General features: G+C 47.8%; 4 protein-coding genes across 4 annotated transcripts; all 4 read left to right on the forward strand.

Annotated features, from left to right (window-relative positions):
• The first annotated feature begins 19,165 nt into the window (after positions 1-19,165).
• LOC119450712 (gamma-interferon-inducible lysosomal thiol reductase-like) lies at positions 19,166-85,146 on the forward strand. Its single transcript, XM_037714234.2, has 2 exons — positions 19,166-20,038; positions 85,109-85,146. The coding sequence occupies exon 1, from the start codon at positions 19,283-19,285 to the stop codon at positions 19,949-19,951; it is 669 nt and encodes a 222-aa protein (XP_037570162.1). The 5' UTR covers positions 19,166-19,282; the 3' UTR covers positions 19,952-20,038; positions 85,109-85,146.
• Positions 84,237-85,146, forward strand: LOC119450713 (gamma-interferon-inducible lysosomal thiol reductase). Its single transcript, XM_037714235.2, has one exon. It carries the CDS (start codon positions 84,353-84,355, stop codon positions 85,019-85,021), a length of 669 nt encoding a protein of 222 aa, XP_037570163.1. The 5' UTR covers positions 84,237-84,352; the 3' UTR covers positions 85,022-85,146.
• Positions 85,147-98,190: 13,044 nt separating this feature from the next.
• On the forward strand, positions 98,191-99,206 carry LOC119450714 (gamma-interferon-inducible lysosomal thiol reductase). Its single transcript, XM_037714236.2, has one exon. It carries the CDS (start codon positions 98,287-98,289, stop codon positions 98,986-98,988), a length of 702 nt encoding a protein of 233 aa, XP_037570164.1. The 5' UTR covers positions 98,191-98,286; the 3' UTR covers positions 98,989-99,206.
• Positions 99,207-125,844: 26,638 nt separating this feature from the next.
• On the forward strand, positions 125,845-126,740 carry LOC119448965 (gamma-interferon-inducible lysosomal thiol reductase-like). Its single transcript, XM_037712168.2, has one exon. It carries the CDS (start codon positions 125,883-125,885, stop codon positions 126,648-126,650), a length of 768 nt encoding a protein of 255 aa, XP_037568096.2. The 5' UTR covers positions 125,845-125,882; the 3' UTR covers positions 126,651-126,740.
• Positions 126,741-144,179: the final 17,439 nt, after the last annotated feature.

Consider the following 144,179-nt stretch of genomic DNA (forward strand, 5'->3'; position numbering starts at 1 on the left):
AGCGAGAAAATAGCGAAAAACTGAATGATAGGTGCTGACGCCCCTTCGAATTTCCCGCACTACACGTTCATGACGTCGGAGATTACAAACGCAGGCCGATCGCGATTGGTCGAGAGCAATTTATCGCTGTTAATAAAACGCAAAATGAAATACACCCCAAACGTACATAAACAGCATTTGCCAACTTTTTAAACCATTTCAAGCGAGGAAGTACAAGTTTAGCGCAAAATTAATTAAGAAAAAATGGCATGGCGATACATCCGGTCGTGATAGTTTCGTAGTTTCGTTTTTCTCAGTGCATCATCGAGAGGGCCTGTTTCGCTCTACAGTGTTTGGTTGCGTGTTGCGTGGCTCGAAAAAACGTTGACTTCGCGGGAAACAGCCAGAAAATACCTCGTGTGTGTGAGGGCTGTATAAATGGCCCAAGGCGCTTGCTTAGGGGCAGCGGCAGTGTTGATTCGTTTGTGTCCTTTCATGTGGTGCCACGCGGTGAGCCCCGGCTCCCCGGCGTTCGCAACGGCTCAGTGCTCTGCTGATGATAAAACGGCAAAAGAGCCAGAGAAACCGATGGTGTTCTCTCTGCATTTCTCGCCCTGGCATTATGTGTATAATCCTGCCCTCGGAAAATATCTTCGCGTGCCCCAGAGGCCAGTCCTTTCTGGAGCAGCTGTTCCCTCAATGCGGCCTTCATTAAACCCCCTACCGGTGCCCCTGCAGCAGCGAACTGGCGGCTCGGTGAGTGCTGAATGTCATTAAATAAAGCCACGAAATAACCATACCGAATACGTGCGCAACTTTCTACGCTTGTTCAGTCGGGAACATTGTCGCCTGGTGGACCGGACGCCTCGCGTTCCGTGGACGAAAACGAAGCTTTGCTTTCCGCCGGCGCGGCAGGCGGCTTACCGCCATCGCACGCGGAAACACCTACCGCTAGACCACGCAGAATCATTTCGCGCTCCGTTTCACTTAATATCGCTGAAATGCAGTCCTGCTTCCCTGGCGAGGTTCGCAAGGTTCAGCGGCAGCAACGGTATCCATCGCGGCGAACGCAAACGCAACGGCCATGCAGCAATGATGCAGCGAGCGCCTCGGCCGTTTACGCAAGCGGTGGCGTATCATGGCGCATTCTGATTCACTGAGAGCAATGAAATCTGTGACGACACTGCATCAGCGCCAAATCTAGGGTGAGAGAAATTGAGGAAGAGATATTTGGTCTTTGTTTACAAATTTCTCCGCTAATTACTCATATTTTTGCACCCAACAAAAACTGCATGTATTCCTGAAGGTCCGTCTTTTATCCCAGCTCAACTTCCTGTTTCTCTTTAGTGTCCCTTTAGGTTTGACGCGCGCGAGCTCACTCGCCTACCCTTTTTTTCCCGGTATTCGTTCCATCTAAGGAGCACCTCTTCTTCGTGTAATCCCAACTGTTTAGCTTCTCGATGATGCCTAAACGCCTGCTTACGCTCTTCCATAGCTGGCTTTATTTCTTTGTTCCACCACTTACGTGGTTTCCTCGTTCAAACCCACAATTTTTTGTCGTGTGTGTCTTTTGTACTGCTGCATAACGTCTACCAGTTCCTAAATTTATATTCTAAGATTGTTGTAGAACACGCCTATGTTTTTTGGCTATCTCTGTTATTTGCTTTTCATTCCCTTTTAGAAATTCTGATGCTATTGGTTCGTGTTTTGCGTTAGTATCTCTCCCAAATACAAAGGTTAGACGTTTATGATCGGTACTGACGTTATCTTTTCAGTGTTCACCTAGTCATCATTCGTCTAGTCGTTCGCAGACCGTTTCTGAGACTAAGGCGTAATCGATAGATAACCACCTCTTTCCGCATTGCCACCTTACCTGTCCATGACACTTATTCCTCCTGTTAATTGCTATAATGTTCTGTTCATCGCACAGATCCAGCACAACAGAGCCGTTGTAGTCACTATATCCGTCTAAATCTTTCAAGTGCGCATTCATACATCACGCTAATATCACCTGGCCGGATTTCTCGAACTCAATAATATTGCTTCGGAATGCAATCAACCAATTCTTTATTTTTATCTCTGCTGTCACTACCTGTCCATGGTGAGCTACTCCAAGCCACAGATTTTGCCTTCCCATGAGCCGCTATTCCATAAATGCGCCTTACATGTCTCTTACTTTTTGCCCAGTCATACCTCGCTGAATTAGCATGCCTATGCCTCCGCCTTTCCTTGACCCAGTCATCCTGTTGCACCCCTCTCATACAATATTGTCACTAATAGGTTGCTGCACCAAATCTTGTCGATGCGTTTCGGTCAACGCGTACACGCAAATAGCTTCATCACTCAGCTCCATTTGAATTTCCAGCCACTTTTCCTGCTTGTGGCCCCCCTGCATTTTATGTAACAAATTTTACTGTCTCAATTCTTATTCATTGTGCGTCTTTTCTTTAATTCCTTGCATTCTAACTCGCCCATTTGCTGGTGTGTCGCTACATTCAATACTTAATCTTCCTTCCTGATTGTCTGAGGCCAGCTTAAATAAGCTACTGCGCGTGCCGCGAATCGACCTCCAACAGATGTTGCTACAGTTTCGCTAAAATGCGCCCCGTCACGCACAAAAGCAGTCTTCGCGGCCTGCTTGGTACACTTCTTCGTTGACGTAAGTGATCGTAAAATTCATTACCTGAGCTAGCGTCCAAACTTCCCTGTGTACTGCAAGCACTGCCCTTTCAATTGCACGCCCCTGCCATTCATCCTCTGGCACCGTGCACACTGTGATTTGCACTTCTTTTGAATTATTCTGCAGGTTGGCAACCGCTTTGGCTATTTGTTTCGCGATCAATGCCCCCCCCCCCCCCTCCCCCCAGCCTCGCAGTACGTCAACCACTCCGCCCATTATCACCACTAGGGGCCTCTACTCCACTGTGTCCCACATGTGTTGCTTCGCTTGCGTTATCGCCTCCTTAATCGGTTTCCCCGGAAGTTCGCTAATCTGGACTCGCTCGCTGCACCTCCCTTCTCTATTATCTCCGGTTCTACTTTTCCCATGTTTGAATCCCCAACAGGGACAATTGGACGCTTTTCCTCCTCCTCGTCGCCGAAAGCTGCTCCTCGGTCCGCGACTCCCTCACGCTCTCAAGTTCCAGCGATTGCTACAGAGGGCGAAAAATCAACTGCGGCGTGATCCAGCAAGACGCGAGCTACTGTAAATTGGTCGCGTACTTCAATTCGTATTTTATTGCGATAGCAATTATATGGAGACTTCAACCGGATTTCTGCCGTCGTCGTCGTCGTCGTCGTCGCCGTCGCCGTTGCCGTCGTCGTCGTCGTCGCCGTCGCCGTCGCCGTGAGGTTCCGTATAGATTCCAAGGGCGATAAAATCGTCGCCGCGCGCCGTATGCGCGAGCGAAAGCGCGCGGGTGACGCGCGCTATCACGGAGGGCGAACGGACGGCGGAAAGCAAACGCGACCGTCCCGCGAAAGGCATGTTGGGGTATGGGAGGGAGGGAGGCGGTGCGGCGCTGTGCTCCGGCGCCAAAGGCGTATCTTGCCACTCAATCTCCCACGCGAAAGCAAGAAACGGGAAGAGGGGGGAAGGGGGGGGGGGCAGCTTCTCCTCTGCCAACAACTCTGCCCGGCGGTCGCCCGCACCGTCTCTTATCTCCACACGGTTCTGACCTTTGTATGGGCTGTGCATTTGCCGCTCAGTTTCCGTTGAAGCGAGAGACCACGCGAACTTGCGCTTGCTGCCGGCGTTTTGACAGTCGTTGGCTGCGGTCATTCAGTGTGATCTATTCATTTTTGCTTGTTCGCGCTGACACCACGATTGTTAATTCAGTTAGCAAGCCAATGTGTCCAAGTTTATGCAGCCGATAAAACTACTATCCCTACTCCGAATAGCGCTCTACTAATTTGCTATCGCAATCGATGCTTCGCCGTTCGGGCGAAACTGCGACATTTTTTCTGCTAGGGGCGCTCAACGCAGCTAAATATTTGGTCTATAAATGTACATATAATAACCGACAAATGCAGTTAACATGCCGTTTTTTTTTCAAAATAATCAGACCATTGTTTTTAGTGAACTTCTGTTATTAAAGTATGTGCTTGGGTTTGATAAGGCGTTGTTATCTGTCTTTGCATATTGGGTCAAGCTCCCCATCTGTACTTCAATAAAGGTTTTGAGAGCTCATTGACGTGTAATAAGCAGCAGCCCACTGGTATCGATTGCAGTCCGTGTCGTTTATGGGTTCAAATTATACGGCGGTAATATTGGCAAACGGGGTGGTCGGTTCCTTTCAGCAGCATCACACAGGTTCGTTTTAATTAGATGTCAATAATGTCTCAGCCAGTATTTGCATCCAACATTTGATAGCCGCCACCCAGCGAACGTGTCTAAAGATGGTAAATTTTATCAGCTGCGGCGTTTCACTGGCATAATGGTAGTACGGCTTTCGTCGTTAGTGATCTGCCGCGTCTAGCCGCGTAATGACATGTTGCTTGAACAGTAAAACGGGCTAGCTAGCGCGAAAATTCATCGCTGGAACCAAGAACAGTCTGCTTGGAGACTACCACGAAAGCGGATTAACCTTGCAGGCTCTGGGCGTGTGCACCGGTGAGTAAAAAAGCAGTGCTTCGCATTTGCAACTTTGAATTTCTTTGCGTGCGAGGCGGATAAAACAGATTTGTATAGTCATTTCTTATAAGTTGAAAATAATAATATTGTAAAGTTATTGCTCTTCTAAGCGATTCAAACGAGGCTCTTGTTATTTTGCCACGTTACTAAAATTCCTAACATGGCGTACAGCATAAATAATAAACAGCTTTGGCTGTTTCTGCATAAATGATACACCGCGATGACTTCACTGCAAATTCGTGGCAAATGTACTTCCGGTGATACGGCTAGATTAATTGCATTTTTAGACATAATAAAATGACTATGTTTATTACTAGTATCTGGCACAAACAACTTTCATCTAATCGAGGCTCGACTAATCACAGCCCACACAATGACAATTGTGAAAGAAATGCACACTCAGAACAGTGATGTGTGTGTGTGCTTTTCTGTCATGGAGCGTTATGTGCTGTGGGGATGCGCGACTCTCACGCGTCCCCTCATGTTTTCTTCAATCATGAACGTTCGTTGATGATTGGTAGACACCTACTGGCACATTCACATTGACCCAAGCTGGCATCAAAGAAGTTCATTGAAGACCGGGCCGGAACGATTGGTACATGCCCAGCGCTCCAAGACGGCGTCAGAGGGTTTCACTGAATAGCGGTACATACCCAGTCCCGCATCTAAAGTGACCCATGTCGGTGGGTAAGAGGTTCGCTGAAGAGCGGCACATATATACACAGGTTCACATGCTCAGTGACTCAAGTGACTGCGATCAGACGAAGTCCGGAGCAGACGAACCGTCCGTGTCAGCCGTAGCCGTAGTGTTGCGACCGGTTGCGGCGCAAGAACGATGGAGTCGCCAGCTAAAGAATACGCTAGTGTTACACGTTTCTAAAACGTGAAGACGAAAGCCTACCAGCTGTGGCAGAAGACGACGACGAACGCACGAGCAGTGGCTCGAGCACGAGGGGCAGTATGAAAACGCTGGCATGATCGGCGGCATCGGAGCCAGCTGTGAAAAAAGACGACGAAGATAACGCGAACACTGGCATGAGCGTATCTGTGACTACGTGACGTGTGCAGTCACGCACGCACTAGGCACACATTTAGTAAGCCAGAACCGTTGAGCAGCCGTAGCTTCAGGTCGGCTCCGTTAGCCAGTGAGCGTTGGATGTGGTCTGGGAGGTAGCCGTCGTAGAAAGCGTCAGTTTTAGATGCGAAGCAGCTTATGGTCGGGGCTCTGTCACTGCCTCCCTCCATCCATCCGCCGTGCTTCCACACCCGCACTGCGCATGCGCATCCTCTTCCCCCTCCTCTCTTTGTCTCATCTCCTCTGCGCATTCCTCCTCTCTACTCCAACGCTCCTCTCCTCTCCGGATTGCGCAACGAATGGCAACACCTGCGGCTCCGCACGCGATAATGCGAAGCAGCTTAGGTTAGAGGCGCGACGGCAGGCGCTGCATACTCCGCTGGGGGGCTAGAGAACATCAAGCAGCGCTATGTTGTGGATACAACGGACGTCAACTGCACTTTGGCATACAAGGGTGAAGCAAATCCCGTTCTAGATGAACCCATTACCACAGAAGAAGTCAGACACGCTGTGATGTCTGCCACAAAGAACACCACGCCAGGAAAGGATGGCATCACCAACGCCATGATAAGGAACCTAGACGAAAACTCGATCAAACGATTTACAGAATTCGTCAATAAACACTGGGAACGGGGGACCATCCCGGACGACTGGAGACATGCGGAAATAGTAATGATTCCGAAGTCCGGAAAGACTCCCTGCCTGGAAAATATGCGACCCATTTCACTAACGTCCTGCTTGGGAAAAGTATACGAGAGAATTGTGTTTCAGAGGTTGGAGACCTACCTGGAGGATAACGAGCTCATGGCGCACACTATGTTTGGATTCAGAAAATGCCTCTCAACACAAGACATCCTCCTGCAGATTGAGGAGGAGGTGCTTGCTAACATCCCGAAATACGGAGAACATATCTTGCTTGCGCTCGATCTTAAAGCGGCCTTCGACAACGTAAGTCATAGAGCTGTGCTGGAGGGGCTCAGCAACATTGGTTGCGGGCAGAGAATACACAACTACGTCAAAGCTTTCCTCAGTAACAGAACCGCCACCATTGGTATTGGAGGCATCAGGACTGACACCTTCAACGCGCCCCCAAAGGGAACACCGCAAGGTTCTGTGATATCCCCTATGCTTTTTAACATTGTTATGATCGGCTTAGCACGGAACCTCGAAAAAATTGAAGGACTCAGGCATGCCATTTACGCAGACGACGTCACAATCTGGGTGACCAGGGGATCCTTAGGAGAAAAACAAGACCTTCTGCAGAGTGCAGCAGATACAGTCCACGCATACACCGCACACTGCGGACTTGCATGCTCCCCGGAGAAATCCGAAGTGCTCAGAGTCTACAGAAGAGGATACAATCTGCAAAACTCCATAGACATCTACATAGGGGGGAAGAAGATTCCGGAGGTATCCCAAGTTAAGATCCTTGGCATGTGGATACAAAGCAACTGTCGTTTAGATCACACAATCAGACAGCTCGCAAACACCACAGCGCAGATTACGAGGATGATCGCACGAATTTCAAACAGACGACGAGGTATGAAGGAAGAGGACACATGTAGGCTAGTACAGGCCCTCGTGGTCAGTAGGATTGTATACAGTGTCCCCTATCAAACCCCACTCGAGCAGGAAAAGGAACAATTGGAGGCAATCCTTAGGAAAGCTTATAAATGCGCTCTCGGACTGCCGGTCAACACCTCGACGGAGAAATTCTTTAAATTGGGCACAAACAACACAGTGCAAGAACACATCGAAGCTCACCTTCTCGCGCAGAAAATGAGACTCATGCAGACCCCCACGGGCAGGAACACGCTGCAGATACTGGGCATGAGGGATGCTTGCAGAGAAATTAGCAGCACGGAAAGCATACCTAAAGATATTCGAGAGATCATTGAGATCAGCCCGATACCGAGAAACATGCATCCTAAAATACACAAGGCCAGAAGAAAGGCAAGATCGGAAGCACACGAAAGATATTTCGTGGGGAGAAAAGACGTGTTATACGTCGACGCGACCACATACAAGGAACACTCCGGGGCGGTAGTCAGCGTTGTTGATCACCAGCTTAGGGAAATCAATTGCGCTTCGATCAAAGGCAACAACATCCTCGAGGCTGAGGAAGCAGCAATCGCACTCGCCATCACCCACCAGGGCGAAGAGGCCACTACAGAAATACTTACGGACTCGCAAGAAGCGTGCAGAAGGTACAGCAGTGGACGCATATCCACTGTGGCCATCCGCATACTCAAGAGGAGAAAAATCACCTTCTCGAGATGCTTCATTGCGTGGACACCAGGCCATGAGACTGTGACAGGGAACCAGCGTGCCGACGCCAACGCCCGAGCATACGCCAACCGGGGGGCGCACCACGACGGGGAACTGGACACAGTCACCAGACGCTATGGAGCAACTTTAGAAAATCAAAGAGCCCTGAGGAGGATCTACCCCCCTCCCCACAAAGACCTTAGTAGAGAGCAGTCGGTCGCCTGGAGACAACTGCAGACTAATACATACCCCAATCTGAGTTTACTCAGCAAAATCTATCCGGCAACATATGACAATAAATGCCCGCTATGCGGGGAACGCGCGACGCTTTACCACGTTACATAGGCTTGCCAAAAACCAAATGTAGCGCCAGTACACAAAACACCAACACCGGAGCAGTGGGAGGCTGCGCTATCCTGCTCGAAGCCTGAAGAATAGCTCAAGCTGATCGACAGAGCTCGCAAGATGGCAAAGGCCACAGGGGCCCTGGACTGAGGGCTCCACCTACGCCGGGAAACCTCCTTTGTAAAAATTAAGTTTTTCATTCATTCATTCCACTGGGGGGCGCACAGCGCGCAGAACTGTTGTCAATGCCGTCGGCGTTTTATACGCGTTCGCACCGAACGCGCGTGGCGTTGTTGACTGCTGCCGGTGCCTCTGGGGGCGGCTCGGAGCTTTTCGACGAGATCAGCCATTACTCGTCGAGCAGCATCGGAAATATTACCTACGCAACGCCGCGATGAGTGCCACGGACAGCGCCAGCGTCAACGCCAGTGTCAGCGCCGTGGTCGACCCCATGGCTGCTTCGCTACTACTCAGGGTTGCCCTACGGGAAGATGGTGTAACTTTTTTTTCACTGTATAAATCTTCAGCACGCATCAAGCAGCCGTAATTTCAGGGAAGCGTGGTCGTCTCGCACCGCGAAGGCCCGGGTTTGATACCCACCCAGACCGAAAAGTACGAAATTTTATTTTAAAAGCCGCTTATTTACTTTGTTTATGGGAACCTCCCTGAGAAGCGTGACCCGAATCCGAGCATTTTTAGACGTGTTCTTACTCTTTGCGGCGTCGGCCATTTTTCGTCACGGCGCAGTTTCGCCAAGGACACTTCCAACATATACGTCTAAGGCTTTCGCCTTAAAACTGTGCACAGCGAAGCAATTTTGCTGCGTTTCGCAATGTTCGTTAGCCAGGTAGAAAGACACGTCTGTTTCGTTTCAAAAATTCCCCCCTGCAACAAAAGATCGGCTCCGCAGAGCTCGGCAGAGCTTCGTTGACTGCGAATCTCCAAATCGGCAAACCTGTGACGACGAGAATCCTTGTGTTCCCCGCATTTCACTCGAGACAGCTTCTTTTTTCCAGGTGAGAATCGGTTTGTTCTTCAAGTGAGACGAGAAGGCCAACCAGATGTTTGCACATTATATCACGTAATGCGTCGCGGCACACTTCGAGAAGTTTGAGTTTACGTTGTCGACCACGTGCGCCTGCCTCACAGAGCGTAGAGCGTGCGCGTGTTGCAACGCGTAGTTTGAAGTGCTAGCCAGCATGGTAATATAGTTTGGGACGCAAATTTCGCAACGGCACTGAGTCCGTGTTGAACGGAGCTTTTATATCGGATACTTGCGGTACACCGCGCCACCGCCTATGGTACGTCAGGGAAGATCAAGGTTGCCGCTGCTCCCAAGCAAAATTACTAAGAATCCTACCTAAATACACGGAAAAGGAGGTATCTCCTTTCTCGGCAACCACGGCACCACATTCGATGAGGTTTGTTGCACTTGTTGCAAGAAAAAAAGGTTAAAATCTTGTGGCTGTTCATAGCGACATTTTTATTTAGGCTGTATTATTGTTCGATAAAAATTGTTGAATATCGCCAATAATAGGACAACGAAACTATCAAGTTTACAACTTTGCAACTCAGTAATGAAAAATTATATCAGAATTCTGTAAATTATATTATAGTACATCGAAAGCGCACAAAACTAGTTAACTTTACGAGGCTCTCAAGTCGACTACAAAAATGTGAACAGGACGTTTGCAAAACCCTTCTAAAGAATGTACCAAATTCACATAAGATATAAATTGATATATCAAATTCGTCCGCTTGAGGTGCTCTAACGGATGCAGTTTACAGCACTGAGATATCTGTTCTTGATGCAGAGCTACGACTTGTAAACATCGTGCTTCTACTTTGTTCAAAATAGTCACTATAATTTAAGTTTTTCTATTAAATATAACAAATTTGATTAAATTGCTACAGTGGTTATCTCAGAAAAGCGTTTCTGCATTTTACACGTTTTTGAATAGGCGGCATCGGAGTTGGGCATGAGCTGAAGCTTCCTCTTATGCACGACACGTAGGCGCCTGCAATAAATAAAACTCTTGGGTATCTTAGCAGTATGCCTTCTTTGCGACCTGGACACGGTGTATGTCCGATTAATTAGCCTAAATTAGTATGCACTCACTGACAATTCTTTTCTCGTATGGACAGTGAGTGCATTCATTTTTTTCTTGGTGTTCTTCCTACCGCAAGACATCCCCGCGAAAAAAAATCCTGTGGGATATTTAAAGGGGTCCTGCAGTACCTGCGCTGTCGTTATGTGCCACTCTCGCATGCGAATTTCAGTTGCATGGACAACCTTCGAGTAAATTTAGTAGTGGCTACTGCAGTCCTTGATATTTAAAACTTAATGTTGCTCCACCGCTACCACCAATGCTGCCACCAATGCTGCCACCGCTACCCAAAGAAGATTATAAAGTGATTGTCAGACCACACAAAGGACTCGCCATAAGGGATTTCACAAGCTCCCAACTAGCCGAAGCCGTTACCGATGCGAGCGGAGGCCAGGTCCGTGGTGAAAAATTTAGCTTACGCCGAAAGCCAGGATCTTCTATCTTTATAGTATCGACACCGGAACAAGAAATGGCGGAAAAGGTCAGAAAGCTAACTTCGATCAGCCTCAACGGCAAGGTGCACGATATAAACGCTTACGTAGCAACCGGAGAAGGAACGCTCAAAGGTGTTATACAAGGACAGCAACCAAATACAGACCCCGTGGAGCTGAAAAACAACTTACGAATAAGAACTCAAGGAGTATAAATAATCTACGCAAGAATGCTCGGGGAATCAAAGACAGCCGTTATAACATTTTATGGCAAATTAAGATTCTTCCCAGGCAAGTGTATTATAAGGGGGGGGGGGTGAGTTGACCTGCTTCCCGTACAAAAATACAATCCAAACATGTAAAATATGTTGTCAAATAGGGCATACGACCGACGTCTGCCCGAACCCCAGCCTTCCTTTATGCCACGGATGCGGGATACAAGAGCCCGACCTGTGACTGTGCCCATGACTGTGCCCACATGACTGTGCCCCAAAATGCGCATCATGTGGAGGAGACCGTCTAACAGGAGCAAAAGATTGCGCTAAACGACTAAAACCAACGAAACCAATCGCAAACAAACAAAAAACAAGGGCACTCAAAAACCTCGTTGACCAAAATGGCGCGAAAACATAGATGGTTCGTGACAGACGACACCGAATCGGACGAGGACGACATGTGGTCAAGGCTACCAGGCAGAACATCACGAACAAGATCTCCATCGCCGGAGGGACACCAATCCAGATCATGTTCCAGATCGAGATCAAGACAAAGACCTGACATAGACTACAAGAACCAACCCAAATCAAGATCCAACTCCAAGTCAAGACCAAGCATCAGTGCATCCGAACAAACTCTTTTCCCTTACCCAAACCACGTTCCCAGAATCCAGAAGGCCGGTGCCGCAGGAAGACACACGCCCGGGCAGGGAGAGGAGGACAAGGGTACCAGGGTGAGTTGGGCGGAGGTGGCAAAACCGCAGGTTCCCATAACATCCAAAATAGCATACCAAAGAGTGATAGCGGAAAACCGCGCATTCAATAAGAGCTTGTCTGAGCTTAAAAAGGAGATCGCGTCTCTTAAACAACTATTAGGCAAAACAGCAATCACGAACTCTTCCACAACGGGCGGCGCGGAGAGTAACACTGCAGAGCCTAAAACTAGTTCAACAGAGCAAATGTTGCAACAATTAGTTCAACAGCTGCAGGGAGTACAAAACTTCCAACAACAGATGTTTAATGAATTTCAAAATCTTAAAACTTACGTGAACGAATCCATCCACAATCTACGTCAAATGAAAAGGAAAAGAGCCGGGGATAACCCCGGGACTCCACAGCCGCGAAAAGCGAAAAGTGTAGCAGTCTCCAACTCCTCCGATAATGGATTATCGACCCCACATGGCCAATAGACCATGGGTTTTGGAGGAAAACATCGACATTTGTCAGTGGAACTGCCGCACCTACCAAAAGAGGGCAGCAGTCCTACAACAATTCATTAATAATATCGTTAACCCGGACAGATATAATCTGCCTCCAAGAGGTAGGAAATAAGCCGGTAAATCTACGGGATTACTATACATATCAGGACCCCAAGCATTCGAAAGTAGCGATGTTGGTGAGAAAGAACATCGCAACTAGTATACATGAGCCCCTTGAAGGCTCAACTCATCACCAAATTATTGAAATTCACATGAAAGAGAGGGGAAACCTAAATTTTTCATTGTTAATATTGCTACACGCGTGTGGTATTTGGCTGTTTGAACGAGGCGCGCGGGCGCCATCACTCGAGAAAAGAAGAGGAAGAAGGAGCTGGGCTCGCGCTGTGAATTCTAACCGGTCAGCGCTGCAACCACTGTTGCAAATACAACCTGTAAATAGTTGGTAGTCTTACTGACTCGTCCTTCTCGTAACATTCTGGTGGAGGTGCGGGTACCTTCAACCAATTGACATTCCCGCGGAACCATTCTTTCGGGTTGGTTTAGATTTACTTGGTCCTTTTCCTCTTTCTACCTCTGGGAACAGGTGGATCGCTGTGGCCACAGATTACGCCACGCGCTACGCCATCACCCGAGCGCTCCCTACAAGCTGCACCACAGATGTTGCCAATTTTCTTCTACGCGACGTGATTTTATTACATGGAGCTCCGCGACAACTTCTCACAGACCGTGACCGGACATTCCTGTCAAAAGTTATCGCGGACATCCTGCAGTCCTGTGCCACGAGGCACAAGCTATCCACGTCATACCATCCGCAAACAAATGGCCTCACGGAGCGTCTTAATCGCACTCTCGCAGACATGCTCGCGAAGTATGTGCCTTCCGACCACACTGACTGGGACCTCGCTCTACCGTTTGTCACCTTTGCGTATAATTCCTCGCGCCACGACACAGCCGCTTATTCGCCATTTTCCCTTCTGTTCGGCCGAGAACCAGCACTGCCCCTCGACACAACCCTCCCTGTTCACGCAGCACCCACCAGTGAATATGCACTTGATGCCGTCGCCCGCGCTGCCCACCCAAGGGAAATTGCCCGTGACCGCCTTCTGAACTCCCAAGAGAGTCAAAGGCGTTTGTACGACCAGCGACACCGCGACGTGCACTTCCCGCCTGGTTCTTTGGTGATTCTATGGTCTCCGTCGCGTCAGGTCGGCCTGTCCGAAAAACTGCTGTCTTGTTACACAGGCCCCTACCGAGTGCTTCGTGCCGTGACTCCCGTCACCGACGAGATCGCCCCTGATGTCCCCATCTGCTTCCCAGTCAAGTGATATCGTGCACGTTACACGACTGAAGCAGTATCACCCTCCCAGTGATGACATTTAGACGCTCTGGGACGTCGCTTCTGCCGCCGGCGGATTATGCTACACGCGTGTGGTATTTGGTTGTTTGAACGAGGCGCGCGGGCGCCATCACTCGAGAAAAGAAGAGGAAGGAGGAGCTGGGCTCGCGCTGTGAAGTTTTGAGGCAACAACAACAACAACAATCTAACCGGTCAGCGCTGCAACCACTGTTGTAAATACAACCTGTAAATAGTTGGTAGTCTTACTGACTTGTCCTTCGCGTAACATGTACAGCCTCCCCCCCCCCCCCCCTAATGAAAAAGGCACAGATTTTGAGAACATCGTTGAATTAACAATTGGCAAAATGAATCACAAAGAGAAATTAATTGTTACCGGTGACTTGAATGCACCCCATTCGCACTGGGTCTACGTAAGGGATTCTGCAAAGGGCACCAGGCTGGTGGTGGTCGCGGACAACTTCGACCTAAAACTAGAAACCCTATCGCTAGCGCCTACCAGACTGGGGAACAGTGTGAGTTTGGACACTTACCCCGATCTGACGTTTACTAAAAACGTAGAGGCAGCGTCTTGAAAGAACCTAAATGAAACACTAGGCAGTGACCATTATATTGTCAGTCTATCAACCTCGTCACCAAAAATCCGTAGACAGCTTGGAACAGCCAACATATTCGATTGGGAAAAATTTAGAAAGTATCTCTTTGCAGAAGGGCAATTAGAAGATATCAACCAGTGGTCGGAAGACGTGCGAACAGCACACTCGACTAACTCCAAGAGCATCACTCTGACGGTGGAATAACCCGCTGTAGTCCCCCATTAATTACACTTATGGGACTGCCGAAGAGGCCTCACAAAACGCTGCAAGCGTCAAAGACTTAACAGAAAACTCAAAGCAGAAATAGAGGTAATTGCACAACAAGGAAATGATTACGCGCGGAAACTAGAAACAGAAAATTGGCTGCAGCTCAGTGATTCCCTAAGGGGAAATCTCGCCACAAAGAAAACCTGGAACATACTTAGAAGTACGCTAGACCCAGCAGCAACAAAATCAGAATCGTCAAGCGCCATTGAAACCACAGTGTTATAATAGTTATAATTATTCCAGGGCACAGAAGGCGAACTCATAGCAAAACTCAAAGAAAGATACATAGGGGAACCAATTATTCAGTCATACTCGAAAGCATACGATGGGCCCCACAACGATATTTTGGACGCCCCCATAACGGAAGCACAGCTTTTCGCAGCAACCCGGGCAGCTAAGAAAAATACAGCGCCTGGGAAGGATCGCTTAACTAATGCAATGCTACGGAACATAGATCATGAACAAATTAAGAAACTAACTGAATACTTCAACAGAGAGGTATGGCCAACCGATAAAATTCCAGAACAGTGGTAAGAGGCAAAAATCATTTTGATACCTAAACCCGGCAAGGCTCGTAACGTACAAAACCTCAGGCCGATCTCACTCACGTCTTGCCTGGGAAAACTTTTTGAGTGAGTCATCCACACAAGACTTAGAAACTATATAGAAGACAATAACGCGCACACAAGCAAACAGGAACACATCTCGCTTGATGACCGTGGAAACTTGCTGTCATATTGCTGGAGTCAGGAGAGAGAGAGAGAGAGAGAATAAACATCTTTATTATGTAAATGCAGCTTTGGAGAGGCGCTGGAGTGAGGAAGCGTGGCCCAGCAGCGAGCGAATTGACCGTCGTGCTACCTGTCGCTTCACCGCGAACTACCTGTATATGACGAAAACAGCACACGGCGGACTCTGTCCCCGTCGCAGATCGCTTTCAAGATAGGTCACGGGCGGCCACGCCACACGCAGCAGCCGGCGGAGTATAACGCCCTCCCCCCTCCCTACCCTGCCCCCGGTGCCTTGCGCGCGACGGGAGACGACGGGCATTCCTCCCCGCATTCCTCCCTCGAGCGCGCGAGATTGAGCCGCCATCGTCAGCTCACCCTCGCACGCTTTCGCTCGCACATACAGCATACGGAGCGCGATGACGGTGTTATCACCCATGAACTTCACACGGAACATCACGGAGACGCCGACGGTGACGGCAGAAATGTGCCTGGAGTGTCCATTTAATTGATAACGCAATTAAGAGTATAACTTTTGCAGGGCCGCTTTATGCAGCACAAAATGTGGCTGAGAAATCCCTCGGTCAATGGGCACGTGTAAATAACTATCTGTGTTTCTACACGCGCAGTGCGCAGCAACGGACGTGCCACTGGTGGTGGCCTTCCGTCATATGTGTGCGGTAGCCAAAGCTTCAAGGCGTGTCGAAGAACAATTGTTGCGCGGTGGGGTGCTCAAATACCTGCCGAAACGTGACGGCGACATAGTTATAATTATTCCCCTCCAGGCCTCGTGAGCGGGAGCAACGGCAGCATTGGTTCGCCACCGTGTGGCGGGCAATTTCTTGTTACCACGCTTTGTTCTGTCAACTCGGGGCTTTTTGCACTCGATCATGTTTACACTGGCAAGCGACGAAGTTGATCACCGCTTACTCATCGTTTGGTTCAGTTCTGAATGCATCTTGCCACCACTACCGTTTGCCACTTCTTCACCGTGTTACTCTTGCTAGGGTGCATGACTGTGCGAGTGTATCGTTTTGTGTGTTTAAGCTGCTGAGAATTGCAAGTATTGATTTTGTTAGCTTTATGCGGCCCATTTAAATTGTTGCACCAGCTGTCACACAGTTCACGCTTTCTGGATCTATTTTAAGCGTGGCTTCGCTCATGTTAAGCCATTGCTAGTTGCTTGATGCAGAACAGCTGCATATTTCTGTAAGTACGCAGTTTTCCCCTCAGATATTTTGTAAGAGGCTTAAATAACGCGGTGTTTTATCGGAATGATTACAGCAGTCCTTTTTACCAACGGATCTCTTTAAGCTCTTGGTTAGGCCTTGTGGTGCGAACAAAAAACTGCGCCTGGAGATGACGTCACCGCGCGTTGCCTAGCAACGCCTCACAAAGCTAGTGCGAGGTGTTGCTAGGTGACACATGTGACGTCATTGCTCGGCGAGGTTACCACCCTCTACCAGGTGACCCTCGCCACAGCGCGAGGCGCGGCCAACGTATCCGGCGTTCGTCGGCGCGTCCCGGCTGCGGCCGGCGTCGAGATGCGACATGCGGCATTTCAAGCCGGCCTCGTCACCCAGAATAAACCGCATCTGCGTCTCGTCAAGCAAGATGGGCTGGTGGATAGCCGTGCTTATGGAAGGCGTGAGAAGCGACCCCTCTGAAGTCCAATGTGTGCGCCGCGCCACGCCGCGCCGCGTAGTAGTATAGTAAGTGACTTTTGTATGTGAAGAATAAGATATAAGTGCAGTACTCTAACTGTCTCTCGCTTGGAGGTCAGGTCAACAGTACTGCACGGGGAAGGGGTGATGGGAATGAAAGAGTGGGCAGAGAAAGGGAGGAGAAAAGCAGTCGAGCGGTAAGGCCATAAGAAGCAGATGAAGCAGAAGCAGGACGGGGCTTATAGCCACGTGTAAAGGTTAGTACTTTCAAAAAATTCGAGCAGTGCTGTGAAGGCTCGCTTGACTACAGATGAATATCCACAAGGGAACAGGAAGGCTTCAGCACTGTCCTTGGGAAGTCCGAGGTGGCGGTAAGCGGCTGTTAGTGAATTGCGGCCTGAAATGTAGTCGGCACAGTCAAGAAGAATGTGGTTCAGCGTTCACTCTGAGCCTTCGGTGTAGTTGAGGCAGACAGAGCTGCCGGTGCGGATAGGCAGTGACTCGTTGTGCCGTTTTGCCACAGGCAACGCGAAGTCGGAGGAGAAAGGCGCGGTCGGCTCGGGAGAGCACCAAATTCGGAAGCGGACGTGGCGGGGAGCCAGAGGCGACTCGCGCTTCGGTGTGCTTAACTCTGATGGCGTCGGAGATCACGTGCCGTGCAGCGTCGAAGAGACACACAAAGTTAGTGTAGGGCACGTTAGAGGCGTGCGCCCCTTTGGCGAGGTCATCTGCCAGCTCGTTTCGGCGAGTACCGACGTGGGAGGGAACCCACTGGAGAACAAGGTCGCATCCCATTTGTTGTGCGTCTGAAAACTTCACGGAGAGTCGTTGCGCTATGAAAGGACCTCGTTCTCCTTTCATGAGTGTTTGTAAGGCCGCACGGGAGTCGGTAAGTATGGCAACATCTGGAGGGAGGTGTTCAAGTAGAAAGTCGGCAGCCAGGTCGAGTGCGGCAAATTCGGCCAGAGTTGAAAAACAACTGCAACGGAGGCGGTAGAGTTTTCGAATGGACAGCTCTAGGATAGTGCAGGCTACTGCTGCTGCGGAACCGTCCTTGCGAACCGTGCCGAACGTAAAGATTTGAACGCGGCCGGAAATCTTTAGGTAACGGAGACCAAAATAGACACCAGCGCATTCGTTGCGTGCACTGCTGACGTAAAAATAACGTGGAGCTGATGCCAGGCGGAACAGAAACATAAAACCAACATTGAGCTAAACGCTGTAGCTTCGAATTAACTCATGCCACCTCTTGACGGGGGGGTAATAACAGCAAAAGTGTTCATGTTTCTAAATGAACAAACATTTTTCTTACAAATATGAAGAGCAGTTCTGTCACAAAAATGTCAAAATTACACAATTTCCAGTTACACGATAAAAAGTAATAATTTATTAACCATTAAGAGTACCATTAACAGTAATAGTAACAGTAATAATAGTAACATATTCGCGCACATTTATAGTCTGCACTATCTCCGGGATCGGCCCATGATAGAGGTGCTAGAAACATACTCGAAACGAAAAAGGAGTGGTAACACCCTAAGAAATACTTTGTATTAAAAAAAAGAAAAAAGAAAAATCTTTACTGGTTAACATAATCTGGTTTGCGTGCTTTATCTCCGTCTTGGCTCTAGTTTTTGAGAGTAGGAATGTTATCTCTGTAGTAATAGGAGACCGTTAGACCTTCCTTCTTGATGGCATTCTACTAAAATGCAGCCCTTTATTTGGGTGGCTGCGATTTTTTTGGTCCAGTCACATTCTTCTAGGCAAATCGAGCAAATGTGGCAGGGCATGGTGTGCTGCGTATGCAGCTATACTTCAGAGCAATTATACTGAGTCAGCTGAGTAATAGAAACTGTTTGGTTTAGAATGATTCATAGATTGTCACTGCTGCGTGCGCAATATTTATAAGCACCCGTCGGTTTATGCTGAGGCATTCTAGCAATAAGATTTTTCCAGCCCTGTTTTTTTAATAAGTAATTCACGTCACAAACAAAAGTTGAGACAATGACGCGTTGCGCCATCGCTGTGTATACAATGTGAAAGCCGCAGGCCATTGAACGTTATATTTTGTCGTAGGCGCACAGGAAACGCCTGTAAAATTGTCCACAAGGTGAACGAAAAGACGGCTGTTTACGCGAGCGCAGATAACATGAATTACCTATTCGCGATGACGTTTCTTCTCAAGTGTCGAGCACAAAGGAGTGAATACGGTGACGGACAAAATGTATGGTTATCGCTCCACTCGATACGAGCCATGGCGCGATATTCTCGGTGAGAGGCGTCTGTTCCCAAGCAGATACTCGTTCGCCGGCTTTGGTGCGACGCTCAACTATACCCCGCTGCCGGCCTAGAGAAAATCGCCCGCACGGTATCAGCTAGAAGGCAAGTTCTTGCTCAAAATGCCGTCCTCCCGTTTACAACCAAAGGGTCTTCTGGTGGTAGCGTTTGCTGTCACATCTCTGCTGTGCTCCGCGTCTTCCCAGAACGTCGTGAATATCACGCTCTTCTACGAGGGACTTTGTCCTGGCTGCCACTCTTTCATCCTGGACCAACTACACCCCACGTACGGCAAGCTCCAAGACTACCTCAATGTCGATATCTTGCCTTTCGGCAACGCCCACATAGACGTCGTCAACGGTACCGTCAAATTTCACTGCCAGCATGGCCCTGATGAGTGCTACATCAACGAAGTACATACGTGCGCTGTCAAGTATGTCCACCCGACCCGAAAGCTTCTAGACTTCGTTGCATGCATGCTTAGCCAGAACGTTCCCACGAAAGCGGGCAAGCCGTGCGCCCAGAAGGTGGGTACCGACTGGGGTGTCTTGGACAGATGCAGCAGTGGACCAGAAGGTACGCAGCTTCTGTTAGACATGGGAAAGAGGACGCGGAACCACAAACCACCAATCCAGTACGTGCCGTGGATAGAAGTCAACGGAGCGCACAACGCCACCATTCAAGAGAAGGCGCAGGTAGAACTGTTTGGTTTCGCCTGCGAGCTTCTCGAGCCAGATGCCCCTAGGATCTGCAAGAAGCCGAGCTCCTATTATTGCGCCGCACGGCAGTGACTGATATACACCCAGCAACCCAAAATTTGTGCATCTTGTACCATGTTGCTCTGAAGACACATCACTGCAATAATTGCGTTACTTAACCTGCTGCTGGAATAAATCGGAAACGGGTATACAGTAAGACGCCACGCCCTCTTTTTAAGCGCTCTGTGATACCTCACCAAGGAAGCTAGGTCACCAAGAAATATATGTAATGGTTTCACTGGTATAATGTAGCCACGTACTTGCAAGAATCACCGTAACATTTGTAATGAAGTTGCTTGAACCAAGTATGAGTTCCTTATTTACGTTAAATTGAGTCGTCGAGAATGTGCGAGTTGATCAGGCAATCATTCTAAGCATAGTCATTGAAGCGATGTTGTAAATCATTGCGTGCTGCAAACGGCGAATCTTCCTTCCGGCCTTTTGTGATTGCTAGACGATTTTGATTCGAAATACGCCGCCAAAAGCACCATCATTGTACTGTTTGTGCTGAACAACTGTACTGCGGTGTCCTTATTAAGCAATTTTGTGTTTCTACAAATGTTCCTTGGTTTCGCCCATTGATCAAGCGCGACGTACCCTCTAAGAAATTCACTGTAGTTTTTACAGTGAAAGCACCGGCAGCTGATGCTGCCAAACTTTTACAGTAAAAAAATAATTGTGACCCGTATTTCAAGTATACGGCATGCATGCCGTCGGTATGATGATATCGCGTAGAAAAAATCTAGCCACAGTTTTTTCACTACACAGTCTTTTTTAGTAAAAATAAACCACAGCCTGTAAAACCTGCGCTGCACCAATTTTGTGTTTTCTAGTCTTTAAGCCGTTAAATATACAGTGACGTGTAAAGCTTCGGCTGCAACGTTTTCTCGTTTTGCAGCCTACTGTAAAATATGGAGTGCGCTGTGAAACATGCATACCAACATTTTCTGGCTTTCTAACTTTTAGGCCGTAATATATTACGCGGCCTGTGAAATGAGCACGCCCACATTTTCTGGTTTTCTAACCTTTGCAGAGCGAAATGAAGGCTATAAGATCTTCTTTCACTTAGGCATAGCTGGTCTACCCATACTACTGGAAGGTAAGCCATGCAGATTTGTCAACTGAGCTAGTTTGTAATGTATAGAAACGATATTCTCGATCTTCAATGCCCACGCTATTTCAGGTGCAGAATTCATTCAAACTGGTTTACACAGTAGCAACGCTGCTGCCTTTCTGCTATGCAGGTACCATGGCATTCAGACAAAGCATAAAAACTGCATGCATGGATTAGGCCACCACCGTAAAATGAGAAGTGTAAATATGCTATACACGAATACAACGGAGTAGAAATGGCCAATAGTGCTAACTATTTATTAAAGTTGTCCACACATCTGGATTCTGAATTTGGCATATGTTTATTCCAAACAAAAGAAATAACTCTCATAATCACTTTATAATATTTTCATGTGTCTTCTAAAATCTGCAACAAAGAAACAAAAAAGCGTAAGACAATACAAAAATTGCGTGCTTCATGTTAAGACTTAATAACCATACCTACGAAGCGATTTTCAGGTTATAGAGGCTTAAATGACAGTACTGAAGCCGTTAGCATATAATGAGCGGCCACAGCACAATACAGCATTGAGAGAGCAGAGTGATTTCAGACATTGATCTTATCTCACGGCAACTTTATGTAGATTATATAGAAGAAGGAATTGGTTATAAAGAGACAGTTGGTCAGAGTACCGCAGTCTGGGCTTTGCCCCTATCATCAGCCTAAATATGTCCACTCTGAAAAAAGGCATCTCCCATTTTCATTTCCACCATTACCTACCCGCGGCATCGACCTCAACCCCCTAAATTTAGTCATTTCAACTACCCATGTCCTTTTCGTTGCAACTACAACGTTTGCTCTTGCTTCGAATCCACAATTTTGCCCTAAGGGGTAATCTGTTTCTGTTTTTTTACACTTAACGCACTGCCCATGCATATATTTTTCTTTGTTTCAGCAATTAAGTCATTACTAGCATTTATTTCATAGTTAATTCAGTTCTCTTCCTGCCCCTTCATGTTAATCTTTAATTTAACTTAACCCCATTCATTATCCTCTGACTTCTGCCCTATAGGTGAGTAGTGGCAAGATATAGCTTTTGCAAGCTTTCGTGCTGACATACTGGTAAGCTACTACTCTGAGTACCGGCGAAATCTATTCCACCCAATTCTTAGTTTCTTAATTATTTCACTCTTACGGGCTGGGTTAATGGTTTTTGCATCGCCAAAGTAAATGTATTTATTCACCAGCTCTATTGTTTCACGTCCTATGGTTAACTGATGTTCTGTTCTCTACAAGCTGAACATAGGCATTCTTCCGACCAACTGTTAGGCCCACCCTACTGTTTCACTTTTTTTGTTTCTCTATCATCCCCTGGACTTGTCTCGTGATTCAATTAATAAGACGGTGTTATCACGAAATTGGAAATCACTAAAGTATACACAATTAACTTTTATTTCAAAACCTATGCAATTCCAATTCTCTGATGCCTCCTGTAAGCATACAATGAATAGCATTGCAGAGGTAGTGTCTCTATGCTTGACACCTTTGCAAATTGCGATTTTACCACTTTTTGGTACGGGGGACAAAGCTTGGGCCACAGTCAGAATAGATATTCGACATAAGCCTCATGTGCAGTCTAGTTGCAAAACGATGGTCCCGTATTTACTTTGCATGGAATCGACAAAACATTTTGCCTCCTAAACAAGTAACGCAGCTGTTCTCAGGTCACTGTAACATCAACTGATGCGTGGAATGAAAAAGAAGGAGGTGGACTGAAGCTAACAAGATCGTGTGAAATAAAATTTAACAATAAGAGACAAAAAATAATGACGGGAGGAGAGCTATCCAGATGACAAAGTAATCAATCAGCTGAGAGCAGCTGGTGAATCGCGCGGCAATTTTGAGTGTTTTCGCTGGCTTCTTTCACACTCGGAAAAACACTTATATGTAGCACGTATTGAGCAACAGAAAGCTGTATCGGAGTTTTTCGTGTTGCTCTACAATTTTCTCATTGACACTTTGATAATTAGGGCAGTACATCTCGAGCTAGAGAATTCATTAAAATTACCTAATTAAATGACAGTAACGAGAAAATTACTGGTGGCTACTCCACTGCACTGGAAACAATATGCACTAGGTTTGCTTCACGTAACGCCGTTCCTCGTTTTTTAAATCGTGCTGCGTGATAGCTGGGACACCCTGAATATATAAAACATACATAAAAGACGTTCGTCTGCTAACAGCCATGAGATCGAATCGACAGCGGCAACAGCAATTTGATATCATGCCCGTACACCAGTTATGGTGGCTAGATGGGTAGGTGTGCCGACTGGCGCGTCTGTAGCGTAGTTCACCGCTTCTCCGCGTCATGACACAAAATGAGCGCTGCGTTCAGTAGAACGGTTCCGCAGCGCGCGTCGTCTGCTACAGGGGGCTGGCGGCGATACGGTAGCCACCGTAGCGGCGAGCACAAAAAATAAATAAAGCCCGTATTGGAATAGTTGTATGTCCTCTGTTCGTGTCATGCAGTTTCAAAGGCGTAGAGCTCCGCGTCTCTCGTACTGTTTGCAAGTTCCTAAGCGATGTGGAATGTTCCAGGTCAGAAAAATTACCGGCGAAATTAGCGGTGGCACTGCTCCACCAAAGAAGGCCACCAAGGAGACTTACTGCTTCGCTCCGAACTGCAAGTCGGGCTCTAAATTTGTGAGAAAGACAGCGGAAATGTTCGCCCCGGGCTGCTCAGTAGCTTGCTCAGTATCGGCGACGTTAATGAGCAAGCGGTACACCGAAAAGCGTACGTCAATGAGCTCCTCGACATTGGAAATTTGTAAGCCGCACATGAGGTGCTCAGCGCCTGCGACATTGAAAACCGCTGCGCTGCTACAGGGAAAAGGAAAGTGACTCTAGGCTTATATTGTATATAGCAGGCTATGTAGCAAGGAAGTTCTTACAAAGAACCAAGTGCTCCGATTGCTCAGGGACATTACTGAATTCAATAGAATGAGTAGGTCAGGGCTGTTGCTCCCTTCTGAAGCACTAAAAAACGGGTAGCATCGCTCGAAGACGCCTTAAAGCTGTGCTTCAGTTTAAATGAGTTACGATGGAACAGTATCGCCAACTTTGCATCCTTTCTGCAGTTGAATCCTTCGAATTTGATCGGCTGTGAGTGGCACAAGAAAGAACTCACAAAAGATGTTGTGAAGTTCTATTCAATTACACTCCTTTACTTTCTTGTCAAGGGCAAGAACATGGCTTACGAAAGCAACAAGGAGAAGAGGAATCACCTGAAGCGGAGGATTGTGCTGTGAATAATGTAATGATGTGGTGGACCAACGTTGCGATCTTGGTGGCGCTAGGCTATTTATGTTGGTGCGTCTGTTGACTCAAGTTATGAGAGCGTTTTTTAAAATTTTAATTATATTCATGAATCTAGCCCAAGACGTATTGCGTTATTTTATTGCAACCAAACAGTGAACCATATGCACTTACCAACGCAATTCATCTCGTAACAATTTAAATACCGTAACTGAGGCAGCAATAAACGCAATAGCTGGATTGCTAAATTTAAACATTACAACTTACTAAATATCAAGTAAACACGTTTCCATATACCGTATAAAACCACTGCAGTATTGTTTTATCCATAGAAAAAAATGCATGTACGTATTTATTGCAATGTGCTGGAGCGCCGCGTTTGTACCAATAAATGTGACCAATTGCCAAGTTAGAAAATAGACTTCACCATATCGTGTCTTCTGAGTAGACGATAGTAACAAATTCCCCATTCTGGCTTTGCTACACTGCTCACAACGGCATTGTATAACGCGTACTTCAAAGCTAGAGCAGAGGCAGCGATACTGTCAAACACGCTGCTCGTCTACACAGCGCAGCCGACGTTGCGCGCAGCGCCACTTCTGCGTCGTGATTACTTACTTAATTACTTTAAGTTATTAATTTCACCTTCTCAATAAGCTGATAAGCTATCGCTCACGCCTACATGACACGGCGTGCGGCCACAATGTTATCGCACTTGGACTTTATATACCGAACATCAGAACATCATTGTTCTTTATATACAGAACAATTCGCCTGGAGTGTCCACACAATTGCTATCGCAAGAGAAAGCGAATGTGCAGGAACGTATGGGGAAAACGAACAATCGATAGGAGTAATTCCATATAGGAACATTCTGGCAAGTAAAGCAAAAGTTAATATTTTGCCCTGAAAGTGCAGCTCTTGTTGCACGACGTAAGTCGCATCACGGCATGCGATACAATGATGAGTTTGTCAAACGTATGATGATGAAGATGCGAAGCACATATACGAGCGTCATCGAAGAGAAGTCATATATAGGGTGTTTTTTTTAGACAATCCACATTTTTTGTAAAGAGGCTATATAAGAGCAGCGAACATGGCGTTGCCTTGCAGATAAGTTGATTCCGAGGCGAGGCGGAAATACATTGCCGCTAATAATGTGAGGTTCAGAAGAGGAATTAACAAAAAATTATTAATTACCCTTTTTATACAGTTGCAATTGAACTGGCGAACATGAAGGCACTCACATTTTAAGCCACCTTCATTTTTTTACCTTGAAAGTCACATTTAATGCGAGATATTCATCATCGAATTTCAACGGTAAGTTCAGGCAATCCGCTGGAGCGCAGAAAAGGCGACCGCGCGCTGTCATATCAGACCGGAACGCCGTGACGACAAGCGCGAGAAAGTAGCAAACCGAACGTCTCGGCTGTAGTCGCGGCAGCTACTGATGCGTCACATATACGCTTTGCCTGGCATGCGCAAGCATGTGCGGCAGTGTGTCGGGTTAGGATTGGCCGCGGTATGCTATCATTAGAACTTCGTCGCACACTTCTTGAAGATCTCGAATTGGGTGCGATTCTCCAGGTATTTAGGAGATGGGTGTGGATGAAAATGTCACTGCCTCCTAATTTGCCATTTAGACAACGGTCCCCAAAGCACGAATGAAAAAATGTAATCAATATATTTTTGTTTATTAGTCTTCTGAAGCTCATATTGTTAGTGGCAATGGCCGCCTCGCCTATGAACTCGTCTGCGAAAACACAACGTTCGCTTCGTTCATTACTTCTAAAAAATAAAAATCTGTATTGTCTAGACAGATAGACAAAGAACTTTATTAACTAGGTCCTGAGAAGCCCTGCCCTAGGGCAGAGCTGTGGGCCGCTCCCACGTGGGGATGGGTAGGCCGAGCCTAACCGCCGCATCGTGGGCTCTCTGGACAGCCCAAATTTGTCGTGAAAGTTCTGAGATCTGGATGGCAGAGTTCCATTCTTCTTCCGTGATGCGATCGGGTCCCTGTAACGAGGGGCATCACCAGAGCATGTGTTCTAGATTGATGACAACCGCACAGTCGGGGCAAGTAGAGCTATAAGCCGAGTGATCGAATGAAAAAGGGTATTGTCTAAAAACACGAAAAAACATCCCATATATAGTCAGTTTCACAGGTCCATATCAATTAGGCATTCTTATTCTCTATTAGTAAAAATTCGCTGAATAAGTATAGTTTAAAAATCCTACGTTGCAATCAGCTGGACTATCTTAGAAAATGAATGTAGTGCTTACTTTTCCTGAATTGCACCACCGGAGGTTCGACACTCGAAACAGAGCTAGCTGGTACGTAAGCTTAAACTCAGGCAGCAAGCACTAAATAAGCCTTCTTATAGTCAAAAGAAACCCTAAATTATAAATCACCTTCCTACATGCGAAATGTACTGATCCTACGGCTTTAGAAATACAAAAAGCGCAGCAGCCCCTATGTGAAAACACGGCGGTCTATGAAGAGCGGAGGCGCCGCGGCACGTGATGATGATGATGATGATGATGATGATGATGATGATTTATTGGCTTCCCCTTTGAAACGGGGCGGCGACAAATAGTCACCTAGCCTGCTTGATTTAATCAGGTATACTATACATGTTCTTTATCTAGCATTTTTGTATACCTCTCATTATTATTTTTCTTTTTAAAAAATTTACCTTGTGCCGCTGCCTATCATTTTAAGAGATCAGGTCGTATCCATCTTTTCCCTGCTTTTTTTCCAACATTACTCCAATCGTCTCTTGCTGATCTCTACGGCTGATCTGTTTATGTTTCCTTCCACTTTGAAACCAAGCGCTTCTGGGAGTTGCACGTTACCTACGGTTCTCGCTGGGTGGATCTCATCGCATTCCATCAGGATGTGCTGAGTGGTTTCTGGATCTTTACTGCAGCATGCACATGTCTCATCTAGTTCCGAATATTTGTTCCGATATGTTTTCGTCCTTAGGCAACCGGGTCGAGCCTCAAATAGGAAGGCACTGCCCTTTGTGTTATCGTACAGATTTTCCCTTCTAATTTCTTTTTTCTCATTCTTGTAAATCTCCATTGTCCTTTTTGTTTCCATTCTTTGCATCCAATTCACGGTCTCTATTTCTCTCACTTTCTTTCTGATGACTCCTGGTTGTCTATTTGCAGTTTCGATTATCCTGTACTTGGTTGCCAACATCCTTGACCTCTTCCTCTATATTGTGTGTACGCTTTTCATGTAGAGATACTTGTGCACTTTAGCCGCCAATTTATTCTCATCCATGTTCCTGAGCCTTTCTTCAAAACTAATTTTGCTCTGTGCTTCTCTGACTTCAAAAGAGGCCCAACCCATGTCACCCTGCACTGCCTCATTTGTGGTATTACCGTGGGCTCCCAAAGCCAACCGGCCTACTGATCTTTGGTTAACTTCCAAACCCGCCAATATATCCGATTTTAAGCATATAATGGCATTTGCGAATGTTAGCGCTGGCACCATTCCTCCTTTCCAGATTCCACGCACCACCTCATACTTATTGTGGCCACAGTGCTCTGTGTTTCATTATTGCTGCATTCAGCTTCCCCTTTATTTTCAGATTATCTTGGTGGTTGTTTGAGTAATTCTTTCCTTCGTTTATGTGTACGCCGAGGTACTTATATTGCTTCACTATGGGTATTACTTGCTGTTGAATTGACACCACGAAGTTACTCGTGTGTTCATTAAAGATCATAATTCCTCATTTCTCTGTGCTAAACTTAAGGCCTAGATTTGTCGCTGCATTCCCACAGATATTCGGAAGTATCTGTAAATCTTTTTTATTGTCTGCTAGTAGCACAATGTCGTCTGCGTGTATCAGTCCGGGGACCTTCTGTTGCACCACTTGTCCACTACGCATGTAGGATAAATCAAAACCTAATTCGCTGTTTTCCAGTCGTCTTTCTATACCCTTGACGTAAAGCGTGAACAAGAATGGTGACAGAGGGCATCTTTGCTTCAATCCTTGGTGAGTTCCCACCATTTCATTTACTTTTCTACCTTCCCATACCACTTGTACTTAGTTGTCTCTATATATCGCCCTCAGCTGCTCCACGAAATCGTGGAGCAGCTCCAGAGCACCCACTCGCACCGCAGCGCTCCTAGCGGCAGCCACCGACATTCATTGCACACGGTGCCACGCCGGAGGCCACGGTCGGCACACTAGCCATTATATGCTAGGCACTATAGCGCCTAGCCAATGCCTCCTTGCATTGGCCTAGCATTCGTCACACCGTCCAGACACGCTCAGCGGCTGCAAACGAGAGGCGCGCGCAGGTGCAGTAGGTGAGTGACGATGTGGCTCTCGCTCGAAAGGAGATGCCGCGCTGGCATGGTATACGGTGACAATAGTGTTAGTTTACGTTTACGAAGGTGACATCGGATTTGTTTACGCATTGGGCGTAAAAATAACAGTTTTTACAGCGAAGCTGTTAAGGGCTCACCTTTTCATCATCGCGTCCAGCAATAGAAAAAAATGTCGCAGTTTCACCCGAAAGGCGAAGCATCAATTGCGATAGCAACTTAGCCGAGAGCTATACGGAGTAAAGATAGCAGTTTTATCAGCTGTATAAACTTGGACATTTAGCAGCCCCAGCAACGCGCAGAACTGTTGTCGATGACGCCGCCGTTTTGCCCGCGTTCGCAACGAACGCGCGCGGCGTTGGTGACGTGTTTATGAAGAACGTGCCAACGTTTGCCGTACACCCTATGGCGGTGTACCGTAGCGACCATAAGGCCATGGTCCCTGTGGCCACTAAATAAATGAAAACCACCGGATCATATGTATTTCTCATTCTTTAATAGTTCAAATAACCAACTTCACCATCAAATCCTCACTCATAACTAGAAATACATAATTCCCACCATAGTACAGCTTCGCTGATCTTTCATCTCCACCCCAGTGGAAAGGCTGAGTTTTTTACCGTGTATGCGGCACCGCATGCTCTATTATTGTGTGTTTGTGCGTTTTTCGTGTGTGTCTATGTTCTGTTGAGCTTGCCACGGCCGCTGACCTTTTTCTTTTTATCCAGCTGCCGTGAGCTAGCAATTAGTCACTTCCATGCAGGAAGGTGTATGCTCACGGGGAGGAGCGTCACTTAAAGAACTCCCACATAAATTGGACGGGGACGCTTTAGAGGTTTCGTAAGACTGTCTTGATCTTGACTTGTGTAGCTTGCTTCCACGACTAGACCCAGGAGCGTAATCTACGGAATGTCTGCTGCACCCACGAGCACTCATCGCAGGCGTGGTCTAAGACGCTATGTTTTGGGGGCGGCTTGGTGCACATCTATATAAAGTCCCTAAAAAAATACTTTACATCTATAGGTGCGCTAACTGTGCACGATGATGACAGTTAAGATAGGAGCCAGAGCACCGCTGTCATCTGTATCTTATTGAATGGAAGCGGAACTATGCCGGGTTTTTCTACGAAGACATTAACTAATATTTAAAAACAGCCGTTTTCAAATATATGGATAGTTCCTTCGGATGGCGGCCGTTGGTGGTGGTGACTGACCGAAGAATAATAATAAATGCTACATATTCAAATAAAAGGTATTCCGTATTTTCTTCCATGGCAGAAGCTCTACTATAAAGATATACCTTTTAATACCCAAGTGTCGTGCTTTCTTTGTCAGATAATCCCGATGTCTTATGTATACGTCTGGCCACATTACCTGCGAATGAAAATGATCCGTCCATACTACCGAGAAGCACACTACAGCATTACGGCAATCACCAGACATACATGTCACAAGAAATCAAAAGCTATGTGTACATCATTGGCCATTCGGAGAAATATGTCACAACGGTTTAGTCAATACTTGTACTCACGGCACCAGGATATCGTTTTTTTATTGCGATAGCAATTATATGGACACTACAAAGCAGATTTCTGCCGTCGGCGTCGCCGTCGCCGTTGCCGTCGCCGTCGCCGTCGCCGTGAGGTTCCGTATGACGTCAATGGAGATGAAATCGTCGCCGCGCGCCGCCGAACGCTGTATGTGCGAGTGAAAGGGCGCGAGGGACGCGCGCTTTCACGGGGAGTGAACGCACGGCGGAGAACAAACGCGCGTTCTGTGCCGTGCTACCAAAAGGCTGCAGAAGTAGGCGTCTCGTTCCTCCTTTACCATCACCATATATGTAGAGCAAACGCGCCTTCTGACGCACGAAAGGCCGTGGGGGGGAGGGAAGGGAGGCGACGTTTAGCTGCGGCACCAAGTGCCTATTTATATCAGAGGCTCCGGCAACAGTCACCAACGCCGCACGCATTTTGTGCGAACGCGGGCAAAACGCCGACGGCGTCGACAACAGTTCTGCGTGTTGCCGGTGCTGCTGCATGTCCAAGTTTATACAGCTGATAAAGCTAAAGCTACTATCATTACTCCGTATAGCTCTCTACAAATTTGCTATCGCAATTGATGCTTCGCCTTTCAGGTGAAACTGCGACAACTTTTTAATGGGGAAACGCTGTCCTGACGTCCCTATCCTGCATTCGCATCTCTATCTTCGAATACGCGGCGTCAGAGATCACGACTGGGAGGGCATTCGTCCTCTTGTGCAAGCAGATACCGAGGGGCTTGTTTACGTTTTGCATTCCTTGGCGTCGTTGAAATGTGCCAGGGATTTGCAAAGCCCCTTCTTAGTTGATTAGTTCCAGTTTCACTGGCGGCTCGGAGCGTCTTGCGCAATCTCTGTGCAGCATGTTGAGCTTCTACTTTGCCGGCCTGCTGCCACTGCCATAACGTCTTTCTCCGTCCCAGTCTGCGCCGGTGAAGCAGACGTTAACGAAAATGACTGCCAAGAGCATGATGACCAAAGCTCGCTTCAGAGAAGCGACCTAAGTCAACAAGAGGTGGTATTTCTTCGTTGCCTCCCGCCCATGCAGAGATGGGGGAAAGCTGTGGGGCATGCTCCTCAACCCATCTCGCTCCCCCGCCCCTCAGGCACCGTTACCTCAGGCTCCGTCTGTATGCAGGGAGAAGGGAGGATGTTGGCCCAGGCTGCTTTAATAACTGGCACGGCAGTCTGCAGCTTTGCACGGACAAGACAGATTATATTCCACAGACGCGATAAGTTACACACAGGACAAATAATTGAACAATCATAACAGTAATAGTCTCGAACTTCTGAAATTCCCCCCTAATGCTCCTAATCGCATCTCTACTGCCCTACGCGCCACTATCTCGCTGTGGTTGCCGTGGTGGTTGCCGTGGTGGTTGTCGTCATGGGCGCACTGCTAGGCAGTCGGAAGTCCAGCACCTCTCGAGGTGTTTGTACATGAGCGTCCGCTTCCTCTGGCGTCCGCAGGGCCCACCATCGGACCGTCATGCATCCGCAGTAGAGGCGCACAGCCGGCCTACAGAACACCTGACCACTGCAGCTACAGGCCAGTGACTAGCCAGCCATTGTTGCCGCCAGCTACGGGCACATCGGGCCATCTGGTCCGCAAGCGGGAGTCTCCTAGGTCCCAGGCTACGAACACCGCTCAAGCAAGAAATGGCACCGTACCGCCATGACAGCAGGCCGCCGGTCGCCGGGTGAGCAGCAGGCGCTGAGCAGGATATCGGCCTTACCAGGTCCGCAAGGTATCGGGATACCCAGTCGTAGATGGCCGCGACTCAAACCATCGATCAGCGAGCTGCTATTCGAGCCTCGAGTCTCTTGGCCAGCGTTTCTTCTTTGTTGCGTCATGGCCACACAATCCACATCGTCAGAACTGCCGTTTCTTCTTCGCCTCGTCGCGGCCACACAATCCGCATCATCAGAACTGTCCCCCGCGTAAGAAAGGTGGCCACATCTATTCTAATCTGGGACAGCAGTATAGGCAGGAGTACAGGCGCGTTTGGATTGTCCAAAGAAAGTTCACATTGGTCCAAGTGTTTATATTTCCACACAGCATGAAATGCACGATTAGCACCACACGTTTAGTACGTGGGTAAATGGGAACAGTTCCTATCTTTCAAAACAAAAAGAAACAAAGATTCTTTCTAGGATATCAGAAGTGATTTTCTAGAGGGCAACGCAGTTCCTAGGCGGATTAAATAGTTTGTTCCTACATTGTCCAACCCTTTTATATATTCGAAGTTAAAACAATACTCTTGCATCAACAAGCTGCATCGTAAAACCCGGTTGTTTACGTGTTTGGTTGACCGCAAGTACTGGAGTGGCAGGTGGTCGCACTGAATAATGAAGCGTCTGCCGCACAGGTAAATGTGAAACTTTTGGACAGACCACACAAGCGCTTAACATTCACGCTCTATTGTAGAATAGCATGTTTCCCTAGCCAGCACGTAGCAAGTAGCATAAGCAACGGGTTGCAAATCATGGTCAGTGTCGGTCTGTGGGAGTACAGCACCTAGACTTATCTTTGAGGCATCCGTAAGGAGCACGAAAGGCTTTTCGACGTCAGGTGCTTGAAGAATAGGACTAGCGGAGAGGTTGTCCTTGAGGACACTCCTTGAGGTTGTCCTTGAGGCCTGCGTCAGTTGCGTGTATTGAAAATGTAGCCGTCACACCACCTTAGCTATACATATCGTTGTAAGTGGCACTTGAACATGTGCCGCGTACCGATAGTGATTATCGTCGAGTGGCCTACCACTCGGAGGCATGCTCTAGAGAGATGAGTAAATGGCTGTGCGTCCCCCGATGTGCAAGCTCGCAGAGGTGCGTATCGTGTTTTCGGATATCGCTTGTTAACCACATACATCCTGGGCATGAATGTGGCCTCATAGCATGATGCTGAGAACTCATCCTGCTCCACAGGCTCGCAGGTTGCTTTCGCGCTCTTGTATTACCTCACTCATTTGTAGCGCTGAAGTTTCACTTTCTTGACCCATTCATTTTGAGCTTTAGTATACCCACTAGTTTACTTGACGTTTTCTGAAGCTGAAGGCATACTTCAAATGTGATTAAAATCATGACGTGCGTATTACGTCTCAATTCCATTACCTACTTGTACTCATAAAAAAAGGGTTAAGTAACTGTAGCTAATTATCATACAAAAGCATAAAATTGCTCCGTGTAAAGGTATCTAATGTGCCGGCTGCGAACACGCTAAACAAACAAAAACAAAACTTGCTTATCTCAGCAAGTGCATGAGCGCGCCTTCGTAATGCTGAATACCGTAGTCTTGAGAATCATACGCAATTTAATAACCTTACATGGGAGAGGCGTAATGTAGACCTCACATGAGAGGTTGAAAATGTGGATGTACAACCGCTATTTGCTCTCTCTGCAATGATGCCTGAAGACAGCATGGAGCAATCCGTAAAAGCCATCTGCGATTATAAAGAGGCCGAATGTCTTTGATCCACGTATATTTTTCCCTAATGTATAGTTACTTCTCGATAGTGATTGGTTTCACCGAATGTACGTCCTCATCATACTACATCTCTTGCGCAGCCCGAGGTTGCTTTACACAAGAAAATTATGAACGTTATCGCTACGCTGGCAGCCAGATCAGCGCAGCATTACCAGACTGCACGCACGTCACGAACACTGTGATACATTTTTTGAGAGAAGAACCACCGACTTATGTGGAATGTACGATTACAGATAGGGAGAGAGAGATATAGCAAGAAGAGGAAAGGCAGGGACGTCAACCAGACGACCATCCGGTTTGCTACGATACACTAGGGGTAAGAGAAAGGGGGAATAGAAAGAGGAAAAGAAGGAGAGTGAGTACTGAGTACATGATTACAGGTACACAAAAATTCAAGTAGTGTAATTTAATTTGATACTTGCTCGCTGCCACTGCGCATCATATTTGCAACAGATGCGAGCTCCACTACATGCTGAATTGGGTCACGGGAGGTATATAAATACTGACCAAATACGGAACTCTGTGATTCGATTGGACGATTGTCGACAGGGCTTTTGGTAACCTGTTTCTTAGCTTCTTGGGAGCGATTTCGCCAAGAGACATGTTTTTCTCATTAGCATCCAATGATAGTGCTTCAGTGTTGTGTGTTATTCCTCTGTTGCAATATTCAAATAGCGAGAGAGAGAGAGAGCAAGCGAGAGAGGAAAGGCAGGGAGGTTAACCAGAAGTCAGTTTCCGGTTTGCTACCCTGCACTGGGGTGGCGGATAAAGGGGTTGGAGAGAGTGCAAAGAGAGAGAGAGAGAGCGAAAAAAAGACAAACAAAAAAAAAACGAAAAAAATAAACACAGGAGGCGTTCAAGGAGGCGTTCCGATCACAGACGTTCACACAGGCCAGTGGACTTCAGGAACCGCAGGAGCGCTTGCACGGCCTTCTGATGCGATGTTGAGTCGCGTCGATGTTGCAGAATTCTTTCTTCCGATAGTGGCTGGTCGTCCAACTGGTTCAGCACGACGAAAATAAAGAGCACTATTCACTGAGAATTAGCAAAAATTATGTGTTTCTCAGTCACATACTTTAGAAACGACTATGCTTCGGTAAATTTTTCTTTCGTACTATAGGTGCTCTGCAAACTGAATCGATATGGCATTGAAATGTTTCAGAAAACAACGGGAAAATGGCATTCAAAATAGAACGTCCACGAACTTTCCTCTTGCATATTTTGGGGACCTTGGTTTCCAGAAGTCCCCAGAGAAAGCGAAACAGATCTGCTTTGCATCAGGCTTTGCATTATTTCAGTGTGGAAGCCGTACATCTCTATATTAGGCACATAGGCGCCAGTGTTCTCACACCCATCTTCTGATAAAGCTGCTTGCCTTCTGAACCACGACGGCATCTGTCGTGAACAGACCAGTCTATACCGGTTTTCTGCGCACATGGCTCACCAGCTGTCGTGGGGTCGTCCTTAAGGAGACATGCAAAAGCCAGGAGCTTGCTTGTCGGAAAAACATACTTCACGGCGTAAGTTTGGAGGAGGCTAACGTTGCATTCCTCGGGGCAATGCTGGCAGCAAAATTTTATGGTGCCGTTGGATACTTTCATGTCAGCGTTGCCGAATGGTACAAGGTACAGTAGAAGGCGCTCTTCCAGCTTCACGTACGTTGCCCACAAGTGGTCGAGAATAAACTTGTGGCAATAAAGACGCAGCGCTTCATAGTAGAAGGTTAATTTGTATGGATCCCCTTGGGGCCGATGTCCATAGAAGGGTCGGAAAAAAATACAAATACAAGCGAGATGGCTTCGGTAAAGACGGTAAATGTCTATCACGATGGATGCCCTTCCAATGCTAAGTTTTCAATTGAGATGTATCAGAAAGGGACAATTGTTGCAATTGGTGGTGTGGTGGTTATTGCTGTGCGGTGCGCTGAGCCAGTACGTCTAATTGGTTGCGTGTTCCTTGTCTTGAAAACGCCAGCATCAATTACCGTGTTACAATAAGTGGTGTAGATAAGACAGCCATCATGCGGGGACACATACTGATTAAGCGCATCATAAAATAAATTGTCGCACTATGCCTGAAAGCTAAGCCGCCACGGACTCATGTGCAAATTTCAGATAAGAGATTCGGAGTATCTTTAGATCATTTGAAAGAGCTTTTTCCAGAGCAGACTTGTGACTATGCGCTTTATTGAGTGAACTGGCTGACTGAGAAAGGCAAGGACGTACACCCAGAGTCTAGAAATGGTCGCGGAAAGCACGAATTACCCTTATTGCACCCAGGCTATACAACAATTGCTTATTACTTTTCATTTTTTCCTAGAACGATAAGAGACTGGAACAGACTTCCAAAAGAGATAACGAACAAACACTCTGTTGACTTTTCCCTATCTGCTCTTTTTCATTTGTGAGCGAAGCATGTGAGTCCTTTTGTACCGATATTTTGATTCAACTCGCGTCCTTAGTCATCCGAGCTATACTGTTCCGCGCAGTAGCGTACAAGTATGTTGTGTGTTCGACTGTCTATGATCTTGCTTTGTTGAAATATTTTATTGACATCATCTTTGCTTCTAAAGTGTTCCGTTTTTTTACCAACCCTGCTTTGGGTGCCAAAAAGCAGCTGGCAGTATTGTCAAATAAATAAATAATGAAATAAAATAATGCTGGAATTAAAAGTATGTATAGCGTACCTGAATAAACCAAGCAGGTTAGGTGGCTATTTGTAACCCCTCCCCCCCTTTTCGAAGGGGATGCTAATAAATCATCACCGTCATCATAACAATAATAATCATCAGCACCATCTGTCGTTCACGCCTTCGGTACCCGGGTAAGAAATTTGCGGACAAACTAACACTTTCTAATGTCTATAACGCGAAGACCACCATTTTAAAAACAGCTTTTACATAAAATTAAACTGCCCTATCTTTCGCAACTCTATTATTTTCTAGGAAAAGAGAGAGGGACAATAAGCTCTGCGGAGGGTGGACCACTCAGTCTAGGAGTCCACCAGCCTTAGCAGCCCTTATCGGTCAGTCGACAAGTGCGAGCTGGCCCATCGAGTCGGAGCGGGACAGCGCTACCTCCCATTGCAGCTTGGTGGAATGTGTTATGGGGGTGAGCTCTGGTGGGCTTGCGCATGCGCATGCTATGTGTTAGAGCACCCTTTTGTGTGCGAGAAGAATGCGGTAAAGTCTCCAAGACTTCGAAAATATGTGTGAGCAGTCCGTAATTAAAGGAAGAAAAGTAGGCATTGCACCGACAACAAACTGCAGTACTGAGCGTAGCGAAAAGTCCACTTCGATTATTTTACTATAGTCTCATAGTAGTGCCTATAAACAGGCCAGGTAGGATCGTTCAAGCTAGGTGGAAAGACGTTGAGCACAAGTACGAGGAGGACACCGGACGAACCTGTATCCTGTGTCCTCCTTCTACTTGGATTTGCGTTTTTTTTTTCACCTTGCTGGAACCGTCATACCTTCACTACAGGCACAATTTCGCCACCAAACCACCCTACCTAATGCAGACGTGCAATATATATTATAATATATAAACAGGTGTGCAATAATCTCACATGTGAGAGAGTAGTTTCGCTCACGTGATCAAAGAAAATACTGCCGACTACCATTCAGAAATGGCACGAAAGCTCGCTGGAGCATTGTGGTGTTGGCTCTCCGGCTAGCGATGCAAGCCATATTTGTACTTGGTATTCGACGTGGCTAAGTTGATTTCGCTTAAGCGTTGCTGCAGCGAAAGTTAGAGGCGTTCATAAATCACTCTAGAAATCACTTCTGATATCCTAGAAAGAATCTTTGTTTCTTTTTGTTTTGAAAGATAGGAACTGTTCCCATTTACCCACGTACTAAACGTGTGGTGCTAATCGTGCATTTCATGCTGTGTGGAAATATAAACATTTCGACCAATGTGAACTTTCTTTGGACAATCCAAACGCGCCTGTACTCCTGCCTATACTGCTGTCCCAGATTAGAATAGATGTGGCCACCTTTCTTACGCGGGGGACAGTTCTGATGATGCGGATTGTGTGGCCGCGACGAGGCGAAGAAGAAACGGCAGTTCTGACGATGTGGATTGTGTGGCCATGACGCAACGAAGAAGAAACGCTGGCCAAGAGACTCGAGACTCGAATAGCAGCTCGCTGATCGATGGTTTGAGACGCGGCCTTCTACGACTGGGTATCCTGATACCTTGCGGACCTGGTAAGGCCGATATCCTGCTCAGCGCCTGCTGCTCACCCGGCGACCGGCGGCCTGCTGTCATGGCGGTACGGTGCCATTTCTTGCTTGAGGGCCTGTTAGACAGCGGTGTTCGTAGCCTGGGACCTAGGAGACTCCCGCTTGCGGACCAGATGGCCCGATGTGCCCGTAGCTGGCGGCAACAATGGCTGGCTAGTCACTGGCCTGTAGCTGCAGTGGTCAGGTGTTCTGTAGGCCGGCTGTGCGCCTCTACTGCGGATGCATGACGGTCCGATGGTGGGCGCTGCGGACGCCAGAGGAAGCGGACGCTCATGTACAAACACCTCGAGAGGTGCTGGACTTCCGACTGCCTAGCAGTGCGCCCATGACGACAACCACCACGGCAACCACCACGGCAACCACAGCGAGATAGTGGCGCGTAGGGCAGTAGAGATGCGATTAGGAGCATTAGGGGGGAATTTCAGAAGTTCGAGACTATTACTGTTATGATTGTTCAATTATTTGTCCTGTGTGTAACTTATCGCGTCTGTGGAATATAATCTGTCTTGTCCGTGCAAAGCTGCAGACTGCCGTGCCAGTTATTAAAGCAGCCTGGGCCAACATCCTCCCTTCTCCCTGCATTCAGACGGAGCCTGAGGTAACGGTGCCTGAGGGGCGGGGGAGGGAGATGGGTTGAGGAGCATGCCCCACAGCCTTCCCCCATCTCTGCATGGGCGGGAGGCAACGAAGAAATACCACCTCTTGTTGACTTAGGTCGCTTCTCTGAAGCGAGCTTTGGTCATCAAGCTCTTGGCAGTCATTTTCGTTAACGTCTGCTTCACCGGCGCAGACTGGGACGGAGAAAGACGTTATGGCAGTGGCAGCAGGCCGGCAAAGTAGAAGCTCAACATGCTGCACAGAGATTGCGCAAGACGCTCCGAGCCGCCAGTGAAACTGGAACTAATCAACTAAGAAGGGGCTTTGCAAATCCCTGGCACATTTCAACGACGTCAAGGAATGCAAAACGTAAACAAGCCCCTCGGTATCTGCTTGCACAAGAGGACGAATGCCCTCCCAATCGTGATCTGTGACGCCGCGTATTCGAAGATAGAGATGCGAATGCAGGATAGGGACGTCAGGACAGCGTTTCCCCATTAAAAAGTTGTCGCAGTTTCACCTGAAAGGCGAAGCATCAATTGCGATAGCAAATTTGTAGAGAGCTATACGGAGTAATGATAGTAGCTTTAGCTTTATCAGCTGTATAAACTTGGACATGCAGCAGCACCGGCAACACGCAGAACTGTTGTCGACGCCGTCGGCGTTTTGCCCGCGTTCGCACAAAATGCGTGCGGCGTTGGTGACTGTTGCCGGAGCCTCTGATATAAATAGGCACTTGGTGCCGCAGCTAAACGTCGCCTCCCTTCCCTCCCCCCCACGGCCTTTCGTGCGTCAGAAGGCGCGTTTGCTCTACATATATGGTGATGGTAAAGGAGGAACGAGACGCCTACTTCTGCAGCCTTTTGGTAGCACGGCACAGAACGCGCGTTTGTTCTCCGCCGTGCGTTCACTCCCCGTGAAAGCGCGCGTCCCTCGCGCCCTTTCACTCGCACATACAGCGTTCGGCGGCGCGCGGCGACGATTTCATCTCCATTGACGTCATACGGAACCTCACGGCGACGGCGACGGCGACGGCGACGGCAACGGCGACGGCGACGCCGACGGCAGAAATTTGCTTTGTACTGTCCATATAATTGCTATCGCAATAAAAAAACGATATCCTGGTGCCGTGAGTACAAGTATTGACTAAACCGTTGTGACATATTTCTCCGAATGACGAATGATGTACACATAGCTTTTGATTTCTTGTGACATGTATGTCTGGTGATTGCCGTAATGCTGTAGTGTGCTTCTCGGTAGTATGGACGGATCATTTTCATTCGCAGGTAATGTGGCCAGACGTATACATAAGACATCGGGATTATCTCACAAAGAAAGCACGACACTTGGGTATTAAAATGTATATCTTTATAGTAGAGCTTCTGCCATGGAAGAAAATACGGAATACCTTTTATTTGAATATGTAGCATTTATTATTATTCTTCGGTCAGTCACCACCACCAACGGCCGGCATCCGAAGGAACTATCCTTTTATTTGAAAACGGCTGTTTTTAAATATTAGTTAATGTCTTCGTAGAAAAACCCGGCATAGTTCCGCTTCCATTCAATAAGATACAGATGACAGCGGTGCTCTAGCTCCTATCTTAACTGTCATCATCGTGCACAGTTAGCGCACCTATAGATGTGCACCAAGCCGCCCCCAAAACATAGCGTCTTAGACCACGCCTGCGATGAGTGCTCGTGCGTGCAGCAGACATTCCGTAGATTGCGCTCCTGGGTCTAGTCGTGGAAGCAAGCTACACAAGTCAAGATCAACACAGTCTTACGAAACCTCTAAAGCGTCCCCGTCCAATTTATGTGGGAGTTCTTTAAGTGACGCTCCTCCCCGTGAGCATACACCTTCCTGCATGGAAGTGACTAATTGCTAGCTCACGGCAGCTGGATAAAAAGAAAAAGGTCAGCGGCCGTGGCAAGCTCAACAGAACATAGACACACACGAAAAACGCACAAACACACAATAATAGAGCATGCGGTGCCGCATACACGGTAAAAATGTGGTTGATCCCTCTTATATAGGAATCGGTATAGAACACGAAAGTGAAACGTGTCTTCACAGAAGTAGTGTAATGTTTATTGCACATTGATATATAATGTCTATTGGTGTTTTGTGGCTAAAGCGCCCTTAGGCGTTGATGCACCCACGCTGACGCCTGGTGGCACGTCTCCTCCATCACGACTACCAACGTCGATGACCATGAGCAACCGTCGTGCATATGGAAGCTGCACTACGCTGCACACGCTAGCACAACGCGAAAGACGAAGCACGTAACTGACACACTAATACAACGCGCAAGACAAAGCACGTAACTGAATCGTCACCGAGTCAAATCAGCGCGTACAGCGCGTCGTAATTGCAGCCTCCGCGATCAACTTCAGAAACATTTTCAGAGCTAATTGCGGAGGCCACGCTCCGCTGTGCTGAGTACGGTGAACGCCACCTAGGTGGCGTTGGTAGTGCTTCTTGATGCCAGCGTCCCTTCGAATGCTGGCATCGAGGCGTCGTAGTACTGAGACCACCGAAGCGTTCACTGTCGGTGCGCGTTAAGGCCGGAATACATGGAGCGAATAACCGGCGTCCGAGCGAAGAACTTCGTCGGGCGGCGAACGTCCGACGGCCGGCGTCAAGAAATTTGCCGTCCGCAGCCGATCTGCCTGTCCAAACATTTTCGTCGGGCGAACGCCGCCGCCGGAAGCGTCTAGCGCGCAGCGGTGGACGACAGCCAATCAGGAGGCACTAGTTCCGGTCGCAATGCATGCTGGTGTTTCGCGCGCGCGCGCCTTTTCGCGTCGTCTGCAATCGCGTTGGTGTTGCCGTGTCTGCATGTCTCTGCACCGATTGAGTAGTTCCTAGTATGATCTCTCAGGAATCGCGTTGTATTTGTACATCCCATATCCGCTGATCTGCGAGGAAACAGACAAGCAGTGCAAGCTCTCTACAACAACCTTCAACAGAAATCTTCTGATCTCAGAGGCCACATGCTGTCGTCATGCCTATCTCCCGACTTCCCCGATAGATGGCGTTGGCATCGGATATTTCTTTCGCTAGGCTTAGACGCGTTCGAAACGAGAAGCGATCTCGAAAACTACTCAAGGTTATCCATAATACTCTGTCGTCGAAGCGGCCTGAGACTAAGCGAAAGCCGTTTACGCAGTCATTTGCTTCCAACTAAGTGAATTCTACAAGGACAACGCCAAATTCAGTTCGAAGCGGGCGGCCGGGACCGCCGCCAACACGGCGGCCAACGCGCGGCGGCGTTCGCCGCATGTATTGCAACACAGCAAACATCCTGCGTCGTGTCGCCGCGTCGTTACTTGACGCGTGAAGTTCGTCGAGAAAGTTCGCTCCATGTATCCCGGGCTTTAGTGTCATAATGCAGTACTTCTCTTTTCTGCTCATAGGCGGCGGCACCGCCCCGAGCAAGAGCGCGGGTACACGGAGGAGTGTTAGATATATAAGGCGCGTCTGTGTAGCTCTCTGCGAATGCGTTTGTGGCGCAATGGGTTAAACGCTCGGCGATCTATCGTCGCGGACCGAGAGGTCGTGGGTTCGATTCCCAAATTTTGCATGTTTGTGGAACTTTTTCTTCTGGTTTCTTTCTTTGTATTATGTTCTATGACGTATTTCCGTGACGGAAATACGTCAGTGAAGTCTTGGTGGACCCCGGAATAAAACACTTTCGTGTTAAAAACTCAGCCTTTCCACTGGGGTGGAGATGAAAGATCAGCGAAGCTGTACTATGGTGGGAATTATGTATTTCTAGTTATGAGTGAGGATTTGATGGTGAAGTTGGTTATTTGAACTATTAAAGAATGAGAAATACATATGATCCGGTGGTTTTCATTTATTTAGTGGCCACAGGGACCATGGCCTTATGGTCGCTACGGTACACCGCTATAGGGTGTACGGCAAACGTTGGCACGTTCTTCATAAACACGTCACCAACGCCGCGCGCGTTCGTTGCGAACGCGGGCAAAACGGCGGCGTCATCGACAACAGTTCTGCGCGTTGCTGGGGCTGCTAAATGTCCAAGTTTATACAGCTGATAAAACTGCTATCTTTACTCCGTATAGCTCTCGGCTAAGTTGCTATCGCAATTGATGCTTCGCCTTTCGGGTGAAACTGCGACATTTTTTACATAGTATTGCAACAGCGCACTTTCTGCTGGCAAATTCCTAATTAAAAGCCTGCGCTATGATGGAAGCGCAAAACTCCTACATCGAGACATCAAATATACTTATCTTCTTAAAATGTAATTATTCTTTACCTCTCAGTCTTTCCTTCATTTCTGTGATTTATGAACGCCTCTAACTTTCGCTGCAGCAACGCTTAAGCGAAATCAACTTAGCCACGTCGAATACCAAGTACAAATATGGCTTGCATCTCTAGCCGGAGAGCCAACACCACAATGCTCCAGCGAGCTTTCGTGCCATTTCTGAATAGTAGTCGGCAGTATTTTCTTTGATCACGTGAGCGAAACTACTCTCTCACATGTGAGATTATTGCACACCTGTTTATATATTATAATATATATTGCACGTCTGCATTAGGTAGGGTGGTTTGGTGGCGAAATTGTGCCTGTAGTGAAGGTATGACGGTTCCAGCAAGGTGAAAAAAAAAACGCAAATCCAAGTAGAAGGAGGACACAGGATACAGGTTCGTCCGGTGTCCTCCTCGTACTTGTGCTCAACGTCTTTCCACCTAGCTTGAACGATCCTACCTGGCCTGTTTATAGGCACTACTATGAGACTATAGTAAAATAATCGACGTGGACTTTTCGCTACGCTCAGTACTGCAGTTTGTTGTCGGTGCAATGCCTACTTTTCGTCCTTTAATTACGGACTGCTCACACATATTTTCGAAGTCTTGGAGACTTTACCGCATTCTTCTCGCCCACAAAAGGGTGCTCTAACACATAGCATGCGCATGCGCAAGCCCACCAGAGCTCACCCCCATAACACATTCCACCAAGCTGCAATGGGAGGTAGCGCTGTCCCGCTCCGACTCGATGGGCCAGCTCGCACTTGTCGACTGACCGATAAGGGCTGCTAAGGCTGGTGGACTCCTAGACTGAGTGGTCCACCCTCCGCAGAGCTTATTGTCCCTCTCTCTTTTCCTAGCAAATAATAGAGTTGCGAAAGATAGGGCAGTTTAATTTTATGTAAAAGCTGTTTTTAAAATGGTGGTCTTCGCGTTATAGACATTAGAAAGTGTTAGTTTGTCCGCAAATTTCTTACCCGGGTACCGAAGGCGTGAACGACAGATGGTGCTGATGATTATTATTGTTATGATGACGGTGATGATTTATTAGCATCCCCTTCGAAAAGGGGGGGAGGGGTTACAAATAGCCACCTAACCTGCTTGGTTTATTCAGGTACGCTATACATACTTTTAATTCCAGCATTATTTTATTTCATTATTTATTTATTTGACAATACTGCCAGCTGCTTTTTGGCACCCAAAGCAGGGTTGGTAAAAAAACGGAACACTTTAGAAGCAAAGATGATGTCAATAAAATATTTCAACAAAGCAAGATCATAGACAGTCGAACACACAACATACTTGTACGCTACTGCGCGGAACAGTATAGCTCGGATGACTAAGGACGCGAGTTGAATCAAAATATCGGTACAAAAGGACTCACATGCTTCGCTCACAAATGAAAAAGAGCAGATAGGGAAAAGTCAACAGAGTGTTTGTTCGTTATCTCTTTTGGAAGTCTGTTCCAGTCTCTTATCGTTCTAGGAAAAAATGAAAAGTAATAAGCAATTGTTGTATAGCCTGGGGTGCAATAAGGGTAATTCGTGCTTTCCGCGACCATTTCTAGACTCTGGGTCAGGCGCGGATCCAGGGGGGATGTCCGGATGTCCTGACCCCCCCCTCAGATTTCTGCATCGCCCCCCCCCCCCCCCCCCCGCTGACACGGGGACGGCCCTGTCGCAAAAAAATATGGCCACCAGCATTTTTCAAAAGTATTTTTCGCGAATACCAGTGGTAGCAGCCATGTAGAAGTAAAGCTAGCTCGCTCACAAGCTTAGTTATATTCCGTAGGGGTGTGGTGTCGCGAAGTTGCCCTAGTTATTTTTTCTCATGAACAACTTGGACCTCCTGGCGCCGGCGGTGCCTTAGTCGTCCCGTCGGTGGCGTCGAATGAACGAGGGGACGTCCCTTTTGCCAAGCACGCCGATGTCCGCGCGAGCGCCTTCGCGCCTGATCAACTTAGTTCCCCATTGGGGTGTCATCGGTTGCCTCATTTGCTGTCATCGGTTCCGCGACCAACCTGCTTAATGAAAGAGATCTCTCGCTGAAGTGTTCATATATATATATATAACAACTAACAGCCTAACTAAGAACTACGCATAGACAACTTTTTTTTTTAACTGTAGCACTCATTGTGATCACAGTTACACGTTGACAATATCCAGTACGAGCACAGTACCGTTCGTACGCTACAAGTTTTTCATTGTAACTTCGCAGTTTTATTGTCGTACATTAAGCATAGGAGGCTCAAGCCCACCGGATCCGTTTATCTGAGTGGGCGTTCTCGCGGAGCGGGGCGAAGCCTCGAGCATGGGCTGTGAAATGGGGGAGCGTGACGTCAGCGGCCAACGCCAGCGCGCGGGCCTAGGATGGCGTCGCGTGGTTAGAGAAATGGGAGCAGATGCGCGCCTTGTGTAAAAGGATGACGTCGCGTGGGAAACAAAACATGAAGACGCTGGCTCGCGCTCACGGCTACTACGCTACATCGTTCTTCTTGTAGGTGGCGTCGTGAGTCTTCACACGCGGTGATTCGCATATCGTAAACAACTAGCGTAGTGGTTGCCGCGTTGAAACGAAGGTGTCTCAGCCGAACACAAAGAATCTTCTTAAGGAAATCAAGGTGTCCCAACAGAACTCCAAAGCCGGACCCGTGCTTACGCATTTATAACGAACCTGCGACAGACCATCCCAAATTTTATTTTAAGAAACAATACAGGCTGATATACCGGGTGTTCAAAATTAAGCTTTATGGTTTTCTTAAAATTAGGCACTGGGAGGCACGTGAAGACCACCTGCGCAAATAAGTTGTGTGGCCAGGGGGACACAAAGTGAGATAATTATCGCTGTCAGCAACCGAATTAACTAAAATTGAATAATTAACTTTTTATTGACTGCAGTAAGTGTGTATGTTTGTATTCAAAAGTTAGAGGCAGTCGTGTTTCTGCACAGTTTCACTTGGAAGAATTCGTCTAGCATGTCTATGCTCCGATATATCCAACTCCAAATTTTAATTGTCGTTCGCATGATTACGCATGCAAGAGAGTGAGGATCAGCGCAAAGCTCCTCCCTGATGTGACGCGGCTGTTGGGTGCAGCGTTTAGTCTGACAACGCGGCGGAGGCATTGGCAAAGATAATAACTGCCCCCCTTCCCCTCACGGCTGGCGAAAAAAAAAATCGAAGAACCCGTAACCGCTGTCGTAACACGCGACCGCGCAGCCTGTAAAGATGGCGGCAGCTGCCATGCCGAGATAATGGCGCGAGCGGAGAAGCCGGAGGCCAGTGCGCGTGCGTAATGGTGACTAGACGACCGGGCATGGTCCTTGTTTGGGCTACGCAAATAAAGTGACTGCTAATTTACAAGTATTGTAAGCTTTATTGAAATCAAAAGCAACAACTGCACCATCAACAGCAGAAACCTTTTTAGCTATGCTAACGAATATTTCATACTGCCGCTTTAACTTTGGTGTTGTCATGCACAAATCTCATGACAACACTTCACCCATCAAGATGTCAATGCCCTAAAAATGTCCAAAATGCCTCCCTTCCACAGCAACGCAAAGCATAAACCGCTCTCGCGTCGAGTCGATAACTCTGCGCAGTGCAATTGAAATTTGGAGTCGGATATCTCGGAGCACGAACACGCTAGAATAATTCTTCCGACTGATACTGTGTAGAAACACGACAGCCTCTAGGTTTTCAATACTGTGAGCGCATTTTGCGCATATCGTCGTCGTCATCTGTACAAACGACTCATCATCTTGTGTGAGCGCTATTTGTGCATATCGTCGTCGTCATCTGTACATACGACACATCATCATCTTTTGTCTCGTGCGGTGCTTCGTCTCTGACTCGGGCGACTGCTCAGAAATAAAGGCATCGCATCGGTCAACGTCTCACAAGTGGTGGAGGTGCTGGGTAGGTGAAGGAGAGCGACCAGAGGAGGTTGTGTACGGTCCGGGAACGGAGGAATCTGGTCCAGGTGTCCTGTCTCGCTCAAAGTTGGCGTAGCCGCGCCTGTCACCTGGGTGACGCCCGGGAACGTAGTAAACCAACCTAGGTGCGCTGTCTCGCTCAAAGGTAGCATAGCCCCGTCGTTCATCCTGCTGACGCCGACGGCAGTAGCGAGAAATGTGGCCGCGAATACCGCAGTAGAAACAAACCGGGCGCGACGACCGCCACGGAGAGTAGTACGGCTGCGCCGGTATGTGTCGTCAGTGTTTCGCCTGCCACATCTTCCGCGTATTGTACGCCCGCAGAAGGCCACACTGGTGCTATTAAGGCCACCTTGAGTGCAGATCTCAATCCGGCCCAGACCAATGCACTCCTCACCATTTTAATGAAGCATGAAGCTTGTTTTGACGTTTTTTCGCGAGGCCTGGGTCAGACCACTGTAACTACTCATCGAATTGAAACAGACGGCTCTCGCATCATTCGCCGTCGCCCGTACCGTGTGTCACCTTCGGAGCGAAAAGTTATAGAAGAACAAGTGAACGACATGCTGACACGCAACATTATAAGGCCTTCAGCAAGCCCTTGGTCTTCTCCTGTTGTGCTTGTTAAAAAAAAAAAGGATGGTTCTGTGCGCTTTTGCATCGATTATAGGGCGCTCAACAAAATTACCCGTAAGGATGTTTATCCAATGCCTCGTATTGACGATGCTTTGGATACCTTACAAGGTGCCGAGTATTTCTCGAGTCTCGACTTGCGCTCCGGATATTGGCAGATTCCCATGCATGAGCCAGATAAAGAAAAGACTGCGTTTGCTACACCTGATGGCCTTTTTGAATTTAACGTGATGCCTTTTGGATTGTGCAATGCACCAGCTACGTTTGAACGTATGATAGATACAGTACTCCGTGGCTTAAAATGGAAGACCTGCCTTTGTTACTTGGACGACATTGTCATCTTTTCGTCGAGTTTCTCCCAGCACCTACAACGTCTAGACCAAGTTCTCGCGTGTCTAGCAAAAGCTGGTCTCCAACTCAATACTAAAAAGTGTCGCTTTGCAAGCCGAAGCATTAAAGTATTGGGCCACGTCGTCAGTAAGCATGGCATCCAGCCTGATCCCGATAAAATCGCTGCAGTACTGCAATTTCCGCCACCAACCGTTCTTAAAGAACTCCGCAGCTTTCTAGGACTGGCGTCCTACTTCCGCCGCTTTGTCCGTGACTTCGCCACCATCGCCGCTCCTCTACACAAACTTCTGACTTCGAGCGCCTCCTTTGTGTGGTCGAACGACTGTGAAGCCGCCTTCCAGACCCTCAAACGAGTTCTCACGTCAGGGCCCGTGCTCCGTCATTTCGATGCAACGGCCCCGACTATTCTACACACTGATGCCAGTGGGCATGGAATTGGCGCTGTCCTGCTGCAGCGGAATCAGAAGTCCGAAGAGCAAGTCGTGGCTTATGCAAGTCGTGCTCTTTCTCCTGCTGAGCGCAACTACACGATTACAGAACAGGAATGCCTCGCCATCGTGTGGTCAATACAAAAATTTCGTCCCTATCTCTACGGCCGCCATTTCACAGTTGTGACCGACCATCATGCTCTCTGTTGGTTGTCGTCCCTGAAAAACTTGTCTGGACGCCTCGGCCGTTGGGTACTGCGCTTACAGGAATATGACTTCACTGTCACGTATAAGTCCGGCAAACAACATCAAGATGCCGACGCTTTGTCGCGCTGCCCGCTGTCCCCAAACGCCCATGCTTCACCTTCGGTATGCACGTCACCATCTAGCCACATGTCTCAGCGCACGCCCAGTAGCCCGGGACAGTCAGTTGCCTCAGTTGACTTTCTCCCGTCTACTGACCTCGTCTCACTCCAACGTACTGACCCATACTGCCGTACGCTGATCGACCGACTTACTGGCTTGGCACGACCCCCCAACAGTCGCTTAAGACGACAACTTTCGCGTTTTAAGCTTCAAGGTGGAGCGTTATTTCGATCAATCTACCATCCTTCCGGTAACCGGTGGGTGCCAGTAATACCTCGCTCACTTCGACTCCAAGTATTGGAAGCATTTCGCGACGACGCGACGGCTGGCCACTTGGGCTTTCATAAGACCTACGACCGCATCAAAACGCGTTGTTTCTGGCCGGGCCTTTCCACCTCAGTCGACAAATACGTTGGCTCCTGCGCATCATGCCAACACAGAAAACGCTCGACATCCCTTCCAGCCGGTCCTCTGCAGCCTCTACCATGCCCGTACACCCCCTTCGAAATTGTGGGCATAGACTTGTTTAGACCCCTCCCACTCACGCCCGCTGGTCACCGCTGGATCGTTACCGCAGTGGATCATCTAACGCGCTACGCTGAGACAGCGGCTCTTCGCTCTGGTACTGCCTCCGAAGTCGCCGAGTTTTTCGTGCACGGAATCGTTTTGCGCCACGGCGCACCTCGTGTCCTCCTGAGTGACCGTGGCAAGACGTTCCTATCGCATGTCCTCCGTGAAGTCCTTCAGGCCTCGGACACCATCCATAAGACCACATCATCGTACCATCCGCAAACAAATGGTCTTACGGAGCGTTTTCATCGAACTTTGTCTGACATGATGTCAATGTATGTTCGACCCGATCACACCAACTGGAACACCATCCTACCTTTTGTGACGTTTGCGTATAATACTGCCGTCCAACGTACAACCAATTACAGTCCCTTCTTCCTGGTGTACGGTCGTGCGCCGTCTTTCGTCTTGGACACTACACTCCTTTCAGCACCTGCTGCTCCATCCGCGTCTCTTCCTGAGGAATTTGCCGCTCGCCTCTCCCGGTGCCGTGAACTTGCCCGCGCCAACACCGCTATACCATTCAGGACAAAAGGAAAATTCGCTATGATGCGACGCGTCGCGTTGCTTCGTTCCGCCCAGGCGACGAAGTTCTTTTGTGGAGACCTGTTCGCGCACCGGGGCTCTGTGAAAAATTTCTCCAGATATCTCGGCCCCTACACCGTTTTGCAACGAACTTCGGCCGTTAACTACAGCGTCACTCCTGTCAGCTCAGCTACTGACCGCCGCCGCCGCACTACGGAAATCGTTCACGTATCTCGCCTGAAACCCTACATTCGCCGTACCTACCCTTTCTAGTTTGCGGTCTTGCTGACCGCTTTCCTGAAGGGGGGAAGTTAGTGTGAGCGCATTTTGCGCATATCGTCGTCGTCATCTCCACAAACGACTCATCATCTTGTGTGAGCGCTATTTGTGCAAATCGTCGTCGTCATCTGTACATACGACTCATCATCATCTTTTGTCTCGTGCGGTGCTTCGTCTCTGACTCGGGCGACTGCTCGGAAATAAAGGCATCGCATTGGTCAACGTCTCACAATACAAACATACCCACTTACTGCAGTCGACAAAAATAATTGTTCAATTTTAGTTAATTGGGCTGCTCACAGCGATAATTATCATCTCACTTTGTGCCCCCCTGGCCACATAACTTATTTGCACAGGTGATCTTCGCGTGCCTCCCAGTGCCTAATTTTAAGAAAACCATAAAGCTTAGTTTTGAACAACCTGCATGATCAGGCACAGCCGCCAAGCACATGGCTGTATTGGGTAACGTCCTTTTCCTATAAGCACGGAGAAACCGTACCTGGCTTCGCTACAGGTCTTCTTCCTCTTTCTGGGGTTTTACGTGCCAAAACCAGTTCTGATTATGAGACACGCCGTAGTGGAGGGCCCCGGATTAATTTTGACCACCTGGGGTTCTTTAACGCGCACTACAACGCAAGCACACGGGCGTTTTTGCATTTCGCCTACATAGAAATGCGGCCGCCGCGGCCAGGATGCGATCGCGCGATCTCGTGCTCAGCAGCGCAATGCCTGAACTGACTGAGCCACCACGGCGGGCTAGATGGCGCGAGGTAACACTCGTTTTCATGATGACAGTGGCGGCCGGGGAATAAAAACAGCGCGAACTTCTTGGCAATAAATACAAAAAAAGAAGAAAAAAAAAGTGATTTGCCCTCTCAAGCCTTGTAGGCTACAGGTGCTGCTCTAGCCGTATAAAACGCGGGTTTATCGTGAGCAGAAACGGTGAATTTCGGTAAATGATAAAGGCTACTATCATCATCATCATCATCATCATCATCATCATCATCATCATCATCGACAGAAGCTGACCCCCCCCTCAGAAAAAACCTGGATCCGCCCCTGCTCTGGGTGTACGTCCTTGCCTTTCTCAGTCAGCCAGTTCACTCAATAAAGCGCATAGTCACAAGTCTGCTCTGGAAAAAGCTCTTTCAAATGATCTAAAGATACTCCGAATCTCTTATCTGAAATTTGCACATGAGTCCGTGGCGGCTTAGCTTTCAGGCATAGTGCGACAATTTATTTTATGATGCGCTTAATCAGTATGTGTCCCCGCATGATGGCTGTCTTATCTACACCACTTATTGTAACACGGTAATTGATGCTGGCGTTTTCAAGACAAGGAACACGCAACCAATTAGACGTACTGGCTCAGCGCACCGCACAGCAATAACCACCACACCACCAATTGCAACAATTGTCCCTTTCTGATACATCTCAATTGAAAACTTAGCATTGGAAGGGCATCCATCGTGATAGACATTTACCGTCTTTACCGAAGCCATCTCGCTTGTATTTGTATTTTTTTCCGACCCTTCTATGGACATCGGCCCCAAGGGGATCCATACAAATTAACCTTCTACTATGAAGCGCTGCGTCTTTATTGCCACAAGTTTATTCTCGACCACTTGTGGGCAACGTACGTGAAGCTGGAAGAGCGCCTTCTACTGTACCTTGTACCATTCGGCAACGCTGACATGAAAGTATCCAACGGCACCATAAAATTTTGCTGCCAGCATTGCCCCGAGGAATGCAACGTTAGCCTCCTCCAAACTTACGCCGTGAAGTATGTTTTTCCGACAAGCAAGCTCCTGGCTTTTGCATGTCTCCTTAAGGACGACCCCACGACAGCTGGTGAGTCATGTGCGCAGAAAACCGGTATAGACTGGTCTGTTCACGACAGATGCCGTCGTGGTTCAGAAGGCAAGCAGCTTTATCAGAAGATGGGTGTGAGAACACTGGCGCTTCAACCACCTATGTGCCTAATATAGAGATGTACGGCTTCCACACTGAAATAATGCAAAGCCTGATGCAAAGCAGATCTGTTTCGCTTTCTCTGGGGACTTCTGGAAACCAAGGTCCCCAAAATATGCAAGAGGAAAGTTCGTGGACGTTCTATTTTGAATGCCATTTTCCCGTTGTTTTCTGAAACATTTCAATGCCATATCGATTCAGTTTGCAGAGCACCTATAGTACGAAAGAAAAATTTACCGAAGCATAGTCGTTTCTAAAGTATGTGACTGAGAAACACATAATTTTTGCTAATTCTCAGTGAATAGTGCTCTTTATTTTCGTCGTGCTGAACCAGTTGGACGACCAGCCACTATCGGAAGAAAGAATTCTGCAACATCGACGCGACTCAACATCGCATCAGAAGGCCGTGCAAGCGCTCCTGCGGTTCCTGAAGTCCACTGGCCTGTGTGAACGTCTGTGATCGGAACGCCTCCTTGAACGCCTCCTGTGTTTATTTTTTTAGTTTTTTTTGTTTGTCTTTTTTTCGCTCTCTCTCTCTCTCTCTTTGCACTCTCTCCAACCCCTTTATCCGCCACCCCAGTGCAGGGTAGCAAACCGGAAACTGACTTCTGGTTAACCTCCCTGCCTTTCCTCTCTCGCTTGCTCTCTCTCTCTCTCGCTATTTGAATATTGCAACAGAGGAATAACACACAACACTGAAGCACTATCATTGGATGCTAATGAGAAAAACATGTCTCTTGGCGAAATCGCTCCCAAGAAGCTAAGAAACAGGTTACCAAAAGCCCTGTCGACAATCGTCCAATCGAATCACAGAGTTCCGTATTTGGTCAGTATTTATATACCTCCAGTGACCCAATTCAGCATGTAGTGGAGCTCGCATCTGTTGCAAATATGATGCGCAGTGGCAGCGAGCAAGTATCAAATTAAATTACACTACTTGAATTTTTGTGTACCTGTAATCATGTACTCAGTACTCACTCTCCTTCTTTTCCTCTTTCTATTCCCCCTTTCTCTTACCCCTAGTGTATCGTAGCAAACCGGATGGTCGTCTGGTTGACGTCCATGCCTTTCCTCTTCTTGCTATATCTCTCTCTCCTTATCTGTAATCGTACATTCCACATAAGTCGGTGGTTCTTCTCTCAAAAAATGTATCACAGTGTTCGTGACGTGCGTGCAGTCTGGTAATGCTGCGCTGATCTGGCTGCCAGCGTAGCGATAACGTTCATAATTTTCTTGTGTAAAGCAACCTCGGGCTGCGCAAGAGATGTAGTATGATGAGGACGTACATTCGGTGAAACCAATCACTATCGAGAAGTAACTATACATTAGGGAAAAATATACGTGGATCAAAGACATTCGGCCTTTTTATAATCGCAGATGGCTTTTACGGATTGCTCCATGCTGTCTTCAGGCATCATTGCAGAGAGAGCAAATAGCGGTTGTACATCCACATTTTCAACCTCTCATGTGAGGTCTACATTACGCCTCTCCCATGTAAGGTTATTAAATTGCGTATGATTCTCAAGACTACGGTATTCAGCATTACGAAGGCGCGCTCATGCACTTGCTGAGATAAGCAAGTTTTGTTTTTGTTTGTTTAGCGTGTTCGCAGCCGGCACATTAGATACCTTTACACGGAGCAATTTTATGCTTTTGTATGATAATTAGGTACAGTTACTTAACCCTTTTTTATGAGTACAAGTAGGTAATGGAATTGAGACGTAATACGCACGTCATGATTTTAATCACATTTGAAGTATGCCTTCAGCTTCAGAAAACGTCAAGTAAACTAGTGGGTATACTAAAGCTCAAAATGAATGGGTCAAGAAAGTGAAACTTCAGCGCTACAAATGAGTGAGGTAATACAAGAGCGCGAAAGCAACCTGCGAGCCTGTGGAGCAGGATGAGTTCTCAGCATCATGCTATGAGGCCACATTCATGCCCAGGATGTATGTGGTTAACAAGCGATATCCGAAAACACGATACGCACCTCTGCGAGCTTGCACATCGGGGGACGCACAGCCATTTACTCATCTCTCTAGAGCATGCCTCCGAGTGGTAGGCCACTCGACGATAATCACTATCGGTACGCGGCACATGTTCAAGTGCCACTTACAACGATATGTATAGCTAAGGTGGTGTGACGGCTACATTTTCAATACACGCAACTGACGCAGGCCTCAAGGACAATCTCAAGGAGTGTCCTCAAGGACAACCTCTCCGCTAGTCCTATTCTTCAAGCACCTGACGTCGAAAAGCCTTTCGTGCTCCTTACGGATGCCTCAAAGATAAGTCTAGGTGCTGTACTCCCACAGACCAACACTGACCATGATTTGCAACCCGTTGCTTATGCTACTTGCTACGTGCTGGCTAGGGAAACATGCTATTCTACAATAGAGCGTGAATGTTAAGCGCTTGTGTGGTCTGTCCAAAAGTTTCACATTTACCTGTGCGGCAGACGCTTCATTATTCAGTGCGACCACCTGCCACTCCAGTACTTGCGGTCAACCAAACACGTAAACAACCGGGTTTTACGATGCAGCTTGTTGATGCAAGAGTATTGTTTTAACTTCGAATATATAAAAGGGTTGGACAATGTAGGAACAAACTATTTAATCCGCCTAGGAACTGCGTTGCCCTCTAGAAAATCACTTCTGATATCCTAGAAAGAATCTTTGTTTCTTTTTGTTTTGAAAGATAGGAACTGTTCCCATTTACCCACGTACTAAACGTGTGGTGCTAATCGTGCATTTCATGCTGTGTGGAAATATAAACATTTGGACCAATGTGAACTTTCTTTGGACAATCCAAACGCGCCTGTACTCCTGCCTATACTGCTGTCCCAGATTAGAATAGATGTGGCCACCTTTCTTACGCGGGGGACAGTTCTGATGATGCGGATTGTGTGGCCGCGACGAGGCGAAGAAGAAACGGCAGTTCTGACGATGTGGATTGTGTGGCCATGACGCAACGAAGAAGAAACGCTGGCCAAGAAACTCGAGACTCGAATAGCAGCTCGCTGATCGATGGTTTGAGTCGCGGCCTTCTACGACTGGGTATCCTGATACCTTGCGGACCTGGTAAGACCGATATCCTGCTCAGCGCCTGCTGCTCACCCGGCGACCGGCGGCCTGCTGTCATGGCGGTACAGCGAGATAGTGGCGCGTAGGGCAGTAGAGATGCGATTAGGAGCATTAGGGGGGAATTTCAGAAGTTCGAGACTATTACTGTTATGATTGTTCAATTATTTGTCCTGTGTGTAACTTATCGCGTCTGTGGAATATAATCTGTCTTGTCCGTGTAAAGCTGCAGACTGCCGTGCCAGTTATTAAAGCAGCCTGGGCCAACATCCTCCCTTCTCCCTGCATACAGACGGAGCCTGAGGTAACGGTGCCTGAGGGGCGGGGGAGGGAGATGGGTTGAGGAGCATGCCCCACAGCCTTCCCCCATCTCTGCATGGGCGGGAGGCAACGAAGAAATACCACCTCTTGTTGACTTAGGTCGCTTCTCTGAAGCGAGCTTTGGTCATCAAGCTCTTGGCAGTCATTTTCGTTAACGTCTGCTTCACCGGCGCAGACTGGGACGGAGAAAGACGTTATGGCAGTGGCAGCAGGCCGGCAAAGTAGAAGCTCAACATGCTGCACAGAGATTGCGCAAGACGCTCCGAGCCGCCAGTGAAACTGGAACTAATCAACTAAGAAGGGGCTTTGCAAATCCCTGGCACATTTCAACGACGCCAAGGAATGCAAAACGTAAACAAGCCCCTCGGTATCTGCTTGCACACGAGGACGAATGCCCTCCCAATCGTGATCTGTGACGCCGCGTATTCGAAGATAGAAATGCGAATGCAGGATAGGGACGTCAGGACAGCGTTTCCCCATTAAAAAGTTGTCGCAGTTTCACCTGAAAGGCGAAGCATCAATTGCGATAGCAAATTTGTAGAGAGCTATACGGAGTAATGATAGTAGCTTTAGCTTTATCAGCTGTATAAACTTGGACATGCAGCAGCACCGGCAACACGCAGAACTGTTGTCGACGCCGTCGGCGTTTTGCCCGCGTTCGCACAAAATGCGTGCGGCGTTGGTGACTGTTGCCGGAGCCTCTGATATAAATAGGCACTTGGTGCCGCAGCTAAACGTCGCCTCCCTTCCCTCCCCCCCACGGCCTTTCGTTCGTCAGAAGGCGCGTTTGCTCTACATATATGGTGATGGTAAAGGAGGAACGAGACGCCTACTTCTGCAGCCTTTTGGGAGCACGGGATCCCGGGCAACGAGGCAGCCGACACCCTGGCGAAGGACGCCCACCACACCACTGTGCCCCTCAGTCGGGCCGTGACGGAGGGCGACTTCACAGGACTGAGGCTGCGGCGACACCTGGCGACCCACCACCCAGACAAACGGGTGGCACTGGGATGCCCCCCACGACCACTCCCCCAGCGAGGCCTGGCTCGCAGGGAGACCTCGCTCCTTCTCCGGCTCCGCATCGGCTGCAGCTGGACGGCAGCACGCAGCTACCGACTGGGACGAGCGACGTCCCCGGCCTGCAGCTCCTGCGGGGAGCCGGAGACGATCGAACATCTCCTGCTGGCCTGCCCGGCGTACCTACAGCAGCGGGGCCCACTCCTGCAGGAGTTCCGCCGCCTGGGCCTCCCCTCTGGCAAGGAGGAAGATCTCCTCTTCCCCGGCCGACACCACCTGTCTGCACTTCGAGGCGTCGTGGAGTTCCTTGACTCGTCAGGGCTCTCCGCACGCCTCTAAGGACATTTCTACAAGCGGGAAGGCCTCACGGCCTCCCACCCCACCCCGGGCCTGACCGGCCTGGTACAACACCCCTGCAGACTCTGCAGCACACCAAGGCCTTCCATCTCGGCCTGATACGTGCCGCCTATGCCTGCCGGTTTTGCTTCGCCCAGCCATGGCGACTCCACTCTATCCCTTCTTTCGCTCCCACTCACCCCTCCCCGTTGGCGCTGAGCCGTGCTCCCTGAAGGGCTGCAGAAGATAGCGCCAACCTTTCCCTTTCCCTCAAGAACCACTTATCATCATCACGGCACAGAACGCGCGTTTGTTCTCCGCCGTGCGTTCACTCCCCGTGAAAGCGCGCGTCCCTCGCGCCCTTTCACTCGCACATACAGCGTTCGGCGGCGCGCGGCGACGATTTCATCTCCATTGACGTCATACGGAACCTCACGGCGACGGCGACGGCGACGCCGACGGCAGAAATCTGCTTTGTAGTGTCCATATAATTGCTATCGCAATAATAAAATCCTCATGGTTTAGCACTCTATTTTAGATTGTTGGCTGAAAATAGCTTATCAAGTTATCTTTGACTGGCCGCTTTTTCTATGAAAGGCGAATATTCTAAGCAGTGCTACGGGCCAAGGTTCAGGGGTACCTTCAACAGCGTATGCTTGGAGCTCGAACAAGGTTGACCATCGGAGAGGGTCCTACAAGGAAGACGAGGCGACGTAAAAACAAGTAACAGAGTTTAATACATGGTTACGGGTGAGCGATGTCCTCCAAGGAAAGCATACAAGAAAAGTTAGAAAAGTTCAGCGTGCCTGCACCTGCACGCTAGGCAAAGCAAAAGTGTTCTCCACGTGGTTGCTGGCTGGCCTTCTTATACCCTCCACCATCCGGGCACTTTCTCCCTCTCTTCTCCCCTACTGCAGACTAGGGCAATCCAAAGGTTAGCGGAAATGGTAGGCGACCGGAGCCGGGTGAACGTCCTCAGCGGGGGAGCAAGGTTGAAGGCTGGACGACAGGTTTTATCTCTGATACTCGCGACTGACACGTCTATTCATGTTGACGAGCAAGATCGTTAGGCACGCCGATCACCATGCGCTTGTACGTGGTCCGAGCATGGTCGCTCAACGTGAATCGGAATTCACTATACACGTGGTCCGGGCGTCGCAGCTCTAAGGGAATCATAAAAGCAGCGAAACTAATATGACACATATTTCTTCCTGAGTTAAATAATTTATTCAAAATACGAATTCCCAGAAAATAGGATACAGTGAAACATTGATGTTTAAAACAAATTACAGAGTTATAACATCTTCATATCACTGAGAAAGCCCAAGTCTCTATATGAGCTCGATTTAAATGCGCAACGCAGTGAACTATTTCTTCAATTTTTTCTGTGTCCATGGTATTTCGTTGTTTGTCCCTGACTTTAGAATTGATAGCACAAGAAATTGGCCATATGCTTCCGAATATATTATATATTTCATATAATAAAGGCACAGTCACATCGAAAGTGCCTTTTCTAGGGACACGTCATTGCTGACCTCAATGCGTTCCTGCTCACAGTCGCAGATGAGAAGCCTTGTTCTCCCAAGACAATGCAAGGTCCTATAAGTCCACTTAACGGTATCTAAAAAATGTCTTAATCACCAGAGTATGATGCTTTAGAGGTGGAAACATGCTTGTTTTAAACTAAAAGCGGTAACTAATGACCGCTTGCTTTTTCACTGCTTTAACATTCATTGCATTTCTTCTGTCATTTTTGCTATGTTCGCTTAAAATGCTGCAGTTTGGAACTCTTTAGACGTAGGCGATTTGGGAAACAGGTTCAATTCACCGCTATAATCAGAGCATCGTTTGCAAGCCGGGGTCGCAAGCACGCTTCTATGGAGACGTATGGCGGCTCAGAAGATTTCAGTATTTTTGGCGCAATCAGAAGGAACTTTTTCAATTCTTGTTCATTTTCATCAATCCTACTTCCAAACCTTAGTTCGCTTTCAAGTGTGACCTGAAAAACAAAGGAACGTTGTGCGAAGCGCAATTAGGTTAGACGCATAGCTGCAAGTGATGTTAGTCGATCATGCTTTACATAAAACTAAAGTTTGAAAATTTGAACACATCTGGCAACGCATTCGAAGAAAGAAGCCTTTTAATAACTAAGCAAAAATGAGCGAGAAAAACGTAGGTAAACTTAATTTCCAACACAATTAAGATAGAAAATTTTGACAGGAATGACATTCTACGTGAACATGTCAGACGTGTACTCTCATTGCGGGCATAGATGAGTTTGCAGCTGGAAATAAAGAGATGCATAAGTGCATTTGCAACAGGCAGAATATATTCGTGTTCATTAATCACAGTCACGCTTCCTCTCTTTAGCCCTAAAATGCCCCAAAAGTACAAAATGTAAAATAAGCAGAGCTATATATAGATATCGTAATTCAAGAGTTCAATTCATGTTGCAAGTAGCACGTGTGCTTGCAAACTCGCATGCATTGCTTCTGATATGCAGGGAACTGTGAGTCGACAAATAGTTAACAAAATTATGAATTTTATATTTATCGGCAGTGGCATAGTATGAGCAACATACGCGACAACTAGACCAATCAGAAGACTCGCTAGCTGCGGAGAAACGTCAGCGACGGTCAGCGGAGAGCCACCTCACTTGTGCAAATGACAGAAAATCCACCGCCAGCCGGTGTGCGGCTCGCCGCCAAGCTTGCGATGTGCTCGTAGTTTAATTTCTGTTAACGCCTAATAATGCAACCATCGATGCAGTCATCGATAAGCTTCTGAAAATTACGCTCAAATATTTATGGTCAATCTTGTAAAGTTTATTAACGGCTATTTTATTACCTGTTGACCGTTCGTGGTGAACAACACATGAGATCAGTTGTATCACACCAGCTCTGGGTGGTCCGGCAAGCCGAGGATGGCGCCCGAGTCCAAGGACTTCGAGCCGACACCAGAGGCCACTAAAAGTAAAATGCCGGCTCTTTCGATAAAGTTTATTTGTTCTTCAGATATCGCTTCTCGTAGCATCCTTGCCCGAAGCCCACGTTCACCAGAGAAAATACCAGACAGGATAGGCTGGTAGTATGAGATTATTTACTTGAATAAATAACTTTTCTAACCAGGAATATGTCTACCGAGCACATATGTACACAATACGGAGCAGAACATCTACATTAATTAGGCGGTAAGTACTACCGTTATCCCAGTGGTACAATGTACAAGTGTCCGCGATACAATCGAACACAGCAAAACCTTTCACAGAAGACCGCTTGCTTGACGCACCTGCACAACAGCGCCGATCATCATGCTCAAGTTTGCGATTAATACGCCATAACCACATTGAGGTGCCATTAACAGTGTTCTAAATCATGAGAAAAAACACAGTGTCAAATACATAGTGGCAACTTCCAGCTCGCCATACCCTTGCCCGAGGCGAAGTGGCAGCGGGTACAGAAAGAACGGTGAGCTCTCGAAAAAGACACGTTATATTCGCGTTATGAACCGGAATAAAACGCGAGGCGCGTTCCGACTTCAAAAATTGCTAAAATGACATCGCCTAATAACTGTGTGAAGGGCACATCAAACAGAACAATTACGAAGAATTCGATAATCTGGCGTTAAAACTTGTTAAAAAGGCATGAGGCTGATTATACTATTTCGATCAAAGCTACTGCTCGCGCAGAATATGTCCTCGCTTTCCGCTAAATTGCACCATTCAGACAATTTATCATCAAACATGGCACAAGCAGACACCGGAAATCATGAAAAATAACCAGTTAGCCGCCTTTTAATATGAGCGAACCATGACTAATGTTCTTACCTATATATTCCAGTGGTCCATAAATGGCTGATTAGGGGCCGCAATATATGCACCACCCATATGGGAACGCTGTTCCCTTAGGGGTCACAACTCTGTAGATTTTCTCTCGTAAACTCGGCACAGTCGCACTCTGCATGTGTGCAACACCAACGTTGCACGCCAAGAATATCTGTAGAAGTAAACATGGCGATGCACGCTAACTCTGACAACTGGACAGAAAGCTAAAAAAAAATTATGGGGTTTTACGTGCCAAAACCACGATCTGATTATGAGGCACGCCGTAGTGGGGGACTCCGGAAATTTGGACCACCTGGGGTTCTTTAACGTGCACCTAAATCTAAGTACACGGGTGTTTTCGCATTTCGCCCCCACCGAAATGCGGCCGCCGTGGCCGGGATTCGATCCCGCGACCTCGTGCTCAGCAGCCCAACACCATAAACACTGAGCAACCACGGCGGGTGGACAGAAAGCTCTGTGCTGCAATGAACGCACGTCGTGACAGTCCGCCGGAGAATCCACACCAAAAATGGCCGACAGCAGTCTTCAAAACACCACCGTCTTCATCAGCCTCCCCAAGAAAAGTTTTGTATTTTCCGCAGCGCGGTGAGAATGCGCAGAACGTTGTACTCCCTCGCCCACGCTTCGTGCAGATCACGTGATATATCACGATTGTATCACGGTTATATGCGTAATGGAAAGTTCGCACGCGAGCGCTCCGCGGGATGTTAAGCGCGTGATTTGCGTTTCTCATGCGTATACGTGGTGCTGCTGGTGCGCCGACCCGAGCCCTAGACAAAGCACTCCATATTTTCTATTCTATTGCCCGCGCTGTCCCTTCTTCTTCCTTCTCATCTCCTCCCCCTTGCCGCCTCTGATGATCCATGATCTTCATGGATCATGATCCATGATCTTCAACACGTGGCTCGCTCACGCTCGCACAACACCGAACCCTGACACGCAGTCTTGCCCTGACGTTTATATCAAGGAATCTCACGCTTATTTTCGGTCACGTGGTGCTTGAAACGTCATCGATGCCTCATTTACATGCGCGTCACACTTGAACTTGCTGTTTAGCGTGCGGTTAAGCCTGGAATTTTTTAGAGTGGAGAGTCGAATGTCGAAGGTAAATGACGCCGATGGAAAACCGCGACGGCATCACAACAGCGGTATGACAACAAAAACATGACGATGCCTGTACGACGACGACGCAATGAACACGATGACACGGCAATGGTACGAGGACAATGGAATGACGCCGAGTGTACGACAACAATGACGTGAAGACGACTGTAATGAGAAACCTGCGTGACGATCATGGCATGACGAGGGCTGGATAACGCAGCTGTAGTGACGACGATTGTGCGATTACGACGTCATCGCAACGGTATGACAACGAATACACAAGAGCCACTGTGCGACAACCACACAATGATGTAAAAGGGCGTGCCTACGACATGGCAATCGCGGTATAATCACGATTGAATGACGAAAGCATAAAACCTTGGAGTACGCTTAAGCTTCGCCTTTAAGAATGGAACGCGATATCGTTACTAAACGCCGTTGACGCCAACACCGACATTCTATTTTATTGCGATAGCAATTATATGGACACTCAAAAGCAGATTTCTGCCGTCGGCGTCGCCGTCGCCGTCGCCGTCGCCATGAGGTTCCGTATGACGTCAATGGAGATGAAATCGCCGCCGCGCGCCGAACGCTGTATGTGCGAGTGAAATGGCGCGAGGGGCGCGCGCTTGACGGGGAGTGAACGTACGGCGGAGAACAAACGCGCGTTCTGCGCCGTGCTCCCTTAAGGGCTGCAGAAGTTGGCGTCTCTTTCCTCCTTTACGATCACCATATATGTAGAGCAAACGCGCCTTCTTCCGACGCGCAAAAAGCCGTGGAGGAGGGGGGGGGAGGGGGAGGGAAGGGAGGCGACGTTTAGCTGCGGCACCAACTGCCTATTTATATCAGAGGCTCCGGCAACAGTTACCAACGCCGCACGCATTTTGAGCGAACGCGGGCAAAACGCCGACGGCGTCGACAACAGTTCTGCGTGTTGCCGGTGCTGCGGCATGTCCAAGTTTATACAGCTGATAAAGCTAATATCATTACTCCATATAGCTCTCTACAAATTGGCTATCGCAATTGATGCTTCGCCTTTCAGGTGAAACTGCGACAACTTTTTTTCTGCTACATGGGGCCCGATCAAAATTTAGAAAGGCTCGGTTTTCAACATTCCCCTCAATGTTGCCTAGTACCAAACTACAGCGAAGAACCATCAGAATTGGAGGACGCTTAAGCTTCGCATTTAAGAGTGGAACGCGATAGCATTCAAAGGTCTCTGGCTGCTTATCAGGATTTCTTCTCGTATATTCAAATTATAATTCGACGCCATCACGTCTCTAGGTTGGGGTTAAGTCGTACTTTACGATTTTTCTGACGGATTTTAGTTTGAGAAATTGAATTTTTGTTCATTCACACCTTGCGCTTTGCGAAGGGCCCGCCCGATCGGGGTGGTTCGGGACGATGTGGTTCGGCATGATTATTTCCGCCAGATGCCGATGCTTACGCCGACACCGATGCCGGATTTTCTGCAACACGGGGCCCTTAACGCTGTCGCGTTAATACAATATAATGGTGAAGAAGAATAGACGTCGAGGGGTTGACAATGACGTTGTGATAACTACGGCATGACCACAATGGGATGATATTACTGAAATGATGGTAGTAAAATAACAATGCGGCCATAACAGCATAACAGCAATGATATGACGACGACGGCGGCACGATAATGGCATGACGAGAACTGAAAGACGAAAGTGTAAAGATCAAATGGAACGACCGCGACGCTGTCACCACGACGGTGTGGCAACGAATGCGTGACGACTGCATGAGGACGACACAATCAAGACGGTTGCATGACAACGGTATGAGGACAATGGGATGGCGACGAGTACCAGATGACAATGGCGTGACAATGACTGTATCACGAAGCCTGTAAGACGACAATGACAGGACGAGCGTGAAAGAATTAAGCCCGGGAATACACGCAAAACTGCCGCGCGACGGGCCGCTGGAGGCACTTTGCATGTATTCGTGGGCATCGTTCATGTCTGAAAAATCACCAACCCTTTGCCTTTCGAGAAAATGGGGCTAAGCGAAGCTTGTCGTGTTTGTATCTAACCTTCGTCAGGTTGACGTTCGGAAGCCGTCACCTCGGGCCAGCATAGCGGGAGAGGAGTTTTTCACATAGGCCAACGCGACGTGACGGGAACCACAGCAAGACGAGCGATCCTGGAGAGAAGTTCACCTCCCGGAGTCGGAGGTCATAGAGACATTTTTGATTGATCTGTGAAGCCGACAAGTGATCGCGGGCAACCTGACGGGCGATGTCAGCACGGGCAAAAGCATCACGAGCATAGGCAGAGGATGTGTCTGCGTTAGGATGAAGTATGGTGTCCATAGGCAATGGTGGGTCGTAGCCAAACAGTAGATGATGATGATGATGATAAAAATGTATTTATTGTAGGATGGCTCGAAGGCCTATTATGTGGAATAGGAAGGGGAGAGGGAAGGAGAAATTAGAGCCGTCCTAGAAGCTGCGTGTCCTTGGCGAAACCCAAGAGCGAGTCCAGAATGGCCCTGTCGGAATCCGCCAAACCAGTTGCCGGCCTAATCCACTCCTCGTAGGACGTAGGGAGCCTACATGCAAGCGCCGTTTTAACGGCGCTTGCATGTAGGCTCCCTAGTAGGACGACACTTGCACCGCCCTCAGGTGGTGGTCCCGTTGCTTAGCGTAGCGCTGGCACTCCCAAAACAGATAGGCTGCGGATGGTCGCGTGGCCACGCCGCAGTCAGGACACCTGTGCGGCTCCTGGGGTGCTTCTTCGTCCTCAGAGGCTGTCGAGGGGCCAGGTTCCTGCGACGGAAGGGAGTCAGGAGAAGGGAAAGGAGGGCGTCTCTCCCTGCGTGGCCGGTACTGCCGCCACCGCTCCAGCACGTCCGGTGTGAGGGCGAAGCCGGAGCGGAGTATATGCAGCAGCACCTGCCCCGACCTGGGAAGACCCGCGGGAAGTGGGTTTGGGTCTGGTGGGACACTCGCACGGAGTTCCCTCTTGCGTCGGTTGGCTGCTACTCTCAGAGCTCTGTCTGGGTCATACGGTGGTCCTTTTGTCGTGCTAGTTGTGCTGGTGCTGAGGGTCTCTGAAGGAACCCGGGAGATGACGCGGTTGGAAAGAAGGGCACGCGCCGCCTCATGAGCTCTCTCATTTCCCTCGATGCCCTGGTGACCAGGGATCCAATGAAGTGTTGCAGTGACCCTGCGGATGTCTGCACGCCTGAAGGCCTGCTCGACCAGAAGAACTTCTGATGAGGCTCTGTGGCGAGACTTGCAAGCATGCAGCGCATATTAGGAGTCTGTGTATATATTGATGTGTTTTGCATGCGTGTTGCTTGAGACCTGGTCTACTGCCCAGCCTATCGCCCGGAGTTCAAGTTCCGTTGGGTCGTCGGCATCAGCAGTTATGAACGTAGAATGAGTCGCACAAGAACCGACTACGTGATAGGCGACTGCTCCCTCACTGGTGCGTGGGTCGAAAGCTGCATCAGTGTACACTTGTTCTTGGCTTGGTGGAGCGTCTGCCAGACTCTGCGCAATACGCACAGCAAATGCTGCCCGACGGTGCGCATGTTGTGCGCCCATATTTCGAGGCGTTGGTGTAGTGTCGACGACCGCAATGTCATCCCAAGGTGGAATTTCCGATGGCAGTTTGGGTAAAGTGGATATGTCGTTTCCCATGTAGGCTTTCCCGATGTCTCCGTCTACCCGTTCGGAAAAAGTGCGATCTTGAAGGAAAGAGCGCACAAAGTTGAGTGGGCGGCCTGTGATTCCGCGCCTCTCTGCTGCTTCGATGATGGCCTCATGCGTAACAGTGTCAAAAGCTTTTCGGAGGTCCACCGCCACGAGGATGCTCGGATGACGGTTTCCTCGACCGACCGTCTTTCGACGCAGTACACCTTCCCTCACAAGCAGGAGCCTGTCATGGGTTCCAAGGTTTGGTCGAAACCCTGTCTGTGCTGGATGGAAGCAACCCTCTGTTTCTAGAAAGTGAGATATGCGCGTCAGGGCCATTCGCTCAGCCAGCTTACACGTAGTAAATGTGAGCGATACTGGGCGCATGTTCGACAGTACATCTGGCTGTTTGTTTGGTTTCGGTATGGGTGTGACGATTGAATGCTTCCATCCTGCTGGGATTTCACCGTTGACCCACACTGCATTAATCTCACCGAGAAGTTGCTTCTTTGCGTATTCTTCAAGATTCCACAGAGCCGCCCACGTCACGCCGTCATGGCCTGGTGCACTGCGCGCGTTTATAGAAGAAAGTGCCTGTTCGAGCTCGAAGAGCGAGAATGGGGCCTGGAGGCCTTCGTCGGTCACTGGCTGCGTTTTCCGTTAAATGTCGGCGTTCGGGGACCTCGACGGTTGGGGAAAGAACGTCTTCGCGGCATCATCTTGGAGCTGGGTGACTGACTGGCCAGTTTTGAGCAAGACGTTTGAAATAGCACTGCGTGTTTTACGCTGACCTGTCATAGCCTTGAACGTGTACCACACCTTGTGGAGGCCAGTTCTTTCATTGAATGATGAGCAGTGCTGGCTCCAACGTTCCCGATACAGGCGCTTGGCGTATCTTCTTGCGACGGCAGTGTGACGTCGAAGTCGCATACGGTCGCGATGTCGTCGGCCATTCTCTACGTACATCAACTGTGCTCGCTTGCGCGCATCCCAAAGGTTTAGCATGTGTATGTCCGGCGCCGGTGCATCAGCTCTTACCTCCACCTTAGTGGTGGCCATTCGCAGGGCGTGTGACGCCCGCTCTCGCACGGATGCAGTCTTGGGCTGCTCCGCAAATGCTCTTCTGTAGGCATCCCTCCTGATCGTACGCACAGTGCGGCCGGCCGCACATTTTCGTCCCATGTTCAAAGTAATCCACAGTGGATAGTGGTCGCTGCCCCAAGCGTCTGGATTACATCGCCAGTCTTTCACGTAGTCTGGTGTGGACAACGTGAGGTCCGGGGTCGTGTTACGCTGTCCACTATGCAGCGCGGCTCGGGTGGGGTAGTCGGTGTCATTTGCGAGCACTAAGTCAGTTGTCTCCGTGGCATCTACGAGTGCCGTTCCACGGGGCGTGTGATAATCATAGCCCCACTGCGGATGCTTGGCGTTGAAATCGCCACCTATCAGGAAGTCGTCGTTTGGGTAACATCTGCGCAAAGCGCGAATCCATGTGAATGAACCGCGTGTGCGGGAGCTAACTTCCGGGCGCATGTATACCGATACCAGTACTACATTGCACTTTGCGATCTTGCAACGGACAGCTACCACTTCCTGCACGGCAGTCGAATGCTTAGATGTGTCAATCTGTGTTTGCGGAATGTCTGTGCGCACAAATACCGCCGCTTGTCCCCGTATCACAATTTCGTCGGTTGCACTGGCGATACCATTGGGCTGCGGGGTCCGGTGCCGTTTCCTGTTTCGATGCTCTATTGACGGTTGGTAATAACCATTGAACTTTCGTAGTGTCTGATCTGTACCATTGGTCTCTTGCAGTAGAAGCGCAAGAGGGCGTCCGACACAGTCAAACAAGAGGTTCAGTTCCACCGCACAGGTTCCCAGACCCCGACAATTCCACTGTAGCACGTGCGGAGTAGGACCGTCGAGAGCTGTACGCGAAGCTGGGTGGCTACTGACGCGAGGCGAAGAGCTGCTGGAGCAAGCCATATTGTCGCTGGAAGTGCTGCTCCTGCGATTGGAGGAGAGGATGCAAAATTTGTTGTACCAGCAGAGCCAGGTACGTCTGCTGTGTTATGGTAGTAGAGGCTGGTTTTTGCGTTTTAGTGGGTTTCTGCGGATTACATGGCTGCTACCGCCGCTTGGAGCGAAGCCGTTCGAGTAGAGATGCATGCCTTTTTTCATTCTCTTCTAACTTCCGCCGCAGTTCGGCGTTCTGTCGTACGAGTTCTGCGACCTCAGCTTCGACACTATCTTTCGATAGGTCGACCAGCTGCGATGGTGAAGGTGGCATCGGGGTGGTACAATGCGAAACGTTCGCCGGCTTAGAAGCACTTGGTCGAGTTTGCTTGAGTGCTCCTGCGTAGCTGAGGTTTTGAGCCGCTTCCTCTCGCAGTCGTTTGTGCGCAGTTCTTTGAAACAATCTCGTTCACTGCTTCCTTCAAGGTACGTGGCTGCGTTGAGACGTTCTCGTCCTCAAGTCGGTGCTGCGTCGATTTAACGTCATGGGGCTGGACATTTGTGCGGAGGCTTCTCGATCGGTGCACGTCATGTCCTTTTACGACGAGAGCGGGGCCGTGAGCGGATTTTCTTAGCGAGGTTTGCGTCTGACTTCAGTTTCGCTGGACACTTCGGGTCAGTAGCCGTGTGACCTTCTTCTTCACAGTTTCGGCACTTGGGCGTTGTCTGTTTGCATTCATCTCCAGCACTGCTTCCTTTGTGTGTCTTGCCGCATGTAGGGCATACCGCTTCGTTCGGACAGATATCCTTTTTATGTCCAAAGCGATGACATCGTTTACACACAATGCTTTTAGGTTCGTAAATTGAAACCCGGGTGATGCGGCCGTAGTAAACAACAGTGTTAGGGGGGTGGCGTCCTTCAAATGTCAGCGAACATGTCCCACGCTTTCCCATTGGGCGCGCGTCAAGGATACGTCGGTGCTCACAGGTCAGGGCTGCGCGGAGTTCAGCCTTCGTTTCATTGCGGTCGACGTTGTATATTACGCCTCGGCACATGTCTCGGCCGGGTGCCTGATAGACTTGCACTGGTATCTGCCCGCGGTTCACTTCAAGTTGCGAAAGCTTGAGAAGCCCGTCAGCTTGCCTCTTGTCGTAAACGAGCAATCTTATGGTGTTAGGTGCTGGTTGTAATGCGTACGTCAAAGGTCTGGTGTTGACGGCAGCGGATGTGGCCGTCACGAAGTTTCGGTGGAGGTCCTTGCTTGATACAGTCGTGAGCGCCACATTTACCCCTGGTTTCACGACCAGCACGAAAGCTTCTGGTAGTGTTTCCTTCTCGGGCCGTGTTTGGTTGTGCTTACGCTGTTGCACTTTCCACGCTCCTCCGTCGCCGTAATCGTCGAACACGTCCTGGAAGAAGCCTCCGGCGTCTCGACTGGCCTCTAGCTTTTCAGCTAAGGATGCGTAAGAAAACAGTTCTTGAGACGCGGGCGGTACAGTCTCTTTTTGTCGTGGCGTTGTCACATCAGATTGTTGGCTTGAAGACATCGGTACTGCTTGCGTTTGCATGTTGTCTTCGTCGCTGGAAAGGGCGGACGCATCTTCGTAGACCGATGACGTGAAAGAGTCGCGCCGCGTTCGTTTTGATACCGTGCTGGCCGTCATTGAAAGGCTTGCAGAGCGGTCTCTTTCACGACGGTGGTGGCTGCGGCTGCGTTCGTTGAGTTCCCGATTCTTCTTTCGTCTCTGGCGTTCGCGTCTATGTTGTTGGTCAGCGGTAGCATGCTCACATCGTTCTTCATGGGCCTCAGCAGAGCATCCGAGGTTAACGTTCGGAAGCCGTCACCTCGGGCCAGCATAACGGGAGAGGAGTTGTTCACATAGGCCAACGCGACGTGACGGGAACCACAGCAAGACGAGCGATCCTGGAGAGAAGTTCACCTCCCGGAGTCGGAGGTCATAGAGACATTTTTGATTGATCTGTGAAGCCGACAAGTGATCGCGGGCAACCTGATGGGCGATGTCAGCACGGGTAAAAGCATCACGAGCATAGGCAGAGGATGTGTCTGCGTTAGCATGAAGTATGGTGTCCATAGGCAATGGTGGGTCGTAGCCAAACAGTAGATAAAAAGGTGAGTAGCCAGCTGTGTCGTGACGAGAAGAGTTGTAGGCGAAGGTCACAAAAGGCAAGTTAATGTCCCAGTCTCGGTGGTCCTGAGACACGTACATAGCAAGCATATCTGTGAGAGTACGTATGAGGTGTTAAGTAAGGCCGTTTGGCTGTGGATGGTACGCAGTGGTGAACTTGTGATTGGTCGAGGAAGAACGAAGAATGTCGTCGACTACGTTCGAAAGGAAGCAGCGGCCGCGGTCCGTGATTAACTGACGAGGAGCACAGTGGCGCAGGATGACGTCGTGAAGAATGAAATCGACTACATCAGTAGCACAGCTGGCGGGAAGTTCTCATGTAACAGCGTACCGCGTTGCGTAGTCAGTAGCGACTGCAACCCATCTATTGCCAGTGGTTGACATGGGGAAACGCCCTAGAAGATCGAGTCCCACCCGGAAAAATGGTTCATCAGGGATATCGAGGGGCTGAAGGCTGCCAGCAGGCAGTAGGGCAAGAGTCTTGCGTCTCTGGCAGAGGTCACAAGCCGCAACGTACTGTCGCACAGAACGGTAGAGACCAGGCCACAAGAAGCGCCTACGAATGCGATCATACGTGCGTGACACGCCTAGGTGTCCGGTCGTCGGTGCATCGTGAAGGTGGCGCAAAACAGTAGAGCGAAGATGCGCGGGAACAGCAAGCAAGAGCTCAGCGCCGTCAGGCCGGGCGCTGTAGCGGTGTAAGGTGTCGTTGTGGAGCACAAACATCCGTAGGGAAGGGTCAGGGTGTGGTGAGTTGAGACCGTCTATAAAAAGGCGCACAGATAAGTCGCGGCGCTGTTCGTCAGCTATGTGGACGAAGTCTGTAATGGCCAGAACGAAGGTGTCAGGTTCATCTTCCAGTGTATCAGGGGGATCAACCGGGTATCGCGACAAGCAGTCGGCGTCTTGGTGAAGCCGCCCTGATTTGTAGAACACAGAAAATGAGTACTCTTGCAAGCGATTGGTAGCAGCATTACCGTTATCAAAGGCGGGTAAAATGCCAATATTCACGACCTCTTGGCGAACCACGGCCTGAATTAGCAAAATTGTAGCCAGGTTGTTGGTTTGCATACCGTCATGAAGGGTAACGGGTGCCATGGCCTCGAGTTCGCGACGGACGATCCTGGTGACGTTTTCTGGAGCTTGCGCTTGCCGAAGCGTGGCTAAACATTCGCATGATGACGTGACAGCCGTATTGGGAATTTGGTCGAAGCGGTGAGTGATACGTTGACTTTTGGCCTGCTCAAAACGACGACATTCAGCGATGACCGACTCCACTGTAGAGCAGTTTTTACACAGTAGCAGACTGAATGCGTCATCGGCTATGCCTTTCAGTATGTGTCCCACTTTGTCCGCTTCAGGCATGTCCTTGTCGAATTTGTGGCACAGAGACAACTCGTCCTGAATATACAAGATATACGGTTCTGTGCACGTCTGAGCACGAATTGCGAGTTCCTGCTTGGCCGCTAGTTGTCGTCCGATAGGTCTGCCAAATAGATCGCGTAATTTCTGCTTACAGGCCTCCTAACTTGTCAGATCTGCCTCATGCGTCTCGAACCAGAGTCGCGCAGTGCCCCGCAAATAGAAGATGACTTTCGCAAGCTTTATCGTCGGGTCCCACTTGTTAGTGTGGCGGACGCGCTCATACATTGCCAGCCATTCATAGACGTCCACGGCGCTTGTGCCGTTGAATGTCCCGGGATCACGAGGGTGCAAGAGAATGACCGGTGACGGGTCTTACTCACACTAGGGTCGCTTGGTCGGTCATTGTGGTGGCAGCAACGCGCCGTCCGCTGCGAAGATCCAGTTCCTGGTGTTGTAGCGAGCTTACCCCGCACCTCCATCAAAGATGTTGCGGGGAGTTATATAAACAATGGATATATTTACAAGGTAAGGCGCACAACGCTACAGCAATGATTCAGGAGAGCGCGTGCACCAGAAAGCCATGCCGTCGTCGTCGTCATCGTCCAAGCACTGACCACAGGATCGCCGCTCGTGACAATATTATGTATTATTGCAATTTATGCATAATTTTCAATAAATCCCGCAGCCATCCGCTCCCTTGGCCGTGGTTTCACAGGTGGTAGACTCCGCCCCCCCCCTTTTTTTTTACAACACACAAAATTATTTGACTACCGTCCTTTTTATTTTTCCAATTTGGCACCCTGCAATACTTAGGTGCAGCAGGCAGGGCTTAATTTATTGTTTTAAATATTTTTATTTTTGTTTACTTTTTATTGTCGAACACAATCTTTATATGTCTCTTCGAGGAGACCAGCTCATGTACTAAAATTGTGCTATCTGCCACAGGCAACCCAGGTGCCACGTTTGTGCACCTGGGTTCAATTCAATCGCATAATGCCTAGTTCCTAGCTCTCACAGAAATTTGAAAGCGTTCGCTGAAAAACCCTGTGTATTTCATTTTTATTTTCATTTATTCATTTTTGTACAATACAAGGCATTGCCCATGGTTCAGGACAAAAGGAGGAGGTTAACCTCCTGACCCTGCTCGGGCTGGGTGAATCCACCCTGCTCGTGCTGGGTGGATTGGGAACAGTGTTCACGTTAGTAAATGAACAACAAAATGTTTTACAAATATGAAGAGCAGTTCCGTTAAATAAAAATGTCCACATTGTACAATCTTGATTTGTACAAAAACAAAGTACTAATTAATTAAGTATTAATAGTAACACTAACAGTAATAGTAACAGTAAGAAGAGTATCATGCCATGAAACATACTCAATACGGAAAAGTGGTTACTTGCTACGACAAACTTCGTCTTAAAGAAAAAAAAATATTCTTCCGCATATTCTGGCTTGCCTGATGTGTCTCCGTCTTGGCTCTGGTTTTTGATATTACCAATGTTACTTGTGCTGTAATAGGAGACCGTTAGACCTTCCTTTTTTATGGTATTAGCACTTTATTGGGGTGGCTGCGACTGTTTTGGTCGAGTCACATTCTTCTAGGTGAAGCAAGGAAATGTGGCGCAGCATAGTGTCCTGTCCATGCAGTTATCACTTCCGAACAAGTACTGAGTCAGCTGAGTGATAGAAACCGTTTACTATAGAATAACTCATAGGTAGTCGCTACTGCGTGCGCGATATTTATAATCGCACGTTAGTTTATGCTGAGGCCATCCTAGTAATGAGATCTCCCTCCAGCCTTTTTTTTCTAAATGAAATGAAGAAATCAGATAAAACAAAATGTGTGGAGCTTGCACTCATTTAGCCTGGCGCCACTAGTGTGGCGCAAGGCTAAAGAAACAGTGGAGCTTATCGGCACCTAGCTGGCCCTAGCCTTATGGGTTATGCTGTCCTGAAATTTATTGTTTATTGATCGATTATCGATTAGCTATTGATTGGATATCGCAAGGTATTGGCCATGTATTTGGGCTAAGCTAAGCACTACCAATTCTTCCCCATAATTTTCCAGAATTTATTGATTATTGATCAATTATTTATTAGCGATTGATTAGCTCTCCATTGACTATCACAAGGTATTGGCCACGTAATTGGGCTAGGCTAAGTACGAACAAGTAATCCCCAGCATTTACCAGAATTCATTGAGTACTGATCGATTATCAATTTGCTATTGATTGGCTATCGATTGGCTATCGCAAGGTGAAGCGAGGCGCAGCTGTGTGCAGTGACGCCATCGTTAGACAAGTATTTACGAACGCTACGCGGGGAAACCAAAAGCTTAAGCAGCTCCGCTGTAAAAAAATTTGGCCGCCATCCCTAGAGCACTGCACGGGCCGATTTTTGCGGACCGGGCCCGGGCCCGGCCCGGGCCCGTTTTCACATTGAGCGGCCCGCCCGAGCCCGATCAAAACTTTTATGGCGAGACCCGGGCCCGGCCCGGGCCTGGAAATAATCTACGTTACCCGCCCGGCCCGGCCCGCCGCCCCTTTACCCTAAGCCCGAGACCGGCCCGAGCCCGACTCGAAACCGGCCCGAACCCGGCCCGAGACCGAAAAATACATGTTTTTCAGAGTTGAGAATCCCGAGAATAACTTGCAGAAAGCCCGAGCCCGGCCCGGGCCCGCGTCAAAAAACCCGAGCCCGGCCCGGGCCCGGGTCAAAAAGCACACGCCGTGCCCGAGCCCGGCCCGGCCCGGCCCACGGGCCGGGCCGGGCCCGGGCTTTCGGGTAAGCCCGGGCCCGTGCAGTGCTCTAGCCATCCCGCCCTGCGAACGTGAATGTTCAGCGAGGCTGTATCAAACACCACACATGTTCAAGCATTGTATTAACGCTGTACTTCTTGCGTCTTTAATTTCCGTGGTCTACCCATGGCAGTCTTAGACTGAACTCAATGAGTTGCTCGTCCGGTCTGCGTTTTTTATACCTAAAGCGTGGAGACGTCACTATATATATATATATATATATATATATATATATATATATATATATATATTGTAATGGCGAATGCAAGGAAGAAGGGGACACTAACTAGAGGAAGACGAAGACTCCTGGCCGTTGCCTGAGCGCCATATACATCGCTTGTAAATATACATTTTTTTACACTCGTGGGGCTGCTTTCTTATTGCAACATTTTGGTGAAAGGTGCGGGATACAATCACGGAACTTCGCAGCGAACGTCATCTACCTGCCGCCACATTGGCAGATCGGCCGATACAACCGACAACGCCTCAGCAGTCCATGTCAACGGTCATCCCCACTCACCTGCGGCACCCGGGGACATTTTGAGGCACGGACAACGCCGACGTCGAGGATTGGTTTGCGATGTGTGAGCGAGTGTGCGACAACAACAGGTGGGATCCAACAATGATGCTAGCAAACTTCATGTTTTATCCGAAAGGAACTGCGAAGCAATGGTAAGATACGCATGAAGCTGACCTAACAAGCTGGAATGTCTGCAAAAAAAATACGAGACCTGTGTGGCAGACCTGCCGGTCGTCAGTTGGCAGCAACAAAATAACTTGCGTGCCGCGCTCAGACGTCCACAGAATCCTCTGTCGTGTACATACAGGATGTGCTGGCTCTCTGTCGCAAGACTGATAACAACATGACCGAAGCAGACAAGATTGGTCACATACTAAAAGGTATTGCAGATGATGCCTTCAGTCTCCTGATGTGTAAGGATTGTGCCACTGTGTACGCAATTATAAAGGAGTGCCGGCGCTGCGAACAAGCGAAGGGCCGGCGCGTCCCTCAAAATTTCGACAGATTGCCCAATACCGCCGCGACATCTTCGTGCGAAGACCCACCACGGTTCGTTCAGCCGACAGAACCGGAAGATATAACGCGCATCGTTCGCCGTGAGCTTGAGGCCATGGCTCCGGCTCCAGTTCGTTCCGACTGTCGGGAAAGCGTGCCCGCTATCTCGCTTATACAAGCGGTCGTTCGGGAGGAAATAGCGAGTTTGGGCATTCCATCACTCTGCTCGGTCCTCCATATGAACACCTACCAGATTTCTCCGCCCGCTCGTTCCCAGACGCAAAGCTTTCCGCCACTCCGTCGCAACCCAGCTGACTGGCGCACAGCGGATGATAGACCCATCTGTTTTGATTGTTCCGGTGTTGCACACATCGCCCGTCATTGCCGTAACCGCTGCTCGTCGCTTCCTCGGTGGCCGTCTCCTAGTCGCTACCACCAAGTACCAGACAATCGCACTTTCTCGCCCTACACGCCGCCAAGGAACATCAACGCCGACAGTGATCCACCAAGATCCAGCCACTCCCTGTCTCCGCAAGGCCGTCGGTCCCGTTCGCCTCTCGTCCAACGCTCTTCGTCCTCGTCTGCAACCGGTCGCTTCCCTTCGGGAAACTAGGCGGTGCAGCTCCCGGAGGTGAAGCTGCAACTCCGACCCCGCCCCCAAATCCTCTGTTGACCCTGCCTACACGCGGAAACCTACTGGACATTGAAATTGATGGTGTTCCTGTTACATCTCTCGTTGACACAGGAGCGCAGCTCTCCGCCGAAGGCTCAAAAAGGTTCTGACGCCCGCCGTACCGCGCAAAGTGCAAGTCGCCGGTACGGCCTCTTTTGAAGTCAGAGAAGCACAGAGCAAAATTAGGTTTGAAGAAAGGCTCAGGAACATCGATGAAAATGAATGGGCGGCTAAAGTGCGCAAGTATCTCTACATGAAAAGCGTGGACACAGAATGGAGGAAGAGGTCAAGGAAGTTGGCAACCAAGTACAGGATAATCGAAACTGTAAATAGACAACCAGGAGTCATCAGAAAGATAGTGAGAGAAATAGAGACCGGGAATTGGATGCAAAGAATGGAAACAAAAAGGAAAATGGAGATTTACAAGAATGACGAGAAAGAAATTAGAAAGGAAAATCTGTACGATAACACACAGGACAGTGCCTTGCTATTTGAGGCTCGAGCTGGTTGTCTAAGGACCAAAACATACCGGAGCAAATATTCGGAACTAGATGAGGCATATGTATGCTGCAGCAAAGATCCAGAGACCACTCAACGCATCCTAATGGAATGCGAGAACCGTAGGTAAGTGCAACTCACAGAAGCGCTTGGGTTTAAAGTGGAGGGAAACATCAACCGATAAGCCGTAGAGATAAGCAAGAGACGATTAGAGTACTGGTGGAAAAAAAGCAGGCAAAAGATGGATACGACCTGATCTCTTAAAATCATAGGTAGTGTTACAAGGTAAATTTTTGAAAAAGAATAATGAGAGGTATACAAAAATGCTAGATAAAGAACATGTCTAGTATACCTGATGAAATCAAGCAGGCTAGGTGACTATTTGTCGCCACCCCGTTTCAAAGGGGATGCCAATAAATCATCATCAGCATCAGCATCATGGGAGTACTTCACCTGTTCTTGAAATGTGCACAGCACGTGTGACCATTGAGAGTCATTATAGCGTTGTTTTATTTATCGTGCTTGAGCACTGTCAGCACGACTTAATTCTCAGCCTCGACTTTGTTTCGAAACGCTCTGCCCAAATTGACTGTTCCACAGGTGTTGTACAGTTGGATCTGCCGCTTACTGCCGATGCAACAACGTGTGCTTCACCCTGCTTATCTTTTGCTGAGTTTGCAAGGCTGTCTCCACAGGCGGCTACAAGTATCCTCCTGACGCCCTGTCCTCCCGTACCTGATGGCGAGTAGGTCATGTCGCCGCTTACTGACGTGTTTTTGTCACGCAATATTGCCAGTACCGAGCACCTTAATCCGGATTCTCGAAAACTGCGCTCGCGTGCCCATTCTCAAATTTTGATTTTCGACGCATGTGCTGCCACACAGTATCGCCATAGCACTTATCACTCATTTGGAAGAATTTGAGATTTCTTCTTTGGCCTCTGAATCCTTCCTCAGTACCAACGGACCTTTGTCACCCACTCCTTCCTGCTCGACGCCTGCGGACGATGTTTGTAAGATGATTGCCCCTGACCTTCCTTCCGAGCAAACAACAGCTCTTCGTCACCCCTTGTCATCTTATCGGGATATCTTTGATTTGGACGACCGTACACTTGGTCAGACATCTGTTGTCACGCATCGCATCAACACCGGTGATGCCAGTCCCATTCATAGGCGGCCATATCGTGTCTCCCCAACAGATAGGGCCATCATAAAGAAAGAGGTCGACAAGATGATGAACAAGGACATCATTGAACCTTCCAGTAGCCCGTGGGCATCACCGGTTGTCTTAGTAAAGAAAAAAGACAACTCGTGGTCCTTCTGCGTTGACTACCGTCACCTCAACAGGATAACAAAGAAAGATGTTTATCCCCTGCCTCGCATTGACGACGCTCTTGACTGCCTTCACGGATCACAATATTTTTCATCAATTGACCTCCCCTCCGGCTATTGGCAGATTAGCGTCGATGAGATGGACCACAAGAAAACCGCTTCGTCACACCGGACGGTCTGTAGCAATTTAAAGTCATTCCCTTTGGGTTATGGAATGCGCCAGCTACATTCGAACGCATGATGGACTCTCTCCTGCGCGGCTTGAAGTGGCCCACATGCCTCTGTTACCTCGACGTTGTGATTGTGTTTTCGTAGAATTTTGAGAGCCACCTGAAGCGCCTCACGACCATACTTTCCGTGTTTCGCAGGGCTGGCCTTCAGATAAACTCCTCCAAGTGCCATTTCGGTCGCCGTGAAATTACCATGCTCGGCCATCTCGTAAACGCCGCCAGAATCCAACCTGATCCGCATAAGGTTCACAACGCCGTGCGAAATTTTCCTCTACCTTGTTCAACAAACGATGTCCGTAGTTTTCTAGGCTTATGCTCTTATTTCCGGTGATTTGTGAAAAAATTTGCCGACATCGCTCGCCCTCTCACTGACCTTCTTAAGAAAGATCTCTCTTTCTATTGTGGACCACTGCAGGCGAAAGCCTTCTCTACCCCGATCGAGCGGCTTACAGCTTCCCCGATTCTGTCACACTTTCACACTTCTGCGCCCACTGATGTGCGAACTGACGCGAGTGGTCATGGCATAGGCGCTGTCCTCGCTCAACGTCAACAGGGCCAAGACCGTGTCATTGCTTACGCCAGCCGCCTGCTTTCCACGCTCGAGCGAAATTACTCCATTACTGAGAGGGAATGTCTCGCGCTCGTATGGGCGGTCGCGAAGTTTCGGCCTTACCTTTTCGGTCGGAGCTTCTACGTCGTAACCGATCATTACGCCCTTTGCTGGCTCTCGTCTTTGAAGGACCCAACTGGACGACTTGCACGTTGGGCATTGCGTCTACAAGATATAGATTTTCTATTATGTATAAATCAGGGCGCCTGCATAAAGCCGCTGACTGCCTGGCCCGCAATCCCGTGCATCAACCGGACGATACCGATACAGACTCGGACTATTCTGTCCCTCTCCGGCTTTCTCCATACTGGCGACGAGCAAAGCCAAGATCCTTTTCTTCGAATACTTATGGAACGCCTAAGCTCCTCGCCTAATGACCCGTTCCTCCGGATGTTCACCTTGCGCGATGGAACTTTATACCATCGTAGTGTTCGTCCTGATTGCCCGGAGCTCCACCTATCGTTCCAACGCACCTTCGACTGGCCGTGCTCCAGCGACTTGAGGGCGCTCCTACTGCTGGAGATTTGGGCATAACTCGTACTTACGACCGCCTGCGGTGCCGCTTCTTCTGGCCCGACATTTATCGCTCTGTGAGCCGCTATGTCGCTTCTTGCGACCTGTGTCAGCGCCGGAAGACGCCTGCTATGCCTCCTGCTGGTTTGCTTCAACCAATTGATATTCCTACAGAGCCCTTCTTGCGTATGGGCCTCGACCTCCTTGGCCCCTTTCCAATTTCTATTAACACACAAACACATTTCTATTAACAACCAATTTCTATTAACACAAACAAATGGATTGCTGTAGCAACAGATTATGCCACGACATATGCCATCGCACGAGTGATGCCAAGAAACGGCGCTACAGATGTAGCCGACTTCTTACTATACGACGTCATCCTGCATAACGGCGCCCCTCGCCAGTTACTCACGGATCGCGGCCGCTACTTTCTTTCGTAGGTCGTCGATGATCTGCTCTGCTCCTGTTCTACAGAACACCAACTTGCTACCGCATACCACCCTCAAACGAACGGCCTCACCGAACGACTCAACCGCACCCTAACTGAAACGCTGGTCATGTACGTTTCCGACGTTCACCGCGACTGGGACGTCGCTTGACCATGCATCACTTTCGCATACAACTCGTCCCGTCACGACACTGCCGGATTCTCACCATTTTACCTTTTGTATGGCCGCAGTACAATCACCCAGCACTGGTTACGCTCGAGATGCTATTGCTTTAGCCGTCAAGGCCCGAGAGGCCTCACAGTCTCGCAAGCTTCTCAAAAGCGACGCTACGACCTTCGGCACCTAGACCACCATTTTTCACCTGGTTCCCTTGTCCTTTTCTGGACGCCGTCACCTCGTGTCGGCTTGTCGGAAAAACTACTTTCCCGTTATTCTGGTCTGTACAAGATCGTACGTCAACTGTCCGACGTGACATACGAGATCGCCCCAGTCGGTCAGCCTTCAGTGCCTCCCAACGTCATCAGCGATGTTGTTCACGGTGCCAGGCTAACCCCACTGGGAGGGTGATGTTACGGTGAAGGGAAACAAGAAGGGGACACTAACTAGAAGAAGACCCTGGCCGTTGCCTGAACGCCATATACATTCAAACGCGATATACATACGGCAAACTTCGAGGCCAAGCGCATGCACACTGAGTGAAAGGTATGCACAGTGTACGGGCGGCGCGCAGCAAACGACACGCCGGGATGTCGTCACGGCGCATGCGCTGTAGCGTGCAGCTGGCGGGAGCTGAGCCTTGTCTGTATCGGGCTAGGGTGCCTCGATGCCAGCGCCGCCGTCGGCGCTGGCATCGAGGCACCCTATATCGGGCGAAGCCAGCGCGCACCTACGCCGGCGGTTACTAGGCAACGCGAGGTGACGTCATCGCTACTGCTTCGACGCATGTGCATCTAGGCGAGGTTGGGCCAGGTGGTGCGCAGCTGTGGCTGGGTTGTTGCTAGGCGACGGCGTGGAGTTTTCTGCGTACTTCGGACATTTCCCCTGCAGCTTTAACAGCTTCGCTACAGAAAAGAAAATTGGAACGTGACGCTTTTGTGTAGATAATCGCCACCTGAACAAAATCATAAAAATGGACGTTTACCCTTTGCCACGTGTTGATGACGCTTTAGAGTGTCTGTATGGTGCCACCTATATTTCTTCTATCGACCTGCTGTCCGGATTTTGGCAGATTACCGTCGACGACATGGACCGAGAGATGACTGCATTTGTTAACCTTGACGGCCTTTATCACTTCAAGGTGATGTCTTTCGGCCTCTGTAACGCGCCGGCCACCTTCCAAGGAATGATGGACTCTTTGCTTCAGGGGTTCAAGTGGCGCACCTGTTTGTGCTATCTGCACGACGTCATCGTTTTATCGCCCGCACTTTCAGCCACATAATACGCCCGCGACGCGATCGCATGCGCCGACCACGTGCGGCAGCTCGCCCGCACCCGTCTCCAGGCTTCCCAGGAGTATTAGCGACGCCTCTACGATTGCCACTATCGCGACTTCCACTTTTCTCCGGGTTCTCTGGTGCTTCTCGGGTCGCCCATCCGCCGTGTAGGCCTACTGAAAAGCTGCTGTAGCGTTACACCGGTCCATACCGTGTCGTGCGACAAGTGACTGATGTCACATATGAAATCATTCCCGCCGACCTCTCAGCGTCGTTGTTAGCTGCAAGTGACATCGTTCACGTAGCGAGACTCAAGCCATATCACACACCTTTCATCGCGGATGTGTAGCTTAAGCACCGGGACGGTGCTTTTACCGCAGTGGGTGATTACAAGGTCGATCCACATAGGTCGCGAAGCTTCGGGCGAAAAGCGGTTCAGAACCAATTGTCACCGACATCAGCAAGGGTGGTTATGGGAGCAGCGATTGAAGCGCGGCTATGTTTGGAGGTAATAAACACTGGGAAAGAAAAAAAGCGTTTTTTAATTAAAGCGAGACGCAGTTGGATTCATTCAACGAAAATAAAATTCCTAATCCATTTTATATACGCGAGGCAAGAAAAGAAGATACAACTCTATTTTACTTGATCATTATCAATAAATACCTTTCTTTTCAGCGCCCAACGTGAGAGCGCCCATCGGTAGCGGCGGGCGTTGACGCCGCTATCACTTGCATTGCAATGCAGCTCTTGGAGTGCGTGGAAAAGCGCGCTTGTAAAGTTCACCTATTACAATACGCCCTCCTCACATGTTGTTTTGTTTTGCATGTCGACGTTTGTCTGAATTAGGTGACGCGGGTCGCTTTATTGTTTCTTAACCTGTGCAGTCAAAAGTAGTGAGTTGAGACCGTCAGATACTTGTTTACTTTAGTTGTTTTCGCGCGACAGCGCTTGCCGATGGGCTTGGCATCCCACGAAAGAACGAGCACTCGTCATAATCTACGCCCAAAGCGTTCGTCGGCCTCCAAAGAAAGTATGTTCGGTGCAGCGATGCGATTTCGGCACCCGTACGGCTGACCTTTTCCTGCAACGCTTTCCGCGCTGAAAGCTCGGAACGCCCATCAAGTGGAATGGCGGGGCATTTGAATATACAGCTCTAATGGCAGGCCTCTGAAAACAAATTTCGCGCCTGTGGGAACAAAATGACGTCACTTCTGTTTTTAACGTATATGACGTCAGAATATTATTTATTCCACCGGAATTGTTTCCTCCTCACACAGATGGCTCTAAGCCCCATGAACCGCCGATAGGCCGCCATGTTTTGAACGTATGGGCTTCTATGGAAGCTTGGCTACCAGGTGTATTTACCTTGGTGATGATACGGAACAGCCGCCACAGTGTGGTTGCCCTGGAGTATAGGGTTGCCATCTTGGCCACTGTTAGCCTACGTATAAATATAGTGTAAATGGGCTTCGGGATCAGCTTACACGTAACAATATAATGAGGCTAGCACCTAGCGACAATATGTTTCTCAAAGAGCACACCGGAAGTCGGCCTCAGGCAACTGGAAGTGGAGGTGTCTCCGAAACCATAAGAATAATAAAAATAATGGGCGCCTAATGTACTCTAATTCTGCTCAAAGTCAGCGCTTAATGTAGCTATAATGTTGTTCTAATCCAGCGCTTGTGTAGTTTAAATTCTGCCCTTAATGTAGTTCCAATAAAACTGAAAACTTGCGCTGAATGTAGCTCAAGTGCATTTCCAATCCAGCTCAAATCCTGCTCAAATGCAGCGCTTAATGTAGATCCAATATGTGCTCAAACCCCCGCTTGTGTACTTCAAATCCAGCGCTAATGCTGCTCCACTAACGTGAAACCTGGAGAAGTGCGAAGCTGTGATTCGCCGGTGCTGAAGTAGCGCTGGAGGGAGAAGCAATTGAGCGCTTGTGGGGTGGTGGCGCCCTCTCTTGCGCTGTGCTGGAACCAGTCTGGCGTTTCGGAAGCGTTTTGGATGAGTTTCTGCTAATTATAGGGCTTAATATCTTATTATTCCTGTATTCAAAATAAGTTATTAAATAAACCCAAGACTCATGCACGCCATGTATCCAGACATGTACACTAGAAACAGATGCACATCCTGTGGTGAGGTTGCCACACTTAATCACATGTTATGGGAATGTCAGGACATAAAACAATTCGGGCAGTGCCGACACCTCCATCTCTTCCACCGCCAGCCTCCGCTCGCGTTGGAAGACCGCACTGCTCAGCTCGAACCTGACAGTACAGCTCTGGGCCGTCCAGCGAGCCGAGGAAGCCGCTTCGAGACAGGGTCTCGGAACCGCGTCCGCGGCGGGTGCCCAGACCCACTAAAAATACGACGGAATCAAATCTTATCGATTTGACAATAAAGTTTACGTTCTTCTTCTTCTTCTGTATTCAAAATTATTCTGAATCATGTTAGTTTAATTTGAACCGGTTTTGATCAATTCTGCAACTGTGTTGACCCCGTTTCGAGCGTGATCACGACCGGTCACGCGCGACGGTCGCCGAAGCCGACAGCCGGGGCCCTTTAAGTGTTTCGCACTTAAGTCCCATCGAAAACAGGTAATAGTTCAAGTTAAGAGTTATATAGGATAGATATAATATAGGAGCGTACGTTTAGTTAAGGAAAGGGTCAATTACCCGTCAGGTCTTTCTCATCATTATGATGGTTAACTGTCACCATTAGCAATGGCTCGAGCGTTGCTTTCCTGGCGGCCCTCGTGCCACAACTCACGCGTTCCTCGTCTTCTTCCACAGCTGGCTCCATTGCCGCTCATTATTCCAGCGTATAATTTCACTTGTCTTCTATCGGCGTAATGGGGAAGCCGTGTTTACGGGGGTGTGAGCCTTTGCTTGAGTGGGTTTGTGCCATTCATTGTGCGTGTCCTAACACGTGCTCCACCGGCGCATTTGGAACACGTAGTCAGTTGCTTCTGTGGGTGTGATAGGAGAATGACGTGCGTTAACCTAAGGTCTAGCAGCTAGCGCAATTAAAGACACTTAAGGGGAACATTAGGGCAGCCTAAACTTTTTACAGCGTATGCTGTTACGGGCTCATTCCAATAGCAGTTTCTGGTCGCGATGATGCCGCCGCCGCCCCGTAGCCGCTATCGCCGGAATTGCGAAAAAAGTACCCGCTCTCCGCCGGGATCGAACCCAGGCCCGCTGCGTGGGAATCGGATACTTTGCCGCTGAGCCACGCAAGCGCTTGCTATCACGCCGTAGAAAAATTCCCTTTATACGCGCCCTACGCCTCGGCGCCTGTGCGCATAGGCAGGCGCGCAGGCGCAGACGCCCCGAGCCTCCGCCAGTATGGTGGCGCCATCTAGTTAACGTGCCTGCAACCGCGGCGTGCGAAGAGATGCGATTCAGACGCGATGCGATTCCGACGAGGCGCGCAATCAAGGCTATCCCGATGTTAGATGTGCGCCACGTATTCTGGGTACCTCTTCGGTACACGTTATGGCGTCTCCTCGCAAGGTACGAACCGCTGCTCTAGAAGCGAATCGTAGAGCTACGTGCGCTGCTACAACCTTGCATCATCGGGCTCAGCAGACTGCTGTGCAGAGAAACTTAGAAGCCACAGCTCGCCGTCGACGCCGACGCCGGGAGGACAGTTCAGACCGTTATCGTCAAAATCGAGGCGAAGAAACTACTCTTGCTACTCTTGCGAGAGATAAACTACGAGAGGTACTCTTGCGCCGCCCAACCAGCTTACGCTGTGACTGTGCTGCGTGTGCCGCGCAGGCCTGTGACTTTTTTTTTCCTAGGCGCACAGGAAACCCCTGTAAAATTGTCCGCAAGGTGAAGGAAAAGAAAGCTGTTTACGCGAGCACATATCGCAAGATTTTTCTATTCGCAAGGACGTTTCTTCTCAAGTGTCGAGCACAAAGGAGTGAATACGGTGACGGACAAAATGTATGGTTATCGCTCCACTCGATACGAGCCATGGCGCGATATTCTCGGTGAGAGGCGTCTGTTCCCAAGCAGATACTCGTTCGCCGGCTTTGGTGCGACGCTCAACTATACCCCGCTGCCGGCCTAGAGAAAATCGCCCGCACGGTATCAGCTAGAAGGCAAGTTCTTGCTCAAAATGCCGTCCTCCCGTTTACAACCAAAGGGTCTTCTGGTGGTAGCGTTTGCTGTCACATCTCTGCTGTGCTCCGCGTCTTCCCAGAACGTCGTGAATATCACGCTCTTCTACGAGGGACTTTGTCCTGGCTGCCACTCTTTCATCCTGGACCAACTACACCCCACGTACGGCAAGCTCCAAGACTACCTCAATGTCGATATCTTGCCTTTCGGCAACGCCCACATAGACGTCGTCAACGGTACCGTCAAATTTCACTGCCAGCATGGCCCTGATGAGTGCTACATCAACGAAGTACATACGTGCGCTGTCAAGTATGTCCACCCGACCCGAAAGCTTCTAGACTTCGTTGCATGCATGCTTAGCCAGAACGTTCCCACGAAAGCGGGCAAGCCGTGCGCCCAGAAGGTGGGTACCGACTGGGGTGTCTTGGACAGATGCAGCAGTGGACCAGAAGGTACGCAGCTTCTGTTAGACATGGGAAAGAGGACGCGGAACCACAAACCACCAATCCAGTACGTGCCGTGGATAGAAGTCAACGGAGCGCACAACGCCACCATTCAAGAGAAGGCGCAGGTAGAACTGTTTGGTTTCGCCTGCGAGCTTCTCGAGCCAGATGCCCCTAGGATCTGCAAGAAGCCGAGCTCCTATTATTGCGCCGCACGACAGTGACTGATATACACCCAGCAACCCAAAATTTGGACAACTTGTACGATGTTGCTCTGAAGACACATCACTGCAATAATTGTGTTACTTAACCTGCTGCTGGAATAAATCGGAAACGTTATACAGTAAAACGTCATGCTCGGAAGAATCCCCGTAAAACTTGTACTACAGTTGCAAGAACCAGGTATGGGTTCCTAATCAACTGTAGAATGACTCATCGAGAATGTGCGAGTTAATCAGGCAACCATTTTAAGCATAGGCTTTGAAGCGATGTTGTAAATAATTGCGTGCTGCAAACGACAAATTTTCCTCCCGGCCTTTTGTGATTGCTAGACGATTTTGATTCGAACTATATCGCCAAAAGCATCATCGTTGTACAGTTTATAGTGAACAACTGCACTGCAGTGTCCTTAACAGGCAGTTTTGTGTTTCTACAAATGTTGCTATAGTTTCGTCCATTGATTAAGCGCGACGTACGCGACACCGGGTGTTCCCTTTCTTGTGTGTTTTTTTGTGCGTGTGTCTGTGTTCTGTCGAGCTAGCAGTTAGTCACTTCCAGGCAGGCGTGAGCTCGCGTTGATGAGCGTCACTTAACACACTCCCACGTAATTTTAACTCCGACCTTCCAAATAGGTTGACGGGGACGCTTTCGAGGTCCTGTAAGACTGGTTTGATCAGTTCAATTGTGAAGCTTGCTTCCACGACTAGACCCATGAGTGCAGTCTACGGAATGTCTTCTGCACCCACGAGCACTCGTCGCAGGTGCGGTGTGAGACGGTATTTTGTTGCGCTGCTTGGTGCACATCCATAGGTGCGCCAAATTTGCACGAGGCTGACCGTAAAGAAAAGAACTAGAACAACGCTATCATCTGAATCATGTTGAATTGAAGCGGAGCTATGCCGGGTGTTTCTATGAAGACCTTAAGTAATATTTAGAAATAGCCGTTTTGAAATAAAAGGCCAGTTCCTTCGGATAGATGCCGGCAGTGGTGGTGACTGACGGAGTAAAAATAATAAATGCTACATATTCAAATGAAAGTTATTCCGTATATTTCTTGATGGCAGATGCTCTGCGTTTTGTGCGGTGTACTATCGACCAAAAAAGTTTACGGACCACGGGATCTCAGAAAACACTAAATATTCGAGCAGCCTTTAAAAGTAGCCAGTGAAACCGTACATCACAATGTAGGGGCTGGAAATGGGAATACCAGGCTGCGTTTTGAGGCTGCGGAGATATTCAGCTTTTTGTCAGATCCTTTGGTCCGTAAGCTTTTTTGGTCGATAGTACCTTTAATACCCAAGTGTCGTGCTTTCTTTGTGAGATAGTCCCGATGTCTTATGTATACGTCTGGCCACATTACCTGCGAATGAAAATGATCCGTTCATACTACCGAGAGAGAGAGAGAGAGAGAGAGAGAAAATGATTTAATGAAAGGCAGGGAGGTTAACCAGGACTGAGCCCGGTTGGCTACCCTACACTGGGGAAGGAAAAAGGGGAGACCGAGAAGCACACTACAGCAGTACGACGATCACCAGACATACACGGCGGAAAAACTAAGAGCGCTGTGCAAATCATTTGTCCTTCGGAAAATTATGTCCCATCGGGACATAATAACGCATGGCACCAGGCTATCGTTATTTTACATAGTATTGCAACAGCGCACTTTCTGCGTGCAAATTCCTAATTGAAAGCCTGCACTATGATGGAAGCGCACAACTCCTACATCGAGACAAATCAAATATACTTATCTTCTCAAAATGTAATTCTTCACCTCTCTGTCTTTCCTTCATTTCTATGATTTACGAATGCCACAATCTTCGCCGCAGCAACGCTTAAGCAAAAGCAAGTAAGCCACGTTGAATACCAAGAAGAAATACGGCTTGCACCGTTAGCCGGAGAGCCAACACCACAATGCTCCAGCGAGCTTTCGTGCCATTGCTTAATGGCGCGCGACAATACTTTCTTGATCACCTAAGCCAAATTACTCTCTCACATGTGAGATTATTGCACGTCTGTTTATAGGATTAGGTAGGCTGGTTTGGGGGTGAAATTGTGCATGTAGTGAAGGTATGACGGTTCGCGCAAGGGGAAAAAACGCGAAGCCAAGTAGAAGGAGGACACTGGATACAGGTTCGTCCGGTGTCCTCCTTGTACTTGAGCTCAACGTCTTTCTTCCTTGCGTGAAAAATCATACCTGCACTGTTTATAGGCGCTACAGTGAGACTATAGCAAAAGAAAAGATATGGTGTTTTCATAACGCTCAGTGCTGCAGTTTGTTGCGGTTGAATATCTATTTGCGGCCTTTAATTGGCGACTGGTCAAACATAATTTCGATGGCGTAGAAACTATGCCACACGCTTATGCCACACAAAAGGATGCTCTACCGCTTAGTAGGCGCGCCAAAGCTCACCCCCATAACACATCCCACCAAGAGGCAATGGGATGCAGAGCTGTCCAGCTTCGACTCGATGGGCCAGCTCGTACTGGTCGACCGAGCGATAAGGGCTGCCAAGGCTGGTGGACTCCTGGACTGAGTGGAACACCCACTGCAGAGTTTATTCTCTATCTCTGTCTTCCTCGCAGATAACAGGGTTGCGAAAAATAGGGCATTTTAATTTTATGCCGAAGTTGTTCTTAAAATGGTGGTCTTCAGGTTATGGACATTAGAATGTTTTAGTTCTTCCGCAAATTTCTTACCCGGGTACCGGAGGCGTAAACGAGAGATGGTGACGATGATTATTATTGTTATGATGATGATTATTATTTAGTAGCATCCCCTTTGAAAAGGGGGGTTACAAATAGTCACCTAACCTGCTTGGGTTATTGAGGTACGCTATACATACTTTTGATTCTAACATTTTATTTATTTATTTATATATTTATTTTATATTTATTTATTTATTTATTTGACGATACTCGCGGCTGATTTTTGGCAGCCAAAACAGGGGTGGCATATACAAAAGAAAACGGGACACTTTACAAACAAAGATAATGTCGAAATAAAATTTGAGCAAAGCAAGATCTTACACAGCCGAGCGCAAAACATACTTTTACCACCAGCTATTGAGTATGAGCCTTATATGGAGATGTATGCCTTCCATAGTGAATTAATGCAAAGCCTGACGCAACCAGATCTGTTTTCTTCTTATGCGGGGTTCTGGAACTTACGATCCCAAGAGTACGCAAGATGAGAGTTCGTGGATTTTCTATTTCGAATGACATTGTCCCGTTGTTTTCTCGAACTTTTTGATACCACATCGATTCACATTGCAGAGCCCCTATAATAGGAAAAATAAATTGACCGAAACATGGTCGTTCATACAGCATAGGATTGAGAAATAAATCATTTTTGCAAATTCACAGCACGTAGTGCTCTATATTTTTCGCTATTAAAGCGAAACTTTCTGTCTCACTGATTCGTCCGTGAGCGCCGATAACTCACTGCCGGAAAGCCAACTTACACAATAGATCAACAGTTGCGCATCTGCGCACACAGTAGAACAATGACATCACGTATCACAGAACACTACTGTTTACATTCGCATTTGTACCGATAAGAACAATGGGAACTGCAACGCCACGCTACCCAGACGAACTGCCTATATCTACATTGCATTATGCGCATCACGCAATGCATTCCCGGCCGTCACCATGGGTAGGCCGCGGATGCAGCGCACGGCAGAAGAGGCTGCTGTAGGCGAACGTAAGGGCGAGCGCGATCGTCCCCGTAAAGCCGATCCCGTGTATTCTTCCGTAGCTTCTGACCGTCTACTACATGCAGCGATCACAAGGCAATATTGTGCAAGTGTAGAGTCATCCGTGAAAGTGTGAGTGTGTGCGTGTAATCAACGGCTACATAATCTAAAATAAAGGCTATGCAAATTAACGAAATGTGTTTTCATTCAACTTTAAGGTTCAAAATATACAATTCGAATCAAGCAATCAAATCACATATGCATCGCATCGGGTCGGTCAGCATTTCTTGGGTTCATTGCCTGGTCGTTGGCTCTGGACTTTGATTCAGTTTGCATGGGAGAAAGCTTCGCGTTCAACCATCTTTCTTTAAGAAAGGCGCTTTGATTTTTTTTAATACTGCAACCCATGACTAACACACGAGACTGAAGAATTGAATTGAATTCTGGGGTTTTACGTACCAAAACCACAATCTGGTCATGAGGTACGCCGTATTGGGGGACTCCGTAATAAGTTTGACCACCAGGGGATCTGTAACGTGGCCCCAATGCACGGGAACGGACCATTTTGCATTTCACCCCCATCAAAATGCGGCCATCGCGGCCGGGATTTGATCCCGTGACCTCGTGATTAGCAGCGCCACACCGCGGTGGGGAGCACACTAAAGCACTATCATAGGACGCTAATGAGAAAACCACGACTCTTGGCGAAATTGCTCACAAAAATCTAACAAACAGGTGACCACAACGCGACAAGCCCTGTTGGAAATCGTCGAATCGAATCACACTGCCCACATTTGGCCAATATTCATACATCTCTCGCGACACAATTCCGACCGTGTAGTGGGGCTCGCATCAGTTGGCCACATACTGCAGCAGTGGCAGCGAGCAATTATCAAATTTAATCACAGTGCTTGGATTCGGCAGCTTTTGTATATCTGCAATAATTTATTCCACATAAGTCGCTGGTTCTTGTGTCTGAGAATGTACCTCAGCGTTCGTTACGTGCGTACAATGTGGTAATGGTGCGCTGATCTCGCTGTTAATGTGGCGATAACTTTCATGATTTTTCGTGTAAAACTACCTCGATCATCCCGGCCGTGGCGACCGCATTTCGATGGCGACGAAATGCAAAAACGCCCGTGTGCTTGCGTTGTAGCGCACGTTAAAGAACCCCTGGTGGTGAAAAACTAATCCGGAGCCCTCCACTACGGCGTGCCTGATAAACAGAACTGGTTTTGGCACGTATAAGCCCAGAAAGAAGAAGAAGCTACCTCGATCATGCTGCACAAGAGTTGTAACAGGATAACGACGGTAATTCGGTGAAACCTGTCGAGGAATAACTATACACTCGGGAACATAAACGTGGATCAAAAACATTCGACCTCGTCATAATGGCAGATGGCTTTTACGGATGGCTCCATCTAGTCCTCAAGTATCAGTGCAGAGAGCAAATAGCCATTCTACGTCCATATTTTCAACCTCTCACGTAAGGTGTACATAACGCTTCTCCCATGTAATTTTATTGAATTAAAGGGTCTGAAGGCGATCTCGTTGGTATGCATTCATGGTGCAAAAACAGCGCTAAATACACGGGCAGAAGGAAGAACACAGGACGAATGCAGACTCCCAACGGTTGCTTTATTGTGCGTGCACAAATATATAGCTTGAAATAGAAGGGAGAAAGCGAGACAAAAATTTTTCCGCCATTGCGCCCTGCGAACGTGAATTTCCAGCGAAGCTGTATTGAACACAACACATGGTCGGGCATTGTATTCACGCTGTCCTTCTGGTGTCGTTAATTTCCGTGGTCTACCCATGGCAGTCTTAGAATGAACTGAAGTAGTTGCTTGACGGGTCTCCCTTTTATATATGAAAGCGTGGTGACGTCACTAAGTATATATATATATATATATATATATATATATATATATATGTGTGTGTGTGTGTGCGTGTGTGTGTGTGTGTGCGTGTGTGTGTGTGTGTGTGTGTATGTGTGTGTGTGTGTGTGTGTGTGTGTCGGATTGCGAAGAAAGATATGCCGTTTGCCTTCAATGGTTAACCTGGCGTTTTGTGTTTACGCCATGAAATTTCCCTACCAACGAGAGATATTGACCCTTTTCGCGCCGATCCCGTGGGCGCTGCCATGTTTGATCACGTGGTGACGCGTCCATTGCTTGCCTCAACTGGCTCCATTGCCTCCTTGTTTACAATGGAAGTGTATGACGTCGGCGCGGCTTAGAAAACCTCTGTTTTCGGAGATATCGTAGACGGTGACTAGGTAGACTTCACGAAGCTTTGATCACAGCTTCAGAGAACATGCTTTGATCACAGCTTCAGAGAACATGCAAGCGCGCTTTCGGAGCTGATTAAGCTATGCCCAAACGGCGCACGCAGCGTATATGGTGCTTGTTTTAAAAGCGGGGCTAAATATGCATTCCAAGCTATCCAAGCTTTCCGATTATGAATTCAGTCGCGATTAGTGTGTTTTGCTCTTGGTTCTTTATTCAGCAAATATTTTGTAGCAGTGGCTTGTCAGTTTCTGACTCAGTGAAGTTACTCGGTGCGGCCACTATCTGATTATTTTCTGCCTAATCGCTCGCGGGTGTGCTCAGTTCCGATATATTTGTTCTTGCTGCGCACAATGCTTGAAACGTAGCTATTTTGTACATTGTAATACCTTGTAGCGAATATATATTACAGCTAGTAACTCGCTTACTCTTGTGGACCGTCACGAAACATTCAGCTTCGACCATTCATGCGCCATAGGTGTAGTCCGTCATTTATTGTGCGTATACAGTGCGCATAGATTCTATCGCATTCTATCCCATTCTATCGCATACGTCCGCGATAGAATGGACGTAAGTTTTCCTGCCATTTGGGATAGATTTGTAGAGATAACGTGCGCGAACTTTACTATGACAGGAAGCGGCGCTACTCCCTTGTCATTGTTTAACTAGTGGTACTCCCTCTTGCCGATGCTCTGCATGGGGATGAAGCCCTTTCATTGAAGGTTAGCGATACAAGGCAGGCGGATGAGCAAATTTCTGTATCCTCGAGGAAAACCATACATCACGAAGTGCCGATAACACGTTCGGACAGTTGCAGCAGCGGTCCGCGAACTTGGTCACACAGATTCATTCTTTTCCTTAACATGCCAGTCACTATTTTTGCAGCCAGCTATTGCACACGTCTTCAATCCACATGATTCAATCTAGCCTGATTGTAGCACAGTGCGTTAGCGAAAACTCAGTTGCATTTCTGACAGCTGATCGCACAGAATCAAGGAAGAAGCGGTAATGGTTTCGTAATCGGGCGCGGTCGCTGAGGAGAGGTATGGCGCGCCGCCGTGAGCGCCATCTCGTTTCTCTAAAACAGACTGCTCCGCGAAAAGGGTCCATATAGCTTCGCTGTAAAAAAAGAAAAAGAGGGAGGAGGAGGGAAGAGGTTTACATGGCAGTCGCGCTTGAGTCTGAAGGTAAAACTAAGAATCACATAACGATTAGTCAAGTAGATATGTATTCCTTGTCGGTGAGAACGAGGTAAGGGGAGCTGACGCATAACGGGCCTATGTGCATCATCGTGCACGTTTCACAAACTTAACGTGCTCGGCTGTCTCGATAAAGGCACAGTACCTTAAGGTATCATGAAGCACTGGCCTGCACCCGCAATTGGCGCAGTGGATAGCGAGATTGCTTCCATTCTTGTTTTGAACGCTATACGCATGTTCACCCAATCTTTCGTAGAGACAGCATCCGGTCTGGCCGATGTACGTTCTGCCACGCGAGGTGGAGATCTCGCAGTCAGTGTTGCCAGGTTTGGCTATATATAGCCAAATTGGTCTACGGGGAAAAATTTTTGGCGTCGATTTGGACGAGTTGGCTATGTGGCTATATTTGGGCTACTGAAAATCTGCGACTTGGCTGTGTTTGGGCTATACGTGGCGGCCTAATCCAAGCTCCTGAGGTGGCTCTGATCGGGTAGAAGCAAATCTCGAAGGCTGTGTTTTAGCTGGCGGAGCCGGCCGCGTGGTTGTGCGTGTTTGCGTGCGTAAAATGACCCCCCCCCCCCCGCCCCACTCTTACTTCCCTCTCTGCGCTGTTGTCTGTGCCGGTGTCTTTGATCTTTGATGCAATTAAACTTACACCCTGCTTGGCCGTTAGGCACCCGATCCCCGGGCATCGGAATGAACCTGGGAGTAGTGGGTTTCTCACAGTACACTGTACTAACATGGCTATGCTCACGAAGTAAGAGCAATAACATAGGGTCGGGGCCGTCGGGCGATCGGGGTGCCCACATGAAAAAAGGGAAGCCGGGTGGATGACACGCCCCAGTGTATTCATGTCCATGTCTCAATTCTGGGTGAAGTATCGTGCCGGGCACAGCTTTCGACCTACTCCACGTTTCTCGCGCGAAGCTTTACTGCCATTTTCCGTTTCCTGCTAGATGAAGTTTTCTTCGTGCTTAGATTCGAGATTCATTTCGATAGGTTGGACGTAAGATCGGATCCTCCTCAGAGAGGAGAATCCAAACATGGGGAAGTGGGCCAAGTATGCGAGAATGTATAAAAAAGAATGGCAGCAAGACCCCGAGCCAAAGGTGGGTTCAGGTGCTTTTACTTCTAGATGGTTTGCCCGTAACGTCATCGATGCAGATGACATTACGGGCAAATTCTGCCAATATCGAAACATGTTTGCCACGATGACATCAGTGCACCACGTCACATGAACTTCGCCCACCGTGTTAGCTTAGCTTGTGAGGTGTCGTGCTGCTGGCTCGATGACGCGCGCTTAATTCCCGGTCACGGCGGCCGCATTTCGATCAAGGCGAAATGCAGGAACACCCGTGTACTTAGGTGTACGAACCCGAGGTGGCCAAAATTAATGCGGAGTCCCCCACCGCGTCATGCCTCCCAATCATATCGTGGTTTTGGCACGTAAAACCCCAGCAATTATTAGACTTTAGAATGGGGGCCTCAAGCGTACTGGGTCCTCAAAGAAATAGCGTCAAAGCCACTGCGCATGCGCAAGACGGAAACTGTGTTTGGGTTTTGCGTCGGACACGCTATTTCACTGATTTAGTCGGAGCCCTAAAAGCTACCTCAAAAGCTTTCGTCAACAAACATGGCGGCGCCCATCGAAGCGACGGCTCTAACATAGCACAAAACTGGGATCGATTCGTGGTAACGCGTGAAGTTTGTAAACTAGAAGTGATTGCGGTTATCGCTTTCTCCCGACTAACATGTGTAATGAAGATTGATTCATTAATGCCGCTGATTCCGAATTCAATTGTCGATTTCAAGACTCGTAGGCCTATCACGGATGGACTTTGTGGGGTGAAGGTGCGTAAAGTTGGTTACTCAAAACTAAGCGCAACAAGCTGCATGCTGCTAATAGAATTGGTTGTAAATTGTAATTGAAGGCGAAAACACGAATGTCTAAACTACTTTTCTTATCAGAAAATGGTATATTTTATTTTAATATTTATAACACCTACATGAACAGAAGGGAATTCCCAGTGCCACACGCTAAGCTCAATGGAGCTCAAGCGGTGACTCTGAGATTGTTACAGACAAGAACGTATCCTAGTCCAAACTTTATTAACAAGCTATATCCAGAAAGAGAGGTACCAATCAACTGCGAGAAGTGTAATGGCATCATTCTCTGGATCATATGCTTTTGCAATGTCCTGTGGCTTTCACAGACTGCGACAAGGAAAGAGACTGGTGGCGGCGAGTGCTTCACAGTGGAGTGCTTTTAGATCAAGTACAGGCCGTCCAGAAGGCCCATGACACGGCGGTAAGGTTAAACATTACTGTCCCCACGTGGCTTTAGTGGTGCAGGTGGGGTATACTTCACCCCTTCTCAAATTCTGTCCCGACGTGGGATTCGCCTGCATCATCCTAAAGGTTGATCTTCAGGACCTGAATAAAGTTTATCGTACCATGCCATAACAGCTTTTCTTTGACGCCGTAGTGACGCTGCAAACGCAACACGCTATCCGCAAACGCAAAACGCCTATTCCAAAACTCTTCATTCCTGCATGCCCCAATGCTAACACCCGCAAAGCTCTTTGGGGCCACAAACTTTAGGGGCCCCTATTCTAAAACTTTATTAGCCATCAACATGGTTTGCTTTTTGACAGTAACTGGTTTTCACAGCATTGCCACTGTTATCAATTTGTTGTTTACCATTGCTCTTTGTGCGCCGTCGCGGCTTTTACCATTTCGAGCGAGTTAGTTCGGAAAGTGCTCGTCGCCGAAAACGACTGCGCGCTTCTTACACTAGTGGGTCGGTTTGTGCAGTAATCTTTTAAAGCTCCGCTTACACAGATTCAGACAGTGAGTGGCATCTGTTGTCTGTCCCTTTTCTTAACGCATGTTCTTGGCGTGGTAGAGACCTATGGTGGCGGCCAGGTTGATGTAAAATGACACTATATATATATATATATATATATATATATATATATATATATATATATATAGTGTGTGTGTCCCAGCTAATCCGGGCCAAGCTAATTAAAAAAACAAAAAAAACAACGAGAAAACAAGATTGGATGATGAGACAAATAACGCGAGATATCATAGCGCGAAAGTTGCTCATAAAAAAAAGAAGCTGTGAGCACGTCGCAGATCACTGGACAGCTGAACTTCTACGCATAGGCAGAGATAACGTGAGAGATCGATGACGCTGAACATTAGTTTGTGTTCATGACAGCTAAAAAGCAGAGTTCGTAGTTAATATTACTGTAAATAACTAAAAATAATAACTTAGTATTATCTGCCATAAAATAAAAGCACCGATTCGCCCTCTGCAACGTTTCGCTGGAACTTACGACCTTCCGGGGCCAACCAAAAAGTGTTGTGTGCAAGCATGATGTCCCTGCTGCTGATGTAAAGGGCCGACCGTCACGGCGGCACGGACATTTTGTTACGACGGGTTGTGCAAAAAAGGACTGCCGTAGTCGAATGTGAAAAGGTATACACAAATAAAATTGCAAATAAAAATGGCTATATTTGGCTACGAAGTATTTTGCACTTTTTTTCTGTTTGGCTACATTTGGGCTACAGCTTCTCTAGCTTTTGGCTACGCCACCTCGTCGGACCTGGAAACACTGCTCGCAGTAGACATCCTTTATACACTGCACTGGGCGCGAGGTGTGATTCTTGCTGCAGGAAGTGTTGTAGGGATGGCTGGCATTCACTTTTCTGCATAATGAGCCGAGTTTTTTGGGGACCGAAAAAATAACACAAACACCAGCTCGCCCTGCTGCTTTTTTTATTATTCTGTGGTGGGAAGCGTCGTGCACGTATGGGATAACGGGTAGTTTTATTTTGTCGAGTTCATGCCTTGCCTTGTCCCTGGGAGTTCGGATCTCTTTGGCAAGAACTTCACTTAAGGAACAAAGTACGTCTTCCAGGTAGCCACTTGATCTAAGGCGCTGAATTTGGCTGTTGTAGCTACGTTCAATTGCATGATAGCAGGAGCGATAGAGGGCATTTTTGAGGGCTCCAAGTGCAATGGCACGCTTGACTACTTGACCAGTCATTGTAATATACCGAGTGTTCAAAATTAAGCTTTACGGAATTTTTAAAAATCGCCTGTGGCAGGTAGCATAATTCTTATCATTGAACTGGGTTATTCGACGAGGCGGACATTAGTAGCACGAGAAATGAAAACAAATATTCAACTAATAAACAAAAATTCGCCAATTTACTTCTTAGTTAATTACTTTACTACACATACTGCAATTTACGAATTGTAGCCGGTGAGTGTGCAAGGTGCATCCACATGAATATAATTTCCAGGATGACACCAGTTTCGGGATATTATTTCCCAAAGTGTGGGACGACATACATGGGCGTTCTAGTTACTTTTGTGCGTCAATGTATAAAACATCAGTTTGGTAAAAAAGTAAGTGGAAAAACAGTGCATTTTTACGGCGAGTTTGTGGCGCATATCTCCAAACTGGTGTCATTCTGGAAATTCATTCCCAGTGGATAGGCCTGACAAGCTCACTGGCTACAACTCATCAATTGCAATATGGGACGTAAAGTAATTAACTAAGAAGCTAAACAATGAATTTTTGTTAATCAGTTCAATATGTGTTTCGATATCTCGAGCTACTAATGTCCGCCTCTTCGAATATCCCCGCTCAAAGATAAACGGGATCGGCATGTAACCCCCTCCCCCCCCCACCCTTTTTTGTCTCCTTTCCTCCCTTCCATTTCAGGCTATATATTTGCGCACGCACAATAAAGCAACTGTTGGCAGTCAGCGTTCGTCCTGTGTTCTTCCGTCTGTCCGTGTTTCTAGCGCTGTTTTTTACAACATTATTAAATTAGATATGATTCTCAAGACTACGATATTCAGGTTACGAAGGCGCACTCAACCACTTGCGGAGATAAGCGAGTTTTTGCTTGACCATGTTCGCAGCAGCCACATTAGATGCCTTTGCACGGAGCGATTTTATGCTTTATGCTAAAATCCGTCCATCCGATGTGCGCAGAAGCTATCATCATCAGCAATGGCTCGAGCGTCGTCATCTTCTTCCACAGCTGGCACGTTGGCGCACCTCGGTGCAACCGCGAGAACGCGCTCGTGCCACTGCTCCCGCGTTCGTTGCCTTCTTCCACAGTGGCTCCGTTGCCGCTCATCATTCCAGCGTAGAATTTCACTTCTCCTCTGTCGTCGTAATGGGGAGGCCGCATTTACGGGGGTATATGAGGCAATGCTTAAGGGGGTATGAGCCATTAATTGTCCTACGTGGCGGACAGATTTAATTTTGTAGCAATTTCATTTTGAAGAATCGCAAGCGGCAATGCGACAACGGCGGACTGCAGGCATACCGTCGGTGACGACGTTTCTCTCCGTAGCAGCCGAACGTGGGTGTAACCTCATTAAGAAACACAAAGACGCAACCAATAATTGAGAAAGAGTTTAATGAATGCTCCGGATTACCCCAGTGGTTTACACCAGAGCCGCACGTTTCAGGTTTGCTGGTTAACCCTCTGTACGGAGTGCTTGAGCGGGGATGTTTTTGTGTGAGAATTAGGTGCAGTTCCGTAACCCTGTTTTCACGAGTACAAGTAGGTAATGGCATCGGGACGTAACACACCCGTCACGATTACTATCTGATTTGAAGTATATCTTCAGCTTGAGAAAACGTTAAGTAACCTATTGGGTATACTAAAGCTCAAAATCAATAGGTCAAGAAAATGAAACTTCAGCGCTACAAATCAGTGAGGTAATACAAGAGCGCGAAAGCAGCCGGCGAGGCTACGGAGCACGATGAGCTCTCAACATCATTCTATGAGGCCACATTCATGCCCAGGCGGCATGTGATTGGCAAGTGATATGATAAAACACGATACGCACCTCTGCGAGCTTGCACATCCGGGGACACTCAGCCATTGATTCATCTCTCAAGAGCGTTCCTCCGAACGGAAGGCCACTAGGCGATAACCGCTATCGGTATGCGGGAGATGTTATAGGGTCGCTTACAACGATATACCGGACGCCGTCAGCAGCGCCTAGGCAGATAGGAGAGAACAGCCGAAAAGCCTACCAGGTGCAGCCATGAAAGTGACAGGGATGCTGAATGGCCGATGTATTTATTCATGTATACTTTTTATTGCCGCACTGTCAAGGTCGCCAACTACTGCTGAACCGGTGAACCTGACTCTTTATTATGAAGGGTTGTGTCCCGACTGCCACGAATTCATCCTTGGCCAGCTGTGGCCAACGTTCGGAAAGCTAGAAGAATACCTGGAGTTGGATCTCCTACCATTCGGCAATGCTGACATGAAAGTCGCCAACGGAACGGTCACCTTCCAGTGCCAGCACGGTCCCGACGAGTGTCTCATCAACGAAGTGCAAACGTGCGCTGTTAAGTACGTGCACCCGACCAGGAAACTGCTGGATTTCATCACATGCATGCTCCGCCAGCCCGATCCGACCCAAGCTGGTGAGCCGTGTGCTCGGAAGGTGGGGACGGACTGGGCTGTCCTGAACAGATGCAGCCAGGGACCTGAGGGCACTCAGCTCTTGTACGAGATGGGCAAGAGGACGCAGGGTCACCAGCCTCCAATCGAATATGTGCCTTACGTAGAGATTAATGGCTATCACAACGAAACCATGCAAGAAATGGCGCAGGAAGACCTGTTTCACTTCGTCTGCAAGCTCTTGGAACCGGCGCCACCTAAAGTCTGCATGAATGCGGCGACCGGAGGTCGGTGTTTTAAAAGTGCCGCTTTTCACTTTTCTTACCAGAGAGCATGATTTTCCTATTCAAGTTATAACGTAATGGCAGGTCTCACGTAGAACGAATACCATTTTAGCGTACTCATATATAGGTCTCAAATGTTCGAATTTAATACCACAAAAGAGAATACAAGCCGCAAAAGGATCTGTTAAACAAAATTAGTGTCCTAAAGGCGGAAGGATCCCTGCCTGTATCAGCTAAATAAACATTCCTTTCTTTTTAACCTGCGAAGCAACACGTAGTTTCTTTGGCAAAAAATTGTCGATGCTTTTTTTTGTTCCTGATTTACATGCTAACAAGAATGTGTGCATTGTTACGTCTCAAAACGGCAAAGGACATTCCTTAGGTGCTTGCCACGAGGCAGCCCCTTCATGAGCGCCCGCCCAGACGGCCACGCAGCCCTGGGGCCGACTGTTATCGAGTCAACAAAGAAGCTGCCCTCAAGGTGACAACAACCACCGGATTCTGTAGACTTGGTAACAACCGCGCAGGCCTGGCTTCCCGGGTCGCTGCAAGCTGAACGCCGCGTAGATCCCACAAATGGATGCAAGGGACCAACGTCGAGGACTTCCATGGGAACTGTGTCGACTTCAAGTTCCCAAATGGCTACGTAGGTACCTCATATGTGGGGGAAAGTGTAACATTGGAGGCGGAGTCCGGCGGAATGGTGCGATTGTATGGGTGGGATTATGCGAACGATTGGACGATTATGAGTGGCCGAGGTACAATCATATTCCCTGGTCTAGGCACCTAGGGAAGACAACGTTTCTAAAAGAGGACACCTTTGGTGCATGGACGCGTCCTGACGTGTCCTGATGCGTGATAATACATGTAGAGAGCTCGGACATTTAAAGTGCTTCTACATGGAGTGGGCTTTTATTTCTGAAGTAAGAGTAAATATGTAAAATAATCCCTTTTTCTTTTGTTCCTATTCCCGGACGTACTCATCGCTATGCTTCACTCCACTTCACTTCACTTTATTACCTTAAGAACCCTATTGGAGGGGTATTACATAGGGGGTGGTTAATAAAATAAACATTAGAAACAGGCGTTCATTTTGAGATATATGGGTGACAACAGCTTCGGTAAAGGGAGGTGGGCTTGTGATGGCTGCGATGGCGTTTGGAAGGCCGTTCCAGTGCCTTGATGTTCTAATAAAAAATTATGCTTGAAAAGTCGTGGTCCGGGCACGTGCGCGTGCAACTTGAAGCGGATGAGATATGTATGAAGGGGGCGTGATGTACGGTGGGTGATTTAAAGAGCTGTAAGAAAATGAACGGAAGAGAGAGAGGGTGGCAACCTGTCGACGGAAAGAAAGCGTTTCCAATCCAGGTTCTGCTTTCATCGTTGAAATGATGATATAGTACGAATATGAAGATTGAATAAACCTAGTAGCACGACTTTGCAGAGCCGCAAGTGTATTTAACGATATAAACCGGATGCGGGTTCCAGATGGGAGATGCATACTCAAGTTTCAATCTTACAAATGATTTATAGGCCAACGCTTTTACTTGTTGTGGGGTATGACGTAGATGTCGTCTAAGAAATCCCAGTGATCTGATGATAAGATGATGTTAGTAGTGTGCAAGCGCCAGGACAGATCACAAGATAGAGTGACACCAAGGTATTTGAAGGATTGGACTGATTCTATTGGAACATCAGTAATGGAATAGGTAAATGTGAGGGGGTTACGGCAGCGAGTGAAAGACACGAGTTTACATTTGTTAGGATTTAGGTTCATTAGCCAGCGATTACACCATTTTTGTACATTATTGAGATCGTTCTAGATGAATGTGTGGTCAAACATGTTGGTAACATTGCGGTAGATTACACAATCATCTGCAAACATACGAATGTTACAAGATGCATGCTTTGGTAGATCATTAATATAAATTTTAAAAAGAAGCGGTCTTAAGACGGATCCCTGCGGGACGCCTGATGTTAGGGGGAGTCTGCTAGAATAATGGTTATTAACGAAAACAAACTGAGAGCGTTTAGTCAAGAATGCTTCTATCCACTTTGTAGGATGCCTGGCGTATACGCTACCAGAGGCGCAACTGTGTATAACATACATATTACATGAGCTTTTCATTTCAATATGTATAAATTGGAAAGCGTTTAACCACGTTTGATGAGACGTTGCATGACTTCCTCTATTTGACTCAAGATTGGTGTTTCAATACTGTCTTTAAAAGCCTTCGGCAGGTGCACAGCCGCGGTGGTGACGGAGATGTGATGACTCCGAATTTGTTGCATGTGCACTGCGGTGCGCTCCTGTTTGTTTCAGCTGCACTCGCGTTGCGCTGCTTGTGCTTTTTTGTTTGCCATTTTCAAGGGTTCGTGATCCAGAAGAGCCGTAGACTGCGTAGTGCTAAAAGCACGGCGGGTTTGTACAGATGCGGGATTATGACCGACCTGCTGAAGGACGTAGCCGAAACGGCGAAAGGGCTGACAATCCTTCGTTCGTGTTTTCTCCACCACGTCCAAGCCTTTCGGGATGTGTTAAAACACATTTAAACAAAGGTAAAAAAATGGGCGTTGGGAGTAAACGTGACTTCGCGGACGGCTCGCTAAAGGCATGTCTTGTACTTTTTTTTTCTTGCAGATGAATGGCCTCGTGAATTGCATGTGTCTGTTATCCTTAGAAGCTGTTTGCTTCTTCAGATTGGGAAAGAATCCTGTCCAGTTGTTTCTAGGGTTTCTTCTGGTAGCACAAGAATTCTCTTGGTTTTACATATCTACTAAGGGATGTTCTACAGATAAGGTGATATTTTATTTTTGCACCGACTGCTGTTCACTTCAATTCCTTTAAGGGGATCAAGGAGACCGAATCGAATGCGAATCGGATAGTGCCAGAAGCGAATAGAATTTGATATCGAATAATTTTCGAATAATGAACCGCCGTTATCACAATTATTATCAAACGATGTTCACATCCCAGTATTTTTACAGTTTCTGTCATCATATTGTACAGTATGAAGCGTTGTTTATTAAAAGCACAAGTGTAGCATAGGGAGCAAACAAGTAATTTCTTCGCACGCGCGTGATTGCAGAGATTGGGAATGATAGCTGTATGTATAGCATGTAAAGTATGGCTACCTAAGCGACGTAGCCTGGGGGGGCGGGGGGAGGGGGCTATTCAGTATTCTGCAAGACTCCAGGATCTAGTGGGCGTGTCCATTTCTTCTTCTGATGAAGTTCTGACTGGCTGGGCTGTGCGTATGCCCAGTCCAGAAGTTAAGGGTCAGAAGAAGAGAGGCACCCCCAGCCAATCAGCACTTAAGCAGCCAATAAAATTCACATATCCACTAAATGGAGACTTACAGAATACCCCCCAGCTACAGTACTCAAGCTCTCATGTTTTATGCTTACACTATACCCGCGGGGGTGAAAATTTACCCTACTTTTGCGCCATCTTTATGTTTAATTGGGGGCAGTTGACGTGTTGAAATATTTGAAAATTATTTGGAAAATATTCGCTTTCACGAATTGTCACTATTCGATTCGAAAATCGAATCGGATAGGACACTATTCTATTCGTTACTGGATAGTTACTAATTGTCGCACACGCCTATACTTGAGAATGGCAACATTTCTTTTTTTTTCAAGAACTATTCAAATGGGTCTCAGTACTTCTTCTCTTGGTCAAATTGAGGCGATGTGTTTGGTTACGAAATGCCCATGCATGTATAAAGTCCCATTTCTCAACAAGTTTTTAGAGGCTTCCTCCCATGAGTTGCACATGTTTCCGCCACTTTTTGCTCACTAGTGGTTGCAAAATGCGTGGACAGCGAAGCAGTGCAATGCAGGAAACCGTGGAGGGAACTCTTGCTCTGAAACTTCATGCGCAACCAGGGCAAATTAAGATTATGTTTAATAGGAACCATCAAGTGGACCTTCTCTCTCCTAATTGTCATGGTATACGTTCTTTTTCTCTAAATTAGCCACTTGTCGAAAGAGGAGACAGACAATTTCACAGACCGACAGACAGACAATTTCACTAATACTCTCCACCTGAAAAATTTCTCATTTGATGTGTCTGACAAAACTGTGCTGAAATTCGCTTCAAAAGCAAGTGCATATTGAAAAGTGGAATTCGAGCAAAGCGCTGGTTCGGGCTAACACTAACAAGTGTTAAACACTTATTAGTGTTTAATCCAAGAATCTACAAAAAAAGCACAAAGAGACACGAACAGAACAGGCGGTAACTTCCAACCAACGTTTAATGCCAGATGTTCGCAATATCTACCACAAAACAGACAAAAAGAAACTAATCACTTACTTCATCAAACCAAGATGTGTGCGTTACTAAGCTGTTGTTGCCAGCTGCCCTCAAGAGAAGTCGCAGTTTCGCCCCAAAGGCGAAGCATCGATTGCGATGGCAAATTAGTGGACAGCTACATGAAGTAAGGATAGCAGTTTTATCGGCCGTATAAACTTGTAAACATAGGCATACTAACTAAATGAACAAGCGTGGTGTCACGCGCGCACATGAACACATCCCACTCGATGAGCGCGGAAGCACGCTGTCAAAACGCTGTAGTGAGCAAGCGCAGCTGCACCAGCGAGCTGCACCTTCGTGCTGCGTCTCGCATTAACGCGAACTAAGCCGCGAAAACAAAGCGCACGTCGGACTCCGTCACCAGTCCCAGATGGCTTTCGAGATACCGTGGCTTGGCCGGGCGGCGACTTTACAATTGCTAGTATATATAGGTACAGCAGGGGCGTGGCACTGCGGGTCAGGTGACTTCCGCTTAACACGTGTCCTCATGGCAATCATGGAGACGCAGCGCCGCAAGGACCTTACCGAGCGCAGCTCCTTGGGGCCTAGGGACCGAATCATTTAGGGACATTTTACAAGGCGCGTTGAATGTCTGGCGCTGTGTCGCCCACGCTGGCAGCGCTTTATTATTCTATCGTTTGTTCTAGCGGCGGAAATCTTTGTAGTAGTGGTGGTGTGGCGGCTTTTGATCTCGGTGAACTCTGGTGGTGTAAAACCCGTATTTCTGAGCAATTTGGTGATGCGGACGTTCGAAATATTCAAGGTACTACGGCGGAGAACTTCCTTTGCTCGTTTTCTATGCGTTTGTCCATTAAGTTGGCTTCCGAGACTTGAGGTTTGTTACGCTGGCTTCCCGCCGCCGGCGATGGAACGGAGAACACGCTGGGCTGGTGGTGACTAGGCACAACTGTGGCTGCTGTTAAGAGATCGATGGTATTCCTCAATGAACACATCACTGTTTTGATGATCCAAATATATTGTCACTATCAGGGAGGGAGCAGTCTACCTGACTGGAGCAGAATGTTTTTATTTGAGGTGTTGCTACGCTGCGCTCTACAACAGCCCAACGACCACCGCTTCGCGTCGGCGCCCGGCACCGGGGCACAAACGAGAGCAGTATCCGCTTGCGCAAGAGCGGACGCAATTTACTCTCTCGCACCCGCTTGTCCTCGCGCCTGCACACAAAAGACTGGCGGTCTCTCCGAAGACGGTCTCGTGCCAGACCAGTGCCTCAAAAGTCCCTAAGCGATTATGTCCCTAGGCACCTAGGAGCTCCACAATTGCCATGACAGCACGTGTTAAGTGGAAGTCACGTGACCCGCAGTGCCACGCCCCCGCTGTACCTACTAGCAATTGTAAAGTTGCGGCCGGGCGCGCGTGGCCTCCCGGGCCGCCTAGAGTAGAAGGCACCTCCCCCCATCCCTAAATTCCCCCCGTTGCCTTGCGCGCGACGGAAGACAGCGCGATTCCTTCTCGCTTCCGTCTCTTGCGTTCGCGAGATTGAGCCGCGATCGCTGGCGCATCGTCGCACGCTTTCACTCGCATATACAGCATACGGCGCGCGGTGAGGATTTTATCGCCCTTGATCTTTATATGGAATCTCACGGCGACGGTGGAAATGCGCCTGGAGTATCCACATAATTGCTATCGCAATAAATTTCTTTGGCAAATAGCTCAAGAGATGGTGAGCTGACGCGCTCATAATTATCAGTATTCGTTATTGCTGTTTCCACAATCTCGCGCGTGCAACGACCTCTGTCTTTGAAGAAGGCTGCAGTGTTGTCAAGCTATGGAGTGCCCCCACAGTCACGGAAGTGTGACACCAAGTGTGCCTCTCCTCCCTTTGTCACGTTCCTGCTGTGCTCGTTTAGGTGTCATTCTGTCTGCCCTACGTACGTTCTCCCACACGATAGCAATATTCGATGCAAAAATCTTTCGGCACATGCAACGAATTCTTACAGGGAAGCTGTTAAGAGCTAGGTTCCCCAGGATCGTGTCTGCGTGTAGAAAAAACTCTCATGATCAAAATTAGCTTTGGCTCCATGAGCGTGGCGGTTTTCCGCCAGTTGAGCCTTAGTACAGGTGTCAAAACGCATTATGGATGGCGCATTGTTACACCCCTCACCACCACCGATGCCACTTTCACAAGTGTCGCGATACTCGGCGGCGGCACGTCCCATCAATCGTTGCGCCCCTTTGTCTCATGACGTAAAGATCGCGCTCTCATCAGCAGTTGCCCTTTGGACTCGCTATGGGACGGACACTCGTTCAACCATATCTTCCTGACGTCAGCATCCTGATGATACCGTGCAATGTGCCGCGGCTATTAACACTGCGGCTCATCACGATTCCATCACGCTGGGGCGGACATGGCGCCGCAAATGTACTACTTGGCCGTCGCACCGGGCGAAAACAAGACGCCGGTGTCCTTGCTCTTTGACGAACATGCCGAAGACGCTCAATGTAGTCGATAATGATAATATATAAATTCACTATAGCAATATTGACTGTAGCAGATGCACCACAGTCACAGCTTCGCTGACTTCCATCTTCACAGTAGTGGAAGGGCTCTGATTTTTTTTCTTGTGCTTCACTTTGCGCTCCCTCTTTTGTTTTTTTACCAGCGATGTCATTCTGTACAACTTGGTCAACTTGTCCGGGCTGGCATATCCGGGGACATATCAACTTGTCCAGGGCTGTAAGATCGCAGCACGCGCGAGATTGTGGAAGCAGCAGTAATGGATAGTCATGATCATGAGTGCGTCAGCACACCGTACTCCTTTGTTATCTCCCAAAGTAATAAGTATTATTGAGGGCAGCTGGTAACAAGCGCTTAATAATGTACATATCTTGGTACGATCAAGTGACCATAGTTATTTCCTTTCTCTTCCTTTCGTCTATTCTGCGGTATATATTCAGAACATCTGGCTTAAAACGTTAGTTGAAAATTACCGCTTGTTCCGTTCGTGTCCCTGTGTGCATTTTGTGTATTCTGCGCTAAAACATTAATACATATGGAATTCTAGATGGCCGTATAAGCTCACATTCTGAATTAGCTGCAGAATGCTGCATAGAGCCTGACTGTATAGCGAGACCACACGCAACAGAGAGGGCAGGCCACTTCTTCGACAGCAGCTTGTTCGTGCATACCCTGACTTATCGCAACGATAATGGGATTTCACTGCTTTTACGTCGTCTAGAGGAGTTGTCGGAAAATTGAAAGGGAAACGCTGAAATGCCTGATAGCTCATATGCTCTCGTATGTGTGATAGCTCAGTGTACTCACATGTTTAACGAGTTATCAGAAAGGAATATCACAGTACGTCTACACGAAGCTGAAGCATACGATAGCAAGGCTTCTGTACTTTCGATAACATGTCTTTCCGCAGCGAGTCGCGCATGGAGATAACGAAGGCCATCAGACGACACATGCTTGATTGTTAGGTACTTTAAGTACGCGTGAGAACATTGAGAGACGGGTAAACATGCAGCAGAGCCTTTGCCTGGGAACCGCCTATCTAGTGTTCAGAGAGAACGGAACGGTTTGAAAGAAATCCCTTGCTTTAAATTGCGTTTATCCTTCAGTAGTACATGTTGTTGCTCGGTTTGGTGCACAATGTCTAGAATAGTTAGTACAGACGAACATAGCAACGCAGACATAACAAGGCCAGCACAACTACGACCTTATTTTTAGTAAAGAACTAGCAAACGGACTCAGCAGCCGTCAGCCACAATATTAATATACAATTTCTCGTAAACACAAGCTCAGTAGAGGAAACGCAGAACTAGTTACTCAGCAGTGAGACACTATAGCAAATTACTTTTTTTTTTGCCCATATGTCAGGTGAGCCTCTAAGAATTAATTGCAGCGCTATAGAGATATCTTCACATACAGCTTTGCATGGATAAACAAAAAAACTATTGAAAACGTCTCACATACCACCAGTAAGCCAAAAGCCCTCATATAGAACTCGATTTTATGTACCAGTGAATTTTTTTGCCTAATCAATGTTGCCTGAAATGCAGTTGTAAATAAGCGAGGATTAATAATTGACTCGAGCGGTTATCGAGCAATGCCGGCATTACCGAGTTTTTTAGTTCAACGTGTAGTAAATAACGAATTGGTAGAGCATGTCGTCGCTAATATAGCGATAACTCTTCACGTAGAAAAATTACCAGAACGGGTGATCTTGCAAGTGACCTACGAAATATTATAAGACAAAGAAACGGAAACGTACACACTAGTTAATATTCTTGACTTCTGGAAGGCGTTTGATTCCGTGAAACCTGGTTTACGAAACATGCGCCCATATGGCGTGTCAATGAATCTGTTAAATAATTATCACTTAACGGCAAAAATGAATGTCCATAGGTGAAAGTGTTTTATGCCTTCAATCTATATAGTACCTGCACAGTGTTGGTCAAGGATTTGTTTTGGGACCTAAATTGTTCTTGATATTCTATGGATGCTGTAAGTGATGCAGACACATTTAACATGGTAATGCGATCCGATGACAATCCATTCTTCTATACATAACCGAACGTAGCTTATGTTTTTAGTTCCTGAAATGTCTGGTTGAAAATTTGCTATTCTGGTTGAAAGCAAGCCAATTCTAATTTGGACATTCAGCAAATACATAGTATTTTGTCCGACGTAATAAGCTTGTAATAAACTATTCATGTAAGCTAACATTGCAAGAACGCGCTCTCGAATATACCGCGACGGTAAAGTTGATCTGCTAGGGGTTCTACGTCCACACGTTCACACTCTACGTTATACACTTTTGACGTTAACGAAACTACACTCTTAGACACCACCTAATCGAAGCACTAAGGGACTCTCCATCAAAACATCAATTAAATTCAGGAACTAAACTTCCAAATATTGTGCCTGCTAAACAATCAAAATATGACATGACAAAAATTCCAATCCTTCTTTTTTGCAGTTCAGAAAAGAGATAAATGGTAATGTTTGAATAAAAGTTATTGAAAATACCCTAAAGGGCCATAGGGCGTTACTTACGGATGTACAATGGATCAAGGATAAATACAGAACACGTTGAAACGGATAATGCACATCAGAGTAAAACAAGCACACAAGGTAGAACAAGTTTGAAAGCAGTAAACCCAACTTGGTACTATCCAAACGAAACCATGTGCACAAGAAACACGCACGCACGCACGCACGCACGCACGCACGCACGCACGCACACACACACACACACACACACACACACACACACACACACGCACGCACGCACACACACACACACACACACACACACACACACGCACGCACACACACACACACACGCACGCACGCACGCACGCACGCACGCACACGCACACGCACGCACACACACACACACACACACACACACACACAGAGAGAGAGAGAGAGAAAATAACGGATACAGTGCCAGAACACACAATACCCCGAATACCCATATGGCCATTACCTACTCCGCCCACAAGGGGTGTTACAATAAATCAATGATCACTATACAAAACATGATTCAAACAGAAAACGCATGGTAAAATCCACACACCTTCGAACAGATGTTGCATGTGAAAATAAAGGCAGAACACAACTAAAAAAATTAAAGCAGTACATGGCAGTACTGCCTTGACTTGGTAACCTAAAACAATACCATGCATGCAAGGAACATCAAAAGACGGTGAAAAAACGCTAGAAATTGGGCACATGCACACACTGACGTCTTGAATGAAATAGAAGAATGGTCCTAGGTGTTTAGAAATTGGTTTACTTTTGCGAGAAATTCGCCGTGATTTACAGCGGATACGATTTCATTTGGTAACATTATCCGGTGATATATTTTGACAACAAGCGCTCGAGGGCTCAGGAAGTTACTGGCGTGCAAGAAATGGCTGCACATTGAAGTGATGATCCACTCACGGGAACATACGATGGAGGAGCCCTAAGTGTCATGCCCTGAAAAAGGACCGACGACCTGCTGTGATAAAGCTTGTGAAAATGGGAAAAAAGTGCTCCCAGCTTTCGGTTTAATAGGGAGGGTGCAGACTTGAAGATATTGCAATATTAGGGATGCTAGACGTTCCGCAATAATGTTTCGCACGTGAGTGGGCTGCCTTGTTTCGAGCTGACACGAGATTGTTCACGAGGTACAACTGATGTGGGCTCCAAATAAAGGACGCCTACTTCATTTTCGAACGTACCAGGGTAGTATAAGGTAAGAACTTAGTAGATTTATTAGCAAAGTATAAGTTGCGCATGGTATAGCCAAGAGTTTTACACGCGCTGCTAGTAATCGCACTGATGTGTTGATTCCACGTGAGAGGTGTGAAAATATATTAACTCCCAAGAATTTTATTCTGTGCGCATTTGCAATAACAATGTCGTTCATGGAGTAACGAGAAGGCTTAGGGCTAGCAGCTCTAGTGCAATCTATAGCTTTATTTTTCGAAACAATTTTTTCCATTTGCCAATATTTACGCCGGTATGTGCAATTCTCGACATTTCCAATTACCCGTGTCTTGCGCTAGCTGTTTCCGACTTGCGCCTGCTACTTTTCTGATTTCATCACCCCACAAAATTGTGTACCATCCCCGGCTGCATCACATGGACTTCCCGTCTCTTTTAACCCCTTCTGTAACTCTAATGGTCCACCGGTTGTCTGCCCTATGCATCACATGGCCTGCCCAACTCCATTACTTTCTCTTATTGTCAACTAGAACATCGGATATCCCCATTTGCTCTTTTATCTACAACACTTTCTTCCCATCTCTTAACGTTACGCCACAGATTTTTCCTTCAATCGCTCTTTACGTGGTCTTTAACTCGTTCTCGATCTTCCTTGTTAACCTAAAAGCTACTGCGCTATATGTTAGCAGGAGTAGAATTTTACGATTGTGCACATTTCTTTTCAGCGACCGTGGGAAGCCGCCAATCAGTATTTTATAATGCCAGCCTTTGCACTCCAACCCATCTTTATTATTTTGTAAATTTCATTTTCACGATCAGGGTCCCCTGTGAATAATTGACCTAGATAAACGTACTCCTGCACAGACTCTAGAGGCTGACTGGCGATCGTGAATTCTTGTTCCCTTTCGAGGCTATCGAACATTATCTCTGTTGTCTGCATATTGATCTTCAAACCTAAAACTTGCACTTTCTCTGTTAAGGTCCTCAATCATTTGTTTCAATTCATCCCTAGTGTTGGTGAACAGGGCAATGCCATCTGCAAACAAAAGGTTTTTGCGATATTCGCCGTTGATCCGTACTCCTAAGCCTTCCCAGTCTAATAGCTTGAATAATTCTTCTAAACGTGTAGTGAATCGCATTGGAGAGATTGCGTCTCCTGGCTTGACCCGCTTTTTTATAGGAAAATAGGAAATTTTCTACTTTTCTTGTGGAGAAAGAAGATAGCTGTAGAATCTTTGTAGATATTTGCCAAGATATTCACGTATGCCACCTGCACTCCTTGATCACGCAATGACTACATGACTGCTGGTAACTCAACTGAATCAAATGCCTTTTCATAGTCTATGAACGCCATATAGAGAGGTTGCTTGTACTCTGCAGATTTCTCAATTACCTGATGATTGACATGGGCGTGATGCATTGTAGAATATCCCATCCTGAAGCCAGCCTGTTCTCTTGGTTGATTAAAGTCAAGTGTTAACTTGATTCAATTGAAATTATAGTGCTGAATATTTTATACACTACTGAAAGCAAGCAAACGGGCGTCATCATCAGCTTATATTTATGTCCACTGCAGGACGAAGGCCTCTCCCTGCGATCTCCAATTACCCCTGTCTTGCGCTAGCTGATTCCAACTTGCGCCTGCGAATTTCCTAAGTTCATCACTCCACCTAGTTTTCTGCCGTGCTCGACTGCGCTTCCGTTATCTTGGTATCCATTCTGTAACCCTAATGGTCCACCGGTTATCCATCCTACGCATTACATATGGCCTGCCCAGCTCCATTTTTTCCCCTTAATGTCAACTAGAATATCGGCAATCCCCGTTTGTTCTCAGATCCACACCGCTCTCTTCCTCTCTCATAACGTTAGGCCTAACATTTTTCGTTCCATCGCACTTTGTGCGGTCCTTAACTTGTTCTCGAGCTTCTTTATTAACCTCCAAGTTTCTGCCCCATATGTTAGCACCGGTAGAATGCAAGGACTGTACAGTTTTCTTTTCAAGGACAGTGGTAATCTCCCAGTCAGCATTTGGTAATGCCTGTCGTATGCACTCCAGCGCAATTTTATTCATCTACAAACTTCTTTCTCATGATCAGGGTCACCTGTGAGTAATTGACCAAGATAAACGTACTCCTTTACAGACTCTAGAGGCTGGCTGGCGATCCTGAATCCTTGCTCCCTTGCCAGGCTATTCAACATTATCTGTGTCTTCTGCATATTAATCTTCAACCCCACTCTTACACTTTCTCGGTTAAGTTCCTCAATCATTTGCTGTAAGTCGTCCCCATTGTTGCTGAATAGGACAATGTCATCTGCCAGTGGCGCACCAACGGGGGGGTTTCGGGTGTTGTACCCCCCCCCCCCCCTGCGGCCGACTTAACCCAGCATAGTCTTTTGTTTAACCCCTTTTCTTTCCTTGCGCATTTCAGTACTGCAACTAAGATATAAGACGCGTAATCGTCTGCACACTCACAAAACGCGCATTTTTGACAATTTCCCGTGAAGCAATTGAAATTAGTGCTATTTAGATGGTATTGGCAAACTGTCAACCACCCCCCCCCCCCCCTGGCAGAGATCCTGGGTACGCTACTGTCATCTGCAAACCGAAGGTTGCTGAGATATTCGCCGTTGATTCTCACTCCTAAGCATTCCCAGTCTAAGAGCTTGAATACTTCTTCTAAGCATGCAGTGAATAGCATTGGAGAGATTATGTCTCCTTGCCTGACCCCTTTCTTGATAGCTAACTTTCTACTTTTCTTGTGAAGAACCGAGCTTGCTGTGCAATCTTTGTAGATATTTGAGAATAAACTCACGTATGCATTCTGTACCCCTTGGTTGCGTAATGCCTCTATGACTGCTGGTATCTCTACTGAATCAAATGCTTTTTCATTATCTATGAAAGCCATATAGAGAGGTTGATTGTACTCCGCAGATTTCTCGATTACCTGGTTGATGGCATGGTTATGATTCATCGTAGACTATCTCTTCCTGAAGCCAGCCTGTTCTCTTGGATGGCTGAAGTGAACTGTTGGCTTGATTCTATTTGAAATTACCTTCGTGAATATTTTCTACAATACTGCGAGCAAGCTAATGGGTCTATAATTAATTTTTTTGATGTCTCCCTTGTTATCGATGGTTAAAATGTCGGTGTTCTTCCAGCTTTCTGGTACACTTGAACTCGTGAGGCATTGCGTAGAAAGGGCCGCAAGCTTTTCAAGTATAACATCTCTTGCATCCTTGATTAAATCGATTGTTATTCCATCTTCTCCAGCAGCTTTTCCACTGGTCGTGTCTATGAAGGCCCTTCTAACTTCATCGCTAGTTATAGAGAGGGCCTCTGTATCCTGTTCATCACTACTTCGAATGAAAGTAGCTTGGCTGCTCTGGGAACTGTACAGGTCATTATAGAATTTTTCCGCTGCTTTAATATGTCATGGAAATTGCTGATGGTAATACCCTGCTTATCTTTCAGTGCATACATATTACCTTGCCCTATGCCCACTTTTTTTCTCATTGATTTCCGTGCTGCGTCCATATTTTACTGCTTCCTCAATCTTTTCCACGTTATAATTTCGGATATCCCTCACTTTCTTCTTGGTGATCAGTTTCGACAGTTCAGCGAATTCTGTCTGGCCTCTGGAGTTTGACACGTTCATGTTTTGCCGTTTCTTTATTAGGTTCTTTGTTGCTTGGGAGAGCTTACCTACTGGTTGCCTTGGTGCCTTACCTGCCATAATTGCTGCTTCTGAGATCAACCTAGTTACGGTTTCATTCATTACCTCAATGGTGTCTTTATGTTCCTGTTCTAAAGCTGTATATTTTTTTTTGCGAGCACCAGCCTAAATTGGTCTGCTTTTACCCTTACCTCGTCTAGGTTGGTCTGTGTCTTCTTGACTAATTTTATTCTTTCTTTCCTCAAATTGAGTGGAATCCTAGACCTTACTAACCTATGGTCACTACACTTTACCCTATCTAACACTTTTACATTCTGCACTATGCTGGGATCGGCAGAGAGTATGAAATCAATTTCATTCTTTGTTTTTCCATTAGGGCTTTTCCAGGTCCACTTCCTGTAGCTGCGCTTCCTGAAGAAGCTTTTAATTAATCGGAGCCTATTCCTTTCCGCGATTTCTACCGACATCTCTCCTCTAGTGTTCATAGAATAGATGCCGTAGTTGCCAATTGCTTGCTCGCCAGCTTGCTTTTCCCCCACTTTAGCATTGAAGTCGCTCATGACTACAGTATATTGAGTTTCCACCTGTCTCATTGCTAATTCAAGATCTTCATAAAACTGTTCCGTTTCTTCTTCATCGTGAATGGAGGTTGGGGCGTAGGCCTGGACAACCTCCTTTCTATACCTCCTATTCAGCTTTATTACGACGACTGCTACCCTCTCATTAATGCTGTAGAATTCATCAATGTTGACCGTTATGTCCTTATGGACTAGAAATCCTACTCCGAATTCTCTCATCCGTGGAAGATCTCTGTAGCAGAGGACATGGCCGTTAGTCAGCACTCTATAAGCCTCACCAGTTCTTCTCACCTCACTAGGGCCAATAATACCCCTGATAATTCTTCAAATAGCCTTGCTAAGCTGGCCTCAGTCCATAGGGTGCGCGTGTTGAACGCTGCCAGGTTCAGTTTCCATTGGCGGCCTGTCCTGACCCAGAGATTCTTAGCACCCTCTGCCACGTAGCAGGTCTGACAGCCGCCTTGGTCCGGTGCTGCGCAGTCGCTGGGGACCGAAAGCCATGGGTAAATTGTTGGGGTCATTAGGGAGGTAGTGGTCGAATACTGCACCAGGGAGGCCAATTCCTGTTCTGGTGAGGGAGTGACTTTGTTCAAGCTTCGTGGGCTTTCCTAATTTGGTTGCAACTTGACTAGTATAGCCCCACTATCTCTCGGCGATTTTTTTTTGCTGGTGCCACTCTATGCCTGAAAATTTAGTGGACAGGAGGAGGATTTATACTTACGACCTTCAGCTTACTATACTACAAAAAAGTATAAGCATTCAATTCTTTAACGACTCCCTTCTTATGGATTAGTAAAATGTTGGCATTCTTATAGCTCTCTGGTACACTTAAGTCGTGAGGCATTGCGTATAAAGGGCCGCAAGCTTTTTCAGCATAGTATATCCTCCATTTTCCGCTTTTTCTAGCAGTATCTAAACTATAAAGTAGCCCCACCTAATAATATCCACCTCAACTATGACGTTGTAGCAGAATGAAGAAAAACAATTTCTGGCTTAGCGCTTACCCAAAACTAAAGCAGACTGTTCGGCACTCTATTTTATCTGTATGTTCTCGCTTGACGTTCACAACAGTGTTGCACCTATCAAATTCGTCACCATGCCATTTCGATAATATTGGTATATTCCTCGCAGAATCTCACCGCTAGATAGTCTCGCTCTAGCTCGAATTTCCTCAATTACTAATTGGTTTACAGCATTGCCAACACCTTGTAAACTTGTAGAGATTCTTGGAACTATTACCGTATGCGGCTTACATGATTTCAATAAATGTGCAATACTAATACATTTGTATTTAAATATGAAGCGCTTTAAAAAGTGATGCGTGAGTCCCTTAGAATTTCTATGTGTACTTTTGCTTTTTCCCCAAAACAAAGCGGCGTTGGGCATGAAAAATGTTCAAATAACGTTTCAGTGCCTCCTCGGGATCCCGCCACATTTATCGTCTGTTAGAACTAATTTTGTGCTAGTTATTTTCTCGTAGTTAACACGGAGCCAAAATTGTAATGCGATAGGTTGCCTTTTTTGTACTATCATGAAAACATCCGGTCAAGCGATCGTATTTTACGGAAAACAAGTGCCTCGCAAAGCACTCCAGGAATTTGGTGTCCAACAAGCTTGACACAGCCTGCACTAATGTGCAAAGCAAAAGATATATGACCTTTGCGCAATCGGAAATTACTTGCCAAACGGCACTGTTCTCCCTATGCCCCAAGCACATCCCTTCTGTCGCGGAGTTTCCGCCGCTTTCCACGACATGGCAGATAATTTGGTGTCGTTTGGAGCTCCGCTCTATGTGAAAGTATATATATATATATATATATATATATATTTCTGCGTAGTAAACTGTTTGGGTCGGCAGTCGTTACATACTATGCCGTGGTACGTGGCAAAGTGTAGGATTTGATACCTAGTGTCGCCACACTTTAGAAACATCCCCGATCCTTTCAAGATTTTACAGAGAAGCTGTTAATGGCTCATTCTTCGACGGTCGCGTCCGGATATCGAAAAAAAAGTTGTCGCAGTTTCACCTGAAAGGCGAAGCATCAATTGCGATAGCAAACTTGTAGAGAGCTATACGGAGTAATGATATTAGCTTTATCAGCTGTATAAACTTGCACATGCAGCAGCATCGGCAACGCGCAGAACTGTTGTCGACGCCATCGGCGTTTTGCCCGCGTTCGCTCAAAATGCGTGCGGCGTTGGTGACTGTTGCCGGAGCCTCTGATATAAATAGGCACTTGGTGCCGCAGCTAAACGTCGCCTCCCTTCCCTCCCCCTCCCCCACGGCCTCTCGCGCGTCGGAAGAAGGCGCGTTTGCTCTACATATATGGTGATTGTAAAGGAGGAAAGAGATGCCTACTTCTGCAGCCCTTAAGGGAGCACGGCACAGAACGCGCGTTTGTTCTCCGCCGTGCGTTCACTCCCCGTGAAAGCGCGCGTCCCTCGCGCCCTTTTACTCGCACATACAGCGTTCGGTGGCGCGCGGCGACGATTTCATCTCCATTGACGTCATACGGAACCTCACGGCGACGGCGACGGCGACGGCAACGGCGACGGCGACGGCGACGGCGACGCCGACGGCAGAAATCTGCTTTGGAGTGTCCATATAATTGCTATCGCAATAAAAAAAAAACTTTCATTGGCCATATGCTGGATGTGCAAGTGAAAGCGCGCGAGGGACGTGCGCTTTCACGGGGAGCGAACGCACGGCGGACAGCAAACGCCACTTATTCCGTCGCGCGAAAGGCCGTGGAAGGACGGGAGGGAGGGAGGGGAGGCGTCGTTTAGCTGCGGCACCAAATGCGTATCTTGCGACCGGGCGCATAGGGAACTGGTGACTCAATCACCCACTCGAAAGGAGGACAGCGGGAAGGCTACGCGGAAGGGAGCGGTTGCGGCTTCTGCTCTGCGAGCAACTTGTACTTTGCGCGGCGCCGGGAGGTGGCGCGCACCGTATCTTGAAAGCGATCTGCAACACGGCTCCTACCTTTGTGTGCGCTGTGTTTTCACCGCTCAGTTTCCGTTGAAGCGATAGACCGCATGAACGTTCGCTTGCTGTTGCTGGCACTCTTGCTCACGCCAGCGTTTTGACAGCGGTTGTGTGCAGTCACACAAACCATGCGCAGAACTGTTTTCGACGGCGGCGGCGTTTTGCCCGTGTTCGCACTGAACGCGCGCAGCGTTGGTGACGTGTTTATGAAGAACGTGCCAACCTTTACCGTACACCCTATGGCGGTGTACTGTAGCGACCATAGGGCCATGGTCGCTGTGCTCACTAAATAAATGAAAACCATCGGATCATATAAATTTCTCATTCTTTAGTTGTTCTTTAGTTAGTCATAATTGGAAATACATAATTCCCACCATAGTACCGCTTCGCTAGTCTTCTATCTCAACCCCAGTGGAAGGGCTGACAGTTTTTTCTGCTCATTTGTGTGTCATCATCATCATCATCATCATCAGCCTTTATTTATGTCCACGGTGGGATGAAGGTCTCTCCCTGCGATTTCCAATTACCTCTGTCTTGCACTAGCTGATTCCAACTTGCGCCTCCAAATTTCCTAATTTCCTACCCCACCTGGTTTTCTGCCGTTCTCGACTGCGCTTCCCTTCTCTCGATATCCATTCTGTAACTCTAATGGTCCACCGGTTATCCATCCTACGCATTACATGGCCTGCCCAGGTCCATTTTTCCCTCTTAATGTCAACTAGAATATCGCCTATTCCCATTTGCTCTCTGATCAACACCGCTCTCTTCCTGTCTCTTAGCGTTAGGCCTAATATTTTTCGTTCCATCGCTCTTTGTGCGGTGCTTGTTCTGGAGATTATTTGTTAGCCTCCAAGTTTCTGCGCCATATGTTAGCACTGGTAAAATGCAATGATTGTACACTTTTCTTTTCAATGACAGTGGTAAGCTCCCACTCAGGATTTGGTAATGCCTGCCGTATGCACTCGAACCCAATATTACTGTCCTGTAAATTTCCTTCTCATGATCAGGGCCCCCTGTGAGTAATTGACCTACGTAAACATACTCCTTTACAGACTCTAGAGGCTGGCTGCCGATTCTGGATTCTTGTTCCCTTGCTAGACTATTGAACATTATCTTTGTCTTCTGCCTATTCATCTTCAACCTCACCCTGACACTTTCTCGGTTAAGGTCCTCAATAAATTTTGCACACCAGTACACACAAATGTCATGACATGACATTTGTGTGTACTAGTGTACAAAATTGCTTCGCATTTTGAGAACCGATAGTTGTTAATCCGTGGTTGGCGTAATGTTATACAGGGTGTTTTTTTTAGCTGCACCAAATTCTTAAAATTAGAAAAATAGAAATGTTGGTCACGTTATGTTTATGATTCGAGTGTACGGATTGGTGCCTTAGATGCCGAGAAATTTCCGCGCTTACGTGCGTAATTAGCGAAGTTAAGGTAATTAACTTCCTAATTATCAACAATAGGTGGCTACTGCAAATTAGTACTTTGGGGCGCGTCCTCGACACTACTTATCCCAACGATCAAATTTTGAATAGCGGAGTTCATGTGGGAGCTACGCGAACACTTAGTTCCACTTGGCAGGCTCCATGAAACCGAAACTGGCCGCAAAAAGAACGTCTGTGTCGTCGATGTCGCCGCCGGCGTCATATCAGTCTGTAGCGTCGACTGCGCAGGCCGCCGAAAGCAAGGAGATAACGCAAGCTGCTCGCGGGGCCAGACAGGCGGTGAACTTAAAGGTGAACTCGGAGACGTGACAAAATGCGGGGGGGAAGTGGCGACATCGACGACACAGACGCTCTTTTTGCGGTCAGTTTCGGTTTCAAGGAGCCTGCCAAGGGGAGCTAATTGGGCGCGTAGCTCCCACATGAACTCCGCTATTCAAAATTGGTTCGTTGAGATCGGTAGTGTCGAGGACGGGCCCCAAAGTACTCATTTGCTGTAGCCACCTATTGTTGATAGTTAGAAAGTTAATTACCGTAACTTCGCTAATTACGTACGTAAGTGCAGAAATTGCTCTGTATCTAGAAGCCGCCAATCCGTACACTCGAATGCTAAACATAACGCACCAAGATATATTTTCTTCTAATTTTAAAAACTTGTTGCAGCTAAAAAAAATACCCTCTATGTCTGGTTAGATTTCCAGCCGCAATGAGCAGTGTGTCATGGCTTCGGAAGATAAAAAAAATGAACACTAAAGAAGCCCGTGCTTTCACTCAGAAGTGCCTGTTGGAGGATCATAATTGCTTGAAATTTCCTCGTAGACCTCCACTTTGTCATCCTTCATAACCAAGTGGCTGCCTTAGCACGCAAACTTCAGAAGTCAGTGATATAAAGGCTCAGGACATTACACTGGTGCTATTATGGGGAAATTATACATTACGAGTTGGCGAAAGATACGGATTAGGTCAATGATGTCACATGGATACTCCTGGGGTACGTAGAGTAATTCTGAGTTGGATAATTAATGTTTCTAAATGACACTTAATTGTCATTTTTATGGTTTGATTAAAAGTTTATTTGCCATCGACCTACAAACATTGTATATATAACAACAATGTTGTCAGTGAAATATAATGTAACCTGGTTTATTGGGCTCTCGGCGTATTCTTGCGTTCCTTCGGCACTGGGACAAGACACCACTGCACTATTGGACTACGGCAAGACGAGAATTCTTGTTTCACAGTCTACGACGCAATATGGCTTACGGCACGGGACCGAGACTTAAGACGCAGTTAGCGAAAAACAGCTCGGCCATCCGGGCGCAGTTATTTGAGTTAATTAATCGTTCGGGGTCGTGTTTCCGACGCTGCCTAGGGGATTATTGTAACTTATTTCGGTTTCTGAGCCACACTGGCCGCACAGGGCGCCGTGTCGCAGTTAGCGAGAACTAAATCGGCCGTCGTGCGTAGTCTAGTGCATCTTGCTAGGAGAAGTTCGTGCCGCTTTCTCTGACGCCAGACATAACTGAAAAGTAATTTCGTTACTTTCTGGTGTACTTTTGAGGCACGCTGGCCACACAGCGCGCTGTGACGCAGTTAGCGATAAGCAGCTCGGCCGTGGTGATGAAGTTAGTTTAACGTGTAATGAATCTTAGAGGGACAAGTCTGTGACGTTTTTTGTGGCCCCGCAACAACATATACCTTCTTTCGGCACTCACGCCTATTGAAAACGCGTTGGGCGATTACCAAGAGTGATAACATGGGGTGTGCTGCTGGCGCCGGCAGAACGCTCGAAAGATAACGCCGACGAACATATCAGAAACTTGTAATTCCAAAATTCTGTCTTCTAAAGGACTGAAAAAAGGCATTAAACCCACGCATTTGTCTTGAATGTATGTAGCGTACCGTCGCGTCGCGCGAGGCCAAGGTTTGGAAACGTGAAGTAGCCCGTGTATTTGTGCTGCCAAAGTGCAGGAAATATTGCCCGGAAATGGGGGAACGCTTGGAAATCTGATGTTTTCATATTTTATGGTATTGTTTGGGATGAGTCGGGTGTCTTTTACGCCATGTATGTAAAAGCGAATTTCTTTTGTCTGTAATGCCGCCCATTCACCGCTTTCGCATGTTTCGCCTCTACACGCAGTATTCCTATTTGTCTAAATACCAAAATGATACATGCTTGTAACATGCTGTTACGTGCTTGTAAATGTAACATGCTTGTAATTTACTCTTTTTTAGCTGGTGCCGTCCGGTCGAGCTTCATACAGGAACTACTGCCTTACCTGCTGGGGTCGCAACGTTGGATGAACGCACAAAAAGCGCGGAACGAACTTTTATATAGAGCAAAATAAATATTTCCTCATTGCACAAAAGGTCTTCCGTCTACTTCGTGAAATTGCACGTGGCACAGATTCGATGGGACTTTACTAGATCGTTCGCAATCATTATTACTAAATAATAAACCGATTCTACACGAAGAGAAAAAAAAAACAGGGAAAAAAAGGAGGGGGGGCGCAGCCGGCGTAGTAGCTTGCGTTCAAAATACGCGCGCCCAAAACCGAAACCGGAAGTGATTGATGCCGACCGCTTGGCACGCTGCAGTCAATTCGGCCGCTGGGCCCTATGGGAGTGTCCCCTCTTGTTGAATTCCTTTCTCTATGGCCGCGTTTCCTCTGCTTCGGGAGTGACGCTCTTCTTCGACTGCCCCACCTTCGCGGTGATGTGCTCGGCGCGGAGACTGCGGGGCTTTGGCGTCGTCGCGGCGGCGACGCGGAGCTATGAGGCGGTGGGCAGTGGGGCTAATTTTGGTATACGCAATAAAGCTTCGCCATGACACCAGTAGCCAAAGGAAAATCCAGTAACTTTTGCATATGTGGCTCTACTTTTCAACCTACATAGCTATAAAGTGATGCAACGATCTGTAGAAATAAAATTTGTTTTTGGCTATTTTCTTTTTTAGCATGCTATATCTTTATTTAGTTGCTTCACTTGTTGCGCCAACGGGTGGCGCTTTCGCTCTTTTCGCTTCTGCTGCCATTCCGTTCGTCAGCTCCTGCCGCTCTCTGCCCCTCTGAACATGTGTACGCCTTTGCCTTCTACTGTGTGCTGCAACATTTTGCTTCTGTGTCGGTCAGTGGCTCCAGCGATGTATGAAAAACAGAAGAAAAGCCACAAGGCGTTCTGCGCGGCTCTGTGCTGGGCCAACACGGGAAGGGACTGTAGGGCCACTTTTTTTCCCACTTCCAAGAGAATGAAAGGTAAGCACGCTTTTTATGCAGTTGTTAAGTAGCGAATAGCCGCTAATCTTATCAAACGTTGCTCGCCGAATAACCTTATCAAAACGGCTGTGAAACGAAATCAAGGGTATTCCGTACGCGGTATATTTCTCTGTGGTGTGTAAATACATTGAAGTTACCTATCGACAGCAGCTCGTGAGACGAGTGAGTGCTAGCCGACCCGCTGGCGGAAATTGCCTTTCGTTACATCGGCGACTGCTGTTCTCTTAATTGAATAAAAATCTGATAACTTATCTTTGCTGAAGATCCTTGAATGCTTGCTGTACGGACGAAGGGGTTAAGTTAGACACTTGCCTGTTCTTGGTTACACATTTCAAGTCACCTAGAGCTGCACAAGGTGCGTAAACCAATTAAAGGAGCGCTGCGCTAGTGCAGAAAGCACAGCAAGCGCTGTTTTCTTTGCGTTTATGCTACGGCGCCGGGTGCATTTTACGTAGCGCAGCGAAATGTGTCGCAAAAAATAATAAAGAAAACGCCTGCATGTCTGTTCTTCTTCAGAGAATATTCATGTGGGATGTGCGATGTTCGCGGTTAACTGAGTACTAAGCAGACAAGCAGATTTTGTCCAGAACGAACGAATTTACATTCGGGTCCACTGGCGCTGGCGTGCAATGCGTACGAAGGTGCTTACGTCGGCTCTTAGCGAGCCACGCGCTCCAGTGTTCCCGCAAACTGCAAAGTATTGGTCCCCCAGTGCAAAACAAATTCTTCTATAGTAGGAAATGCTCATAGACCGTTTACCACTGGCTTACAACTTTTGGAAGATTGTCTTCCAGTAATACGCATTCTGCAAAACTATGAAGACAAGGAGTATAGAAAAATGTTGAACAAACTAATGCGTCAGTGCCTTATTGACAAGTGAATAAGAAGTTCAAGGCAAAGAGTATACAAAAATGTAGAACAAACTAATGCGTCAGCGCCGTATTGACAAGTGAATAAGGAGTCCAGTGATCAATATAATTTTGGTGTAAGAAACTGATCAGTGTTTTCATACAGCTGTTGAGAAAGCAGCATTACCAAACCTGTTACTTCAATATAGTAGGAGTTAAAATAAGAACTTCGATTGATAAGTTTTTGTGCCATATTTTTAGCATAAATCCCACAACAAAATATAATAAGAGTTGACGTACATGAATTGAAAGCACTGTTTTGCGGAAAGAGTGCTGAAATTCGTTCCTGCAATTGCGTTGTGTGGAAGCATAAAACTTATTACTTCCATTTTTTTTCCAGACCACAGCTCCAGCATGGACAACTCCACCTCGTTCGTCTGTTTGGGTATGCGAAATGTGCTGCCTTCAGCTTTTCAACCGGCCTCACTTAATATTTTTTTTGCATGAGTAATCGCAGCTAACTGCTGCGACAAACGATTTGCGTTGGTAATATTGTCTCATGCGAAGTGAAAAAATTTGCCCGCCAATCCACCCTGTGAAGGTGGTTGGAAAGCGAAGCTTTTTACGCCACCCTCACGGTGACTGCGGCGCACTTGATATTTCACACACTACAACGTAACTTTAACCACGGCCTTTATTATTATTTACTTCACAACAATGTTCACTACTGCTTTATGATCGGTGTGATATACACTACTAGACTACTCCATAGTGGGGTAGTCTAGAAAATGAACCGAAGCAGTTACTAGGCTGGAAGGGTTTCGAATGACGTCAACCCTCTTTCAAGCAGCTGCATAAGCTTTGCAACAGCTGCAATCTAATCTTACGGACCGCGCCGAGCCAGTTTCCGTTGTTTGCCCGCAGCCCTTATCATCCATCATGTTGGCTCATCACTTTGAAGCTTGTTTTTGTGGTTTTTCTTGCGAAAACGAGTGCTTAGTTGTACGCTGAATGCCTGAATTCAAGTAAGCTATACTGCTATACCTGCAATTGTTAGCGGTTCGTCGGGATCATTTTTTGCTTACAACGACGGACACGACAGAACCCTTGGCTGGTAGAGGTACAAAGGTTCGCTTTAAAAACATGACTTTTGCTTTTCAGAAATTGTCAGAAGCTTTATGTATATACGCCTATAGAATGCGCAGTTTGTACTGTAGATGCGAGATACTCAGGTCTACAATCTTCTTTGGTGTAATGCACCTCTTCCTGTACAAAAGTTGCTAATAAAATTGCAAAATAAAGCACATTTCACTGCCTTTCATTCTCCTGCTGAAACGCAGTAGGCACCCGCTATGGCATGCTGGCTCACGTATCATAACGGAATAGGGTAAAATTTTTGCAAACACAGATGAGCTGCTAACGGTTATTCAATACATGAACCACACACGCAAAAGGCAATTGTCATTGCAAAAAAAAAGCTGAAAATGACAGCCGTTAGACCAGCAAGACCGTTTCCATAACAGCAGGCTTCACTTTTTTATTTTCTTTCTCAGAAGCATGGCCTACCTAGCACCAGGGGAGAAACTGGCGCTCGTGATGCAATTCCGTTTACCTGGGGGGTATACCAGCTGACATAGCCGTGGAGCTATGTATCCCATGGGTCGGCGCAGTGATGTCACGGCTTAGCTCCGTGTCTGCGTAGCCGCGGCAACCACTCCGCCCGGCCTGGTGACGTCATGGCTCGGCAAAGCTAAGGTGAAGCGATTCGGTGCGCGCGATGACGTCACGGTTTACATAGCTTAGTTAAAAGGAAGGGATCGAGACACCGACCAAAATGGTTGAAATATATTTAAAAATACATTAACGTTTCGGCTCCCCCACGGGAGCCTTGTTCACAATGAAATATGCGGCAGAGCTTGCGCCCATTTTATGTGCGGCTCAAGACATGACCAAGGCATTTGGCATACATGGACGGCAGATTTCCTTCGTTGCGATTAGGAGTGTGCGCCATGGTTTGGATGATTAAGGAGTCAAGATACAGACGCGCAGAATGATTACTTTCCCTGGCGACCACACGAGCTTTGTCCCAGTTAATCGTGTGTGACGTAGTTGCGCAGTGTTCGGCTAGGGCATTCGACGCAACGTGTCGTTTTTGGACGTCATTTCTGTGCTGTTGAAGTCTTTTTTTGAAGTTTCCGGTTTCTCCGACGTAGACATAGGGACAGTCCGCACACGGAATGACGTACACCACACCTGGGAACTTGTCCTTTTCCAAAGGGTCTTTTACGCGCACGAGCTCGTGCCTGAGTTTCCGGGAGGGAACGTGCGCAGCCTGCACGTCATATGAGCGCAGAACTCGTGCAAGGGTCTCGCTTACGCTTGGGACGTAAGGTATCGCAGCCCGTTTTTGGGGGGGTCCAGGGTGGCTGGGTACTGCACGAGCCAGCTGGCGCCCTACTGAGTCAATGAAGTGCTCAGGATAACCACAAGCCGTCAATTCACGCCGCACAAGTGCATTGTCCGCTACGTTTACGTAGCTGTGGCGAGGCTCGGCGCGGTCGGCGCAGCTGGGGCGAAGCGTTGTTAGGCGAAGCATAGTAAAGTCGTCACCAGGCAGAGGTTTTGCGGCGTGCACTCGACGGACCATCCTCGAGCTTAAACAGCTTCGCTAGTTCACAGGGGTATGTGCCATTGCGCTTGGACCCTTTCTGCACAACCTCCAGGATCGGCCCACAGTTTTTCGTTGCACTACGCTGCCTAACTAAGAGCTTAAACAGCTCCGCTGCTAAAATGGCGGCTGCCAGTAGTGGTTAGCCGTGCCCGTCATGAACCCGTGGCTTTCATTTGCTTGAGCCATCAAGCTCAAAAAACGATTTGCTTCCACAGGAAAGCCTTGACAGTGATTGCAGTGTTTTCTGTACTATAGACACATCCAGGGATTCTGGCAACGCCGAAACGACGACAGTTTTGATACGGCGTGGCAGTGAACGAAATTATAAGGACGGAACTTTCCGGCACGCAACGCCTCCTTGTTATAAATTTCTGTATTTTTGTATGCGCGCTGTGAATTTACTACTGTCATTTCATATATATTTCGAATCTGCAAAGAAATTTGCTATCCAGGAGTACAATAAAACAATGCAATTTCCTAAATTCAATTCGCATTTTTTGCATGGACTTAGAAGGTTGCAAACACTGACGCACTTGCCACGCGACAAAGCTCTTGAGGATTTCGACTCTGCCGTAGACGAATTGGTTTGTGTTTACTATTTTTAAAAGGTTCACTAACAACATAAAAATTCCATTCATTAAACTACAAACGCACGACACATGTTTCTTAAATTAGTAGCGATTAGGTTAGCTCAAGCGACAACACATGAACAACAGCTGTCAAGATAACCACCGAGAGTTCATGCTCTCCGCCTGACATCTAATCTGTTTTCTTTGTGTCAAGCATAGCCTGATACGGAAGGATTATCAGTAGGGCCTTTGTCGTGAGGTCCAAAGTTCTCAGATGGTGACTACAAGACTGCACTCCATTTGCATTTGGGCTGACAGACGTCAACTATCTTGTCTGTCGGGCAAAGGTTCCCTCTCAACTGAGTGTAAACTAGCAGAGAAGAAAAGAAAAATGCTTCAACCGCAGTCTTCTGTGCAACAGAACCTTGAAAGTTCTTGGGTTGAAACAGTCATGAGAGTCTCTGCGATGTTTCCGAAGGGCGGCCTTGCCTTTAGCGTCTTCGTCGTAGCCGTTCAGCTGTGGTCCCCGGTGCTCTGTACGTCGATCAACCTCACACTTTACTACGAAGGACTGTGTCCCGACTGCCACGACTTCTTTCTCGACGAGCTGTGGCCAACCTACAACAAGCTCGAGGAGCGCCTTCACGTTGACCTCGTGCCTTTCGGGAAAGCCCATATGAAGGTCGCGAACGCCACCGTCACCTTCCAGTGCCAGCACGGCGCTGAGGAGTGCTACGTCAACGAGGTGCAGACATGCGCCGTCAAGTACGTACACCCAACCAGGAAGCTCCTGGACTTTGTCGCATGTATGTTCCGTCAAGATGACCCCACCAAGGCGGGCCAGCCGTGCGCCGAGAAAGTTGGAACCTACTGGCCAGTACTGGACAAGTGCAGCCGGGGGCCTGAAGGCGAAAAGCTCTTTCGCAAGATGGGCGAGAGAACGTTAGCACTGATGCCTCCCATGAAGTGGGTACCCTATGTACAGATCAACGGAGCGCACGACGACATCATGGAAAGCTTGGTAGAAAATGACCTGTTCGGCTACGTGTGCAAGCTCCTGGAACCTGGTGCTCCTAGAATATGCAAGAGAGGAGCATTTATGGACGCCCTTGACTTCATTTCGCAGTCTTTTCGTTCTGCTCACCATAGGGTGTTGTAAAAACCAAAGAGTAATTTTTTTGTCGTGTAGGATGAATGCAGACTGCATATTTTGTTAGAATGTATGCACGTGTGTTTGGAACAAAATAAATGCTTCACTTGCTTTTGCCGTCGTACGTTTTTCTATTTTTTTTTCTATTATGAGTTTAACTCCAATTGCACCAAAGACAAATCTCTCCCCCGAACTCCCCCCCCCCCCTCCCCATTTTTTTTGTCTTCAGCTGCTTCAGCGTCATCAGCAACGTTGCATCAGCGCCGTTACACCTTTGACAGGACCCGACGTAGAGCTTTTAGACGCTTTGCTGCCAGCAGTTCTTGCCGCTAAAACCAGATGGCGTCATTAGTCTGCTTTGCACTAGCGTCTATTGGTGGCCTTGGTTGAAACCGAAATGCGGCTTGGGCGGCGGCCGTATGCAGTACACAGTACTTATACCGCTGCGCTGACAGCATAGTATGGTGCGTTCCTTAACCCTTTAATCGCCAATCCCGACTTGTATTCGTTATGGTAGGTTGTACCAATATCGCCAATGACGAGTTACACTCCTTCAGCTCGCGGTTTTGCTGCTTCCACTGCCAAAGATGAGTTACGCCGGCATTGAGGGAAAGCTGCCCTGAAGAACAGGTTTCCTTTTTCTTTTAAATTTTCGTGTTAATTTTAATCAGCCGCCAATCAAGCAACATATTTGCACCGTAAGAATGAAAGAAAGAAATTATAGCTATATAAAAATACTTGGGATATTTGATACATTTTTCCGGAATTAATTCGGGGGTTAACCGGCTAAAAAAGAGGGAAAGCTAAACAAAAAGAACGCGCACCTTCTTCCAGTTTCCGGAGTCCCCCCCCCCCCCCTCCCCCCTACGGCGTGCTTCATAATCAAATCGTGGTTTTGGCACGTAAAACCGCAGAATTGAATTCAAATAACCGACACGCCTAACCGCTGCTCAGGTTTGCTTTTTCGGGGCCCAAGTTCACTTGCTTTTTTCGGGGCACAAGTTCGCCCAATAAAGATTTGTTAGTTTCGTGACTCACAGTTCTTGCTACTGTGTTCTTTACCGTCACTACAACGTGGCAATATGGTGGACTTGACTTTATTTGCTGCACAGGCACGGGAACTTGATGGCAGTGTATGGAACGCTCAAGAAATATTACCTGTAACGTTTCCTTTTTATGCAATCACTGAATGTGTGTGCGCCTTGTCACGGAAAATAAAGTTCATCGCACTTTCTATATTAGAAGAAGGGATACTCAAGCAATTGTCTACATTCACGACTTAATCGACGCACTGCCTATTAAATGCCATATTAAAGCGGCCCTTTCCTCTTCATTGTCTGTAGGTTCATAGACATTTTTCTGTTCCTGTACTGAGTCTGCCTGCATTGTTACTATATAACATTATTTCCGCTGACGAAACTGCCCAATTTGTTTTTATTGTAAGCTGTATCGGTACCTTAAATTGCGCTGGCTTGTTGCTAGGCAGAGCAAAAGAAGTTAGGAAATTTTTTGTTCTTAAGTTGACAAATGCGTCTCTAACGTGATTGCTCATTTTCGGTAACATCGCTTTCAACATTATCGGACGCAACGCTCAACGAAGCAAAGTCAAATGCGGCATCAGTTCACCTCAATAGGCGAGTATCGCCTGTTCAGCGATCTCTGCTAGATGCTGCAAGTGCGTGTAGGACACGTAAGACGACTGCTAAAGATAATTTCTAACCTGTATTAGAATAAAGAACTTGCGGCGCAATGCTGAGGCTATGTTTTATTCGTTGACTTAACGGTAGCTTTTACAGCGTACTTAAAAATATCCCTGCTTGCCGAGGTTCACAGTCGGCGTTACGCCAATGTTAGCACCTTCAAGACGGTTTTTCATTCCTTCATTGCACAAGTGGGGCAAGTGTTGACCCCTACACGTGCAGTTACCGCATGAATGGTAGGTACCGGTGCCTAATACGAAAAAAAATATGCACACAGTATACCAACAGCCATGACTCAACAAAGTCATGCCTTATCGGACTATATATATTTCTCATGGTGGTTGAGCGCCTGCGGTTTTCTGCAGCGCCTGACTTAGCTCTTATTAATTTTATCAGGGGACACGTGCATGGCTTGAAGTAGTGTGTTACTTAGATTTTTTCCAAAATAAGGGGGTGGAACATAGGAAAAACTTGGTTTATGTTTAATTGTACAGGACAATAATTAAGTACGCCTACACCTGCCATAAAAAAAGACAGACCCTGCTCTCTTTAAATATTTTAGTCTGACCCGTTTTGAATAAGTATTTTCTTCTTCTTAAAATGAAATATTTTTATGTTCCAAATACTAGACAAAGTTTTACCATGGATCATTGCTTGTCTTGTCTCCGAGTGCGAGATTTTTTCAGGCTATTTTCTGCTCACAACGAGGGCAACAAGTCGTCCCTGACGCTGAGAAGATATCCGCTTAACAAAGCTTTCCTCAACAATAAAAATGCAAAGAGCGTGACATAAGATAAGTAGAGTGCATTGTCCTTTGTTCTTTTATTTTCGTGTTGCTTTCGGCTTGTGATTTCGCGCTCCTATAGCTTGTTTTGCCCCGCTGTGTAGGAGATGATCAACGTTGCTGAGACTTCTCAATATTGTTTGGGTGTATTCGTCAAATGAACTATGTACTTTGTAGTGTGTCTCACATTACATCATGGACAGTTTCAGAACTCGCAGCTATCCTTGCTGTGGCGGGGTGCGGCGGCGTGCAGTTTTGGCTGTCGCTTACTATGACCCCTCTCGTTGAAGAAGATGCAGAACAGTCCTGGCAGCGAAACACCATCTGCGAAAGAGCAACACTTACAAGAGAGAAAAAAAGAACAATTGCGCAGGTCCCACGCCTTGTGGAAATCAATCTTATGCGAAGAATTTTGCTGGCAGCTGGCTTTGGGGTTCCGCAAGTCATTACCCGGCGTACCAACGCGTTTGTGTAAATTAAGGAGCTGAATGCATGGCGAGAGTCTATGTTGCTGTGAGGACAGTGGCAAGACGACGACGATCGTATGAGGGAAACGGCAGAATTCCTACTACGTTCGTTTGACGCGAATTTGTACGATTTGCCAATTGCAGGCTCCTGCGTAAGTATTAAACGGACGTAAGCGAGAGACACGCGGATTGTGACCCTGCTCTGAGACTTAGTATTATTTGTACGTATACTTATGCACGCTTTAAAAAGGAGGAAATTAGGTTTCGAGGTTACTTCTTTTGGCGAGCAAATGACGTGCCACGACTATTCGTCATTTTGGCATGTAACTGCGAGGGGATGAACTGTTACTCACCATCATGAAAGGGGCCAGGACGAATTTTTCCTCACATGCGAAGCTCTCTTTCTGAGAAAACCATGCGGGTATTCTTTGAAGCTTCGTGCAATACATTTGAATAGATGGCAATTCTTCCCTTTTACGATACTTCCTCCAGCTTTCGAGATTCCGTACAACTAATTCGCCTTAATCGCCATGCGTTTACGCCAACTGTTAATTTATTCCAATGCTCCTCAAAGGAGCAACGGTCATTCTTTCCGATGCTCCTCAAAGAATCAATTAACAAGTTAGTCATTTATACGATCATAACAAAATTACTGAACTGTAAAAAATAAAAGTGCCGTGGAGCTGGTTTAGAACTCCAGTCCTTGAGCCAGATACTCTAACCACTACACCGCGACGGCTTTTTTTTTTATATAGCCGGTTTTTGACTTCTAAGGCGTCCAAATGTTCATCAGACGTCAGACACAAATAATGATGTTACTTTGGATGACATAATCTACATTACGTGCGCCCACCTTACAGGCGTGAAGTTGTCTTTTAAAATTCCTTTAGTACAGCTAGAGCTTCAACCCTGTGTAGCCACTTGGGAACAGATTGTATACTTGATTCTGTAGCTCCATAAACCGTGCCATACATTCCGGAATGTAAATACGCGCCGGTTTTGCATCCCGGTCGCCATGTTATCTCACCATTCTGGAGCGCCATAAAGAATGGAGGCCCATCAGCATACTTAAATGATGGGGAAATCTATCATCATGGTTTATTGCCGAATACCTGACGCCATGTGCTACCCCACGGCAGCTCGATTGACAAGACAGAATACTCGGACCATGTTAATAATCCCAACGCAGGTGAGGCCGTACAAAAGAGAATCGACATTTTGTGTATGCTGTGAGAGGAGAGTACAGCGTTGCCTGTACTTGCAACCATATGCGATTGAAAAAAAAAAGACTTCCCGGCTATTCTTCGAATGGTTTAACCTGATAACCTCAGACACATTACGTGATTTATGTATAGCCCAAGTGAAGCATGCAAGATGGCAGAAAAAACTAATTTTGATGTCACTTAGCGTGCCCAGTTTGAGCTAAATATCGCTTCACTTAAGTGTGTAATCTCCTTGGAACGAAAGCAATTTGGGTTCCATCGACGAACCTCTGCCAGTGGGTCAATGACTTGGGAGTGTAATGTGTATCGTTAACAATTATAGTGTGCACATGAAGTGCATGACTCGTCATATTCTAACTATTAAATTGCTACCTTGCAAGTGCTACCTAAGATTTAGTTCAATAGACAGTGCACGAACTTCAGATGGTGTACACCTTCTGGATTTTTATAGAGAATGCCGTTTTCGCCGCTTCACTCGATGACACTGGGTAAAAGACGGCGGTCATCCCGAAGAAAGACACACTTTTATTTTGATCGGCGGTCTTGATCGGCGGCATACATTCGCGTGGAAGACTACCGCCACTTCGGGTAGTCGGAGGAAACTAGACTAGCGCGACGGGACCGCCACGCCGGGAGAGCAGAAGGAAACTAGGCACGCAAGCGCTTGGAACGACGAAAAGGGAGTGTGGTGCGAGCGTACACATGGCCGATGCGGGTTGCACAGCGACAAATCTTTGAGATACCCTAATTATCTATCTGAAAGCATACTGGTTTTGAAAATGGTCGCTATTGATAACTAATCTACTGAAAATGCATATCCAAGTGATGAGACGTATAAGCTTTTGCATAGAATGAAGCGATTTTGCAGCAAATTCTCGAGCTGATTTTTTGCAGACGCATATCTGTTGACGGACACGAAAAATGCATCAACCATATCCAAAGACAGCTTCGCTGTAAAAAAATGTTAATCCGTGATCAACCTGGGCCGATTATGAAGGCGGTACATCGCACAATCAATCATAGTCAATCAAGTTGTTTATTTCATATTTGTATTACATGTTTCACAGTTCTTACGTAGCGTTACTTGCTACGAGGAAAGTACCGGGGAATCTGCACCGATTCCGAACACTGGGGGCGTGCATTCTAATACAGTTTCAAAGCGCCAGGTGTTACATAACGCAAGAAACTGCCACATGACGCATGCGCCAATCCCCTCAAAGCGCTAGTAGGATTTCGCACAAGAGGAGTGTGCGTACGATCGTGGCCTAATTGGCGCCAGATATTGCACGAGATAAGAACATCTGGTGCCAATTAGGCAACTATATCACGCACGCTACTTTCGTGCCAAAGCCGACTAGCTCTTAGAGATACTTGGCGCCTGCGTCACGTGTCAGTTAGTGCCAATTAGCTGTGACGATGTACCGTTTGGTATGTTTCTACTCCTTGGAATGCATAGTTTGTGGAAGACACGAGTGTTGGATAGAAATGCCTAACCTATAATTTGGTGAGCTACTCATTTCTTTCAATTCATTCTCTAACTAATACTACCAAATCGAATTTCGTCCGAACTGGTATTCTGTATTGGTAAGGTGTTTATCCTTACCTCCATTTTAGTGTTACTTGCGAAGATTGACCGTTACCTGAGAAGCACGTTTCAAGGATATTTGGTAACGCTATGGTGCTCTGTGCCTGGGCGGATCCAGGAAGTGGTGGGAGGGGAGGGAGGGAGGGGGTAACCTGGGGGATCCCCGAGACATAATGGACCGCTTTTTGGCTGTCCTCGAAAATGGCTTTCAATCAAAACATCCTCGTTCCTAAAGTTCTGTTGAATTCGAAGTAGGGTGCACTTGCTCGAAAGCATGAAGGGTGACCAAAGTCAATGTATGCATATTTTTTATTTCTAGAACACATTGGTCGTACATTTGTGTGGTTTATGCTCTAGTGAGGATAAGGAAGACGGTTTTCAAACACTTTCCTGACTGGCACCAACGTTTTCTGCTCACCCCCAAAGCCCTACCACTAGGACTACTACGACGGCACGTACAGGTCCTGATTAGTGTAAGTCTTGTTTTTGAAATAAAGGCGTAAGTGAGCCTTTGGACGAGATTTTTCGGACTAAATAAGCCTGGCAGCACATCAAGCTTACTGAATTTTGCAGATTACAATAAGAATTAGGTGAAAACCATCGGATACAGGGCCCGAATTCACAAAAACTTCTCACGCTAGAATTTTTTGTAAGGAAGAATTGTCCGACGCGTTCCCGCACACCATGCTGGGGTTGCGCCGCAATCTTTCTGCACAGGACCAGGCGCGTAGCCAGGGGGGGGGGGGGGGGGGGCTGATGGGGCTTCAGCCCCCCCCCCCCCGAAATTTTTTCGTGCCGGCATGCACCGCCGACCAAAACTACCACCGACGCCGGGAATAATAATAATAATAATAATAATAATAATAATAATACTAATAATAATAATAATAATAATAATAATAATAATAATAATAATAATAATAATAATTTATTTCCCATGAAAAGAATTATATGGTGGGGTTCTGGATAAAAAGTTGCACGCTGGCAACTTGACCAGCCCAAAAACCCATCAAAGGCAACAGAGGGCGTCGGGCGCTCACATGTGAGTAAACAGATGGGAAGGTGTCAATTTACAAAAAAAATGTGTATACGAGACAGGTAGTAATACAGTTTAACAATTAGAAAAACAAGTAGTCTGCATTAACAAGGGAATATTCAATTTATACATGAGCATTATAGATTACATAAAGAAAGTCTTATTATACACAAACAGGAAGAAATATAGGGAGAAAAAAAACCTAACATAGCACTATATTCAGGGCAGTATAAACTAAAGCAAATAAAGGGGGGAAAAGTCATACAGTATTGCACATGAACAAACTCATTAAACAACAAGGATTAGTTTGACTGCAAGTAGTTGTGCAGGCTGCATAAAGACAGAAGGTCTATTTCTCGTAAGGCGAGGTTATTGAGTAAAGTCGGAAGTGTATGTCGAAGCATTTGTTGACCATAATTCGTTCTTGAGTGCGGAATGTTCCATTGTTCAGGTGTCCTAGTGTCATAGGCTGCGACATGTTCGTGTAGGCGAGTTATGTTCAATCATTCTGCATTCTGTCTACAATGTCTTTTTCACGCTCGAAAGACATTTCGGCACGAACATTGCGAACTCGGGCTGGATTCATGGCACCTGGGGTGGATTTCGTGGCACCTGGGGTCACGTAACGCAAGGAGCCCCATCCGAGCACGAACTTTCAAGGGCTTTTTGATAGCGTGCGGGCGCGTTGCGGCATCTCGCAGCGGCCGCGGAATCTACGGAGCGCATGGATTTCAATTCCGAAACTGTATGGGTGTAACGTTCTCATAAACTTTTGACGCGAAAGGTGCACTGACATTTCCAAAGGCGTGCTTAAAAAGATTTTCAATTCTGGAACTTTATGGGGTTAATGCTGTTATAAACTTGGACCAACATGCGTGCACTGGAGCCCTCGTGTCCAAGCCGTTCCAGAAATGAAAGCACGCGCTCGCAATCTTCCACACGCACGAAAATACTAAATATTACCGTGACTGTGAGCTAGCAGCTGATACTTTTCTCCAAACATTTGCAGGACGCGTGCCCAATGTGATCGATCAGCTGGACCAGGGCCGGAAAAATAAAATTTGAGAAAACAGGTGAAAGGAAATGGCCTATTATTGAGGAAATTATTTTTGCGGGCTACAAGGTCTGGCTCTCGTTGGCCACAGGGACAGTGGTCCTATGGATTTAAGCATAGGCCCCGCTGAAAATACAGGTATTTTCAGAGCGCTTCTTCGCATACGAGCTAATTGTGGAGATACATATCTGAAGAACCATTTGGAAAGTTGCCCCAGTAATGCCTCGTATTTAAGCACAGATGCACAAAACCAAATTATCGAAGTTTGTGGCGAAATTATCAAAAAAGCCTAGTTGCAAAAGTAGGTTGCTTCTCCATACGTCCTGACGAAACGACGGACATCGCCGGAATCGAACAGCCTACTGGTTGTGCAAGGTACCTAAACAAGGATGAAAACAACATAGAAGGAGTGTGTTTAGGTTATAAGGGCAAGATATAGTCCGGCGTAAAGCGCGCGCGCGGCCACGCGCGGCGTGGTTAAGCAACGCCGGTGAAAAGTGCACAATCTACAGTCCGGCGTCACGGCGTAGCCGGCGTGCCCAGCCGCGTCTGGCGCGCTCAGCGCCGCCGGCGCGGAGATAGAACATGTTCTATTTCACGCTGCTGCCGCTAGACCAGAATGCACTGCGCGCTGTAGGGGCAGTGGGCAGAAAGCAGAATGGCGGCTTGCGGCGCTCGTAGTGGAAGCGCGGCTGTGGCTTTCTCAACGTCCGTGCACGATGACAACGCAAGTGAGGATGTATGCACGTGTTTCGCTTGCTTTTGACGTAGCCGACGCACTAGCACTAGGACTGCGATCTTCTCTGGCTGTCAGGTCAAGTTAACGCCATGCCGTGAAGGCAGTCAAGCAGCACACGGAGCGAGACCTGTGTATAAGGTATTTCTTGTGTTTGCGTATGTAAAAAATCACGATGTGCTTTCTTGTCGAACTTATGTTTATATTTTCTGCATGACTGGCCCCTAGGCAACTATGTATGTTGGTTTGTCTGAAATAAAGTGTCTTCTCTTGTCAAAAAAAAAAAAAAAGCGCGCAGCTCGAACGGCGCAGGCACATTCTGTCAGAAAGTGACACTGAGAATGCGAATGCGCCATGGATCGCGCGGCCGTGAAGTTGCGCTCCCACACACAGAGAGATGGCGCTGGCCTCGCGCGGCGTGCGCGCCGAACTGTAGAGGAGGCAAATTTCTTCCACAGGCCGGCGTAGCGTATCCGACTTCGCCTGTGGCGGCTGGCGCGCCGAAAACGCTGGACTATATCTTGGCCTTTAGCGTTGTTGCTTGAGGCCTATGCGCTCTCCTCCTCTGTTGAAGTTGCCGCGGGGCCGGCGTGTTCTTTCGCTGGCTTGCGTGACACTCGGCGCGCGCTTGGATTACGCGCTCTAGGGTGCCTCGATGCCCAGAGCCGCCGTCCAGGGTGGAGACAACCCAGCTGGCGCCACCATATTGAGTCACACGAGCTGAGACTCAGCTACGCTTGCGTTCATAAATAGTGTTACTCGCGGCGCACTTCCATGTGCTTTGCCTTGATGAGCATTTTTTTATCGGTATCGCATCTGCACATCTTTATAACCAATAGACGTTAACTCGTCGAAGGTCCAAGACAGAAATGGCGCCGGGAACATGCCCCAAGTTGCCTAATTCAATTTACATTTAATATGCCGTGTGTATGTTTGAAATACGCACTATTTTTTTTTTGCGCTTCGATGTTTGGTATATAAGGTTTGCGACCCCCTGTGTGGGGAAGTTTCTTTTTCGCTGTTGTATTTTGGTTTAGACGTCACGCCTCGATCCTTTACCGTAGCCAGCCACTCAGCAACGGCTGTTAGTTTCCCTTGCGGTGCGCGTGCTCTTCGCGTTCGTTGCAATTATTTGACGATATCTACGCGCAATTTTGCTTTTTTTTGCCCACAAAACTGTGTGCTGACAGGATTAAGCTGGTGTAAAAATAACTGCGATGTGAAAATAAGGTTTAGTTAGTGCTGTAGAGAAACATGTAACGTAACTTGTCTGTGTCAATCTTGCGTAGTACACACAAGAAACCAAACGATGCACAAAATGCATTACTTATAATGTCTAGTACAATCAATCATGAAAGAGATATGTACATGAAAAATATATGTACTGTGTGGCGCCTGAAGGCTATGTTGAAAGACGAGATAAAAAAAATTCGCAAGGTAGGCTCGACATACAATTCGGGATAGTGAGAGTTTTTAATTTATTCATTACATGGGGGGGGGGTTCAAGTGAGTACATCAACCTTATTACACACAATATAAATCGAAAACAAGAATGCAAACAAGAAAACACAACCGCGGGTAATATTAATCAAGATATCCAGCCAGAATACATCAGCTACCATCGAATACGTCGCATCAGCCAAACACATCGATGGCGAGTACAGAACATTTTATAAATAACCATTAGAACACTGATAACTACATTGAAAAAATAAACAACACTGCATACATATCGCGTACAAAAACCGTAAATGAAACTAAGACAGTCAAATACAGATTAGCAATGTTTTTCACTTCGAAAATATAGTCTATGATGATGTAGGGCTGTTGACTTTAACAGACGGCGCCCATCCTGTCGATTTCCCTCGTACTGGTCCTCTTCAACGTGTTTCTAAGCACAAGTAAAACAAAAAAAGTGATTATTGATATGAAAAGTTGCCTTGTAAATGCAAAGAACCCATTACAGTGCTTAAAAATAAATTTTCGCAGAAGTAATGCTGTATTACCTCGCTTCATATGTTTCGAAGAAATGCACAGGCTACAACAGACACCATGCCAGAAAGCTCGGAAACATTTTGGTCCCATGATGCCCCTTAACTCTACTACACCTGGGCATACCGTGCACAGGCATTTCAAGACCGTCACAGTACCCACTACGATCGGGAATGAGCACGAATGACCATCGGCTTACGAGCACCACGCTACAAATATATTCGTCTAAAAAGTCAGCTATATAACGTAACCTGATATCCGCAAGATATCTGCTGAGAATAGAGAAAATCACAATGCTTCGCTTGCCACGTACACAACAGCCGCTCTCCCCAGAAGAAGCACTGCGTTCTTTAGTCCCAAATAAAGAGTAGTGAAAAAAGAAACTGAGGAAAAAAAAAGAAACAAGAGACACACGATGTGTGCTTCCCGTGAAAAAGTAAAATAGGTGGTTTACATGACGATTTGTAGCTAATGTAAGGCTATTTCGCGGCGAAGCATTTTCGCCAGTCCTTAAAATAAGGGTACTACTCGCATAGACTGCGCTGATCAAAACGGCAAAAGCCTATGCGACGCGCGCTCGCAAACCATAGGCTACTCAGCATCGGTGCAGTGCTTAGTTCGTGAGTGAGGATCAGAGAATACTTTCTTATTTAAATGAAAAACACGATGCGATAGTCTAAACTTTCTTGACACTTACCTCGCAAATGTAGGAGCTATCCGTTGCCTTCCAGTGATACCGCTTTACTTGGGCTTCCCATCTCTTCCTTCGCTCTGGGTCCCGGGGGAAGCGTAAAAAACGAAGCCCTTTACGCGTCGATCCGGTGCACTTGGGAACAAAACAGCCCGTCATGTAGACTCGATGCATTTGACAAGCTTGTCATTCATGCGGCTGAACACTGTCCAGCAAGTAGAAGCGTCAGCGAAGCATCCGCGCGCACTGTGTCTCGAACTAAGCACCGGCACCAAGCACTCGCAACCGCTCGCTGCGACTCAAGATGGCGTCGCAGCGAGAAAGCGGCGGCGCGGGTGCGGTCAAAGGATGGGACCACCCTGAACGGCGGCGCTGGCATCGAGGCACCCTAACGCGCTCTTTTGTGACACCCTCACGTGGCAACGAATATGGGACGATCAACCTACATTTGTCTACAACCTATACGCGATTACACATGGCATACGTACTATCACGATGAAAAGAAATGCGAACAGCGGAGCGCGTGGCCGAAGCATAACAAGCCTGAAGGTATAGGGCGCGCCGTCCAGTTATCACCATTGACAGGCGCGCACGTCCGGTTTGATCGTGCTGTGCGATGATGCACCCCCTATACTGCGATATTTTTGTTTGCGCTGTCCAATTTGCGATGTCATCATTACTGCGCCGTCAACTTTTTTTCTTTTTGAAATAAAAGAGAAGCAGAACACAAACAAAAATATCACAGTATAATCATCGGTCGCGAATAACCAGACACTTGTGATCTCTGCAGCTACATTATTATTGCCATCAAACAAAAATATAAAGCAGATAAGACGTTTTATGTAAAAAGAAGATGCTGGCGCTACATTTGTGAACTACATCCACACGTCATGTTATTTTAATTCTTTGAGCGCACTGCCGCACGACGGTGGCATAAGATAACACGCTCTATCTCCTGTTCCTAGTCCCTCAAAGTGCCACCGGGCCATGATTGCCCCGTTAGACCTCTCACAGGCGTGCAGACGGTGCAGTTACTTTGTTTACAGGCGCCGTGACACCGCGGTACATTAAACCGCAGTCGGCGCGTTTCTTTTGCCGAGAGCCGCGAAAACGAATTGTTTCGATGAGCGATGCGTCAAGCGAATATGCAGCTTGCTTTTTCTTACGCCTGAGTGTCTACCCATTTTCGTTGCTGGCGCTCGCATGCGCGTTTTAACTTTCGTCATGGCAATGTGTGCTGGCTTCACTGCGAAGGAGCTCGGGCTCATAATTTGACACAGGAATCACTTTTCGGGCGCGGGAGCGGCATGAGGACGCTGAACAAAGTGTCACACGTTAAAGAACTACCACAAAGGTGCAGATCACGGCTGTTGTGAAAATAGAAATAAGTTGTGTGGCTTTTAGCATGTTTGTGAATACGTTGTGCAGCATGACCTTACATTTTGGAATACATTATTTAAACTACATACAAAGCCATTTTGTCAATCTATTGCCACTTGAGCAAACTGTTGCTATTTTAAAGGCAACAGTTTGCCTTTAAAATAGCAACTCAATTTCTTAAACTGGAATAATAGATCTGCCACTGGGAACCAATTTTGCGAGAACGAATAATCCTCAAAGGCCGATTCTCTACGCGATCAAGAATTCCGCACCTACACGATCCTTACATAAACACAGTAGTTGTCTTACACAGTAATTGCCTTACACAATAAAAACCACGCACGTTCACTTTTCACTTGTTCCTGAAGGTTCCCTCACTGCCTCCTCGGCTCGTATTAGCGCCTGATAAGTCTTGCCAACTGAATACCTCGTAGATGCCTTATTGTAGGAGCACTCTCTCTGTAAGACTGCCGTCCTGGTACAGAACGGCTCAGAACTATGCGATAGCTCCCACTTTTTTCCTTTTATTAAAACTTACCGCCACGCAATGTTCATAAAGACGCACCCATCCATTAGAACGAGATCGAACAATTTTCCGAATTAGTCAGCGCCGACCACTTTTGGTCACTCTGGGTGGCTTAAGCGCAGGCACTTGCGCTCCTGCTGACGTGGTAGCCGACTTTGACGCCGCCAGATGCGCAAGGCTGCCATAAAGAACCATATACGATCGCGCGCGAATAGTATTGTAGTTAACGCAAGTCAAAGTATCATGACGATGCACTTCACTTTGCTTTCGTGCTGCCGACGCTTACTGCGACAGTAAACCTCTACTAAAGACGTCGAGTATTCGAAGGGTTATGCGTTAATAATGGAAGACTTCACTCACCTGTTCGGACCGATCAGGTCGCAGACGTCAGTTGTCAACTTGTCTGCATGGGCAGGCACTCGCATAATTTCACAAGTGAGACGAGTGAGGCGCATGCAAAGGGCCTGGACACCGATGGTACTACCTCGTTGAAAAACCAGCGAGCTTTTAGGGGTGAAGCTCCTTAGGGTGTGGGTCTGTCCCTCCTCTGTAGTATGTAGTAGTAGTAGTAGCAGTCGTCGTCGTAGTAGGTAGCCACGCCTACTTTTATGAAAAAAAAATTCCGAAAGTTCTGTCCGTAGCGCGGAATCGAACCAGCGACCCCTCGCTTCCGAACGCGCGGCGCTAGCCACTACGCCACGAATCGCACATGGACACACGCACCACGATGACAATAAATACCTAACATTAACGAAAGACCGCGTTTCTAACGCGTTTGTGCTAGCGCGTTACGGCCCGTGTAAGAAGCTGGTGTAAGACGCTGTGGCCTCTCCGCGTAACCCCCGTATTCATAAACGCTCCTCGACTTGAACTTGACTTGCCAGCGCCTTGGGCAGCGCGTTCGAAACGTGTTGATGGCGGTGGCAAGTCAAGTTCAAGTCGAGGAGGAGGAGGTGTTTATTATACATAAGGAAGAGACGCTTAATTCTGCAGCCCATAAGGGAGCACGGCGCAGCGTCGTAGGAGATAGGGGGAGTAGGAGGTAAAGAAAAAGAGAAGAGAGATAGTTCAGGGGCTCGTCCGCACATGGGTAGGCAGCAGAGGCGGCAGGGACCGGCAAGGGCAGGTACGCTCAGCGGTATGCTGCTATCCCACTCGCCTCCACGAACTCCACGAGGCTGTGTAGTGCGGGGAGATGGTAGCGGGATGCGAACAGCAGTTTGGTCAGTGAGTCAGCAGGAAGTCCCTGCAGTCTATAGGCTCGGATGACCTTCGAACGTTCCTGTGCTAAGACTGGACAGGCGCAGAGGAGGTGTTCGAGTGTCTCGGGGTCACCGCATCGTTGGCACGAGGGGGAGGCGCTGCGGCCTTTGGCATGAAGCCTAGCTGCTGTCCATATGCAGCCAGTCCGGAGTCGCAGCAGGGTGGCTCTTTCTCGCCTGGTGAGGCCAGACTCGGGGAGCAGCTTGGTTCCCTTGCCATTTGCCACCCTCGGGTCGGGGTGGATCGCCAGTAGAAGCTGCTTCAGTCGTGGCCTCGAGTAGTCTGAAGCCGCCACTGATCGAGTGAATGTGACTCCTGGGTGGTGGGCAGCTTTAGCGAGGGTGTCCGCCTCCTCGTTACCAGCTATGCTCACATGGGAGGGCAGCCAGTGAAAGGAGACGGACACTCCGGAGGAGGCGAGCGCAGGAGCGTTTATGAATACGGGGGTTATACTCTCTCAGCAGTCATGTGATGGCGTCGGCAAACGCCGTGCACGTTCCGGCATGTGTGAACGGATGTGTAAGCGCGGCGCGTATCTGCTAGTTTGTAGTGACTGCGGCTGTCCGTGCGCCTGGGGAGTACTACATACGCGCGTCGCGCGCTTTATTTTGGCGGTAATCTGCGCGCGGTATCCTGAAAGCGATCCGCAGACGGCTAATACCTTTGTACGCGCTGTGTTTTTGCCGCTCAGTTTCCGTTGAAGCGATAGACAGTACGAAGATCACTGCTTGCTGCTGCTTGTGCCGCACTTTCATACGCCAGCGTTTTGACGGTTAGTGTCAGAGGTCATCGAGTGTGCTGTGTTCATGTTCGCTTGGGCGCGGTGACAACATGCTTGATAATTCAGTTAGTAAGCAAATGTTTGAAAGTTTATACGGCCGATAAAACTACTATCCTTACTTCATATAGCTTTCTACTAATTTTCTATTGCAATCGATGCTTCGCCGTTCGGGCGAAGCTGCGCCTCTTTCTTTTTTTCTTCTTTTTACGTTTAGTGCGAGTATAAGCGCTGCTGAGCATGGCGGCTATTGTTTCTTATTGCGAGTGAATCCGGCTTAGCCTCACTTCGGTTACTGAGTAAATTATTTTATTGCGATAGCAATTATATGGACACTCAAAAGCAGATTTCTGCCGTCGGCGTCGCCGTCGCCGTGAGGTTCCGTATGACGTCAATGGAGATGAAATCGTCGCCGCGCGCCGAACGCTGTATGTGCGAGTGAAAGGGCGCGAGGGACGCGCGCTTTCACGGGGAGTGAACGCACGGCGGAGAACAAACGCGCGTTCTGCTCTGTGCTCCCTTAAGAGCTGCAGAAGTAGGCGTCTCTTTCCTCCTCTACAATCACCATATATGTAGAGCAAACGTGCCTTCTTCCGACGCACGAAAGGCCGTGGGGGGGGGGGGGGAGGGGGAGGGAAGGGAGGCGACGTTTAGCTGCGGCACCAAGTGCCTATTTATATCAGAGGCTCCGGCAACAGTCACCAACGCCCCACGCATTTTGAGCGAACGCGGGCAAAACGCCGACGGCGTCGACAACAGTTCTGCGTGTTGCCGGTGCTGCTGCATGTCCAAGTTTATACAGCTGATAAAGCTGCTATCATTACTCCGTATAGCTCTCTTCAAATTTGCTATCGCAATTGATGCTTCACCTTTCAGGTGAAACTGCGACAACTTTTTTATTTGTGACCGCTGCAGGCATGTGGGGATGTTTCCATCCCTAATAAATGTTGTAAATTATTAGAACAGTTTTTGGTTGGTTTTTTTAGGGGCGAAGCTCCTTAGGGTGTGGGTCTGTCCCTCCTCTGTAGTATGTAGTAGTAGAAGTAGTAGTAGTAGTCGTCGTCGTCGTAGTAGGTAGCCACGTCTGCTTTTATGAAAAAAGAAACACTGCATATCCACGGGGTGAATGATGATGAGTGGGCGAAGCTCCGGAGGGAATCATCGGTAAACCGTGAATCTTCCGTGTAATTCGCCCAGTCTCGCCGCACTAAATCGAACGAGTGACTTCCACCAATGACACGCGCCATATGTGACGTCATTCCTATTTTATAACAGCGCCCTTCATTATAATTACACCATCTCCCGCTTAAGGGGACGCTAGCACAAACGCGTTAGAAACGTGCAGTACTCTCTAGTAAGGGCGAGAGGCCACAGCGTCTTACGCAGCCGTTTACACATGCCGGAACGTGCACGGCGTTTGCCGACGCCATCACATGACTGCTGAGAGAGTATAACCCCCGTATTCATAAAGGCTCCTCGACTTGAACTTGACTTGCCACCGCCTTCAACGCGTTTCGAACGCGCTGCCCAAGGCGGTGGCAAGTCAAGTTCAAGTCGAGGAGCGTTTATGAATACAGGGGTAAGGCGGAGAGGCCACAGCTTCTTACGCCAGCTTCTTACACGGGCCGTAACGCGCTAGCACAAACGCGTTAGAAACGCGGTCTTTCGTTAATGTTGGGTATTTATTGTCATCGTGGTACGCGTGTCCATGTGCGCTTCGTGGCGTAGTGGTTAGCGCTGCGCGTTCGGAAGCGAGGGGTCCGTGGTTCGATTGCGCGCTACGGACACAACTTTCGGAATTTTTCTTTTCATAAAAGTAGACGTGGCTAACTACTACGACGACGACGACTATTACATACTACAGAGGAGGGACAGACCCACACCCTAAGGAGCTTCGCCCCTAAAAAAAATTCCGAAAGTTGTGTCCGTAGCGCGCAATCGAACCAGGGACCCCTCGCTTCCGAACGCGCGGCGCTAACCACTACGCCACGAAGCGCACATGGACACACGCACCACGATGACAAAAAGTTGTCGCAGTTTCACCTGAAAGGTGAAGCATCAATTGCGATAGCAAATTTGTAGAGAGCTATACGTAGTAATGATGTTAGCATTATCAGCTGTATAAACTTGGACATGCAACAGCACCGGCAACACGCAGAACCGTTGTCGACGCCGTCGGCGTTTTGCCCGCGTTCGCTCAAAATGCGTGCGGCGTTGGTGACTGTTGCCGGAGCCTCTGATATAAAAAAGTTGTCGCAGTTTCACCTGAAAGGTGAAGCATCAATTGCGATAGCAAATTTGTAGAGAGCTATACGGAGTAATG

The sequence above is a fragment of the Dermacentor silvarum genome, chromosome 4 (genome assembly GCF_013339745.2).
Source record: "Dermacentor silvarum isolate Dsil-2018 chromosome 4, BIME_Dsil_1.4, whole genome shotgun sequence".
NCBI lineage: Eukaryota > Metazoa > Arthropoda > Arachnida > Ixodida > Ixodidae > Dermacentor > Dermacentor silvarum.

Bases quoted from the DNA above. Each gene is read 5' to 3' on its own strand.
- LOC119450712 (XM_037714234.2), top strand. From the start codon at position 19,283: ATGCCGTCCTCCCGTTTACAACCAAAGGGTCTTCTGGTGGTAGCGTTT.
- LOC119450713 (XM_037714235.2), top strand. From the start codon at position 84,353: ATGCCGTCCTCCCGTTTACAACCAAAGGGTCTTCTGGTGGTAGCGTTT.
- LOC119450714 (XM_037714236.2), top strand. From the start codon at position 98,287: ATGAAAGTGACAGGGATGCTGAATGGCCGATGTATTTATTCATGTATA.
- LOC119448965 (XM_037712168.2), top strand. From the start codon at position 125,883: ATGCTTCAACCGCAGTCTTCTGTGCAACAGAACCTTGAAAGTTCTTGG.